Source organism: Euleptes europaea, chromosome 3 (genome assembly GCF_029931775.1).
Source record: "Euleptes europaea isolate rEulEur1 chromosome 3, rEulEur1.hap1, whole genome shotgun sequence".
Lineage (NCBI taxonomy): Eukaryota > Metazoa > Chordata > Lepidosauria > Squamata > Sphaerodactylidae > Euleptes > Euleptes europaea.
Window position 1 is genome coordinate 79,575,563 of NC_079314.1, and position 113,689 is coordinate 79,689,251.

Consider the following 113,689-nt stretch of genomic DNA (forward strand, 5'->3'; position numbering starts at 1 on the left):
TGTCTGTATTTTGACCACTGAAGGCTTAACAGCCAAAACGCATTTGGTCTTAGCTTTGGTATTGTTTGGTAGGATTTTTGTGTTTATTTGTTTTGAATGTTAAATATTTACAATAGATACACAGAGGCTTGAACAGGGCTGTATGTGTTGTTTATTTATGTTTGTATTAAATTTATTATATATCATAAGATTTCTTACACCAATATTAGTCCCATGTTTCATGTTGATTCTTGACCTTAAGGTACTTTATTCAAGTCCCAAGACAACATCATGAAGAATAAAAAAGGCAGCTTATATGAATCGCCTGGGAGGGAAGGCTGAAGTGTGGAAAAAGAAAACAAACATTTCCCTTTGAGCTTCCTTTGACTACAGCAATCAAGTTTTACTCTGCTTAGTTTCAGTTTTGACAGCATAGATCAGTTAAGTTTTAACTCCTGTCAGATTGTCAGCAAGCGCAGAGCAGACTTGGAAATAGACACATAGTTAACAAGAGAATTACTTGATAGCAGACAACGACAAAGGTGTATCTATTCTGATGAGCAAATCTGTCACATAGATGGTGAACTAATTAGCATCTTGGAAGCAGCATGAATTGATTCATATAAAACTAAATCAGAATCACTTTAAGAATACCATTCAATAAATTAATGAGATTATGTACATTTATTGCAGTGTCCGTGAGATAAATCAACCTAATTGATCAACATGAATATACATCTAAAAGCAACATTCCCAGCTGAATTTGATTGTTTGGTGATAGCAGCAGGTTAAGTTGATTAGATATTTCTGAATTAACTGTTACTAGTAAGGGAGATAGATGTGATACAGAAAGACGCCTCTAAGGGGGCCCTCTAATTCAGCCCCATGCTTATATCCTACTTTGGGCTTCCCCAGGGTTTGTGATATTGCACATAGTATAACAAAGATGGGGCCCAAGTAAATTCCACTTAGCTCATAGGCACTTCTAGCATGACAAAAGGAAAACAGTCTAAATGGGTCCATCTGAAGATAATTAAATCAGCCATTTCCTCAACTAAAATTCCAGTGATGTCTCAATGATTAAATCCAATAACAAACCCTAATGCATGGGAGGATCCAACTGGCAATCATACTTATCATATGTCCATTATTCCCCATGGACACAGCCATCAGACTTTCCCAATCTTTTGTCCACCCTCTAGACCATTGGGTGACATGTTCCAGTCCGGAACCCATTTTTCTGAGTGTGTCACTTTCCTGTAACAGGTTTTCCCACCTAGAAGTTAGAATCCTAATTAACCACTAAAATTCAAACTTTTTTGGCTCCAGTCCAAGCCCAGCCTTGGTGCACGCTGGCTACCACACTTCCAGCATTTTCACTGCAGCTGTTTTTTGGATCATCCACCTTCTGCTCCTGTCACCACACAGGACTCTCAGAGATTTTGGCTGATCTTAACCTCTGCCCCATTTTCAATTTATTTTATCTCTGCTTTGGACCTCATGGTACAAATGCTGCTCTGTGCCTTTCTTCTCCTTGTCACCAGACCTTCCATAACTTCCAGCTTCTTCAGGACAGGCTTTCATGGTTTTTTTTTTTTTTTTTTTTTTTGCTACCTTCCTTTGTTCCTTCAATTGTTTACTGCTTAGGTGTTAGCATTTACTCTTTGTGTCTGTGTTTGAGTAAGCATATGATTCTCTGTGTGCCTCAAGCTTTTCTATCTACTATATTTCAAAAGAAAGATTTGAATGTTACTATTGTCTACCTTTTTATATATGGGAATTTTCCCATAACAAAATGCTGTCCAAATTTGGGATTCCGGTAGACCTCAAGAAGTGGTCTCTTAATATCATTTTGCCCAGAACACATGCATGCGTGCTTGACACAACAAGGGGGACATTCCAAAAGTCAAGGACTATTCATGTGTAGACCATTTGGATAACAAGATTCAAGAGTCCATTTAAAAGGACTCTAGACTCTGATCTGGACTCTGATCTGGAGAACCAGGTTTGATTCCCCACTACTCCATATGAAGCCAGCTGGGTGACCTTGGGCTAGTCACAGCTCTTAGAGCTCTCTCAGCCCCACCTACCTCACAGGGTGTCTGTTGTGGGGAGGGGAAGGGAAGGTGATTTGATTCTTCCTTAAGTAGTAGAGAAAGTCAGCATATAAAAACCAACTCTTCTTCTTCTTCTTCTTCTTCTTCTTCTTCTTCTTCTTCTTCTTCTTCTTCTTCTTCTTCTTCTTCTTCTTCTTCTTCGACTCTGTTCAGAATGGTATCAAATAAAATGAGCCAATGTGACCTTGATTCTGATTAGGCCCAAATTTTCTGATTTTAAGATATGAACTCCAGGTGTAATTGTGCTCCTGAGGATGCCATCTCTATCCCCAATCTACTGACAATGAAGTAACTCTTTCTTAAGTACAATGCTGCCCTTGTACCTTTCTCCAAAATTTATCTAGCAAAAGCAGAGGTAACAAAGAAGGATGTTGCTACAGTCTTGATTAGGCTATAGGATACATTAGGAAGAGCATTGTGGCCATAAGCCCTGGATAAGTACATTTTCTATTGTTATTTATAATTCTGCTGCAGGTCCTAATAAAAGTTGCACCAACATCCTCTCTATTGTTGTTACAGGTAAAATTCAGTGGGAAATGGAAGGCTACAGCCGTAGTAGCAGAGAATACTATGGCTAGTGCAAAGGTAATTACAAACTGATCCCAAACTTTGAAAACCTTAAAAAAAAGTTTAGGATCAGTTCATAATAAGCTCAAAAATTCTAAAATGGAAAACTTCAAACTCTGAACTTCCTAGCTTTGCTATCTGTAACATCTGTGTCACCAATCTTGTGATGAAAAAAATGGATGGAGTAAAAACTGTTCCATAAAAGGGGATTTTTTTAATACAACAGAATTATAGTCATAAAGCAGTTTCATTGGGCATGTCCAAGCTGTATCTAAGATGTGTTCTTACATTTTCTGGTATAAAAATTCCCAATTTATATGCAGAAAATTTCAAGCTGAAACTTGATGGACAGATTAAGTACCTCAGACAAGTGCTGAATTCGAAAATTTGAGTGACATCAAGACATGGGGCCAGAGATTCAGGCTACGGTTGAAAGAGCTTACAGCTAATGATAGGTATTTATGAAATGCCAATAAAGTATGCAAAGAGATTCAGAAAATTCACATATGTAACTGTGATGAAACCTTGCCTGAATCACAGTTATTCTAGGTCTTTGAACTCATTTATACATAATGCACCAAGCTTTGTGAAAGATTTGCAAAAACAGCATGTTTAAATTTTATTTCATTAGCTACAGCAGGAGATGGTTTCTTGTTAGTATTGAAAAGTTCTGTGAAAGTGGGCAATGTAAACCAAATTCAAATATCAATTGCTTTGTCTCATCTGTCAAAAAAGAATTTTTAGAACTGCCTGCTTTTAAACTGTATCTGACGAATCAAACACTTTTTTACCAACTGAGAAATAAATGGATTCAAAAGCTCTGGTTTTGGACCATAACATGCCAAATAGTTTATACAAGTGGGAACCATCAAGGACTTGTAGGTGGCCTCTCATTTTCCCCTCCCCCCACTATTTCCTCTTTCTTTTTCCTCAAAGTCCCTACAGTCTCTCCCCTTTTCCTACTTCCTTCTCTCCTTCTAGGGTTGCCATCATCCAAATGTGGCCTGGAAGTCTTCTGGAATCACAACAGGTCTTCCAACTACAGAGATCAGATTTTGAGTAGGACACTTAATATAACACACATGGCAAACAGAATGTGTCACACTGAAAGACCAGGGAGAACAGTCATGCCACCCCATCCCTGCAGAGCTCATCAGGCTGGAGAAAACCAAGCAAAGCACAATTATTGTAAATTAATATTGTTTTTCTGTCAAACAGGTTACCCAATTTGGGAGAGAGAGAGAGGAACAGCCACAGTAAAGTAGTATAGGGACAAAAAAACCCGTTCCAAAATATTTCTAATACAATTTAAAATAATTTTGAGTAATTAAGAAGTGGATAAGAGAGCTTGCAATCTGATACCAAATTGAATTCTGAAGAGCAGCACGTTCTTCCATTGATGTACGAAACATATACAGAATCATCTTGATTCTATTGAAGTTATTGTGGCCTTTAACTACATCCTTCAATGCACCATCACTTAACAAGAAATATATTATTCGGACTCATATACATGATCACAAAAAAATGCTTATGTGCTTTGCAAGGTGAGATAGGCTATAATTATCTGAGCTCAAACAACTTTCCTTATATGCTTTGCAAACTATAAATCCCCTTGTTCTGGGACCATATAATCATTTATGATTACAAAGCATCGATGGACAAGAAAAGAAAAAGAAGTTATGCGAAAACATCTGTAAAAGAAAAAGAAAACTTATGTAAAAGAAAAAGTTCTTATGTTCTTATACGTTCTTATGTGAAATTGCAGTGAAACTTGGGATAAAAGAAAAGAAAGTTGCTTGTAGCTACATAGTTCACCAATGGGTCTGAAAACTTCCAGTTAAGATCTTATCGTAAACACCTTTTAGTGAATAAACACAAGTAATCTCTTTCAGTTAGAGCCAAGTTTTATTCATTTTATTCCCTACTAGTGATCAGGTAACCAGTGTTGCTTTGTTGGCTGAAGTGACCATTTGGGGAACATGATATGCTAGTGGAAATGATGTCCTATATATTAAGATCCCCATATTAAAAGGCACTTATGATAAAGCTTCTACCATGGTAATTCATTGTAATGCCAAGATGACATGTGATTTCTCCATTAACGAATGGACTCTTTTGTTCCATTTACAATCTGGCTTTTGAAATCACAGAGAGGAAAACGCTTCCTTCACAAGTGGGAAAGTGTCACACTAGAGTGCTCATGAACTCAACTTTGATTTCCAGTCATAAATGAAGGACCCTAGGCTATTTTCCAGTTAACATTTGACTTTACATCAAAGTTACATGTGCAGTTTAGCAGCATATAGATTTCATTCCTGTGTTGTAGACAAGAAACTCAAAGGATATAGTTCTCTGTCAGTAAAAAATGCATAAAGAAGAGGAGAGTAATGTTATTCTGTATTTTTATTATACAGCATATGATGAGGCAGAGTCTTCGTGGTCATAAACCAGGCTATTTATGCATGGGATTTGCCGCTTCTTAGATGCACAGTTTCCCCATCCGAAATCTCAAAACTCTGTATGGGGGCTTATTTTTGAGTTTTGAGAATTCAGATGGAGAAAATGTGCATCTGGAGAGCGGCAAATCCAAGGCAAAACCTCCCATACATAAATGGCCTGAGAGAGCCTGGGAAGCTACCTTCTAGAAGCAATTTTGAGTATCATTACAATAAAAGACCTATGCAGGTTTTTGAACGGTAGTTTCTGTGCAGCAGTGTACTTCTACCAACCTAAATGTAGTTTGCCATCTTAAAATCTGTATAGCACAATAAACTGAGTTCTTCCCATTAATTATAAGATGAAGAAGCCTATAAACATATACTTTAGATAGGTGCAGATCGGACATCTCACTCTTTCTTCAAAGAATCTTTTTATTCACCTGGTTCAAATCCTTATTGTAAAACCTTGTTTCTCTCTATATAAGCAACCTCTTTCACTTCTTTAATCCTATCCCAAACTTTATGTATCTCCCCTTCAAAAAATGCAGTTAAACTGTATCTTTTATTTACTTCTGATGAAGAGCTGCTTAATTTATCATTTAACAACTGAGGCAAGATGTTAATGAATGATTTCTATTAAACCTTAAGACCTCAATGACACCAAAGATTTGTACTGGCAATTGAAGGGAGATTTGGGGAGAGGGAGATGGGTGTGTGTCCTATGTACCACAATGTTCCCTTTGGGGGGGGGGAACATGGCATTAACGGCAATTCTTAAAACTACCCTTTGCCACTTCCAGATTTTTTTTCCTAAACGTGGCATAGGGGCTCACAGGACACTAATCCTTTTCTCTCTCCCATTGTTGCTTGGACCAGGCATGGACGGCTGCTAGAGGCCTGGCAGCCCTAACTGCCTCACATCAAGTTATTTAACTCTGAAGTTTTCCTCCAGGGCAGGTTTATTCTACCAGAGCAAAGCTCTGGAGTTAGTGTAAATGCTATATAAATACTATACAACTGATGTATGAAGCCCACACAACATGCATACAGAATTCACAAGGATCTACACAACCAACAGCAAAAATGGAGAACTGAAACAATTTCCAAAAATATAAGCGAATATAAAAAGAGCTCAAAAAGGGAACATTAGCTCTTCACTAGTCTGAGGATGGATTTTATGAAACTCTTGAGGTGTGAACTACCAATCAATGTCTTTGGTCCCAGATTCAGTTATTGTGGACCTGAACTGCACCTGCTAGATAAAGTTTAATGATACTCTTCAACTCATCCAGTCCTAAATTGCTACATTGATACATCAAGTGGGCAAAAAGTGCTAAAAATAACAATTTGCCTCATACTACTGAAGTCTCTTTATGCTATAAGGGGAAGGGTAAGATTTGACTTCACACACAAATGAAGACTGGGAACTTGATAATATTAATACACTGTTTGGAATACCCATGTGTTTAGTTTAGTGTTGAAAGTGAGGGAAAGAGCCAATTGTACAATTACAGGTTACTAGGAGAATATGTCCCCAAACTACTTCCAACAAGAGAGGCAATGAACAGGAGCTACTGATTTTATAAGCAGTCAGTGAGTCTATATGCTTTAAAAAACACACACACTGATCTCATATGTTTGAGGTTTCAATTCATTACTTTTCAATAGACTTGAGCTCAATTAACCTCATTTTATATACTGAAATGCTCTAGGCTTATACTTAATCCCAAATACCACTAGATATTATCAGGTTGGAAGAACTTTGGTACTCAGTGTCGTGGCACTCAACATCAGCTGCCACTACTCATGTGTCAGCCATAACTATTTAAAAATAAACAAGCTTGATAAGCAAACAAATGAAACAGATATTGGTCTATCTGGTATTGCTTTCAATGTCTCTGTGTGTTTTACACAGCAAGAAACCACACAAGTAGTTATTTGCAACAAAGAAGCACAAAAGGGTTTTCCTGGTACAAAGATCTTAACACCTAACAAAACCAAGAGAACCTCGAGGTAATAGCAGGAGATCACCTGCTATTACAACTGGTCTCCAGTCGATAGAGATCAGTTCACCTGGAGAAAATGGCCACTTTGGCAATTGGGCTGTATGGCACTGAAGTCCCTCCCCTCCTAGGGTTGCCAGGTCCCTCTTCGCCACTGGTGGGAGGTTTTGGGGATGGAGCCTGAGGAGGGCGGGGGTTGGGGAGGGGCTTCAATGCCATAGATTCCAGTTGCCAAAGCGGCCATTTTCTCCAGGTGAACTGAAAGGTTAGTACAGGATAATATATATACACAAAGTGCAAATTTTATGAGCTACTGAGATGAAACAAGGACCATATACATAACGCATAACACATACAAAGCACAAATATATACAATATATACAATCCGCATAAAGCAGAAATGATTTCAAAGGTCTCAACAGAGTACCAGGTAAGTATTAGTATTGTAATCTTTGTGTATAAAGTCCATATAAAGCCACAATCATCAATGGATACGGCCGTTTCAGATACACAGCAGTGGAAATCTTTCTTCAGTCCTTCAAGAAAGTGCTGTTATACATTCATAATTCCTTCCCATGCAGGGTAAGTACAATTTGTTTCAATCAGATGTCAGCAAAGTACATCACATAGTGCAGCAAGTGCCCTCCTCAGGCTCCACCCCAAAAACCTCCCACTGGTAGTGAAGAGGTACCTGGCAACCCTAAAGAGAAGGCATATAGCAACTGTTTGCTGGGACAGAGAAGTTTCTGGATAGAGAAGTAAAGGTATGTTTTCTCAATCAGCTGTAGTTTATTTGATGTCTTCTTACCAATAAAGTACTTCTGCATTGTGTAGAATGACAACTTGTGTAGTTAACTACTTATGCTAATTTTTGGTATATCCACATCTACTCAAATGAAATAATTTATTGTCTCTTTATACAAGAGTTTTTTCATAGTCAATATGGTGTTGTTGTTTTTTAATTTAAAGGAATGCAAGATAAGGCAAAGATCATCAGAGAGGTTGAGCTCATAAATGAAACAAGGTATCCCTCTGTGACCTGACTGGGATGGCCCAAGCTAGCTCACTGTTGTCAGACCTTGGAAGCTAAGCAGGATCAGCCTCCATTATTACTTGGATGTGAGGGCATCAAGGATGTCCAGGATTGCTAATCAGAGCAGGCAACTATGAACTAACTCTGAAACTCTCTTGCCTTGAAAACCCTAAGGGATTATCATAAAACAACTGCAACTTCAACAGCACTTTCCACCACATCTCTCTGCACTCTTGTGGTAATGATTGGAAGAAATAATTGGGAGAGTTCATCCAGAGATCTAGGTCTTTTATGCATGGGTTGGATCTCCCTGCTTGGACCTGGGTTCATTGCACCTTAAAGTAACCCAGTTTGGTGGATACTGTATGCATTGGCTTGAATGGTCAGGGACAAAACTGTGTGCTAATCGAACCATGAATACAGAAGAGCAGTCTCCCAAAGCTCAAATCAAGTCCCACCCCTTTAAATGCTGCTCTGTATTTGGCTTACCTTGCAGTGCTCCCTGTGAGAGAAGATTTCCTTCCCCCCAAACCCAACTGCTGCATAAAAAAGCATTTTAAGAACAAAAACAAAAAACAAAAAACAAAAAAACAAAACAGAGCAATCTGAAAGGGGGGGGGGAGAAATCCAAGCCTCATTTTTGAAAAAGCCTTCTTTTGATCAGAAAGAGCTCCAAGGAAACCCGAAGCACTTGAATCCCTGCCTCTTTACACACTGCTTTGTGATTGGCTGTGAGAGAAGCCAATCTTCTGTTTTCCCCTGCATGATGCTTTGAAGAGGGGGTTGGAAAAGGGTGGGGCGTGATGGCACGGGGAAGCTCAACCAGAGAACAGAGTATGCACGCTCTGTGACTCTGGAATTACCCAGGAAGAATGGTTTAATTCGGGCAAGAAGAGGAATGGGAAAAGCCGGGTTCATTTTGCGTCGAAACAGAGTTGAGCTTCCAAGGAATTAGATATTGTGCATACTGAAAAATTTGATCCTGGCTAAAATGGGGAATAAAGGAGGTTAAAGTGACCATGAATAAAACACCTTAGAGTGGTGGCTCCAGCATATTGATGGCACCGAGTTCTACATTTCATGAGATTGATGGATAGCAGTATAATCTCCTAGTGTGGGCTGGAATCAGTAATGGACAGGATAAGGGTGAATAAACTAAAATAAAATAAACAAAATGGAGCTACTTATAATGGGAGGACAAGGAACCCACAAAGTTATGGATTTGCAGATTAATTTCTGGTTTGATTTTAATCTTCTATTCTCTGGAGTGCTGTTTTTTTTTTTTTTTTTTAATTAGCCATTCAGGCTTGTGTTTTTTTCAATATGCACTTTGGTTTCCCCATTACGGCTGTTATAATTCTGCTTTTATCAACTATAGCATTCCCTCAGAAAAACAGCTAAGAAAACCCTGAGGGCCAAATTAAAGATTAGAAAACAAAGCTTCTTAGGAGAGATTTAAGGCAACAAAGGTTTATGGCAAATTACATTAATTCTACATTAATAATCTTGTCTGATCTTTAAAAGCTCAGTTGCTAATGCTGAGGCAATCATTTTAGGTAAGGATTCCTGGGTGTTCTTTTTTTGGCCAAGGATCAAAAGTTGTTGACCTTGAATGACATCTTACCCTATTAAACACAAAGGCAAAGTTCCCATTGGAGTTTTACCTCCTAATCTCCCATTATAGTTTCATCCCAGGGGGTTCCAGCTCTAGGTATCTGATCTTGCACTAACTCCACTGAATCACTGGTGAGAAAGATTATCTAAACTGGTGGTCTTCAATAATTGGATCAGGACCCTCAGGTGAGTCATGGGCCCCTAATCTGCTAGATCACAAGCTCCTATTGAGGCACCATATTTCTTTTGCTTCTACTTGGAAAGGCCTGCTACTAATGACCATATGTAGAGAGCAAGGGAACACACCTCTTGCCTCTCTTGACATGCAATCTGAAAAGCAGAGCAACAAACTGAGATCACACAGTGGTGAAGAGGATTCCTCAATGGCTCTAGTATTGGCTTTTTCCTTGGTGTGGTTCACCTCCTGGTACTTGATTTGTATTTCCTGTCCTCTGCTTTTTTAGTCCTGGCCTTAACAGTTGGGAAGTCATAAGTCCGCCCATTCTTTTCCTATGATGTCATGAGGTTGCACCATAGGGGGACAAATGCTGCTACCTCAGGATTAAAGGTAGGGACTGTGGCTCAGTGGTAGAGCATCTGCTTGGCATGCAGAAGGTCCCAGGTTCAATCCCCAGCATCTCCAGTTAAAGAGACTAGGCAGGTAGGTGATGTGAAAGACCCCCCTGCCTGAGACCCTGGAGAGCCAATGCTGGTCTGAGTAGATAGTACTGACTTTGATGGACCAAAGGTCTGAATCAGTATAAGGCAGCTTCATGCATTCATTAGGGGTGTGCATATCAATAAACCTGAACCGAAAAAATATATTTTAAAAAAACCCATTCGGGTAAATTTCTGGTTTGGGTTTACCGAATGGCAAAACCTGGAGAGAAAGGCAAAGCCAAATTTGCTTTTTGATTTTCCGTGGCTCCTGGGGGTATTTTTGTGGGTAGAGCCTCCAAATTTGCAGCATAGGTGCAAGGGGCTCTCCTTGCAAGAACCCCCAAGTTTGGCAAAGATTGGGTCAGGGGGTCTGATTTTATGGGTTTTGGAAGAAGTTGGCCCCATCCTTCTCCATAGAAAATAGTGAAGTGGCTGACTGTATTCAGATTCTTTAGAGGGAACTTTACCATGTATCTCAATGGAGGAGCCGGACTTTAAAGAGATACATTGTATCTCTACCGAGGAGCTGCAACCGGATATTGGATATTCTATATGAAGTGGTGTGAACAGCCTGCAACATTTGCAAAAGACTACCTGCTTCATTAACAGCAGCCGTGATATCCTCACACATTTTGGAATCCTTTTAAAGTTTGAATGTAATGGTGGCTCTCTTCAAAACAGTAGTATTTCCTTTCCTTTCACTAGCATTTGTGTTTACATTCCTTTGTCTTGTGAAAGGAAAACTGTACAATATTATATTTTAATGTAACACAATGCATGCTTGTGCATGTGTGCGTGTGCATGAACATGTACTAAGAACTGTGATGCATGTATTAAGAATTTTGATACTATTTACACTAAAGTTTTCACAAACATATTACTTGCTGTATAGGGTTGCCAACCTCCAGGTACTAGCTGGCGATCTCCTGCTATTACAACTGATCTCCAGCTGATAGAGATCAGTTCACCTGGAGAAAATGGCCACTGTGGCAATTGGACTCTATGGCATTGAAGTTCCCCCCTCCCCAAATCCTGCCCTCATCAGGCTCTGCCCCAAAAACCTCCTGCTGGTGGTGAAGAGGGACCTGGCAACCCTATTGCTGTAGTAGCCCCCCAACTAAATTCAAATGAAGCACAAGGTTCCATTGGCTGTGGGGAAAGCAGAGCAGCCAATCAGGTGAGGGCAGCGGGCAGTTCACCCTGTTACTCCATCTCATCTTCAGTTTTTTTGCTGTGGCTGACCCACCCACCCTCCCTGGGGGGAAGCATGAGGTTAACTGGACACTATATAGGGGCAAGCAAGAATTTTTTGAGGTTTCTTGAAATTGGCTGTCAGGAGCCTCTTTTTCGCTTGCTCTGTGCTGTTTCTGTGGGGTGGATTTTTTCACACTAAATGAGCCTGGTTGTTACAACTGGTTAGGCCATAACTAGTTGGCAGGAATAGGGTGGGTTACTTTGGCTAGGTAGGATTAATTGGCAAGCACCCTGAGACATCTGCACGATACAGGATGTGTCTGGAACAGGCCCTCACATGCCTTATGGCTGAGTGCACTGTGAAAGAGTGCCCTTGAGCTGGGGTTGCCAACCTCCAGGTACTAGCTGGAGATCTCCTGCTATTACAACTGATCGCCTGGAGAAAATGGCCACTTTGGCAATTGGAATCTATGGCATTGTAGTCCCTTCCCTCCCCAAACCCCGCCCTCCTCAGGCTCCATCCCAAAAACCTCCTGCCGGTGGCAAAGAGGGATGTGGTAACCCTGCCTTGAGTTTGGGAGGCATATTTTGAACCTGGTAGTAGCCTTGCAGCACATCAGAGGAGAGGGATAAAGCTGGGCATCTCTCTGCACATAGGGATGTGCATGCAGTGATAAGCAAGGCCTGTGGAAATGCCAACCCAGTGTGGAGCCAGGGTGGATCTGTCCAGAAGGCAGTGTATGCAGATGCCAAGCACAGCCCACCCTCAACTTGTTGAAATAAGCAGTGACTTAAAGCAGCCATTTATGTAAGTTAGTTGAACCCATGCTTGGTTTCTCAGGACTTCATTTGGGGATGCTGGGGCAAGCAAACCTAGATTTTTGATGGTTGTGTGGGCAGGTTTCTTCCAAAAGGATCTCCCCAGATTGGCCAGCACCAGGAGATTTTACGCTATCACATAGCAGAGATTACAAGACTTAACTTCTTCCACATTATTGCATGAATGATTTGGCCTTTTTTTTCTGGTTTCATAACTTCTACATTGATTCTGGAATGGGGAATGTCCCATGTATTTAATTCCCTTCTGTTTGTTTTCAGCTCTCCCCCACTTTGTCACCATGCAAATAAAAAACAAACAAAAAAACCCATAATGCACATTGATAAATCACAGACTCTATGAGGATGGGAGTAGATCAACACATTAATTTTACTTTTGTGCTGTGTTCGGTCAATATTCACAAATGTTTATGAAGACCAATAACACAGATGATACCAAAAAAATGATGTAAATCTCTATCCAGTTTCTGGAGTTCTGAATTAGCTGGTCTTAAAATTTATGAATGAGAATTTCCCCATTTTCCCATTTTAAAAAAAATCCCAAATTTGCACAGGGCACTGTGCATGCACAGTCTGCCATATCTTTCAGTTCCTTCCATTCAAATGTCTTTCCTTCATTTCTGCATCATTGATATTCATTTATATGTATCAAGATTCTTTTTTGTGTGGGATTTTATGTGCATCTCAAATACTTGACAAAAAGAACCTTGATACAGTCATACTTGCATCAAATCAGGATGGCTTTTTGCAGAACATTATAAATGTGCATGTGGTCATCAGTAATGAACATGGGAAGGCAAGATAGATCACTATGGGTAGCCACATTAGTTTGTAACAGTAGAATAGAGCAAGAGTCCAGTAGCACCTTAAAGACTGGGCGGCCGGGGCTCATATTAACACGGGGCTGCAAAAACAGTGACACCAAATATAAAATGAAATGGGGTTTCATACAACTGAAGATGCACTAATGAGCTCACATAAAGTATCAGTAAACAAATGAATAAAAAACACATAGTACTAGGTATAGCAAGAGTTAGCTAGACTGCTGTGAATATAGCATTTGCAAAAAAAGTTTATTACATCAAGCTGCAAGATCAGACTTTACTATGTGATTTACATCTTAGCAGAACAAGAATGTTCTTAGCTGCTTTCTCTCAGCACTAAAATAATATCAAATATTGTAGTCTAACAGCTATTGCTTCAAAAAAGTTTATTTCAATTTAAAGATTATTTGCAATTGAAAATGCCTCTTTCTCCTCTTTACAGCTTGTTGCGAATTTGTTGTCATTTAGAAGACCCTGATGGGTGGGAAGGCAGAATATAAAAAGTTTATAAGAATAAAAATGCATGCCACTATATCATAAAAATGATTAATATCATATCAAAAGGGAAAGGAAGATATGATACTATCACATCAATATTGCTTTTTGAAAAAGTGATACATACAGAATTTTCTTTTACTTAATTTCTAGATTAAGTGTTGGAAAGCACCAATGGAATATAGTAGTCTACTGACAGCTGGGTTTTTAGTGGCATTAATTATATACAGTAAATATGGGAATACTGTTAACATTTACTGGCTTTTGTAACAGCCCCAGTTTCACCAACAAGTGTTTGTAATTTGAGGCATTTAGTTTAACTTGAATATGTTCATAGTACCTGGGACCCAAATAATTCTTTGTTTCATTTACATTTCATTTTAAGTACAAGTATAAATGTACATATGAGCGCATGAAGCTGCCTTATACTGAATCAGACCACTGACCCATCAACGTCTGTCTATTTTGACTATCAGCAGATTTGCAGACTCAGGTAGGTCTTTTACATCAGCTACTTCCTGATCCCTTTAATTGGAGATGCTGGGAATGGAACCTCAGACCATCAGCACATACTACGTTGCCATTGCACAAGTATTTTTGTGGACCAGTTTACAAAAATAGTTCAGAACTCAAGAAGAAATTTGCATTCTATTTGGCCTTGTTATAATTTCTTCTTTCTGCAGTTGGAAACTAAATTATTAGATTTATGTCATATTTGCTCATGGTAACAGCACCACTGATCCACATAGTTTTCTTCCACCTCATTCTCCCACAGCTTAGCTTACTTTTATTCATTTCTTGGTTTTTATTTCAACCTACCACATTGCTCTCTGCAAGGAGCTTAAATAGCTTTGGGAGCTAATAGAAAAGATGTTAGAGTTCTAATTCAGGTGTTGAGTAGTAACAAAAAGCTGCTGAGTGGCTTTCTTAATCCCATTAGCTTGTCCCAATATTTATGCTATATTACTTTAAAGATATCCTCAACATCCTATACACTAGTCAGTAGGGGTGGCAGTAGGGGTCTATTCAGCTTTTTGGGAATCACCTATTCGGCTTTGGATAGATTCCCATGTGTTGGTATTCGGTCAAAAATAAACCTGAATATTGTCAAAAAGGCTAATTTCGAGTTAATTTTCTGTTTGGGTGTATCGATATGCACAGCCCTTCTAGTCAGCCCTGGTGCCATGGTGAATAAGAAAATGGTGGGTTAAAATTCAGAATCCATTTTTGTAGCAGGTCTGGAATTTCGACATAAACTGAATGACAAAAAAACATGAAGCCCAAATGCTCCATAATTTCAGTCAACATTGATATGACTTGCACCAGAGCACATGGCGAATTGCATCCCATAGTACCATGAGAGCTCACAGCAGCACTGTTATAAGCAATGCCTCATTATCATTTGCCAAACATTATCTGGACCATCACACTGAACCATCATTATAGTTCCATCATACTGAAGACTCCTTTAATGCTTAAACTGCAGGATTGATTTCCTGCACGTCAACTGGATATTAGCCAATGGCACTCCCTTCAAAATTAAGATTAAAGCATTATTAAGAATAAATCCCCTCCGGAGACATCTCCAAAGATCTGGGAAAAAAACTTATGTAAACTGCCCTAGATATAGGATTGCTGATGGCATGAGTTTCTCTACTCAAACGTATGTAGGCTCAAGGCCAAAATATGGAGTCATATTTTAAGTCCTTCTTCAAATATATTGTTTCTATGCAGCATAGTTTGGTTTAAAAAGAGGAGAACATGTAAGCAGCATATTTTAAGTCAGACTTGTGCTGAGCATAATTGTGATGGTAATACTTTAGTTACTTAATACAACACATTTTCAAAGAAATGTAAGCAGAAGGCAAGCCCTTAAGATCTTATGATGCAAATTTAGGCAATGGAGGGAGGAAAGAGAGAAGGAAAACAGTTGAAAATGGGAAGGAATGGGTGAGGGCAGAGTAACAAGGCATAAATACTATCACATGTACTTAGGTTTTATTTCTGTTTAGAGCTCACTGTGTGTGAGTGCATTCACACATATACACAGATGTGAGGAGAGAAAATGGAAACCATATCTGTTCTTTGCAGTAAATGACTGTCATGAGAGGGAACAGAACATCTTTGTGTATGTGTCTATACAGAAGGATCACAAAGACAAGAGGTAAGTTATGTCTCTCTAGTAAGGATGCTGGATTCAAGTTACAAATGTTATTTTAAGATAGGATAGATGTACAAATATCAGCACAAGGAAATTAGGTGTTCATCTAAAACACCAGGGTTGCTATTATTAGGCTTTTAAAAAGCATTCTAAAGCATTGTTAAAGATTATTTCTTGTTGGCTTCAATACTTAGATGTTAGGATAGTTGCTCTGTGCCTTTGTGTAATATTGGTATCAACAAAAACAGAGCTGGGTGTTAGCTCTAAGCATCCTTATGTGCTTTAGCCTTATCTTGCATACACAGATTTCACAGGGACACAACTATGATGTCTTTTGTATAGCCAGCTCTGCTGAGTTCAGAATTAGGCTCCAGGTTTTATCTCCCCTCCAGTCTAATCAGCTCCTTATTTTGACACAATGCCACTAAACTATCTCTTGAAAAGCTGATTCAGATGATAAATAATCATTGCCACGATCAAGCTGAATGACAAGAGACACAGGTAAGGAATTCTTCATGTTTTGCTAGAAACAAAACTGCAAATATTTTTCAGTGTTACATGAAATCTTGAAAATTCAGCCATAAACAGACAAGCTAGATTTTTCTACAATCCTGAGAAGAGTCTAAGGTTTGCAGAAAAATCTGAAATCTTAAAAAAAAATAACTTGGAGGTTAACCCCCGCAACCAAAAAAAATAGAATAATAACTTTAAGAAACAAATGACCCCTGTGACTATTGCTAGACACCTAGAACAATATTACAAGCTGAAGCCTTCGTTTCTGTCAGTAAAAGACAGGGGGAAGGGTAGACCCTTTTCCAGGACTATTTTGGCCTTTGAGGGAGGACTCATTTGGGCCAGACTTGTGTGATTCAATACCACATAGCCGGCAAAACTCAGACAGGATTAGCTGAATGCTATTATTCAACAACAACCACCACATAAAAGCCAGTGTGGTGTAGTGGTTAGAGTATCAGACTAGGATCTTGGCTAACCAAGTTCAAATCCTTACTCTGCTGTGGAAGTGTACTGGGTGACACTGAGCCAGTCACAAATTCTGAGAATAACCTGTCACATAGGGTTGTTGTGGTGATAAAATGGAAAAGAACGTTGTAAACTGCTTTGGGTCCCCATTGTGGAATATAAATGTAGTAAAAATAGCAAATACAAGGGAAAATGAGATGCTCCTCCCCACAAGTCCTAATGCATCTCCAGCGTGTATAAGTATATTTAAACTTCACTAACAATAGGAAATGGTTGGAGGTAATGGTTGTTCAAAATGGTGACTTTAATCAAGAAGGAAGTTAGGTGTTGAAATCTAACTTGAATATTAAAAAGAACAAGAATTTCCTTAATGGATACTAAAATAACAGATTATTTGGATAAAGTGGCTATTATACAATTTTTGTTTCTGCACAGGAATACCATGACAACCACATTGAAATTTGAGGAAGGGGCACAACAGTCATTCTTTGCTGACCATTGCACTATTGTAGACTTCTTTTGATGTCATGTCTATTATTTAATATTTTCCATAATTTTCACCTTAACTTACTAACCCTTTGATCTTCAGCCTTTTTCTTCCACTTACCTCAGAAAGGCATATCTGGTGGCCCATTGAACCCTATTGTTCAACTTTCTATTTTGTTTTCAGTTCATTAACCTTTACATTGGGCATGTTCCTTCCTTTCCTCTTCCTCTCCTTTTAATTTCCTTTCTATTAACTTTGGGGGAGAGAAGAAGTGATATTGTACAATAAAAACGATGCTTTTCTGATTTTGTAATTCTAACTTTCTTTTATCATCTTCTTAACAGACCAAAAATTCTTACTTAAAAGATTTATTTTTTTCTGATGCAGACCAATAAACAAACAAACAAACAAATAAATAAAACACTTCACATAAAGAAAATTAATTAATTAAAATAAAAGGAAAAATAAGATTGAACTGGCAGGCAACAGGACTCTTTAAAAAAGATGGAATGGCTGAGGGTAGAAGTTAACTACAGCCTGTTCATTACTTCCTGCTGTCATTTTTTTCAACTTGTGTACATTTTTTGTATTTTGTTTCCTCAATGATTTATGACATTTTTTTCTTTTTTAAAAATTTCCCATTTAATTATAAAGTGACTATTCAGCTTATGAGAACCTCAGGAGCTCCTTCTGAAAAAAAATAAACCTGACAATTTCACCAGGTTTCTTTTCCCCCAGTAGCTGGTTACAGCAAGTCAAACTGACCACAGCTAAAATAGGATACTAACCATGCAATCCTAATCGGGTCTACTCAGAATCCTACTGAAGTTTTCTGGAAAGACTTACTCCTAGGAAAGAGTTCTTAGGAGTGTACTGTTAATTTCATCATTTATATATGCACCCTTGGAAAGCATTATTGTAATGTGTGTGTATTATGAATCTGGTCTCAAGCAGTAATGAAGATACACACTTCAAAGATACAATGCCAGAAAGATACAGAGCAGTCATCCTTATGATACCAGAGCCCCTTGTCTCCACATATACTTGCCCTTGATCTAGCATAGATTCCTGAGGCCATAAGAAGATATTTGAGCAAGTGCCTGAAAGCAACATAACTATCCAGAATCCAGGTGCTGAAAAACTCTGGTAAACTTCTGAAGCTGGAAAAAGGCATTTGGCCATAAATCATTACTGCTGGGGGGGGGGGAGGGGGGACACACACAACAGTGATAGCTTTGAAGACCAACACAGAAATGCTGGCAGAAGATTCATGTATCACTAATGAACTGCAGTGAATCTCTAGGAAAAGCAGGAGAGAGTTTAAAGAGAAGAGTGGATAGACTGGCCTAACCCACCAGCCACTTTGCTGCCTGTATTTTCTCCTGGTGAAGCTTCATGTGCAAAAAGTAACTGTGGCCAAGAGCTTTGTAAAAGCTGTTTAAGAGTAAAAGGCACAAATTCTCTTCCTCTCCCTTTTCTACCAATGCTGCACTTCAAGCTTCTTCTCCCCTACCCTGCTTAGTAAAGATTTGTCTTTTCGTACACTAGGTCATGTCATATTCATGTCTAGTTTGTGTTGGCCGTAAGTACACAGGCTAGTCAGAAGTAACCCCAGGCTAGTCAGAAGTAACATCACAACCTAGCTTCTGTATACTCTACAATACTGCTCATGTGGCAGCAACATCATAACTAGGTTAGAAATAACCATGACCTTGTGCAATTGCAGTTAGCAGTCAAGTGAGGGAAGATTTTATATGACTGCTTTGTGGAATAAAAGGATATGAAGCCCTACTCACAGGCTTCATGAAGCACAGAAGGGCAAAGGAAGAGAACATGCTGCTAAGTAAGGAAGGGAAATTTTAGGTTCTTTTTTTTTTTTAAGCCAACTGAAGGTCTGCTACAGTCTTTGCCAAGAGACTCAGATATTGATGAGATAAAGAAATGTATGTTCTTTTGATGTGTGTGTGTGCAAGCATGTAGAATGCTTGGATAGATATAAAGTCATTTAAGCTGCTAATTCAACCATAGTATTTGTAGTTAGATAAGGAACTCACAGACAACACTATGCATAAAACCAAGAAACGATGTTGGAAAATTCAACCATGGCCCGCTTGTTATTTTTCATCCAAGTATACATTTAGGGCACTTTCACACAGCCCAAATAATGCACTTTCAATCCACTTTCACTGCACCTTAATGATCATTTGCAAGTGGATTTTGCCAGTTCACACAGTAAAATCTACCTTCAAAGTGCATTGAAAGTTAGAGAGGGGTGAGAGGGGACCTCTTTTGTTGCTATATTGTGAGCTATTAAACATTTACTGGATGCTGATAGAAATCCTTTGATTTTCAGCCACTAGAAAAGTTCAGTTTGTAAATTAATGTCATAACAATCAATATGACAGAATTTTTTTCTCTATGCCATTCTTATAGCGCCTAGTGAACAATAGTCCTGAAGACAGCAATTGTAGTAGGACTTTCAACAACACTGAGCAGAAGAAAAATTCGCTGCAAACATTAGTTTCTGGTGGAAGGAATACCAAATTAAAGCAAAGATATAGGTCTGCCGGCTTGTCTCCAGCACTGCTCTTGGCAATGTTAACAGATGCTCTGTTGTTAGATAAGAAGTTAACAGCAAACAGCTATGCATTGGGGAAAATGTAATAGCACATCATTTAAGGCATTCATGAGCAGAAGAGGGCAGATGAACTATTTAAAGTGTTTATGGTTTTGCTGCTGCAGTCTCTGATAAATGTGTCCCTTCTACTTCTGATTAGGTCACTGTACCCCTATACAAAGTGGACTCTAAAGAATGCCAGTTTTCTTATGGAGGAACCACACATTCAAGCCCGGTGATGTTGTTTAGTGGAGGCCCAGGAAGGTATTTTTGAGGACTTTGTTAGAGAAGTTTGTTTAAATGTGTCTACAGTAAATGTCAAAAGCTTCAGAGCAAGGTGCCATGGGGGTGTAGTATTGATGCAGGCCCTTTTAGCTTGCAGCTATTGATTACTTCTTAGGTGCTTGCATCAAGAAAAAATCAAGAGTCAGCAGGGATGGAGATCCTTTATTCTTATCACTAAGAATGTTTCCCTGCAAACAATCTGCATACGTCTTCTCTCACAAAGGCCCCTTCCAGTGAGCTGCAGGCAATAAAAGTGGGGGTTTTTTTGTCCTTATTAACTTCCTTGGATTTTAAACTCCTCTAAAAATCCCCGTGGCGCAGAGTGGTAAGCTGCAGTACTGCAGACCAAGCTCTGCTCACGACCTGAGTTCGATCCCGACAGAAGTCGGTTTCAGGTAACTGGCTCAAGGTTGACTCAGCCTTCCATCCTTCCGAGGTCGGTAAAATGAGTACCCAGCTTGTGGGGTAAAGGGAAGATGACTGGGGAAGGCGCTGGCAAACCACCCCGTAAACAAAAGTCTGCCTAGTAAATGTCGGGATATGACGTCACCCCATGGGTCAGAAATGACTCAGTGCTTGCACAGGGGACCTTTACCTTTTTAAAAACCCATGCCAGATTTATAAGCATAAAAATATCACAGATCTATGTGGGAAGAACTCTTACACATTTAAGAACATTCAATTTCATATGGTTTGTTTGTTTTTTAAAATACTACACCTTGCATGTAGTTCCATGATTCTTTCCTCTCAGTTTGCCTAATGTGACAACATTTAATGAAGACCTGCAAAACAGGGATGCTTAACCCTTTCTTGGCCAGCCATTTTTCACTCAAAATCACTTTTTCCCAAGCTGTTTTATTTTTAGCATGTTTTTACCCTGGCGGTGTACATCATTCCTCCCTCCTCCATTTTATCATCACAAAAATCAGAGAATGACTGGCCCAGTGTTGATTTAAATGCTTGTTCTTAACAACTTTTCACAGTTTGTCAAGGCAAATAATGTATCTTTATCTTTATATTAAGGAACTTAACCTTGCAGATTCTTCTGTTCCTTTCTTTCACTATTCTGAAACAGTTAAAAAAGAAAAAAGAGTATGCAGAGCAATACTATTCATTAAGAAAAAGAATTGAAGTTACTTTATGGTTACTTTATGGACAAGATTACTGGTGAATTACTTCGAGGGGCTACTGTCAAAAGATGACTTTTTCACCAACAGTTTATGTAGTCAGACACTTCATAAATTACTATTTCCTGCAATAACCATGGAAGACAGGCGCTCACAGGATGTCACATGTAGTCCCATCAGAAGTTTCTACATTGTGTTTTGACTAAGCGAGAAGCTCTGAAATGTGCTTCAGCAATAACTATTTCTCCACAAGCAGTTCCGTTTTTTAATGAAAACTATCTGTTCAGTAATGATTAGCTTAGTGCTGGGCATTTGATTAGTCAAAAACACTTGGTCAATAGTTTAGTTAATGTTGACAAATAATAATCAAATACTAGCAACCTATATATCAATTTCCAAGTATACACCCTACGTGTGGATATCTAAATCTGTGGATTGGGGCCACACTTACCCCAAAGAGATACTTCTTCAAACTTGAGGGACTCCCCAGGTTTGCAAAAAAAAAACAAAAAAAAAACCCACTAACACTTAAATGTTAAAAAATACATTGGGCAAGAGGGGAACTGCTGTATGTTTGTGGTGTGTATGTAGAGTTTGTTGCATAAAACAATAAAATTATATATAAAAATACACTGGGTGGTTAAATCAACCCCCCCCCAAAAAAAAACATTGTATGTGCCTGTGCAGATAACACACATACTTCATCCTGCTCCAGGCATCATCATCAGCAACAATAATGTATGGGGAGTGGGGGAAGGAGCGCCAGTGAGCCCAGCAGTGGAGGAGGCTGGGAGCTGCTTTGGGCTCACCTGTGGCATCCAAGACAAAAAAAAAAGCCACACTGGGGCCAGAGGTGATGGGGGGGTGGCTGCAAGTTTCAGCAGTCCCAGCAAGGGTAATTGGGGGGGAGCTGCAGTGTGCCTGGTGGCAGAGTTTAGGACCCACACTGTGTCTGGAGGCAATGGGGGGGGGGGCAGGAGCAGTGGTGGCCCCAACATCAGCAAGGGTGGGAAACTAAAAGAGGGAGTCTGGAGTTTGAGCTAGCCAGGCGGAGGCTGTATGCTGAAGGAGAGAGAAATGGAGGAAGAGTGGGGGGGAGGCTGAAGCATGGCTGCACTCCCAGTGGGCAGGGAAGAAGAATTCAGAACTGCTCCCCACCCCTCGCTGAGCTGCAGAAGCAGGAACAGTGGGAGCCAGTGAGTGGGTGACTCATTGGGGGTGGGGGAAGAGAAGGTATTGAGTGTATGTAAGATGGGAAGGATGCAAGAAAAAATTGTGTGTGTGTGTGTGTGTGTGAGGGAGAGAGAGGGGGGCAAAAACACACGGTCGCTTTATCCTCCTTTAATCCCTGTTTCAGCCAGGATTCAGCCAGGATCGAACACATGCGTTTCACCTAATGTACATTTGATCCTGGCTAAAACAGGGATTAAAGGAGGATAAAACGACCATGCATTTTCTCCCAGAGAGAGAGAGACTGGAGGGATTGAGAAAGAAAGAAATTGGTAGCAGTTTGTGAGAATATGGGTGTTTGAGCAGCAAGGTATAGGAATGGAGAAAGAGAAATTCAGAATAGTGTGTGTGTATGCTTGTGTGTGAGTGACCAGAGGGACACAGAAGGAAAGAGAAATTAACAAACAGAGTATGTGTGTGTTTCAGGAGGCATTGGGGATGCCGAAAGAAAGAATGACTGGAATCCAAAAACACAGCACAAAGGCCAACTATAATTAGATAAGTTGTTATAAAAACAAAATAAACTGCATTAATATCTACCAACTGTATGCATGTCCAGATTTGCTTTACAGCTTAAGTTGTACTTTTTTGTGAAAGAAAAAAATGACAGCAGGGTTTATGAGGACATAACAAGAGGGAGAGAGACAAAAAGCGAGAAAAGGGGTGGGTGGAAAGGGGTAGGGGAGAGAGCAGGAAGCAAAAGTGGTGGAAATGGGATGGCCGTTTGTGCAAGTCTAATAATCACTTCCTGGGAGTAGGCCATATTGACTAGACCTGAGTAGGATTCTGAGTAGAGCTGCTTAGGATTGTTCTGTATTAATTTATTAGAACTATAACAAAGAAATACTTTATCAATAACCTATCCCTCCCTAGTGTAGTTAACAGTTGTTATAAAACAACTGAAAGAACTGTTGATACAGTGGCAATATTTCACCAGAGAATAGTATAACCCAGTCAAAATTTATTTTGCCTCATGGAATGAGGCTCCTATTGGACTTTACCTCTTGCAGTCATGTTCCAAGGAAAGAACCAGTGAACTTCAATTAAGGTTCAATTGGGCTTGTGCTGCCTGTGGGCCTTGTTTCTGCTGGGCTTTCAAAAGTGCCCCCCCCCCTATTTGCTTTAGGTTGCTGTGCTGGGCTTCTGTGGATTGCCCATGAATGTAGGGGGGAAAAAACTCAAAAGTGAAACAATTCTGTGGTGTGATATAGGTTCTGCTGGGCTTTCACTACCAGAGTGGGCCTGGGCTCTGCTGGGCTTCTATACATAACAATGGATTCTGCTGGGCTTGCAAAAGTGCCCCCCCCCATGATTACAATTGCTATGCTGGGCTTCTATGGATTGCCCTTGTTTGTGAAAAAGAAACAACACCCCCTGCCCAAATGCTGGCATTCTGTGTTTTGACAATAGTTTTGTTGGGCTTTCACTACCAGATTATGCCTGCATTCTGCTGGGCATCTGCACATTGACCTGGGTTTTATTGGTGCCCCCTGCTTGATTTTTTGTTTGCTGTGATTCTCTGGTTTGGTATTGGTTCTGTTAGACTTTGCCACTTGGGCTTGCTGTTCTGCTGGATTCCAGGGTTCTGGTTTGGTTCTGTTGGGCCTGTATTGGTTCTTGGGTTGGGAGGTACTGACTTGTACAGGCATATCTCTTTGCTTTTTCCCTGGAGTAAAAAAGGCCATTTTTCTCCATTGGAAACAATGTAGGATGGTTGGAGGGCCCCTTCTTTGGGAACCCATAAAATTGGACCCCCTCACCCAATCTGGACCAAACCTAGGGGTTACTCTTAGGAGAGGCACCAGCAGCTGTGCTGCAAATTGAGTGCCTCTATTTTACCAAAACAGTCCCCATCCCCCACCCCGACCTCCAGAAAAATTCCCCATATGGCATAAGGGAGCTGAATATATTCGGATTCCCGAAAAATCTGCAAAAATAAAAAATCATACCAGTATGAGTATTTGGGAATACTGATTTTTTCAGCTCTAATATACCAGAACCCAACACCCTCCCCTTTTTGATGCACATCACCATTAAATTACAGGTAGGCTGCCTCATAAATTTATCATTCATTTTGTTTCATTTGGTTAGAACTAGTTTGGCTATGACTGCATGCTAATCACAGTTTTGCACCAAAGAACATCCAATGCTATGGAGCTTGCAAGATCTTACTGTTGTCACTATATTCAATGAAAGATCATCAGAAGAGTAGTATTAAATCTCATACAGGATGAGTCTGGAGAAATCCAGTCATCTTTACAGAATACTGTATTCACTGTGCAGCCTGAGGGGGAAAAGAGGTTTTCCTGTACTGGGATGAGACTGGTTGGAGCCAAGATTGTAATTAATAATTTCCAGAAGTACAAGATGTTCCTGCTGACCAGTAGTAAATCACACACATAAACTGCAGAACACAGTTCACAGTGCTATACAACTTTGCTACATCTTCTATGGTTCTGTAGACAGAAAGTGAAAGGGTGAGTGAAAAGGCAAAATGGTTGTAAAAATCTTTGCGAAAGGGATAAAATACAGGTCATTTATGTATGCGAGTTTTGCCTGAGGTTCATTGCTGGCTGGACCCACACTTTCCTGTTGGGAATCTCTGCACCAGCAGCCTCCAAGCTCAAATCAAGCCCCACCCCTTTAAATGCTGCTTTGTAATTGCAGTGCTCGCTGTGAGAGAAGATTCCCCCCCAAAACCCAACTGCCACATAAAAAAGCATTTTAAGAGCAATAAACAAAAAACGGAGCAATCTGAAAGAAGGGGGGGGAGAATCCAAACTCCCATTTTAAAACGCCTTTCTTTTGCTCAGAAAGAGCTCCAAGGAAGCAGGAAGTATTTGAATCTCCACCTCTTTACACACTGCTTTGTGATTGGCTGTGAGAGAAGCCAATCTTTTTGTGTCTGGGTTTTGCCATCTACACGGAGATTTCAGCCGGGCTGAGCTCAGGTTAGAGGGAAAAGGCAGATTAACAGAGGAATGGGTAGACCCAGACATTGCGAAAGCTGGCAGTGAAGTCATTTCGAATGGATGGAGAACTTGTGCAGAGCTCCAAGGAACAATAGAGTCAGACCAGGACTGAATGTGAGTCCAAGTGCCCATGCATAAATGACCACAGAAATATCATCCAGAGTCAAGTCTTCATCAGACAGAAAGAAGGCCTTTGTATTTTCCAGAGGGATTATACATCAAGTTCTGGAAACAACCAGCTTCTAGCTTGACACAACTAATTCTGAAACAGACACTACACACTATAGACAGGTTAAGGGAATGGCCTGCAATCGGTGAGAAGTCAACTTCAGGGTGGTTCACAACTATTTTTTTATTATTATTTTTATTAACCTATTCAATTCAAAGAGTCCATTTTTAAAATCATGTATGCACTCACAATTACTTCGAAGAAAGATTCACCTGCATGGTTAAATTAATCTTTTGTTTATGCCTGATCATTAAAGAATGAGATTATTATTAATTTATTATTATAATTATTGATGGAGGTATTGATGGAAGTCCTGTGGCTAGGTTGGGGAGTCATGGATGAAAGATTCTAACTTTCCACTCTTGACGGGGTCCAGGTGAAACTGGTTGCCTCTGTCAAGAGAATGGGGGTAACTTTGGATGCCTCTTTATCTATGGAGGCCCAAGTAACACAGACTGCCAAGGCAGCATTCTTCCATCTTCGCTAGGCCTGGCAGCTGGCCCCCTGCCTGTCTTATACCAACCTTGCCACAGTGATCCATATGATGGTCACCTCTAGGCTAGACTATTGTAATTTGCTCTACATAGGGCTGCCCTTGAGACTGCAACTGGTCCAGAATGTGGCAGTGCAGGTCCTAATGGGAACATCTTGGACAGCACAGATACAACTGGTGCTCTGCCAGCTGCGCTGGCTCCAGATTGAATTCCAGATCAAGTTCAAGGTTCTGGTTTTAACCCTTAAAACCCTTAATGGTCTGGGACAACACTTATCATCAGAACCGTCTCTCCCTGTATAACCCCCTGAGACCCCCACAATTGGTGAATGCTAATCTATTAGAGGTCCCTGGCCCCAAGAGTGTCTGGCAGTCCTTGACCAAGGCTAGGCCTTTTCAGCCCTGGCCTGGTGGAACTCTCTGTCTAGTGAGACCTTGGCTCTGTGGGATCTAGCAGAGTTCCGCAAGGCATGCAAGATGGAGATGTTCTGCCAGGCCTATGGTCGAGGGCAGCGATGATAATATCTAGATGCTGGCCAGCCTTCCCCTCCCCCTTTTTCCTTTTCCCCTTTCTCTGTTCCCTTTCCACTCCCTATTGGTTGTTATGATTATTTTCTCTTTGTTCCAAATTAAGTCCAATCTGAGGTCCACCTGTCCTCCCTGTGGTGTGAGATCTATTACTGGTGACATGGAAACATCCCTCCCTGCAGGGAGTTATTATGGTGCCATGAATTAAGCAACCTGTGCAAATTTTCAGCATGTGTAATTAATTTTTATATTGTATTAATTTTTTATATTGAAATATGGATTTTATTATACTGGTATGATTACATTGTATTTTAATTATAATGTGAGCTGCCCTGAGCCCGACTTTGCTGGGGGAAGGAAGAATATAAATTAAAGATTATTACTATCATCATCATCATCATTATTATATAAATATAGCAACAACTTATTCCAGATAATAGAAAAAGGAGTTGATTTCACACAAAAGTGTAAAAGCATGGGTGAAATTAGGAATAAGTGGAGTCTAAATTGGGGAGTCAATTGACTCTGGCAAAACATAAAAGGCAAAGAGAAATATAAACATAAACACTCCAGACTAGCTAAATACATTCCCTAGTATAATCGAAATACACTGCAACCAGTATGCACGTAACGGTTCAGCTCAGCCTTAATGGTCATTACATCCCTGACACTTTTGGATGCTTATTTTTTCATCACTTTGTTATAAGGGGACAAAACTTGCACCGAAAAAGGGTGACCAGGCCTCTAGAACTGCTCAGTGTGCTTTCCTTTACCCATAGCTTGGCTGACCCCTCTTTCCGAAAAACTTACAAACAATCTTTTACTATTAGCTGCCCCCAAATTGCTCATACTGGGTAGCTAAGCCCCCCTAAGGAAGGATAAAACAAAATTTCAGCATTATCAAGGAACTATATTGATAGTGTGATTGAGACAGCTGACTCATGAGTAGGTAGACTGAATATATATATATATATATATATATATATATATATTTGGCTTTCAAAAAGGAAGAAAGCAAGAAACAAAAGTGGCAAAAGATATAAAAACAGAAAACTGAAAATATTTCTATAATGGCTGGTACCAGATATAAGCAGGGTCCAAAGCTTACTTACAGACAATCTTTTGGATCATTTTCAAGAGGGAAATTAACAAAGAACTCCTTCATATCCCAATCACTATGACATTACTATTCCCAGTAAATGTTTCACTGTACCCTATCCAGATTCCTCCTTCCGACGTACAGCCAATCTGTCAGCAAATCCCTTTATAGCTGTTTATAACAGACTGGGGGTAGCTTTTAAACTGGGTGTAGAAATAAAGCCAGCAGCTCAACTGAGATTTCTTCCTTATATGTACATTTTGCTGTGGATTCAAGTGAAGTGGAAAGGGGGCCACATTCAGATGGAGACCTGTATAAGGTATATGCTTCTCCCTGACTGCAGAGGGTAATGTGCCTGTGAACTATGGTGGGCTCAGATCTGTACTGAACTGTGCATCCATCCAGCTTTCCATTGCACTGTGAGTGAAGTTCTCAGCTGGCACAAGAGGCCTCACCCATGCCATGTGCATAGTAGCTGAACTGCAGCATTCCGTAAAGAATGATCAGTTTGCCTCCAGTAAATTGATCAGATCTACAATGAACCCATGATCTAAGGATAAAGTCAGGCTTCAGGTGAACTGGACAGTATGCCAGTTCTGCTTTGAAAGTTTTTTCCCTTTAAAGAACAGACCCCTATCATCACAACCTGCTTTTGGAAGTCTCATTTTCAGAGCAATTTGCAGTGAGGCACAGTGGCATACTATTCAAGGATCACATGCCCAAAGTCTTATTGGGCATGAAGAACTATTTGGATTCAGATAATGATCAAATTCTTTGAAGCACACCCATGATTTCTACCTGGCTGAATTTCCTTTTATAAAAGCACTTAATGTTGAGCCTTCTTTCTGTACTCTATTTTTATCTGTGTCCTATCTCTCTCATCTTCCTTGTATATGCTTTCATGCCCTCCCTTGTTTTTCCCTGGAAATATTCATACTAATTTTGGTCTGATATGAAGATCTGTTGATGTGCCTTTTATAGCTTATGACTCAGCCTTCTTCTCAGCCAATTATTTGCTACCACGACATCGGCAAGCATTGTAAAAGAACCAGTTTGTCCTGTGCTGAAACATAAACAAAACACTTTAAAAAATCAGCGCATGTGCAATTTTCATCGTTAATAATACTTTAATTACTACATTAAGAAATCTCCTTAGCCCAAACTAGTGAATGTTCAAGTGAAATGAGTCACAAGAGTAACCAGGCTGGATGCTAGGAACAAAATTATATTGATATTGTCAAAGACAAGAAAACTGTAAATGGAATTGTAAGAAAGAAATCCTTAGACATTATGCTTTTGAAACACACCCAGTCTAGAACCTAGCCAATTCTTAAACGTATTTCAGTCCAATTTTATTTCAGTGGGAAAGCATAGGTTTAAATATCTGAACTGGAATCAATTTGACTAAACTTGTACAGCTTTGGACAGATCTTGATATTGCTTCTTCTTAAGGCAATGGTGGTATTCATAAGAGTGGCTAAATGGTTTAAATTGTCCTAAGCCAGCTAACCAATTTTTAACATTCTCATGCACGCTTTTGAGCATTTCGCAACACGGCACAGAATGTTGTAGTGCTATGATTCTCTTTTACAGATTTAATTTTCTTTACAGTGTGCAGCCAGCCACTGAAGTTAATGAGAGGCAGGCATGAGGCCTGGGGCTATTTATTGCTTCCTGTGTGTGTATGTGTGTGTGTGTGTGTGTGTGTGTGTGTGTGTGTGTGTGTAAAAAAACTCTAGTTGGATTATGACTTAGGGCCTAGCTACATAATGTGCCCAACATGTGAAAGGTCATGGGTATGCGACCAGACTCACAATCAGATACCTTAAGGGGACTCAAATTAAAAAACACTGGTTCACTCAGCACTGCAAGAGCACACTGTGAGGGGGGAAAGGAGCAATTGCTGACCCAGTAAAATGCTAGTTCATATGAATTATACCAATATTTTATTCACACACAACACACACATGTCTGTATATATAAATTGAACCCATATGCAGAACAAGAAATTGAGCACTAGCTCACACTTACTTTGCAAGGCTCTTGTAAAGATCAGTATTTGTGAACAATATCAGTGCAATCCTTTGCAGTTATTCCAGTGTAACCCTGATGAAATCTAAGGGCATTAGACATCAGCAGCCATGCTGATTGTATTCTGTTAAAGTGCATTTATGCCAACTAAAGGCATTTAATTTCTCTACTACAAGGGCTTGATTTTTTTTCTTTTCTTTTTTTGCACTGGTGACATTAAAAGACTGGCCATGCTAACAGTTAGGGGTTATTTTTTGAAGAATTTCAAAAATCATTTCTGAGATGTGCTGACTCTCACTGCATCCTTAAATTCCACTATTAGGGCTGTGCATATCGATATGCCTTTACTGATACTTTTACTTTATTATGGTCAAAGACTAGCATAATAATAACAGGAAAAAAACAAATATAATAAATAAAATTTAAAAATACAATATGTAATTAATTTTTTTTGCTGTTATTTTTGCTGGTTTAAAAAAAACCCTGAAAAATATTGAAAAGGTATTTTTTTAATGTGGTATATCAATATGCCACATTAAAAAACACACACCAAAAAACACCTTTTTGTTATTTTTCAGGATTTTTTTTAACCGGCAAAAATGGGGGCCCAAAAAAAGTGGGGGCCGAAAAAGTGGACCCAAATAACGCCAAATTTGTTCAGCATTATTTAGGCCGCTTCCACCCTGTTGCAATTCCCCCTTCCCTCCCCCCATACTTACCTGTTTGCTGACTCAGATCCATGCCACCAGTCTTCTCTGCACTCCAGAGAAGGCAGGCGGCATAGATAGGAATACCCTGTCTCCCTCTCCAAGCTGCTTGCCAGATAAGGACTCCATGTGGATCTGGCATGCAGCTTGGAGAGGGAGGCAGAAGAGTTCCTCCTAGCTCCACCGCCTGGACGCTCCGACTCCATGGAGTGCACAGACAGTGGGTCTAGGAATGGCCCCCCTCCTTTGTCGATTTTTTTTGGGGGGGGTATTTTCCACATTCGGGTTTAATAAGCCCGAAAAATATTGGAAAAAAATTGGATCACACCCCTACCCACCATTCAGCTATTGATCAGATTAAGGTTTGGATTCCAAATGACATTTTAACTACTGAAGGAAACAATTGCTGTCAATTCCGATAATTTGGCCCTTCATGTTGTTCCTGAGCAGCCCCCATCACTAGAAGTAGCATTTCAGGATGAAGTTAAGGCAGCAGAGCAAAGGTGAGGAGTCCTATTCAACAAATGCCTGATGTTCTTTGAGACTTACTACTGGTTCCAAACCTCTGATATAATAATTGAAAGCTGCCAAGTCACAACCAAGTTATGGCAACCTGTCATGGGGTTTTAAAGGCAAGAGATAAATAAAGACTAGGGTTATGCAAAAAAAAAAAGGTAAATTTTGGGTTCGGATTTATTGGGCCCGTTTTTCCCCCTGGTAAACCCGAAATAAGCCGAATACCCATACTAGTAAAGGGGTATTTAGATTTATTTCTGGGTTTACCAAAAAAATTCAGGCCCATTTTAGTCTATAGGGATTTTTTCGAAGCTCCTGTGAGGGCATTTTTGGAGGTAGAGTTCCCAAATTTTCAGGGTAACTTGAAGGTCTCTCCTTGCATGAACCCCAAAGTTTGGTGAAGATTGGGTCAGGGGTCCAATTTTATGGGGTCAATTCAATTCAACTGCTGACCTTTATAAAATGTACTTGTTCCTCCCATCACACTCTGATTTAATTAAGGGTCTTGATAGATAAATCAATATTTCTAATAGTCAGGTATGATCCAATCTGCAGATGCACAGATCGGGCCCACACTAACAGAAAGGAGAACTTTCTCCAAACCTGGGGCACTTCTCAAGTTTGTAGAAAAATCTGAAATAATTAATTAGGGGGGGAATGGCAAATAAAATGCTGTAAACCAAGAGCCATCTGGGCATCTAGATTTCCTTCACCATAGCTCCATAGAAATAGTTAGAGAGTAAGGAGAAGCAACCATAAAATGTGGGCATGATCCAGTCCATTACCAATATTGTAACTGTACCAATATTGTAACTATTACCAATATTGTAACTGATTCTACTGATACAGTTAAATGTATATTGGAATCAATGGTACTTTATGTTCATAACTTTTGCCTATGAATATCATCACCAAATATGTGCTAAGCCTGCGTAATGGGACAGTTGCTTGTTGGAAGAAATCGTCAACCTCCCACAGCAATCCTTCAAGGGGTGTGGCAATAGATGGGAATGTATTGGCTCATTATGGAGGCAGATAAATGCAGAGCATCTCTATCAACAGATTTTAGCATTCACTCTTTCTCTCTTATAACAAAGTAGGAGGAGAGTTAAAGAAGTAAAAACACTGACAAAAAATAAATTTCCAAAACCTGGTTTTTTAAGGCACTTTATTTTGAAAAATACATATCATATAAACTCTAGTTACATGTCCATGTACATTTCTATGTGACTGAATATTAAGTTCAGAGGCAGTACTGTAGATTTAAAAAAAGCCCTTAGGATACCTGTCAGTGATCATAAATATTTTAAATTAAATGCCTCTTTAGTCTGGAAAGAGAAATTAAGGAATTTTGTATATGTTCCAGGAGGAGAATGCAGATGCAGGAAGTAATGATTTATGAACAGGTTTTGACCTCTGGTTACAAATGCTGCAAAGACATTTGCACTTAATTCCTGTTAAATTTAATGGAATATGTTGAGCTTGACGAAATTAAGCCTCACTGGGTTTTTTCAATAGTACTGAATCACAACTCACTTTAGTTGGAGCCTCTATGTCTCTCTACCGAGTTTAATAGCTCTAATAAAGACTCTCCCACACTGTTCTTTGTCCTGTAACATCAATTTTTTAACCACACTATCCTTCCTCTTGAATATATATGCCTTCACCCAAAGATCTGTGACTGTTTTGTACTTGTGACCACTTGGTATGTATCTGAACTACAGGACTATTACTATACATTACTAAATCCAACCAATTTTATGTGGAATTTACTTTCAGATCAAAGGCAAGGTGTAATAAGAATATGGAAAGTCTGAACCTTTCCAAGCATCACACTATGCATCCCTATATGTCCTTTGACCAGATTGTCCATGCTTTTCATAACAGAAGGACCAGGATTGTTTCCTTTCCTTTATGCAGTAAACTGGTGCCTGATTACAAAATCACATCAGGGAAAAGAAGGTACTTACTACTGGTCTCCCCCCTCCTTCACTGTACTGTACTGAAGAAAAGGACAAACTACTTAAGAAAATTCAGAATGTTTCCTAAAAATTGATCATGCCTGTTCATTTCACGAAATTCTATCGACATAAAACAATATGATGTTTATAATCCTTTACTCAGAAACTTGGGAGAAAGCCCCTTTACTCAGTGTAACTTACTCAGCATAACTTACTTATGAATCAGTATGCTTTGGATTGGGATACATACTCCATTAGATTTAATAGGACTTTGTCATGAACACAGGATAATTTGTACACTGGATAATGGAAAAAGCATCGATTATTCATGCCCCCTCCCACGCACCTGCCATTTTTTGGATCTAATAGAAGGCAAGAACTGTGTGGCAGCAAGGACATGCTCTTCCCCTAAATGAGACCTTGCAACAGGAAGGAGCACAAGTCATTCATGCCTATTTTGTTGCCTCTTCCATGGAAAGTACAAAGCAAACTTAACTTGATCTTGTGGGATTACAGACAATAGCTTTAGAGACAGCTGCTGTCAAGCAGGTGCAAATTATCTTCTTCATACAAACAAAAGATGTCCTTTTTAGTCTAGTCTGACACTTCACCTAAACAAAACATACCACAGCAATATCTGGTTATGGTTTTGGGAGTTTTTCTCCCTGCACAGTGGTCATTGATCTGCTTCACGAATATTCCTTATTCAAGAAGTAGAGACAAAATATATAACTTCATAAGAAGAGTAAATTATAAAAAGATGACATTAAACATGAGATATAGCCCAACATCTTTCAAAGTAGGGGGGTCTTCCAAGTGGATACACATCGGCACATGATATACTGTGAATGGGAGTGACAGAAGAGCATTTCCATGCAGACAAGTTCCATATGGTTCAGTGGGACTTGCAGTGGAGAACACCCCAGTGTTCTGGTCCCTTGTGAGCCAAGAAGGCAGAAACTATAAACTCGACATGCTATACAGGAAGGTATGGAAGGTGGGCAAACACATGGAAAGCAGGCATGCAATTCTACATGCAGAGTTACCTTGAAGGAAGGCCACTTAATCATAGTGAAACTTACTTCTAAGTAAGCCTGTATAGTAGGGTTGCCAACTTCCACGTAGTGGCTGGAGATCTCCGGCTATTACACCTGATCTCCAAGCGATAGAAATCAGTTCTTCTGGAGAAAATGGCTGCTTTGGCGATTGGACTCTATGACATTGAAGTCCCTCCCATCTCCAAACCCCACCCTCCTTAGACTTCACCCCCAAAATCTCCAGTTATATCCCAATCAGGAGCTGGCAACCCTACTGTATTGGCTTGGGTTCTAAATTAAGCCAGCAGGATAATAGAAATTCACTTTGTTCTCTCACAAGTCTAATCTACCTTTAATTCTCATCCACAATGGAAGTGACACAGGTAATTAAACCAAATAAAAGTAGGATTTTTTTTCAAATAATGAATCAAGCACATTACTTTCAATATTAAAGACTTGAGATGTTTAGAAGCATTAATAAATCATTACAAAGCTAAAACAGCTGGTCAGATATTAGTTTATGTTTCCACTACAAGCAGACAGTCTGCAACTGAATAATGTTCTCTTCAAGCATTCAATAAAATATCAGATGCAGCCACACTTTTTTAAAAAATTAGGCAGACAACCGAGACATCTGTATACAAAAATCTCTTTATAACATCCAGAATTTATAGCCTGCACAGTGCAGGAAAAAATTCCAAGTCATATGAATAAGTTCATAGAGTAAGTCTTTTTTTCAGATTTTTTTTTTTAAGTTGATGTTTGGGTGAAATAAAAACACCAAGTCAACATGCAAAGGAAGAAGACATCTTTAAAAACACATTTGATGCTCTGATTTACCCATTTTAAATACTGCTTTTTTATTCGTCATTGGAAACAGGGCCTCTCTTAGGTGAGTCTCCTGAAAATACTGACATCATGGCAGCCATTTACTGAAGTCCACCAGGTTCTTGATGGCTGAGGTGTGCTACATCAAGTCTGGGGGCTATAGATTTGACAGGCCCTGTTTTTTTAAAAAATGAATTTCTCAAAAATATTTTGCCTAGTTTTTTATATTATACACACACACATTTACATACACACAGAATACATATATTGCTTTTGCTTGTGGTAACAGTAAGAAATAGATATGCAAAAAAGGTATTATGTACTTATTCGGTGCTCTGGCACTGTAAAACCCATTGACTGTTGTAATGCTTCATACTCTCAAGTAATGCTATGTTTTGCAGAGAAACTCTTTCTTATCATCATACATCAGATTTAGACAGATGGACTATCAGGAGGTCACAGTTTGACTGAAGCTCTGGAAAACGGTGCAATTGTGCTACTACAGCTCAAAACTATAGTAACTCCCAAACTGTGTTTGAGGAGTAACAAGCTCCTTGGCATTTAAAAGGCCCGTGGTTCAAAAAGGAACAGCTACACCACTGCAAAGCCCGGCCCAACACAGCTTCATTTTGCACAAGGGTCAAAACTTGTGTTATATCTGTTTAATAGCCACACTGATCCTTGGGATGGCACAGTGACAGGGCATCCTTCCTGGCGGTGTAAAAATACATTGCATTGGCATTTGTCAGTTGATAAGTATGTAAAATAAAGGAAGCAATGTTGCCTCAGGGAACTCAGTGTGCATTTAAAAAATAATAGAGTGGCCACTTTGACTGGTTCACGGGCCTAGAGAACCTTACTTTTTAAAAAAAATTAAGTACATTCGAAATGTTCAATATAAACTTTGATAAGACTGAAGATGCTACATTAGTCATATCAGTATTTCTTTCCTGCATCTTTCTGTTGTCATAGCTTGAGCTACTGTTTCCTATTGTCTGATGGAGGTCTCTTTAACCTGAAAGTTGATGACACACTACCAGGAGTATGGCCAATAAAAGATACTACCTTATCACCTTCTCTCTAGGGATATTACAGTTTCCTTAGTTGAAGCTTAGCTGTTTTCAGCTATGTGGCCAACAATATCAGGTCCCCTAATGCTGTCTCTGAGTCCTGACTGTGTGTGGAGCTGATTCCAGTATCAGAGTCTGTGTCATTTATGTCTAAATTAGTCACCTTAAGAAGAAGGTCTGTCCCTGTGAAAGTCTTTGGGGCAAGTTCACTGCCATTTGCTTGCTCCTCACTGGGGGGGCACCTGCCCTCAGTTTTCCCTTTCGCGTACAGTGTATTAAGCTCTTCCGCAAGAAGTTGATATTCTTTGTCCTTCTTTTGAAGCATCAAGTCTCTGTATTTTAGCTCCTGCTGTATGCAGTTCAGTTGAGAATGGACCCTCAAGGCATCTTGCATGCTGTCTTCCAATTCATTCTTGACACTGTCTAAATCAGAATGTTCCATTTCACCCTTAGAGGCTTCGTCTGTCCAGGAATCTCCATTTGTTTTAATCCCCTGAAGCTCTTGTTCAATTGCAGCAGAGAGTTTTTCAATCAAAAACTTGTGATGTTTTAGTCCTTCTTCCACCTGTAAAATCCCCTCACTTTTGCATAGACTTTCCTGCACTTGCTGATGGCTGTGAGGAAGATCCATTTGCTGTTCAAGATTACTAGACGAAGCCATTAAGTAAGACTTCTGAACATAGTTTTCTCCCTCACTTTCAACCCAATGGAGGTGGCACTTGGTTTCACACTTTTCAATTTCCAAATCCAGTTCCTGCATTCTGCTGATTTGCTGGTGAATTGTGTGATCCTGAGACAGGATCAGGTGTATGAGTGTTTCAATATTATCCCTCTCTTGCAGAGCTCCTTCCTGTTTAAGTTTCGCCAGTTTCCGGAATGTTTTTCTGACAATCCTCTTTTGCTTGTCCACTGGCAACATCTTCATGTAATTTGCTGGACTAAGGTCCCATTGTCTTTCTAGACTGGGTACCATCTTAGCTTCAGCTGTCCTCCACAGTGGAAAGGGGAGGAAGGCATCCGACTTCACCAACACAAACTGCAAATTTGTTTGTTCTTCCCCCCAGGCTTTCCAGAGTCTCAGCATTTTTGTGAGCGGCGGAAGGACCCGTTCTGAACCTCTCCATTTCTCTATTATGCAGTAATCCTTGGGTTGTCCAAAGAGAAACCTCTTTTCTGAAAAAGTAGTTTGGTGTTCTTCAAGCAAAGCTTCAATTACATCAGTGCAAGTGGTACGCTTTGTCAATCCACTTACAATTTTCTCTTCCTGGCAGACCCACACTGTGATTTCTCGCTCACCAGAGCCCATGTCTTTCACCGGAGATCTAGAATTTAAAAAAAGAAAAGATTATAGATGAATTGCATCTCTATGACATTGATATTCATTTGTGGTATTTGACAGGTTGATCTCCTCCCAACTTAAGACAACAATAATAAGAAAAATAGTGAATGAGTTCAAAAACCGTTTATGACTGTACTGGAATGCATGCCCATTAATGTTTATCTTTATATCAAGTTACAAGAAGAAACTCCAGGTAGAAGTAACTTCTTTGTAGATGCCTGAGGAATTGTACTTGGCATTTAGAATTTACCTGCCAGATAGTAACTGCAACCTGCCATGAGCATACAGTAAAGAGATGGAAGGCACTAGAGAAAAAAGTATCCAGGAGTAAATGCCATAATATGTACCAGGTGCAGTCAAGGGAAAACATGGCACATTTTACAGATTCGTTAAGTTAAATGTAATGCGTGGAAGACCTGGCTACGTCTGACGGATCCTTGCCAGAAAGGCACCCTTCTCAAAGGCCTTAGACTGAGAGGGGAGAACATTCCCTTCGCCTTTGGAGAAAGAATAGGATGAAAATGACATTTATAAATAAATAAATAGCTATCCTTACAGCATTTATACTTGCTTTACCTATTACTTTATAAAGGATTGATTTTTAAAAGTCTTGATAACAGCCTCTTTCTACACTATTAAAAAATCACATAATCCCCAGCAAATCAACCATCACTTACAATGTTATATGCCTCACTTGCTCGTTTTGAGCTGCTACCTTTGCTGAAATTCAGTTGCACAGGTACAGTAAGCTCCTCTTGCACCTTGAAGAACCTAGACGTAATGCTCTCTTTCATGAAGTAGCTATATCAAATAATTTTAGGGATGGTTTTAAGCATCTCCAAAAAGCTATTCTTTCCAATAACAGGCTCCACTGAAACTGAGCAAATATACAGGTGGTTGTGAATAAATTGTGTGACTGAGTGTATTTCCAGAGGTTATTACTGGGGTCTTATTTTGATTGCACTTACTGAAAATGCAAAGATCAAGCTGGGAGTTCAAGAAATGGCACAAAGTCATAATACTGTTACAGATCCAAGTTTTCCAGTTAAACACTTTCTCTCTACCTCCCACCCCACTTCAATAAAGAGTTAAACAAAGGTACTTCTGGTGCAGAAAATAATAAAACTCAAATGTGTTAGCCAATTTTCTTTGTGCATCTCTTGCAGAACTAAATGCAAGCAAGGAACCTTTGTTATGCATGTAGTTATTTTGTTGCATCCAACCACACCCCTTTTGAAAAACCTTGCTCCAGAAGAAGCACCCTTGCTCTAGTAGAAGGTGGCTTCTTCTGATCAAAGGAACGCACACACGGATTATTAGAAGACAATTGTAAGATCCACCCCATAACTCCCACTGTTACAAGCTGCTTATAAATAGGTCATTTTCAGGTACCTCCTCACTTCATATGAATTGCATTTACTGCAGGCACACTGATGTTCACCACAATACATACACAGAACAGGGTGCCAGATGAAGATCTTTGAATCACCCATGAGCATGTGTTGACTGGGCCAAATCTCCCCAATACACATACACAGCATTTACGGCACAGCTGTCATTCACATGGTGCATTTGCTGGAGAACAGTGGTGTCAAAACAATTACAGCCCATTCCTGGGGTGGGGGGATGATCTGCAGTGGCTGGAAGCAGTGCAGCCATGTTGGCTCCTCAGAAACTTCTCAGCCACTGAGGAGGGGGGGAAACCCTTATTTTAATTTAAAAGAAAAAAAAGAAAAACAGGGGAGCATGCCCCATTGCAAACAGCGAGTCTGTGCAACCCAAAAAAGTAGTGCAGCCATGCCGAAGCACAAGGGGGTGTTCCCAGGGCAAAAGGGGTCTGGAAGCTGACATATGTCACCTCCACCCCTTGGAACACATAGCCTAATGCTCATGCGGCCTGCTGGTTCTGGGATTTAGGTCCAAGAGCCAGCATGCGTGCCACCCGGGATTGTGTAAGTGCCCATTGTCCCAGGTTAAACAGGCACAATGCCGGCACGAGGTCACACTGGCTCCTATGGAGCTTCACCCCTCCCCCCAGGAATGCACTCTCCATGTATAAAGTATGGAGAATGTTCTTCATTGTCCCCAGAGTCACTCTGGCTCAAATAGGAGCATTCCTTTATTCTTTAGAAAATGTATATGCCACCTCTCCAGAGAAATTTATTGAAGTGGCTTAGAAAGTAAAACATGGTAAAATCATAAAAGAGTTTAAAGTCATTACATATTACCAAACTATTAAAATACAACCTTAAAGAAAACAAGCCAGAAACATCATAAAACATTTAGAAGCCTAAAATGATTCTTACAAAACTGCCCTTAGACTTGAAGCAGACTGTAAAAACCATTTTAAAATAGCAACAATTTAAAAATAATTAAATAATAATTAAAAGCCTGAGGAAATGAGATGTTTTGGTCTGATGGCTGAAAGAGCACCAGGTGAACCTTCAGGGGATGGGTGATCCATCGGTAAAGTGCCACCCCTGAAAAAGCCCTGCCTGGTTGCCACCCACCTAACCCCTGCAGATGGGAGCCCAGAGCAGGGAAGAAACAGTCCTTCAAGCATCTTGGTCCCAAGCCCTTTAAAAGTAAGAACCAGCACTTTGTGCTGAGGAGGTTCTTGAGTTTATGATTCACTTTCCATCACATTAATACTTGCATCTCTGTGGAAGTAGCTGCAATGGGAACTTTCCATTTCAAGTGGAATCTGAGTCTTTGTTCTGATGGCATATTTATGTTCACAAATTCTTACTCTAACATTTCTAGCTGTCATACCCACGTACATAAGATCACAAGAACATCTTAAAATATAAATAATCCCTTTCGAGTTACAATTGTATAGTGACCTTATGACATAAGACCTGCTCTTGTTTGAGTTCTCAAATCTTGTCTTTTTTACTGCATTCCCACACATGCTGCGGTGGCCACTGGCACAAAAACTGTTGGTGCTGTCTGAATCAAGACCTCCTCCCTAGTTTTTATAGTTGGTAATCTACCTGATACTAGTCTGTCTCTAGTTGCCACTGTGTGTGAACAGACTGCTGGACCTGATGGGCCTTGGTCTGATCCAGTAGGGCCTTTCTTATGCTCTTATGGTCTAAGGTTTTCTGCTCTTCTTGTTGTGAAAAGAGGAGGGCTTCTTGCATCTTGGGAAAACCTTTCACAGTCGTCACTGAACGATTATATTTATTTTCCTTATTAGTGTTGGGGAAAAACTGTTGGACTATAACACCTGTGAGGCTGGCACAAGCATCAGCTTAGACATGCAGAAGCACAGTTGCCCTTCCAACTTACCCCCACTCCTGCACACAAAATGCAATTGGGACCCCAAAAATATCACAATGTGTACTTATACATCACCCTCCTCCCACCAATTCTGCACGCCATCACAGGTTTTCACATCATATGTGATTCCCTGTTCACTATCCAATGTGAAGATTCCAACTAGCTTGCTGGAAATATAAAGCTTGTACAGTGTCAGAACATTTATCCACATAGACCAGCAACAACACTTGCCTCTTCAGTGCTTCCATGGATGTGAAGCATATATTCTTCCACTGTGCTACAGCTTATTTCCAGTTGAGAAATGGAACTTTTCCCTCATCTCTTCCATCACTCAAAGACATATTGCCTGCTACACATTGGTAGCATCAGCGTCTGGAAGAGAGACGATTTATTATGGCTTGGGAAAGGCCATGGATTGATGGAACAGCCTTTGCTTTGGATCTCAACACTAATCCCCAGAAACTCCAGGTAGGGATCAGGTAGGGAGTGATTTGATGAACCTTCACCTGAGACCCCAGAGAACGGCTTCCAGTTAGAGCAGACAATACTGGCCTCGATAGACCAATGGTCTGACTCAGGACAAGACAGCATCATGTGTTCATGACTGAACTTTTTCAAATATGCAAAGTATTCTGTACTTTGCAACTCCACATATGGTTTGGCAGACAAGAACCACATTGACTTGCCCAGTGAATCTGTAGATAGTAGGCATTTGAGACAAGTTCTCACATATTCATATCTAGGTTTACCCAACATACTATAGCAAGCTTTGATTTCAGAAGGGAAAGCAACTGGGGAAAAAATCAAGGCGGAGTGTTTAGATTTAATTCAGTCCCAGGATCTGCAACAGGACTAAGGCTGCAATCCTAAACTGGTGGCTCCATCCCAAGGACTCATGGAGGGTAATAATATATGATGAATATAATACTAAGCACACTTACTAAGAAGTAAATCACACTAAACTCCATGGGACTAACTTCTGAATAGGCATGGTTTGGATTGCGTTGTATATATTCCATGCTATTCTACACTTCTGATGGGTACCAAAAGTCAGTCTGGATAAAGGTGTCATGCACAGCTTCTGGAAGATACATCGACTCAGACTTTGGTGGGTCTTCAGGGAAAACTGATTACAATTTGAATAGGTAGCCAACAAGAATACCTTTGTGTTCTTCTTTTTCAATCAGTCCTTATTTTGGTCTAGGGTATTCTAGTTTATTTCTTACATAGGAAAAAATATCTACTGAATGCATAGGATTTACTGCTTAATTGAAATACTTTGACTTCATGTTACAATTTTGTAGGGGAAAAGTATGCCCTATAAGTTCTTTGTCCCTCTGCACATGCATACCTTATACCTTTCTATATATGACAAACCACAGAAACTTTTGAACCAAAAGCAAAGTACAAATTCATATTTCAAAAAAGTTTCAGGACATAGCACAAGTTTATGGACCATATTTACAAGGTATTTCTGCACACTGTTATTCAAATGCACATATACCAGCAAACAGAGAAAAGAACCTTTTGGGCATCAGTATGGGCAAGACGGTTGCCTGTGCTAAATGCTACCATGGATTTTTTCTGTGTGTAAAGATGATAGCTGTCTATCTCTCAGTCTCTAACTGACACACACACCAGTAATATGCAGCTAATTCCTATAAGCCTGATAATCATGGGATCATTGTGTGGATGAACTGAGGTGAAGGTGACCAACGTTTTTGCAACACATGGTTCCATTTAGACTGAAATATTTCCAATTCTAAAAATATTACATGATTTAACCCCTCCCCCCATAGGTATTTATTTATTTTACTTCATGTATCTTGACAGGCTGGAGAATTGGGCTAAAACTAGTAAAATGCACTTCAACAAAGATAAATGTAAAGTTCTGCATTTAGGTAGGAAAAATCTTTTTTTTATTGATTTTGTTTTAAGGGATACAAAAAGGAAAAAAAAGGAAAGGGAAAAGATAAATCATGAATATATAAAAACATCGTTACAATTTCAGTTAAAAAATAAGCTCAATAGAATACAACAAAGTATCGAATGGATATTGTACAGTTTTCCTAATAAAATAGTACTGTAAAAGTAAAAAAATGTCATTCGTTTATCAATTAAAAGAAATATTAGCTGGTCAATTACTTAACTAAAAGACATATAAGTATAAAGTGACTCCCATTTTTCATTGAATTGTTCCATGGATTCATTAATCTTTGGATTTAAAGTAAAAGTCATTTTTGCCATGCTGGCATAATCTAAAATAGGGCTGTCAATTCGGTTCGGTCCGAACTGAAAATCAACCAAATTTCCCCTGATTCGGTGATTTTCAGTTCGGACGGATCCGAACTCAAATCTGGCGGGCAACCGGGGGGGCCGAATTCAGCGAGTTCGGGAGTTCGCGAATAAATTCGGCCAATTCGCGGGAGGCGCAGATGAGTTTAAATGACAGCCCGCCTCCCTTCAGGGGAGCCTGCTGAAGGGAGGCGGGCTGTCATTTAAACTCATCTGTGCCTCCCGGCTGGGAGGCGCAGATGAGTTTAAATGACAGCCCGCCCCCCTTCAGGGGAGCCCGCTGAAGGGAGGCGGGCTGTCATTTAAACTCATCTGCGCCTCCCGCGAATTGGCCGAATTTATTCGCGAACTCCCGAACTCGCTGAATTCGGGAGGCACAGATGAGTGCCGGGAGGCACAGATGAGTTTAAATGACAGCCCGCCCCCCTTCAGGGGAGCCCGCTGAAGGGAGGCGGGCTGTCATTTAAACTCATCTGTGCCTCCCGGCCGGGAGGCGCAGATGAGTTTAAAGGGCAGCCCGCGCCTCTCCAGCGGAGCCCGCTGAAGGGGGGTGGGCTGCCCTTTAAACTCATCTGAGCCTCCCGGCTGGGGGGCGCAGATGAGTTTAAAGGGCAGCCCACCCCCCTTCAGCGGGCTCCGCTGGAGAGGCGCGGGCTGCCCTTTAAACTCATCTGCGCCTCCCAGCTGGGAGGCTCAGATGAGTTTAAAGGGCAGCCCGCCCCCCTTCAGCGGGCTCCGCTGGAGAGGCGCGGGCTGCCCTTTAAACTGATCTGAGCCTCCCGGCCGGGAGCTGGGAGGCTCAGATCAGTTTAAAGGGCAGCCCGAGCCTCTCCAGCGGAGCCCGCTGAAGGGGGGCGGGCTGCCCTTTAAACTGACCTGCGCCTCCCAGCTGGGAGGCGCAGATCAGTTTAAAGGGCCCCCGCGCGCCTTCAGGGAATCCCTCTGAAGGCGCGCGGGGGCCGAATTTTCCCCCGAACTCCGGATCCCCCCGAATTACCGGGGATCCGAAGCGGGGGAGTTCGGACTTCGGCACGTACCGAACCCACAAGGGTCAAATTCGGCCGAATCCGAACTGTACCGAATTTTTTTTTTTGACAGCCCTAATCTTAAAGCTTTTCTTTCCATTCTTCAATTTCGGGAATAGACGTTTGTTTCCAAGTCCTTGCCAGAACCGTTCTTGCAGCTGTTGTGGCATATTTAAAAATATCATGAAGTTTCAAAGGCAGGTTTGGTGGCACGATACTGAGTAAGTAATATTTAGGATCTTGTAATATCTTCATTTTTAATATCGTCTGAAGTTCTCGGTGAATCTGTTTCCAATAAAGTTGAATTTTAGGACATGTCCACCAAACATGGAAGTAAGACCCGTCTGTATTTTGACATTTCCAGCAAACGCCTTTTTTTCCAGAGGATGTCATATGAGAGAGCATGTTTGGGGTCAGATACCATCTGTAAAATGTTTTGTACCAGTTTTCTTTAACTTCTTGGCACACAGTATTTTTTAATTCAGAGGTACAAAGTCTTTCCCAGGATTCCATGCTGATCATTTCACCGAAGTTTTGAATCCATTTAATCATATTCGTTTTTACTTGTTCTTCTTCTGTGTCATATTTTAGCAGAAGTTTATAGATTTTTCCTAATAAGTGAGAGTCATTCTTGGTTATTAGCAGTTCAAACTCTGTCAGTTCACGAAATGGCCGAGGATATAAACAGTCTTTCTTCAGGTTGGACCTCAGTTAAAGTTAAGTTAGCCAGTTTAATTTTTGAAATTTTTTTTGAAGTTCAGTTAAACTTTTAATTTCACCTGTTGGCTCTATCATGTCATTATAAGTGAATTGAACAGCTGGTTTCAATTTAACGTTGTCGTGGTATGCTTCCGTCGGAGACATTATAGATGGTGGAGTTGGACTTATTCTTTTCTTGTACTTCTTCCATACTTTTAGTATCGCCGTCTTGATGTCGCAGTCCTCTGGTGTTTTATCCTTATGGGTTATTGCTGCAGGGTCCCACAAAATTTTATGAAATCCTTGCCCAAGATCCGCTCGTTCTAAAATCACATGTCTGTAATTCAGACGTTTTATCCATTCTGCAATCCAGGTTAGGCAGGCTGCATGATAATATAATTTAAGATTGGGTAATGCCAAACCTCCTCTTTTCTTCTCATCTCGTAAGACTTTAAATCTAATTCTTGGTTTTTTCGCAGCCCACACAAATCGATTTATTTGTTTTTGCCAATTTTCTATTGTTCTGTCTGATATACTAATCGGCAGAAATTGAAATAAAAAGTTCAGTCTCGGTAGGAAAAATCAAATGCATAATTATAGGATGGGGAGACTTGTCCTAGCTGTAGTGTGTGCAAAAAGGATCTTGGGGTCTTAGTAGATTAAACATTGAACATGAGTCAGCAGTGTGATGCGGTAGCTAAAAAGGCAAATGCTGTATCTTGGGCTGTATCAACAGAAGTACAGTGTCTAGATCATGCAAAGTGATGGTATCACTTTACTCTGCTCTGGTTAGACTTCACCTAGAGTATTATGTTCAGTTTTGGGCACCACAATTTAAGAAGGATGTAGACAACCTGGAATGTGTCCAGAGGAGTGTAACAAAGATGGTGAGAGATCTGAAGACTAAGTCTTATGAGGAAATGTTGAAGGATCTGCGTATGTTTAGCCTGAAGAGGAGAAGACTGAGAGGTACATCTTCAAGTACTTGAAGGGCTGTCATAGAGAGGATGGTGCTGTTGTTTTCTGTTGCCCCAGAAGGTCAGACCAGAACCAACAGATTGAAATTAAACCAAAAGAGTTTCTGTCTAGACATTAGGGAGAATTTTCTAACAGTTACAGTGGTTCCTCAATGGAACAGGCTTCCTTGGGAGGTAGTAAATCTCCTTCCCTGGAGGTTTTTAAGCAGAGGCTAGATGGACACTATCAGCAATGCTGATTCTATGACCTTACTCAGATAATGAGAGGGAGGGCATCTTGGCCATCTTCTGGCCATGGAGTATGGGTCACTGGGGGCGTGGGAGGGAGGTAGTTGTGAATTTCTTGCATTGTGCAGGAGTTTGGACTAGATGACCCTCGTGGTCCCTTCCAACTCTATGATTCTATGATCATCTGTCTTTCTTACTGAGACTGCAGGCGGGTGAAATTTTTTAAAAAAATGTAATTAAAGACCAGCAGGATGTATACACTAAACAATGCAACCAAACTGGATTACATAATGAAATAAAACAGTATAATACAGCCAAGAAACTTGATCAATTTATGAGCACGAATTCCAAACATGGGTAGGGACAAATACTCAAAGTAAGGCCAGATCAGATGGTATTTCTTCATAATGTGTTACTGGATACAAAGTAAATATCTGGCACCTTTCAGTTTACATAGTACCAGAGGTGAACTGGAATGGAATTCTTAACTATAACTGGCAGTTAAAGCTAAAGTAATGAACAGAAGATTGCAACAGAGGTCAGCAATAAAATGTCAACAAACCCTGAACTGCATGTTTGTTTTAAGTAGCAGCATGAACACCCACACTGGAACCAAGCATTATCAAAGATGCTAAAATAATTTATGTCTACAATAAAAAGCAAAGAAATCTATTTGAATCATAGACACTAACATAATTGTTATCAAGTTCAACCAAAAGTTTTACATGGAAATATGCCAGGTGCCGATAAAAATTAAAAGGAATAGTCTGCCAAAAAATATCCAGCACCAGCTCTGTTGAGTTAAGTGCCACTGAGAAATCCTTTTTTCCCCTAGCCCTGTTATTCAAATGTGACCTCCACATTCTAATTCCAGAAGGACAGCAGGTATTCCCATGCTGTGACAGAAAGGAAAATCAACGTTTTTGCAGAGCTTTCCTTACATCCTTATACTGCTATAAGAGGTAGTGATGGCCTCCAACGAGGTGACTTTTAAAGTAGATTAAACAATTGTGTGGAGAACAGAGTTATCAGTGGCTATTCTTTGTGATGGCTAAACAGAAATTCCATGTTACCAGTTGTTGAACACCAGCTGCTGGAGGTGCTATGGAACACAGGCAGGATGCTGCTGCAGTTGTCTTGTTTGTGGGCTTCCTAGATAGATTACGACTGATCTCCAGCCAACAGAGATCAGTTCACCTGGAGAAAATGGCCGCTTTGGCAATTGGACTGTACGGCACCTCCCCAAACCCAGCCATCCACAGCTCTGCCCCAAAACCTCCCACTGGTAATGAAGAGGGACCTGCCAACTCTATTCCTAGAGGCACCTGGTTGGCCACTGTGTGAACAGACTGCTGGACTTGATGGGCCTTGGTCTGATCCAGCATGGCTCTTCTTATGTTCTTATGTAAGAACAGGTTTTGGCCTCAATGTCCCTGCTTGTGAGTATCTGTACCATTTGGTTGGAAAACAGGATACTGGAAAAGACAGCCCATTGTTCTGATCCAGCAGAGCTCTTCCAACATATGCACATGGCCTTATGCCACTTTTGAATTAAGGCTGTAGTGCAAGCCACCACATTGGTACTGGAAACCTTTGTAGATGCATGTAGGTTTCTCTAAATAGCAGCATTTTAAAATCTTCAATGGGGTGGATCTAATCATCCTCCAAGGGGCCTTCTTCAAGCCTAAGGAGGCTTCCTCTCAAATAAGTGGCTCTTCCAGCTACTTAAGTGGGAGGAAGGATTCAAAGTTTGCTCAGGGGAGTGATAGGACAGATGGTTAAGGCCCACCCCAGTATTTTTCAGCTATAGAGGAAATAAGTTTTTCAATTTATTTAGCATTTTTATTCTGAACCCCCCCCCAAAAAAAAAACACTATATTAATATTAATCAAAAAGAGCATTTTAAAACGTCTAAACTAACTTAAGGCCTTAAATTAACTGAACGTCTTAATTAACTTGGCACACACTACTTTTTCCAAGCTTAAATCAATTCACTGAAAAAGATAATACTATACAAAATCCAAAAGGCACATGAATAGGATGGGTTGCCAACCTCCAGGTACTAGCTGGATATCTCCTGCTATTACAACTGATCTCCAGCCGACAGAGATCAGTTCACCTGGAGAAAATGGCTGCTTTGGCAATTGGACTCTATAGCATTGAAGTCCCTCCCCTCCACAAACCCCGCCCTCCTCAGGCTCCACACCAAAAACCTCTCACCGGCAGTGAAGAGGGACCTGGCAACCCTATGAATAAGGAACCCTTTCTCTAACTTCAATTTATTAACTGTATTTATAAGCTACATTTAAATATTCAAACAATAAACCAATGTGTATAATAAAAATTCAAAACGTATACTCTCACAAGTCTAGCAAATCAAACAACACAACAGTATGCATAACTGTTCCAGCTCTTAATTTTGCTCACAGAATTCCTTGGACTTTGAAATATCTCGAAGTGAAAATTCAGTAACACGCATTAGTAGTGAACTTTAGTAACACATCAATAATGGCTACTTCTATATAAACAAGTGAGTGAGGCAACGGATAAAAATAGTGAATGAAAATAACAGTCAATTATGAGACAGAAGCAAGTATCATCCTCTCTGTACAAGCACAGTAGCTCTTATATTGACAGGTTTCACTTTGCAGTGTGTCATGTTTTTAAAGATGAGTGTGCATGTGGAATTCTTAAATAGCTTTTCATAAACTGTTCTGAAGAAAAACAGAATCAACTACGTAGAAATGTTGTGGAATCTCTTTCAATGGAAATAGCCAAGCAAGAGATGGGCACACATCTTTATACAGAGGATGTCCTGCTTCAGGGCAGAGGTTTGAGCCAGTTTATTCACTAGTCCCTTCCAAGCTTACAATTCTATGATTACATGCTATCCCAAAGCAGCAGATCCTAAATAAGCATGGATTTCCACCATGATTTACTTCAGTTGTCCTTTGTCTTAACTTTTAAATTTCATAAAGAAAACCAAGTTAAAGAATATAGGACTCACAAAGCAATACTAAACTGTTCAAATTACCGTATATACTAGCGTATAAGCCGAGTTTTTCAGCCCAAAAAAAGGGCTGAAAAAGCCGGCCTCGGCTTATACGCGGGTCAATATGGTAGGGTAGGGGGGGAGGGAGGGAGGAGGAGAGAGGGGGGAACTTACCGCTGCCGCCGCCATTGCTGCCAGGCCCGCGCGGTTCCCCCCGGCCAGGAGCGCCCTGGGGGGCCTCCTGCAGCCGCTGCAGAGCTGCGCTGCCATCGCCGCCGGGTGCGCCCGGCTCTTCCCAGCTGGCACCGGCCTGGGAGGGCCTCCTGCGGCCGCTGCAAAGCCGCGCCGCCGCCCCCACCAGGAACGCACGGTTTTCCCCGGCCTGGGAGGGCCTCCTGCAGGGCTGCGCCGCCATCACCGCTGGGCGCGCCCGGCTCCTCCTAGCCGGCACCAGCCTGGGAGGGCCTCCTGTGGCCACTGCAGGGCCACGCTGCCGCCCCCGCCGGGCGCGCGTGGTTCCCCCCAGCCTGGGAGGGCCTCCTGCAGCCACTGCAAGGCTGCGCTGCCACCCCTGCCGGGCGCGCGTGGTTCCCCCCGGCCTGGGAGGGCCTCCTGCAGCTGCTGCAGGACCACCCCGCCGCCCACGGCGGGTGCGCGCGGTTCCCTCTGGCCTGGGAGGACCTCCTGCAGCCGCTGCAAGGCCGTGCCGCCACTCCCGCCGGGCGCGTGCGGCTCCCCCCGGCCAGGACCGGCCTGGGTGGGCCTCCTGGGCCGCAGGGGGGGCCCACCGCTGCTGCCTTTGCTGGGCCTGGAGCGGCCTAGGAGCAGCCTGCAGAGCCTCTTGGGCCGCGGGGGGGGGGGGCTGCCGCCTCCTGCCTGTGCACCAGGTAAGCCTGTTGGGGGGGAGGGATTATAAGCCAACCCTCGGCTTATACGCGGGTGTCTAATTTTTCCCCATTTTTCGGGAGAAATTAGGCACCTCGGCTTATACGCGGGTCGGCTTATGCACGGGTATATACGGTAAATCCACAGAGACAGAAAAAGAGAACACTGCCTATGCCGCCATTATGTTCTAATTAAAAAACATAACCTCCAAACTGAAGTTGTATGTTCAGCTCTCAGCTTTATGAGCTTCCTGGCTGCACTGAGGCAAACCACTATCTCCCAGCCATCCTTCCTCTCAATCTGTCATAACAACAGTGTGAAACAAATGCTAAATATGATTACTGTACAAATTATTAATTGTGCTAGACAATGGCCAAGGTCTGTCCCTGCAGACAGGGAGGTTTAGAATATTCACTAATAAGGGCTGACACTCCAGAACTGAGAGTCTCCTACGCTCTCAGCCTGCACAATGTAAATGGAAGATTATACAAGAACATTCAGAGAAATAGCTGACCTTGTTTATCAGACAGCAAGATAAGAACAGTAGTTCTCCAGAAGCAGGCTTGCATCTCTCTCAGGAATAAAGTATATAATAACAGCTAATTTGGTCAATTGTAAGGGAAGTTGGTATTTAAATCTGGATTTGAAATTCCAGGGCATTTATAACTGGGGAGCCTTTGAGATATTACCCTCAGGAATTCACTTTTCTGCGAGTGACTCTCACATGGCTGGATACCATTTAAATGATCCTGTTGCTGATTCTGTTGTTCAGGTTCATGCCTAAAAAGATGCAAGATCCACTTAACAGAGGAATGTCTCTCATGCAGCTAAGGTGAATTTTAAAGAGCCCCTCACCTCAGGATCTTTCTCAATTTACATAAAGTACAAAATGCACAAATTGTATTTTCTCTTGTTATACTTCTACAATATGGGAGTGTGGGTGAGAGCAAGAATGTTCCCAGTCTCACAATATTGTTGTTTTTATGCTTTTCCTCCAAGTCTTGGCATTTACGAATGAATCAATTATCTAGTGCCAAGCCTATATTATTGTTATTTATAACTGTTTTGTTGTCAGAGAAAAGATGGCACTTCCAGCAATACAAAACTATTGAATATGCCTACCACAGATATATGTGATGCTCACTATGGCCAGAAATTTTTAAATCACAATGCAGGCATCTCTTTTGAAAGTGGCTTTTCATTCTACTACTTCTTGACGAGAAATAGGTTTTTCACAGTTCTCAGAATCAACATGCAAACATGTTTCAGGAATAAACCAATCCTGACATTATTTGGCATGTATTTTCTAATACACAGCAATTCGAAAGGAAACTGAGCAAAGTTTGTGCAGAGCTTTGAAAAGAAAAATGTAACAAAAATGTATGTTTCTACAGTGATATTCCATGAGTCCCTACTATAATTACTACATTATCATTCTACCTATTACTGTTAGGTGGATCTGTAACCGGTTGACAGATCGCACCTAAAGAGTGTGATTGGTCAACTGTAACTAGTGGAGTGCCTCAGGGATCTGTCATGGGCCCTGTGTTGTTCAACTATATAAAGGATTTGGATGAAGGAATAGAGGGGATGCTTATTAAATTTGCAGATGATACTAAATTGGGAGGGGTAGCAAATACAGTAGACATAGTTTATCTTAATTTCAGTAAGGCTTTTGATAAGGTTCCACAGTAAGGCTTTTGATAAGGTTCCACATAATATTCTTGTTGACAAATAGGGGAAATGTGGTTTAGATCCTATATAAGGTAGAAGACAGAGCCAGGATACAGGATGATCTTGACAGGCTGGAGAATTGGGCTAAAACTCATAAAATCCACTTCAACAAAGATAAATGTAAAGTTCTGCATTTAGGTAGGAAAAATCAAATGCATAATTATAGGAAGAGGGAGACTTGTCTTAGCAGTAGTGTGTGCGAAAAGGATCTTGGGGTCTTAGTAGACCAAACACTGAACATGAGTCAGCAGTGTGATGCGGTAGCTAAAAAGGCAAATGCTGTATCTGGGGTTGTATAAACAGAAGTATAGTGTAGGGCTGTCAATTCGGTTTGTCCAAACCGAAAAACAGCCGAATTTCCCCTGATTCGGCAGTTTTTAGTTCGGATGGAACCAAACTCAAAAAAGGCGGGAAAACGGGGAGCCAAATTCAGTGAGTTTGGGATGTTCGGCGAATAAATTCAACAAATTCGGGGTTTGGCGCAGCAGCATAACCATCAGTTAGTAAGCAGCATTCTCCTGCGGCCAATCGGTGGCCAAGCTGGGTCTTCTTCCCCACCCTTAATGTGCATCTCTGACAATGGGGGTTTGCAATTAGCAGAGCTTTCCGCTCACGCCCAAAGCTCCCAGCCCCGACAAACAGCTGAGCTGCGGGGAGCAAGGGCGGGGCAGGTGCGAAGAAGATGGAACAGAAGACATCCACAGTAAGACCCATTTTGGGGCTTTTCTCTATAATTTTTCTCCTGTGTGTGTGGGGGGGGGGAAGCAGAGTCTGTGTGTGAGTGGGGAGGGAGCAGTTTCTGTGGGTGGGGGGGAAGCCAAAGGGGGCTTTCGCCCATTCTGCCTGGGGGCGTGTGCCCCCTCGAGTCTCTCTCTCCCTGGTTTGAGGGGGGGGCTTCAGTTGTGTGTCCTCAGATTTTCCCTCATTCATAAGATTGGTTAGGTCTATTTTGATGCTTGCTCAAAACTGGTTTTCAAATTGTGACTTAAAGAATGCATTTGCCTGGTCCTGAGTCCGATGCAAAAGAGTAAATTCCACCCCTCCTACTCCTTATGCATAGCTAGCTGCCTCTGTCCCTTTCCATGGTTTGCAAACTCCCAGGTGTCAGGTGTTGCTTTGCATGGTTGCAAACGTGTTGCTTTGCATGGTTTGCATGGTTGCAAACATGTTGCTTTGCATGGTTTGTATGGTTGCAAATGTGTTGCTTTGCATGGTTTGCATGGCTGCAAATGTGTTGCTTTGCATGGTTTGCAAACTTCTTTGCACCTGCCCCGCCCTTGCTCCCGGCAGCTCAGCTGTTTGTCTGGGCTGGGAGCTTTGGGAGTGGGCGGCAAGCTCTGCTAATTGCAAACCCCCATTGTCAGAGATGCACATTAAGGAAGGGGGACCTGTTTCGGGGCCCATATCTCAGCTCCCCCTGACCCAATCTTTACAAAACTTGGGGGTTCTTGCAAGAAGGGTCCCCTCAAGCTACGCTGAAAGTTTGGGACCTCTACCCCCAAAAATGCCCCCCCCGGAGTTGTGGAAAGGCGCAATTGTGTTTTTAATGGCTTTATTCGGCCGAATTTTTCCCCGAACTCCGGATCTCACGCCAAATTGCACGGACCCAAAGCGGGGGTGTTCAGACTTTGGCATTTCCTGAATAAAAACGGGCTGAATTTTGCCGAATCCGAATTTTACCGAATTTTTTTTCAACAGCCCTAGTATAGTGTCCAGATCAACAAAATGATGGTATCGCTTTACTCTGCTCTGGTTAGACCTCACTTAGAGTACTGTGTTCTGTTTTGGGCACCACAATTTAAGAAGGAAGTAGAGAAGCTGGACTGTGCCCAGAGGAGGGCAACAAAGATGGAGAGGGGTCTGAAGATTGTCCTATGAGGAAAGCTTGAAGGAGCTGGGTATGTTTAGCCTGAAAAGGAGAAGACTAAGAGGTCATATGATAACCATCTTCAAGTACTTGAAGGGCTGTCATATAGAGGATGGTGCCGAGTTGTTTTCTGTTGCCCCAGAATGGATTTTGAACACACAGCATACATCTCATGAGTGTTGGGAATTATGGGAGGGTGATGTGCTCTTGTCAAGGAATAGAGATAGAAACCACATGGAGAAGGGAAAAGGGAAGCTACAATTTCAAGCTTATTGCAGCCAAAACCATGAGCTGCCTGGTTGTTCAGTGGGAAAGAACAAGGCACTAGGACAGCTGTGAGGTTTGAGTGCCACTGCTAAGAAGTACTAACGTAGCCTCCAAAATGGCACAATACATTCTTTCCTTTGTAACCCCACCATCAAACAATGATTTATTGGGATAACAAAGGCCACAGCTTTATTGATTAGAACAGCTGGAGCATTGGTGAGGTATAGGGAAACAGATCCAGACATCGGATGACCACCCTGTCACCCAATAAAATGATCCCCCAACCCGTCTGTTGTGATAGCAACTGGAGTGGCATACCAGTGGTTCCACTAGGACATAAATATCTGAGTGGTTCCAACGTCACCTGGGAGTAGAGCTACCAACAACCCCGAGCTGGGCATCAATGATAGGACTCCATCCCAATACCCCTTATTGAGGTCCCCAAATGGAGGAAGGTAGGCACACAGGTGCATCTTCCCCTAATTGGATCCTTCCCCCCCCCAGGACCAAGCCTATTAATTATCTTCCCACCCCTCTAGACTCAAACAGACTACCATATGAACCAAGTTAAAGGGTTTCAGTGTGGACCCACAGCTCAGTGGAGCAGCGAAGGCTTTTATATATTTATTACTGAAAAAAATATTTCCTAATTTTCATCCCTCATAAGGGCCACCAAGACATCTAACAACATGTGTAACACCAATGGAGTTCTATTTTAAATCCCTGACTATGAATTTCAAGGAACAGATGGGGAAAATAATGAACACTCAATGATGCAGTGTGACAGCTATCCATAGGGACTGGCACATGATGGACAAAGAGACTCACTCATACACCAGGATGCTTGTCATTATGCCGTTTTTCATTCCACTGAATCATTCCCCCAGCCTCCACTCAATAGGAGAAAAATCAAGGGGCTCCAATTTATTGTAAATAGGAATGTTGTCCGCTATTGTGACAGGGTGGCAAAGAGAGAAGAAGCAGGCATTTATCTGAGGCTCTTCATTAACGTCAATGGAACATTTTAACTTAGCTATATTTTTTGTTGCGGAAACATCATGCCAACATTTGTGGTAGGATGCCTGCCGCAGAAAACATTGAATTTTTACTAATTTCAAGTCCTCCCACACTGTGCTATCAATTTTACCCAGTTACTTCTGCCCATTAACTGGTGCGGAGCAGCACTGGTATTTTGCAAGAAGAAGAAGAGTTGGTTTTTATAGGCTGACTTTCTCTACCATTTAAGGGAGACTCAGACCAGCTTACAATCACCTTCCCTTCCCCTCCCCAAGAGCATGGCAGTACTGCAGGAGCATGGCAGTACTGCAGGAGTCTTCCATTAGGCATGGAAACTTGGTGGGTGACACTGGGCCAGACTCTCAGCCTAAACTGACCTCACAGGGCAGTTGTGAGGATAAAATGAAGGAGAGAAGACTGTTGTAAGCTGCTTTGAGTCCCCAATGAGGAGAAAAGAGGGGTACAAATGAAACGAAGAGCCCCAACATTCATGTATTGGTATACTTTCCCCCCAGCAAACATAATGTTGTGCCATGCCAGAGTGAGGTGTTTACAAATGATCCTCTCATATCCAGGATAGGCCTGTGCTATCAGTCACTATATATATTAATTGTCATTTGGTTTGCTTTATAATTTCCTTCATCTAAAGCAAGTTATGAATTCCCAGCTCATTAGGCAGCACCATACAACTGTAATATCTCAAACATCTGTTCTTTGTCATCTCACATTTCAAAAGATTAAGCCAATAAATTCTAATATCATATTGTCCTTTCAGGCAAATTGCATCATAATTCCTTAATTACCTCTAATCCTGCCAATATCCCAACAAGGATGCTCTGAGCCAAGCCTCTGCTTGTCAGTAACTATTTAACAGCACAAACATTTTTCCTTTGTCCAAAAACTAATCTTCTAAAATTAAAGCGATTATCATGGAGTTACCTCATGCCATTCAGAAAGAAACTGTTTATCATTCTTTAGGAACCAATTTAAGAATAAAATGTTCAGAAACCGGAAGCAGAACAGATCCTGGATCCATACCACCTATAAAGCTGTTTCATTATAGCACCCTTTGTCCTGGGTGTACTTATTTTAGAAAACACCGTAGAAGAAGGCTGGATAGCAACCCCACAGCAGAACGACTAACTGGAAGTAAATACAGCTGGGCCAAAAGTAAATCATTAAACTTTATTAAATCTGCCTTCAACTCATGTGATGGCAGAGAATTCAATCAGGCCATTGCATAGGCTGTCCTACAACTGGGAAGGGTTAGCAGATTTAAATACTCCAGCATACTTTGTGGGAAAATACCCCAAAAGAAGGTAGAGCAAACTCTCCATGCTCTATTGTGCACACTACTGCAATCTAATAAAATCAAGCTTTTAAAAATCTGAGTCACCACCCTCTCCTTTCTCCAAGTTGTTTTATAGTATCCGAGAATCCTAGCTGATTAGCCCTTTTATCTATCATTTGTTTCCACTGTGATTTATAATTATAATTCACAAGATTCCTCTAAATTAGAGATTAAATTGCGTAACACACTTGCTGTCCACGACGATAGTGCCATACCATCTGCATACAAAAGAACTGAGATCTTATTATTGGCCAATATGGGATGATGTTGAGAGCTAATTGTTTGCAGTCAAGCTGGTAAATTGCTTATATAAAAACAATAAAGGGGCAAAGGGACAACTTACCCACATTGAGATAATTTTCCCCAAAGACGTGTGTAGGATATCATAACAAAAGCCCCACACAGATCAATAACTTCCATGACTCCCTGAAACATATTTATATATTAAAGGGGAGAGTATTACACACCAGTCAATTGTTGAATGGCCTTTACAAAAACTAGCCTGCCCTGGGCCCAAGATGTTGTTTTCTATAACCCAGTCTAACAGCTTCCCGTGTAAGTACAGCACTTATACATTTGCCACAGCTGAGATCAGGCTAATTGGACGGTATGAGGGATATTCCAGCACAGAAACCTTACAAAGGCAGTCAGTTGTTGGTTGCCCTCTTGTCTGGTTGCCATTTCCTCTATTTGCCACCTCTTACACCACTGGTATGTAAGAAAAGGTGATATTGCAATCCCCATTAGAACCAGTGTTATCAATACCTTAAAGAGCTGTTTCAGCTAACACTCTGCTTTCAAAAAGACAACCACAGTGTCAAAGGAGCAATTAATATATATCAAACGCTGTGAAAGAATTGCATGCATTCCCATGTAAATGGATTTCCAATATACTGTAATATCTCCACATCAAAAATTAGCACATTTGGGGCAGGGGGGACTATTCTTGCCTAGGCTGCTCCCTGCAGTACTACTTTTATATGTGCTGAAACAAGAGTTGACAAGGCCCACCATGTTGGCTTCCATTTTGGAACATATGAATGGTAAATCTAATTCCCAGGTTCAATACAAATTTCAGCAATTTGTAATACTACCATTCAAGAAAATCATTACATGCAATTCAAGAAAATCATTACATTATGGCCCTGTAAGTTCTTCTCTGGCTCAAATTTTAATTGAGAACATATGTCAGGGGTGTTGAGACTCACAGCAGGGTCAGTAAGCATGAACAAATTTAGAATCTCTCTGGAAGAAAAACAAGAACTTTTTTTCCTTGAGTGTTCTCTGGTGTCAGTCATAATTGCCAGCCCCATACCAAATTGAGCCTGGGGGAGTTTGCCTATGACTACTCATAATGAAGTGAAACAAAATAGCTACTGGAGTCTTTCCCTCAGCAGTGAGTAGCCATAGGCAGTATCAATAGACCCAGAATTAGGAAATATAACTATCAGATTAGAAGATTCAGCTTGTAGACAGGCTGCAACCTCATTAGTTTTTTTTAGACATACAGGCGGCACTAAAATGCAGTTTAAAAACAAGTTTCTTAAAATGCAATCATTATTATTTGCTACTGATGAAAATCAAAGGCATATTCAAGTAAGGATATCCTTTTGGAGTCCCCCCTTCCCTTTCCTTCTTGTTTTTTTAAAATGTAAATAAACATGGATTTATCAAAAGCCCTTGGGCAGAACTGTTCAAGTTATGACTAAGTTTCATTGGAAATTCAAACACCTTCAGTGCCACACTTATGATACAGTGCTGGATAAAGCCTAAGGATACTTGGCATTTTTATTGCATTTTCAAACATTTTTTCATGCTCTAGGTATAAACATCCACATTGACAAATCTGATGGAACTGCAAGTAAAAACATACACTTATTTTACTGTCTGCCCTCAGTCCATGTGGATTAATAAAAATGGAGGAAAGATTGATATGACAGGGTTGTCAAACTCATTTTAGGCACCTGAAGGTGGAGAGGATGGGATGAAATAGATTCCATCTCATGAAGACTGATTTCAGCTACCAAGATCGAACACCACCTGCAGTTCCATTACAGGTACTGAATTTTGGACTTGTAGGCCAAAAATGCATTTCTGTGGAAATAAGTACTTAACTGGGCTCCAACCTTGTGATTTTTTGTAATCTGCCTAGTTCATATGTCTCCTTTTCTGAATAACCAAATGGTTCTTAAACGTTGAGTACAATCCTGAAGGGGGGGGTGAATCAGCATAGGAGCCTGTGTGACCCCACACTGATGTAAATGCCCAATTATCCTGAGATAAGAGGCACTTATGCTGGCACAGGGGGCATTCATGCCGTCACCAGTAAGCCATTCCATTGTGCGGGGCTCCGCCACCAGCACAGCCCCATCTGGAGCAAAATCCCAGAAGTGGGAGCCCGCACCGGCATGTGGAGGGGTGTTCCAGGGGGCAGAGCTGCCTTTAGGCATCATCCTATCCCTTTTCGCCCCAGAAACTGCCCTTTGAGTTGCAGCGTTGCTACACCACCTTTCTTGGTGGCCTAGCTTCGCTGTTTTCTATGGGGGCATTTTCCCCATTTTACATTTTAAATTGTTTCATTTTCTCTGCGGCAGCCGCATCCACCCCACCCACTTCAAGAATGGGCTGCCCACCAACAGTGTAACCTGCTGTCTCATGAGATACAGAAAGAAGCATGGTCGGTAAGAAGACTAAGGAAACTGTGACGGATAAGGGGTTAATCTGACAGACCAAACTTCTGTGAGTTCTCTGAGGAGGGAAAGGAACTCAGGCTTCGTTTGCTCCTGTGAGCTAGGCTGGGGACAGAGTCTGAGAGTCTGAATCTGAGTAACAGTTCTGAGGGACAGAACTAAGCATGAAACTAAGAACTGAAGGAACTTGAGTGAAGAAAACATCTAAGCTATCTCTGAAGTAATCTTATGTAGATAAACCTGACTTTGAGTTTTCCCTCCAATTTCTGCCTTTTCCATGAAAATCAATCTCTGTGGGTTCTGTTCAATAAACTTCCCTTGTCTTGTCTGTTTAAGTTACAAAGCCTCTTGTGTCATATTTCTCTCTGAGGTAAATACTGGTGTGGGACTGGAGGAGAAGGACAATAATCTCCTCGCAAATATACTCAGGCCAACGCTTTTCCCTCAGCATATACGGCCGGGCTGAGTGAGTGGGATATTGAAGTGGTCGAAAGGGGTGTGTGTGTGTCATAGAAACAAATAATGAACCAGAGAAATCATAAATGAGTCAGGCTCCACTATTGCAGCACAGAAGATATGGCCCAAAGTCTTATTAGTGAGTTTTGAAGTAGAGCTTGAAAACATAGCTGGCATGAAAGGAACAAGTTTGAACAAAGCACTGACCTTTAATGGAGCATACTCCATTTTAGTTTACTATATGGGCAGTCACTAAAGGAATTTGACATGTTTGCGCTTTGAGAATTCAATATGACTTACCCGGGAAAATGCAGTCGCTCAACCAAACCCTTTCTGAACAAAGAACAAGCACAAATCACTTAGTAGAGGAGTTGGTCAAAGTACTCCTTCACTGCAATCCTGCACATTTATTGGGAAGCAAGTCCTGCTGTTTTAAATAGAATTACCAAGTACATGCACAGAAATACTTCAACCACAAGAAAATTGTTCAAGTACTTTGATTTAAATGCATTATGAATCTTCATAGAAAACCAAGAGTTACATAGAGGTAGCAGTTGAGAGGCAAAGACATATGTAATCATTAAGTATTTAGGACTAGGCAGCCAGAAAATGAGCTTCCAGTACAATCCGGTGCAGAGTTAAACCACTGATTTCAGTGATCTTAGACTGGAGTAATTCTGCACAGGATTGCACTGTACATATTCTAGGCTATGACTAGGTGGCACATTTCACAGCAACCCCACTCACTAATATGGATTGTTTATTACATTTTTATCTTTCCTTTCTTTAAAGGAGCTCAGGGTGGCCAGGGTTGGGTCATTGCCTCACTAGGTCATCTCCCGAGAACCCTGGATTCCATGATAAAAGAGGGACAGGATATAGATATTATATACCTTCCTTCTTCCAAATAACTTAAGGCAGGATACATCTTCCCACATTTTATCCTCAGTCTTGTGAGACAGTGATTGAACAAAGATCACATACAGAATTTCACAGCAGAGTGGGGATTTGAACCCAAGCCTCCCTAGGCCTAGTTCAAAACTACAACCACTATATTATTCTTGTACTGTTAACTAAATTTGTTATATACTAGTAAAAAGACTCAAGATTATGAATGGTTGGAGTAATAATGAGTATGAGGGAAGAAATATATACTAGGGCTGTCGGTTCGGTTCCATCTGAACTGGAAACCGGCCAAATTTCCCCTGGTTCGGCAGTTTCCGGCTCGGATGGAGCCGAACTGAAAAAAGGCAGGAAACGCGGTGCCAAACTCAGCAAGTTCAGGGGACCGCAGAAGAAATCCGGCAAGTTCAGTGTCCCCCGAACCTGCCTTTTCCCGCCTTTAAAGAGCTCTCCGAAGGCAAGCAAACTTGCCTTCCAGAGAGACAACCTAACAAACCCAGCAAGCGGTGGCCAATAGGTGGCCAAACTGGGTCTTCTTCTGCCTATCAAAGAAGGGATTCTCACATTTGAACCTCTTCTCTGAATTTGCTAGAAGAGAGAAAACCCCTGGCTGCTACTACTCTCCTTCCATTTACTGCTGCTGCTGTTGTGCTGCTGAACCTTTGGCTCCTGACTTGAGGTGACCTGCTGCCCGCTGCTCCTGGCTGGAATTGTACTGGAATCTTGAACACTGTCTCCCACCCTGTCCTGACCTGACTGCCTGCTCCTGTCTGCTGGAAGAGAAGACATCTACAGTTTGACCCATTTTGGGGCTTTTTCTAAAACTTTTTTCCTGTGTGTATGTGTGTGGGGGGAGCAGATTCTGTGTGTGTGGGGGAGGCCAAGGAGGGGGAAGTTTACCTGTTCTGCTGGGGGCGGCCTTGCCATTGGATTGTGTTTGTGTTCCCTTTGTTTGGGACAGATTTCTGCTGCTTTAGCAGGTTGCCAACTGTGCCTGGAGTGAGGTTTGTCTCTCTGCCAGGCCTGTGTTTGAACATAAGAACATAAGAAAGGCCCTGCTAGATCAGACCAAGGCCCATCAAGTCCAGCAGTCTGTTCACACAGTGGCCAACCAGGTGCCTCTAGGAAGCCACAAACAAGACGAGTGCAGTAGCACCATCCTGCCTCTGTTCCACCGCACCCAAAATAATAGGCATGCTCCTCTGATACTAGAGAGAATAGGTATGCAGATGACTAGTATCCAGTCTAACTAATAGCCATGAATACCCCTCTCCTCCATGAATATGTCCACTCCCCTGTTAAAGCCCTCCAAGCTGGCAGCCATCACCACATCCTGGGGCAGGGAGTTCCACAATTTAACTATGTGTTGTGTGAAAAAATACTTCCTTTTATCTGTTTTGAATCTCTCACCCTCCAGCTTTAGCAGATGACCCCGTGTTCTAGTATTATGGGAGAGGGAGAAAAACGTCTCCCTATCCACTCTCTCCAAATCATGCATAATTTTATAGACCTCTATCATGTCTCCCCTCAGCCGCCTTCTTTCCAAGCTAAACAGCCCTAAGCGTCTTAACCACTCCCCATAGGACAGTTGCTCTAGTCCCCTAATCATTTTGGTTGCGGATCAGTCGAGAGAGAGACCTCCATCATCTCGCGACCTCCGCACTCCAGAGGCATCTGAGGAAGCACCACAATGTGGTGCTTCTTCAGGGGAGGAGAGAGGCCGGTGCTCCGGTGGCCAAGGGACCAGCCCAGGGGAGAGGCTATCACCGCCCTAGCCTCGTACTCTCCCAGGTGCACACTGTGCAGCACCTCCTGTAGAGAAGGGATGCCAAGCGACTCTTTCTGAGATGTTTGGTCAGGGTGGCGTCAGTAGGGCACCAAGAGGTGGGGTTAGGGCAGCAACGAGAACGGTCACTCATCTCCTCAAAGAGGTGATCGCCATGGACGATTTACCCTATCATCTAGTGGAGAAGGTTGCCTTCCGGAGGCTGATCCACTATCTGGCACCCTGGCACAAGTTCCCAGCTCGCTCCACAATGGCACAGACCATTGTGCCCTCATTGTACAGGGCCGCCAGAGCGAATGTGAACGCACAGCTGTCCTGCACTGCTGGGATAACTGTGTACTTTACATCCGACCTGTGGACAAGCCAGCACGGACAGCACAGGTTCCTCTCCCTCACCGCACACTGGTGGCAACCCGACGACCTCGTGGGTGGGGGGGGAGCAGCACTAGGGAGGGAGAGTGCCGCCAGGCTGGCTATCGCCAGGCTATGCTCCACGTGCAGTTGTTCACAGAGGCGCACACGGTGGCCAACATTGCTGCCACCCTGAGGGCACAGTTAGACTCCTGGGTAAGCAGGGATGTCGCCATGGGCTTCATGGTGACAGACGGCGGCGCAAACATCAGGGCAGCAGCAGGGGCATTGGGCCTGGAGGCACGGATTTACTGTGCGGCCCACCTTCTCCACCTTGTGTTCAAGGATGCCCTGGGCCTGGGCTCCCAACAGGAATCCAGGCTGGATACCTCGACCCGTGAGTTCCGGCATCTCATCATGAAATGCCGGCAGCTTGCGAGTCACTTCTTTCACAGTACGAAGGACAACTACACACTGCGTGAGATTTAGGTCCAAGAAGGCGTGCCAGAGCACCGCCGTAAGGGCGATGTAGACACTCGCTGGAACTCCACCCATGCCATGCTCAGGCGTTTGGTGGAGCAGAAGAGGGCCCTCAGGGCATTCTTCCAGGAGACCGATGCCCTGGGCCTGAGAGGCAGTTCAGCCGTGATGAATGGCTGGCTATCTCTCAGACTGTGACGGTCCTTGAGCCCTTCAAGGAGTGCACAGACATGCTCTCCTCTGACATGGCGACGCTGGCTCTGTTCACTCCCATGACGAACATGCTTCGTGAGAGTCTGGATGCATTTCTGGAGCTGGCTGAAGAACGTGCAGAGTTGTTTCCAGCAGTGTGCGCCCTGGTGTGGAGGCTGCAAGACGGTGTGACAACCTGTCTTGTGCCTGCCTCCCAGGAGCTGGTCTACATGTTGGCGACCATGTGCTACCCGCGCATCAAGGGCAGCATCGCTGATCGGGCCAACCAGCTGCTGCACTGGAGAGATGAGCTTTCCCAGCGTGTGCAGTGAGTGCAAGCCGAAAGAGGCAGCTTGCCTGGGAAGGGGGAGGCGGGGGGCCCAAGCAGCTCCTCTGCTGCTGTTCCCCCAACTCTACCACCCAGGACTGGCCACCCCAGTCAGGCAACCAACCGAACGCGGATGGAGATGGTCGTGATCGGGTGGGCAGTTGGCCACTCCCAGGGGTCAGCAAGGCGCATGAGACAGAACACAGTAGAGGCGATGGTGAGGGACTACCTTGCAGAGCCCTACAAGTCGCAGACCACGTGTCCGCTGAGCTACTGGGCCATGAAGGAGTCGGTCTGGCCGGACCTCTCTGTAGTGCCCCAGAGGCTCCTCTCCTGCCCTCCGAACGAGTGTCCAGAGCGAGTGCCTTTTTTCTCATTTGGCAGACGTGATCACCCCACATCATGCAAGTTTGGCACCCTGGCATCCAGAGCAGTTGGTCTTCCTCAAGATCAACTTGCCTCTGTTTGGCTTTCCAGACCTGGACTTTGAGGATGCATGAGGTGAGCACATGCTTGTGCCTGCATCTCCTCGGGGCCTGTCTTGGGAAGTTTGGGTGAAGACCTCTTCCCTGGTTAAAAAGTCAACAGCCTCAGAAAGAAGTGGCAGGTCACATTCCCAATTGGATTGGCCCTTGGCAGTCTCCCTTTGCCAACCCATAATGCCACCCTGACCCCACCCGCAAGTACACCGAGGCCTCCATTGACCCTTCGTGGCCACGTGGCACATTCTCAGTTCACTCACTCTGCCCCTTCGACTCATCACCAGTGCCCACACCAAATTTGACACTGATGCAGCCGCACCCAAACCTCAGAAACCTACAGCATGGCAACAGCCTCATGAAGGTCATCAAGTGTGTTATGTACCCCTAAACTGTCTTCTTTGGGGGGTGGGTGGGAGGTGGTATTAGTGTGGCCTGTGGATTCTTGAAGTGTGCTGTGTGCCTTAACTTTCTTGTTTGCAGGGGTGGGAGGTGGGAAATGGAATAGGAGAGCCAGTGATGATGAAAGGCGGCAGCAGCACCACAGTTTCCACCTGGTGGACTGTGTGATGGTGTGCAAGAGTGCAGAGAGAGGAGGAGCTGGGTGCAACCAGCCCCCTCCCTCTCACCATATGAGGCCTTCCTTCCATGGGGAAAATGTGGGTTTGTGTACCTTTGTGGCATGGTCTACTATTGGGTTTCTCTGTCTGTTTGTGGGGGGGGGAGGGAGGTAGCCAGCTTCCTGCAAACTACTTTGCTGGCTGTAGGGAAGACCCTGAGACTGAGTTGACAGATTGCTGAACTGTAGTGAACTGTGCTTGCTTCCTATTGAACTCTTGGCTTGCCTTGCCAAGATTCCCACCTGTGGGGGGGGGATCCAGAGTACTTTGGTGGAAGTTAGCTTGGGTTCCTAGAGTGTTGTGTCACCTCACCTGTGTGATTCCTGCTTGCGGGGGGGGATCCAGCCCATCTGCCTCATGGCAGTGATTCCCTGGTGTGAAATCAGGCTTCAGATTTGTGTGTGTGTGGGGGGGGCTTCTGCTGTGATTGTCTTGTCTTAGGGTAAGGTTTTTTGTAGTTTCTTGTAGTTGGTTGTGTTAAGGGTTTTTGTTAAAAGTCTAGAGTTGTCAGTGACAGTGTGGTTGTGCATGTTGTTGATCTGCTTCTAGGTAGCTGCCTTGTTTGTGATGTTGGTGGTTAACTTTGTGTAAGGGTGCACTAGTTATTAGGTAGGGTAGAAGAAAATGGCCTAAGTTAGTTTTAGGTGATGGTGTTTTCCCACACACACACCTCTGGGAGGCATTTTTGGAGGTGGGGGTCCCAAACTTTCAGGGTAGCTTGGCGGGGACCCTCCTTGCAAGAACCCCTGAGTTTGGTAAGGATTGGGTCAGGGGGTCCGGAGTTATGGGGTCTGGTAGGGGGCACGCCCCCTTCTCCATTAAAACCAATGCAAAAGGTTTTACATTGGTTTTTATGGAGAAGGGGGCTTGCCCCCTTACAGCCCCCCCCGACCCAATCCTCACCAAACTTGTAGGTTCTTGCAAGGAGGGTCCCCCCTAGGGCTGTCGATTCGGTTCATCCCGAACTGAAAAACAGCCGAATTTCCCCTGATTTCGGCAGTTTTGAGTTCAGATGAAACCGAACTCAAAAAAAGGTGGGAAAACGGGGAGCCGAATTCAGTGAGTTCGGAGTGTTCGGCAAATAAATTCAGCAAATTCAGGGTTCGGCGCAGCAGCATAACCCTCAGTTAGTAAGCAGCATTCTCCCGCGGCCAATCAGTGACCAAGCTGGGTCTTCTTCTGGCCAATCAGTCGCGATTGAGTGCATGAGCCCAGCTGCTGTGCAGCCTGGGGAGAGAAAGAGAGAGTATCTGTTTGTGTGTGAGAGAGATCCCCCTTGGGGTGTGTGTGTGCACATTCAAGCCATTCCATGGCTGCAGGGGGTGCGTTTTTGGGGGTAGAGCCCCCAAACTTTCAGCATAGCTTCAGAGGACCCTTCTTGCAAGAACCCCCAAGTTTTGTAAAGATTGGATCGGGGGGGCGAAATATGGGGCCGGGAAGGGGTCCCCCCACCCTTAATGTGCATCTCTGACAATGGGGGTTTGCAATTAGCAGAGCTTGCCTCCCACGCCCAAAGCTCGCAGCCCTGACAAACAGCTGAGCTGCAGGGAGCAAAGGCGGGGCAGGTGCAAAGAAGATGGCACAGAAGACATCCACAGTAAGACCTATTTTGGGGCTTTTCTCTATAATTTTTCTCCTGTGTGTGTGTGTGGGGGGGGGGGAAGCAGAGTCTGTGTGTGTGTGGGGAGGGAGCAGTTTCTGTGGGTGGGGGGGAGCTAAAGGGGGCTTTTGCCCCTTCTGCCTGGGTGTGTGTGCCCCCTCCAGTCTCTTTCTCCCTGGTTTGAGGGGGGGCTTCAGTTGTGTGTCCTCAGGTTTTCCCTCATTCATAAGATAGATTAGGTCTATTTTGATGCTTGCTCAAAAATTGTTTTCAAATTGTGACTTAAAGAATGCACTTGCCTGGTCCTGAGTCCGATGCAAAAGGGGAAATTCCACCCCTCCTGCTCCTTATGCATAGCTAGTGTGCCTCTGTCCCTTTCCATGGTTTGCAAACTCCCAGGCATCACGGGTTGCTTTGCATGGTTGCAAATGTGTTGCTTTGCATGGTTTGCATGGTTGCAAAGGTGTTGCTTTGCATGGTTTGCAAACTTCTTCGTACCTGCCCCGCCCTTGCTCCCCCAGCTCATCTGTTTGTCGGGGCTGGGAGCTTCCGGAGTAGGCGGCAAGCTCTGCTAATTGCAAACCCCCATTGTCAGAGATGCACATTAAGGAGGGGGGACCCCTTTCAGCCCCCCCTGACCCAATCTTCACAAAACCTGGGGGTTCTTGCAAGAAGGGTCCCCTCAAGCTATGCTGAAAGTTTGGGACCTCTACCCCCAAAAATGTCCCCCGGAGCCGCAGAAAGGACCTATTGTGTTTTTAATTGCTTTATTCGGGTGAATTTTTCCCCGAACTCCAGATCTCATGCCGAATTGCATGGACCCGAAGCGGGGGAGTTCGGACTTCGGCATTTCCTGAATAAAAACGGGCCGAATTTTGCCGAATCCGAATTTTACCAAAAATAATTTCAACAGCCCTAGTCCCCCCCAAGCTACCCTGAAAGTTTGGGATTCCCACCTCTAAAAATGCCCCCCCAGAGCCGCAGAAAGCCCCGAACGTGTTTTAAAGTGTTTTAAAGGGCCGAATTTGTTTGGGAATGCTGAATTTCCTGCTGAATTTGGCATTCCCAAACAGGGCGGATTCGGAATTCGGCCGAATCCAACCCAAATTGGACCAGATTCAGCCGAATTTGAACCAAGCTGATTTTTTTTTCAATAGCCCTAATATATACCTCAGGGGTCCAAAAGGGATGCAATATTGTACGTTACGGCTTTATTCTAATGTCAAGTCCAGGTTTTGCGCTCACTATATGCCATGTCCCAAAATGTAATGCTTCACTTTTCTCCTTAAAGGTGAATGGCAATCATTCCCTTATAAGGAAGAACCTTTAGGTGCATGCTTACGACACTTGGTCATTAGGTCTAAACCTGCCCTTTTGACTGGGTCACAAGGAACAGTTATTTGGCAATTTCTTCTCTTCCAGTATTCTCATTAACTTCAATTTATTTAGTTTGTCCATTATAACTTTAGGCCTTTTATAAAGACTTCACTGTGTAATCAAACTTATCAGCTGACACAGAAAGAAGGTTGCTGGTGATGTGGAAGACATTACATTATAGAACACCCAGCCAAATTGCAAACTTAAAGATAACAGCCATTTTGGCTTTTTTATTAACCCCTACATCTGCCCAGCCAGGTCCAAATGTGCCCAGGAACTGCTCCACATAAGTATACATTAGGGAAAAAAAAGAAGAAACCCCTTCTTTCTAGTGCCAGATGGAAATGACTCTTGATTAAGGTATGCCAAAATGACTGTTGAGAGAACCTACAAGCTGAGAGTGAAACGATGCTATAATTGTCTTCACTGAAGTAATGACATTGCTCAGCTGAACCTAATCTTCTTCATGTTACTCGTCACAGAAGTTATTTACTTTAGGTATCCACTACCCTCAGGGTAGTGATTCCCTGTAACTTTTACCTGAAGCTCAAATCCAACCACCTGTCAGCATCTGTAAGGTAACTGGCAATCATTCCAAAGATAATCTTCTGAAGAAGGCAATATGCCAAGAGATAGCTGGAATGATGTGCCAGTCCTGTGCTACTGCCATTTCACATTGTAAGTAGAGAGAGAAGGACTCAAGTTTATCACATATAAAAGTGCAGTTCATGAAGCATAACTGTACCAATAGTGACATTAGAATATTTAGAGAGCTTTAGGAAAATGAGACTGCAGATGAACTATAAATCATTAACAGCTCAGTCAATGATACCTTTACTGTGAAGATACTATTGCCCAGCAGTACTCACTCTGTGGATTGTGGAGAGGCCCATTTCCAATTCTCAGCAACCAAAAGAGCCACATGACTACTGTATGCCCTGCACATGACCCCAAGCAAAAAGATATATATTTTAACATATCATCTATAAGTCTATGTCTCAAGTGTGGGTAGATCTATGGATATCTAAACCTGCAGATCGAGCCCATACTGAGAGAAAGGAGTTTTTTCTCCAGACTTGGGGGATCCTCCAGGTTTGCAGAAAAACCTCAAAACATTACAAAAAGTGGGGAATTTAATCCCGCCAAATGAGCAGTGTTGTCTGCACTTCTGCAGCTCTTATACACCTCCTGAGGCAGCAAAGCTGCAGGAGGGTGGGAAAGGAGTTGTCACTGCCAGGTAGCCAGTAGCTGGGTGAGCGGATGAGGCAGTAAAGAGACTGAGGTGGTGGTGGAAGATGAGGAGGTTCCTCCCTTCAAGTTTTACGCTAGTTCTTCAGGAGAAAGGGGGGTTAGAACCTATCTGTGCTAAGTTTTCTACATGCAAGAGGTTTTTTTTATGGGCTAGCATTTAAAAGTGCTTTGCTCCATTTCCATCACCTCATTCAGCTGCATATTTTGACAAGCCTCATACGTAGAACTCCTACATCTCTATAACCTTGATACAATCATCACAGACAAGTTGTTTTAAAAATAAAGCTATTTCTTTTATCTTTGGCCCATAATGAGTATAGCATTTTCCAAATCCCTAAAGAAATTGTCCACTTTACTGGAACATGGGGTAGGTGCAATAGGAAATTATTCTCAGAAGAGCCAGAGATGAAATGTCAAAGACCCGACTTGTGGCTCCCAAGCCCCTATCACTACTATAGCCCTTACTGAGGAAAAGAATAGACAACATGGGCAATACATACCCACGTTTGAGGAAAAAAATGGTGACAGTACCATAGAAATAGGCAGAAAGCACACTACTTCCCCTGTTGTACTGGCTAGTTTCCTTTTGGTGGACCACAGGAGATGGGATTCTTGCAAAGAATGCTGAACCAAGGAGACCCTTGGTTTGAATCAGCAGTGTGCCTCATACATCCTTAAACAAGAACACATAGTTAGGATCACTTAATTCAGAATAAATATGCCTCAACTGAAAAGCAGGGAGAGAGAGCCCTGCATATGTATATGTAAAGACTCTACGCAGAGCATTACACAACCACCTGATTGGGTGAGGCCATAGCACATGTGATTCCTCTTCCCCATCAACATACGTTCAGTGAAGATCTAGAGCATTTAATAAATGTTGACCATTGGCTTGGATCTATTGAAAATTTCTGGCAACAAATGGGATTTCCATAAACAAAGCATGACTTCTTCTCCTCCCCCCTCTTTTCATTGCAGCCCAAAATGCTGCTGAGAGGTGGGCAGCATAACGGGAAAGTTGGAGGTCTACCTTGGGATGTAGAAGTGACAAAAAATAACCCCACCTTTTATCCACAGAAACCCTTCATTGGATCCAAGCCATTGACAAGGGCCTTCTGGGAAAGTATTCACAGGATATGTTGTTCATTCATTATACTTACTTACACCCCCACTCTTCTTTCATGGATTTCTTGGCAGAATACAGAGACAGGTAATCCTGTTGTTTTTTCCCCCATCTCACAGCAGCAATAGGCAATAGCTAAGTCTGAGAGAAAGTGTTTGGCCCAAAATTAACCCCATGGGCTTCATAAGTGAGGAGCCATTTGAACCTAGGTCTTCCCAGTCCAGATTCAGCATTCTAACCATTAAACAACACTCTTTCATTGTGGTTGTCATCTGATGGGGATCTTTTCAAGAATTATACATCTACATCTGTCTACTGTACTTGAAGAGTAATTGATACCTCAGAAAGTTGTAGAAGCAGCAAAACAAGTGACTTGCAAAATCCTTCCTCAGGTGTCCTTAATATAAAGTTTTACTTTAATCTTCCATGCTAATTAATCTGTCTGCCTTTTCTACCTGACCCATTTAACTTACCATACAGGAGAAACACCTCTGTTATGCTGAAACAAAGATGGGGGAGGTAATAGCCTATGTTTCAGCTCGAGACCTTTCATCTGGCTTCAGGAACCACAGCCCCAGCCTACTCCATCTAGCTGCACTTACATTCATGATTACTCCCATGTAATGTACAGAGTGAACCTAGAGATGGACCATAGAGATGAAGGCATTTTTTCATTATGCAAGGAACCAAGGGAAGAAGAAAGCCAGCGTCCTAGGAGAAAGGAAGGCAGTCATGGCCAAAACTTGGGATAAGAGTAAATGGGTACAAGGGAAGAGAGTATTGATAATAGAGAACTGAGAACGGGGGGAAAGATTTCACAGTAGACAGTTGCAATGGAACCAAGGTACAGAGGTAGAAGAAAAAAGGAATTTTAAAAAATTAATGTAAGTGTTTTTATTTTCAAGTTTCTAATCAAACATATAATACAAACAAAACTACACACATAAAATACATAAACACTACAGACTTAAAATCTACAACAAATTAATAACAAGCTTTCTCTAGGTAGACGTAACCAATTATGTTCCCATCCTATAACCTTTCCTACATTTAACTATACCAGTTTAGTCACATTAGATAAATACTACTTGATATAAGATCCATCACTCACATGATTATATACCGTATACTGACACAATAATAAAACTTAAGTTTGCTACCTCATTTATAACCTCTTATTAATTAATAATAATAACTAAATTTCAATATATACTTTTTGCTTAGTATATTTGATATAGCCTTGTAACTAAACCTTTTCTTTTCATTTTTTAGGAAATATATGCACTGGTTCTTGTGGGTTATCCGGGCTGTGTAACCGTGGTCTTGGTATTTTCTTTCCTGACGTTTTGCCAGCAGCTGTGGCAGGCATCTTCAGAGGAGTAACACTGAAGGACATGTATATATGAACTTTATATAGTAGAAAACAGAAGACTGTCCAGACTTAGAATTCTGGAAGGACAAGTTAGCAGAGTATGCAGTGATGGCTAAGTTGATAAGCTATGTAAATAGATGACCCAGTGAAGAGTTTCAGGGGAATAAACGAAATTATATAGTCAAAAAAGAAAAATCGAGGAGGTACAGCATCTGGGTTCACAATAGCCAGTCCATCCTAGCAAATGGCTCCATGTATATATATTGAACAATATATCTATCTATAACTATATCTATATCTAATCACTATTAGACCGAATCAGGTCTCTGGTGAGACCTATTAAGAAAGTAAGTTTCTAGCCCAAGTTCACATTAGCTCATCTTCATAATAGTGCCCCAAGTTTTGAGCTGTGATCCAGTGTTTTTCAACTTTGTAAATGGTCCTTGGAATTAGTTTTCCCTAGTAGGGCAAAAGAAACCAGTATGCAAAGATGCACCTGTTCAGACTGCAGCCTCATCCCCACCCCAGTAAAGTTGGCTACCCTCCAGTCACTTCTGAACCAATTAATTATGTAGGAATGCCTTGTATCAGAGGTGAAGGCAGAAAGTTGATAGGCTCATGCATAATTTAAAATGAAAGTAACCTAATTGTCCTGCCAACTGCTGGTGGCAAACTAACCAAACAAATCTGTCCCTTGAAAAATAAGTCTGGAAACACAAAGAAAAGTACAGACCTGAACATCTGAGATGGCGGCATAGGATACGTTGGGATTCAGGGCAGAGGCCTTTGAAAAGTTACAAGGTTCAACCTCCTTCTAACCTCCTGCCACTGAAGCTCTTTTTTTCTTGAGGCTCCATCACAATCTTAAATGCTGCACATGAATGAATTATTTTAGATCTGAGCCTCCCAACATTTTCAAAATGCTATCAGCAGCTGCATGGCATCCTGATTCGAGCTGAGGCTGGGAGGAGAGAAGGTGTCAGGGTTGGATCTGATGAGTTCTCCTTGTAGGATGAGGACAATGTGGTGGCTAATACCATACTGGCCAGATCCCTAGAAGACCCTGCAGTTCCTAGGCCCTCCAACTAAAAATGCCAGCCTCCAGATGGGACCTGGGGATCCCCTGGAATCCATACATATATATTGAATACTAGAAGATTGAATTAGGTCTCTGGTGAGACCTAATTAGAAAGTAAGTTTCCAGCCCAAATTCATGTTAGCTCATATTTATAATAGTGCCCCAAGTTTTGAGCTATGATCCAGTGCTTTTCAACTTTGTAAATGGTCCTTGGAATCAGTTTTCCACAGTAGGGCAAAAGACATCAAAGAAACCAGTATGCACAGATGCACCTGTTCAGATGGCAGCCTTCCATACAGAAAATGAATGCTTTGGAGGGGGGACTCTATGGCATTGTACCCCTCTGAGGTCCCTGTCCTCCCCAAATCTCTAGGAAGTTCCCAACCTGGATCTGGAAACCCTATCCCCTATCCTCTGCTGCTGGCTAGGGTGGGGGGGACCTTGCAACCCTACCTCCAACTTCCCAGATCCATCAAAAGACCAACAACCAGTTATGGCTGCCAGGCCAGAAGTTCCAAGCACCCAGGAGCAGGAGTTGGAGTAGGTGCGAGGGCTGCCGAGGAGCCCATTAAGGAGATCTGCCTACTGACAGGGATTCATAGGGTTGCCAGGCAACTGGCAGGAGAGTTGTGTGTGTGTGGGGGGGGGGACAGCATCTCAGAAGAAAAATTAAAAGAAACATCAGGCCATGCCTACAGGACGTTCTTGCCATAAAGTTCCTGATGATTTCTAGAGCTATACAGAACACATCAGAAAACTCAGATCCACTTAGGGTTGCCAGGTCACTCTTCACCACTGGTGGGAGGTTTGGGGCCTGAGGAGAGCGAGGTTTGGGGAGGGGAGGTACTTCAATGCCATTGATTCCAATTGCCAAAGTGGCCATTACCCTGCCCTCTACATCCACACAATCACCAACTTGTGAGCACAGGGTGTATACATGGAGGAAGTGTACATACCTTGGTGCCATCTCTGTGATCAGGAGCGCTTGAAAAGCAATGTTCCTGGCTACAGGGAAGAAGTATACACATGCACACATTCATGCATACAAGATGGGGTCAGCACACTGATGCCAATTACCCTCTCCACACATTGACTGGATGTGGAGGAAGGGGCTGTGTATAGAGGGCTGCAGTATGTAATTAAATATGGTATTAAAATTCATTCATTTTGTATTTAAGGTAACTCGTTAACTGTCAAAGACGCCACTCACATACCACATGTTTTTTACTTCATTGTGTTTATCAACAGTCTTATTTAGAGAATGCTTACAAACTAATCTGAGGTTGCACTGAGGTAATCTGCAAAACAAGTTTCTATATGCTTTCCACATCTTAAATTGCAGTTCCCCCCCCAAATAGATTCCTCTGTGAAAAGAATAAGTCAGAATGTTACTATATATTTTAAAATACCGAACAAAAAAAATCACTAAATGTGAACTTCATTGGATCAGCATGAAAAAAGTTCTAACTTCTAGAATGTAAATGAAGTATAGTATACACAGGGGAAACACTCTGTCTCTGGAAGCAACATAATGATTTATGGACTTTGCAACATTATTGTTTCTGTGCTGAAACAGAACTTCACATTGTTTTACACTATGTTACACAACATGAGGAACAGTAAGTGCTCTGATTTTTTTTAAGACATGAAAATATCTTCATTATGAGGCACGGCATTGTAAATGGTACAGCAAAAATGAAAAAAAGCATCATGCCATCTTAAAGATGAATAGAAGTATACTTATTTAAAACATTTCACACACTAAAGTCTACCTCATCAGTAGGGTTGTCAACTGCCAGGTAGTAGCAGGAGATCTGCTAATTAATATGATCTCCAGCCGATAGAGATCAGATCATCTGGAGAAAAATGGCCGCTTTGGCAATTGAACTCTATGGCTTTGAAGTCCCTCCCTTCCCCAAACCCCACCCCTCTCAGGCTCTGCCGCAAAAATCTCCTGTCGGTGGCGAAGAGGGACCTGGCAATCCTACTCATCAGCTAAAGAAACACATGATGCTTCTGATGCAGTGGGCTCTTGCCTAAAAAAGCTTAGGCCAAATTAAATCCGGAAGTCTTTGAAGTTCTACAGAACTCCTTTTTTCTTTTCTCAGTTTGAGCTGTGGTTATGTCACAAGCATACCTTGAAATTTAAGAAGACAGGCAGAAAGAGACAGGCACATAGCTATTCTGTTAGTCCTTGGAAACTATTAGTTGAGCAATTAAGCAAGCTTGGTCAGCGTTGAGCAATTAAGCAAGCTTGGTTAGCTGAACTTCACTCACAACCCATTTTTACCATCTTAAAACCACTGAAAAGAGCATTTACTAATCCGGTCAAAGATGGTTCAAGTGAACACCCTGAAGGATCACTCATAGGTAAACCACATTTAAAAGTTACAACTCACCCATATTAGGGGACTTTGATAACACTCCAACTGAAAATGAGAACTTGTATTGTATAACATTACAATGAGGCAAAGAAGCTCAACAAAATCTTTCAAATTTCCTTTGACAGATTGTGCATATTGATAAACCTGAACTGAAAATAAACCGGAAATTAGCCATTTCGGCAATATTCGCATTTCGGTTTTACCGGATACCAAAACCTGGGAATAAAGCTGAAGCCGAGTAGCCGATTGCCAAATCAGCCGAATAGGTATTCGGGTTTTTTCCAGCTCTGGGGAGGCATTTTTGAAGGTGGAGTTTCCAAATTTTCAGGGTAGCTTCGAGGGACTCTCCTTGCACGAACCCCAAAGTTTGGTAAAGATTGGGTCATGGGGGTCTAATTTGATGGGATCCAGAAAGGGTTGCCCCCTCCTCAACAGAGAAGCATTGTAAACTTTACCATCTAGCCAAGCAATTTGTAGGTATGTGCATATAAATACACTTGTTATGGTCAGAGACATCTCTCACACAGCTTGCCATCAAGCATGGGTAGAACAACAGTATACTGTACAGCTTGAAACATTTCCACATGCACTGCAAACATTTATGCAGATTAACCCATAGCCATTATAAAGGCTCAGTGGGCTGCAAATTGGTCATCCCTCCTTTTGGGACATATAAAATTAATGGGGAAATCATTACAAGGATTATCTCAAAGACCACTGTTGTTGTCATCCCATAAGCAAAGTTACATGGTTGTCAGAACATTCTGCTACATGGCTATATCCTAGTTTACTAGGTATCGAATATATTTAAAGCATTGTGGTGATGTGGTGCGTCTAGATCTTGGCACAGACGACAATACAGAAATTAAGCACCCTCACATTTAATTTCTCTTGTACATGTATTTTAAATCTGAAAAGTCGTAATACTTCTTTGGGAACTGGATTTGGAGTAGGGAGGGAAGTTTTCTCCTATTTTATGGCTACATGTTGCCATTTGCCTCACAGCTCCCAATAAAGGCAAACAAAAGGTTCTTTAGCTGAACAGGTTTTTAGACTGGGGCTTCAGCTAGAAATCCTGACAACCAAATCATTACCTGAATCATGTGTAATTTCTTTTGTACCCATGCAATCATTAAAGCTGGGCAGACAGCTTATTTAATACCTGCTTATCTGTTACAGCATTTGAAAGTTTCACCCAGCTAATAATTACTCCGAGACTATCGGGCTAAGACAACCTTGACTGTAGACAAATACCAGAATCTTGCTTGACAATCACCAGGAAGCAATTTATTCCACCCCAAATCAAACCCTTGTTCCCAAGTGACCAAAGGCTAAATATGACAACGTGACAGCAAATACACTTTCACAGATCACGAGGACTGACCTCAGTTCTTAGGCTCACACCCAGTATGGCTCTTTCTAGATCACCCAGCCAATCTGCCTTTGAAATGCCTATATGTTTCTGTAACTTCAGATACTTTCAACTCCAACTCCAGAAAGCTGATATTAATACACATTTTCCAGACCTTAGAGGGACTGTTAACATTTTCCATGCATTGAATACAAACCTCCTTTAAATTTTCAAGAGAAGCTAAACTACTACCTTCTTGGCCAGGAAGCTATTCTCCAGCCAGGTAGGAAATCCTTTACTCATAATTATTGTAAACATTATGTAGAATAGGTGTGAAACACACACCTTTTTCATCCAGAAACATAGATATAAATAATAATTAAGATTAAATCTATCTTTAGAGTTACATCTGGTTTGGTACTGCCATGTAAATTACCATAATCAGGGAGAAAGCTAGGATTTTGAGTAGTGGAATGACATTCCAAGAAAACAACTGAGAAAGTACGTGCAGATGATATAGATACACCCTCAGTTTTACTTCAGACACTGGGTGAGAAACACCAACAGACTTTCACAAGTCTACTTAAAAACAAGCTTATTTTTAAAAGGACACCTAAGTGTTTTTAGCACAAATTTTATTTACCTCCAAATGATTTGGGCAGGAGGAGTTTTGAATTTGTCAAAAAAATAACATTTGAATCATAGAGTTACTCCCACCCCCCAAATAAATACTACAGTGAAAATATTTGTTGTTAATTGCATTAATGAAACTACTCTGGAGTATACAATGCAAGTCTGCATACTTAAAGTATAAGAGTCTGTACTGATGCATTTAAGCATTACATGGGTAGGGTTGTTAGCTCCAGATTGGGAAATACCTGGAGATTTTGGAGGTGGATCCTGATGAGGGTGGGGTCTGGAGAGGGGAGGGACTTCAATGCCATAGAGTTGAATTGCTAAAACAGCCATTTTCTCCAGGGGAACTCATCTCTGTCACCTGGAGATCAGTAGTAATAGTGCGAGATCGCCAATCACCACCTGGAGATTGGTAACCCTATATGTGAGTTGTGTAAACAACTCTCACATCTCCCCATTCCAGTTTTCACTTCTCTCTCTCTCTACACAGCAGCAATGGGAAATTGGAGTGGATCAGTCCTTTCAAGAACAGAGTGGTGTTTTTAATATCCATCAAGGTACTGCATTAGGATGTGCACGTGTCTATAAATGCAATGTCTGTAAAACCAGCTTATCTGATAACCAGGGTGAAAAGCATGAAATTCTGAATCCTAACTCTAAATATGCCTAACTTGAACCTGGTCTTCAGGTGTCTGGTAGAAAACTACCTATGCATCATCATTACAATCACTGTAACAACCCACTAAGGTAACCTGTATTATCACAATTTTAAAGAATAGGGTCATTGTATGTAGCGGAGAAAGAGCAGTTTGCATAAAGCCACCAAGTGAATTTATGAGCAAACTGGGGATATCCTGATTTCAGCTCATAACCACTAAGTTACACCAGCAACATTCGTTGTACATTTAGTAAATTCTGCCAAAGTCAATGGCACTCCCATGCAAGCAAATGAATGAAGGATTACATCTTTGGTGTTCTGTCTTAATATACCGTATATACTCGGTATATAAGCCGACCCGAGTATAAGCCGAGGTGCCTAATTTCACCCCCAAAATGGGGGAAAATTAGGCACCCGCGAATAAGCTGAGGGGGAAATGCACCCCCTCCCCCCCGCATGCTTACCTGACCGGGTTCCAGGCGCGCGGGCAGGTGGCGGCGGTAAGTCCCCCCCTCCCTACACCTATCGTATTGACCCGCGTATAAGCCGAGTTGGGCTTTCTCAGCCCTTTTTTTGGGCTGAAAAACTCAGCTTATACGCGAGTATATACGGTACTCGTCTGTAAAATGCTCCCAGGTGTTAATTAATGTTTATCTTCCTACTTCATAAGAATGCTGTGCGAATTAATGTTTACAGAGTGTTTGTGATTACAATGTTTGCAGGTAACATTTAAGAATGGATTGTAAAATCATGTAATTATTCATCTTTTTACACACGACCTGCCTGAGAAATACTGCCCCTGTCCACAACCACTTTTCTATTAATAGTAATCTTCTAAATGCATATATCCTCACAATAACTAAATGATGCAGAAAATCATGACATTTCAACCACCACTCATTCTTGGGCAGGTCAGCCCAAGAGTAGTACAAGAATCTCACTCGTGTTAAATAGGGGTTTGACCCTACAGCATGTGCTGAAAAACAGCCCGTGGGTCAAGATCAGAACTGTGTTAGTCTGTGGCTGTTAGGGTTGCCGGTTCTGAGCTGAGAAATACCTGGAGATTTTTGGGGAGGGGCCATGGAGTGCAATTGCCAAAGTGGCCATTTTCTCCAGGGGAATTGATCTCAATGGGATGGAGATCAGTTGTAATAGTGGGAGATCTCCAGCTACTACCTGGAGGTTGACAATACTAGTGGCTGTTTATTTTTTAATAAGAGACTTGGGTTTTTAGTAACTCAAGGTTTTATTGTACCAGCATGAGCTTTTGAACAATCCGCTTTGTTAGATGTCTAAACATCAGCAAGCACAAGGACAGTTGTTTGAATTTTTAAAGTGGTAGGATGATCTAAGTAGAATTTTCATCACAGAGAGTTTTATTTCCTCCATCAAGACTTATGAAACATTGGCCCTTATTGAGACTTGGTTTTAACAGTTAAATATTTATATCAGTTCTTATTCTCAACTTCCAACCAGGCTCTTTATCTGGGCACAGCTGCTCTGGTGCCTCCAGTGATGTGGCCAGAAAGTTAAAGGAATTATTATCAACTTCCATTAGTTTTCTTAGATTTGTCACAATGTGCAGGTCTATACACACATTATGTGATCTGCAGAGATTAAGTGGCATTAAACCAGGGCATCTGAGAACATTAAAAACAAAAACAAGGTAAAGTATGTAATCCAGCAGCAAGAGACTCATGGTGATCCCATGAAGATTCATCACATGGGGTTTTCAAGGCAAGAGATGAGCAGAGGCAGTTTGCCATTTCAGTTTGCCATAGCAGCACCAGTCTTCCATGGTAGTCTCCCCTCCAAGAACTGATCCTGCTTAGCTTTTAAGATCTGATGAGATCACGCTAGTCTAGGCTATTAGGACTGCTACCAACATGCTTTTTTATTGTTGCTTTCAAGTCACAGCTGACTTATGGTGACCCTGTAGGGTTTTCAAGGCAGGACACGTTTGGGGGTGGTTTGCCATTGCCTGCCTGGAGGTTTCCCATCCAAATAGTAGCCAAGGTCAATGCTGAGTGTGTGTGACTGGCCCAAGGTCACCCAGCAAGCTGCCAAGGCACAAGTGGGGATTTGAAGCTGGGCTTTCCAGGTCCTACTTCGACAACTTAACCACTACACCATACAGGACATGTCTTTAATAGTTTACAAAGGCCTCAAATGGAAGGTCTAATTTTGATTCTGTTGAAGAATAATTCCATTTGGTATCAGAAAAGTTCTTTTGTGTTCAGTGAGATACATCTGCAGTTACCAGTGAGAAGATTTCTTAGCAAGACACATGAACTTTTATTCCAAATTAAAAAATACAGTCCTAAAAGTCTATGCCCCATGTTATGACTAAGGCTGCAATCCTGAAGGAGGGGCTGAGGTCTTCAGGAGCTGGCATGACCCCGTGCTGGTGTAGGTGCCACCTTATCATGGAATAAAGTGGCAACTATGCCAGTGAGGGAACAAACACACCGGCGCCAGGAAGCCACGCTGCTGTGCTGGGCTCCACCGCTGGCGCTGCGATGTTGGCAGCAAAATCCCAGAGGTAGAAGCCTGTCCTGGGATGGGGGCATTCCCGGGGCGGAGTTGCCATTAGGCAGCTTCCTAATCCTTTTGGACCCGAGATCGTCCTCCCGAGCTGCAGCGTGGCTATGCCACCTTTTTTTGGTGGCGTAGCCTCGCTCTTTTCAATGGGGGCATTTTTCTTGTTTTCTCTTTTAAATCCCTTTAATTTTAATATCAGTGGCCGGGTAGCCTCCATGGAGGCGGCGCGGCTGTGCTATTCCCAGCTGCTGCCTAACTGCCCCCATTCAGGAATGGGCTGCCTGAATAACCAATCTAACTTCATAATGCATTCTATAATGCATTCATTCAGCTGAAGTTGTCTGGACAATATTTTCCAATTTACATGGAGAACGAATTATCTCCCCTTATCAGTTAAAATGTATGAGAATGTTTGATTGCAGTACCTTTTATCCAGAATTAATAGACCCAAAGACTTTCACTACTACTATTCTGGCAGTTGACACTCTTTGGAAAGAGTAAAAAAGATCTGCCTTTTGGCACACTTAAAAGCTCTTTCATTGTAGATGTTTTTTTTAAATAAACAGAAATTATTGGGTTATGTGTTATATAATCCTTATCAAAATTGTTTTCTGAAAATCTCTGTTCCTCTTTCATATTTATTATGTCTACGTTTAGGAAGTCTCACTGATTTGAGAATTATTTTCAGTTTACATTTATCTAGACTCAGGGTCATACAACCTGTTTAGATGTATGTTTACTTGGAACAAAATAATATGGGATGCAAAAGATCTTTCTCCCAATGACTGAGCATAGCTCAGATTGGGACACTGGACTGGTGTGTTACTCAAACAGATGTGAGGACAGAAGTTCCATGAATGGAAGTCCCAGAATCATTTTTTCTCGAAAAACCAGGAATAGGGGAGCTGTAATTGGAGTGGAACCACAGTATAAGGAGGGTGGGGGGGACTTTTTTGAGCCTATGGACACCTTTGCAATTCTGACACAGGATGGTGGAAGCAACCACCAAATGGCTGCTGCAGGAGGTGGAGCCCCACAGAGATAGAGAGTAAACCCAAGTATAAGGGGAAAGGGGGATAATTTTAAAAATACACTGAGAAAGAGGAGTGAGAGAAAATAAAACCAACACTGTGGTGGCAGCTGCCACTATCTTATTTAATTTGCTTAGCCAATTGGATTCCAGTGGCCAGTCAGAAGCTGTGTTGGGCAAGTGGCATACCTGACCCCATCCACTTTCTGAAAACACTTGTAGGGTGTCAGGAATTATGTCAGTGGGCACCATGGTGCCCATGTGCACCATAATGGGGACCACTGAAATAAAGCAAAGAAGAGCTAAGTCTCCCCTGTGTGATTTTCCTGATCTAAAAGGGCCCTAGGGAGCTGCTATCTGCTCCATTAGGTATAGGTACAAGAACCCATGGGTTTACCCCTACAGGGCAAACCGAGGTTCCCCAGGGCCATTTTGGATTGAATAAAATTGTACAGTGGGTAGTGGCTTAAAACTCCCAGTATCACATCTGCTTAAGCCCCTCAGTTCAAATCCCAGACAAGTCTGGTTGAAGGCCCAGTAGACCAATGATGGAACACATGCTTTATATCAGGGGTGGGGAACCTCCGGCTCGCAGGCCGAAACAGCCCACTTGCTATCATTTTATCCGGCCCGGGGCCTGCCTGCAGAGGGCCCCCTGCCAAGCCCTTCCCTGCTTCAACCCCCAGCAGGCATGCGCTTCCCGTGCGGCCGCCAAGGACCCCCTGCACAGCCCCACTTCACTTGAACCCACAGCTGGCGCGCGCTCCCTGCGCGGCCGGCAAAAGCACAGACCCTCCCCCCTTGAACCCCGGCCGGTGCACGCTCCCTGCGTGGCGGCCAAGAGCCCCCTGCACAGCCCCTCCCCGCTTGAACCCCCAGCTGGCTGGTGCACACGCTTCCCGAGCAGCCGCCGAGAGCCCCCTTGACAGCCCCTCCCTGCTTCAACCCCCAGCAGGCATGTGCTTCCTGTGCAGCCGCCAAGGCCCCCCTGCACAGCCCCTCCCCGCTTTTACCCCCGGCTGGCTGGTGCGCACGGTTCCTGCGCAGACGGCAAGAGCCTCCTGCATGGCCCCTCCCTGCTTGAACCCCTGGCTGGCTGGCGCGCACGCTTCCCACATGGCTGCCAAGAGCCCCCTGCACAGCCCCTCCCGCTTGAAAACCCAGCTGGCGCGCGCTTCCCGCATGGAGGCCAAGAGCCTCCTGCACGTCCCTTCCCCACTGGAACCCCCGGTTGGCTGGTGAGCACTCTTCCCGTACAGTCGCCAAGAGCCCCCTGCACAGCCCCTCCCCACATGATCCCCCAGCTGGTGTACCAGAATTGAGGGTCAGTGGCAGAGCATCTGCTTTTCAGAGTTTGTGGCTCAGTGACAGAGCATCTACTTGAGAGGGGGTGTGGATCAGAGTTAGAGCATCTGCTTGAGAGGGACTGAGGATCAGAGTTAGAGCATCTGTTTGAGTGGGGCTGTGGATCAGAGTTACAGCATCTGCTTGAGAGGGGATTGTGGCTCAGGGGTAGAGCATCTGCTTGAGAGGGGCTGAGGATCAGAGTTAGAGCATCTGCTTGAGAGGGGCTGTGGCTCAGGGACAGAGCATCTGCTTGAGAGGGGCTGAGGATCAGAGTTAGAGCATCTGCTTGAGAGGGGTTGTGGATCAGAATTAGAACAACTGCTTGAGAGGGGGTGTGGATCACAGTTACAGCATCTGCTTGAGAGGGGCTGAGGATCAGAGTTAGAGCATCTGCTTGAGAGGGGTTGTGGCTCTGGGGTAGAGCATCTGTTTGAGAAGGGCTGAGGATCAGAGTTAGAGCATCTGCTTGAGAGGGGCAGAGGATCAGATTTAGAGCATCTGCTTGAAAGGGGCTGTGGCTCAGGAGTAGAGCATCTGCTTCAGAGGGGCTGTGAATCAGAGTTAGAACATCTGCTTGAGAGGGGCTGTAGCTCTGGGGTAGAGCATCTGCTTGAGAGGGGCTGAGGATCAGAGTTAGAGCATCTGCTTGAGAGGGGCTGAGGATCAGAGTTAGAGCATCTGCTTGAGAGGGGCTGTGGATCAGAGTTAGAGCATCTGCTTGAGAGGGGCTGTGGATCAGAGTTAGAGCATCTGCTTGAGAGGGGCTGATGATCAGAGTAAGAGCATCTGCTTGAGAGGGGCTGTGGCTCATGGTAGAGCATCTGCTTGAGAGGGGCTGTGGTACAGGGGTAGAGCATCTGCTTGTCAGGGGCTGTGGCTCAGTGGCAGAGCATCTGCTTGGCATGCCGAAGGTCCCAGGTACAGGATGGACTACCAAATGTGCAGCATCTCTCTCTGTGTACTCTGTGCCCCTCCCCTATCTGGACCCTTCCAAGTTCAATCCATGGCATTGCTGGCTCGGGCAAGAAATGAACAGAGGTGAGTTGCCATTGCCTTTCTCTGCATAACGACTCTGGTATTCCTTGGTGGTCTCCTATCCAAGTACTAACCAGGGCCGACCTTGCTTAGCTTTTGAGATCTGATGAGATCAGGCTGGGCTGGGCCATCCAAGTCAAGTTCCAGGCAGCATGTAAAATGTCTCAATAAAAAAAGTGTACTTCATATTTTCTCTGGGCCAAAATGGGTAGGCTGCCAATAGGTTAAGATCCTAGACATCGGCAGGACAAACCTACTGACACTTTCCAATGAGTAAGCCCCGCTGACTGGACTTAAGCTTTAGAGTAGACCTGCATAAGATAGCACTGCTGATCACTTTTTGTTTTTTTTATATATATAAATTCCATATATATAAATTTTGTGTGGCCCCCGAATGATGTCCAAGATATCCAAATGGCCCTTGGCAAAAAAAAAAAAAGGTTCCCCACCCCTGCTTTATAAGCACTAGGTCTCACGTTCAATGCCTAACAGGTTAAAGTTATCTATACCTTGGAGAATCAGTATAGACGAGAGATTGTAGTCTGATGCATTAGAAGTCCATAATTTAGCAAACTCTATGTAAATAAAATACTGATGCATTTTACTGATCAAACTCTATTGATTTAAATTAGGCCTGTAATCTAACAGTGAGTCCCCATGGGACTTAAGGATAGACTTACACTACAAATTCATACTGGTTTCACATAAGCTTTCCTCAAAAATTCCTGGGAATTGTAGTTTGGCAAAGTTACTGAGAACTCTCATCAGAAATCCCTCCCCACTTAATAGAACAACTGTTGCCAGAGATACTTAGGTATAATGTGGATATTTATTTTGAAGGAATTTGTTGGCTGTCTTGCCTCAAATATTACACTGCAAGCTCCTTGGACTAGGGTTGTGCATGTTGATAAACCCGAACTGAAAATAAACCCAAAAAAACGCCTTTTCAGCTTCTTTTGGGTTTAATTTGACCAGAATATTAAAACTGGGAAGAAACTGAAGCCAAATAGCCAAATTCGGCTGATTCGGCTATCGGCTTTTTCCAAGCTTCTCCGTATGGGATTTTTTTTAATGAGCTCAGGGGGAGGCATTTTTGGAGGGAGAGTTCCCAAATTTTCAGGGTAGCTTGAAGGGATTCTCCTTGCATGAACCCCAAAGTTTGGTGAAGATTGGGTCAGGGGGTCCAATTTTGGGGGGTCTCGAAGGGGTTGCCCCTCCTCCATAGAGAAGCATTGTGAACTTTACAATGTTCCTCTATGGAGGAAGGCACAACCCCTTCAGGACCCCATACAATTGGACCCTCTGACCCAATCTCCACCAAACTTCAGGGTTCGTGCAAGGAAAGGCCCTTGAAGCTACCTGAAAATGTGGTAACTCTACCTTCAAAAATACCCCCACAGGAGCTTTGAAAAAATCCCCATAGAATAAAACGGGCCGAATTGTTTTAAGTAAACCTGGAAATAAATCCAAATACTCCTTTACCGATATGGGTATTCGGCTTATTTTGAGTTTAGCAAAAGAGGAAAAAAAACAGGCCAATAAACCCAAACCCGAAATTTACCGATTTTTTTTTCACAACCCTCGTAGGGACCTATCTACTGATTGCTAAATTTGTCTGCATACTGACAGTGCCTCATGCATAACACCGAAGAATAGTAAAGGTGATAATGATGGTAAGAACAACATCATGCATCTTTTTGGTGAATTAAAATGTCACCTTCCACACAACACACCCAAAGCAATAGTTGTTTGCAATTCCTTTTCCTTCAGCCCAGTTCTATTGAACATAAAAAGCTGCCAAAATAAAACAGCCATGAGAGGTAATTCCACCCCTAAATGCCTTGCCATCACCTTCTTCATAGTAGCCATTAATTAAAGGTTGATTCCTAGCACATGACAAAATCAAAAGAACTTCCTGTGGATCTACTCCTTCTATAGTAAGTAGTAAGGTAGCCAAGGTATAATAACAGTGCAAAGTAGATAACTAATTCAGTGTAAAACTAGTGTACCCTATGAAAATGTCAGTGCACACAAACTCGGAGGAGCATTTTCACACAAATTCCAGTTCCATTGCTTTAAGTTCTGCTTAAGGTTCCTAACACTGCCTTGGCCATCTGCCCCTAACCAAAACATGATGCAATCATTACGTACATCATGTATTATCTTTCTTTTTTCATCTAACAGAGCGGTTCCTCAGTGAAGCAGGCTTCCTCGGGAGGTGGTAAGCTCTCCTTCCCTGGAGGTTTTTAAGAAGAGGTTAGATGGCCATCTGTCAGCAATGCTGATTCTATGACCTTAAGCAGATGATCAGAGGGAGGGCATCTTGGCCATCTTCTGGGCATGGAGTAGGAGTCACTGGGAGGAGGAGAGTTGTGAATTTTCTGCATTGTGCAGGGGGTTGGACTAAATGACGCTGGTGGTCCCTTCCAGCTCTGATTCTATGAAATTTCACTTCTGGAAAGGCTGCTTGTAGAAGCTGTAGAAAGGCACCCATGTGTTTTATGCCTCTTTCCTGTGGAATGCCTTTTACTGAAATGCACAACATTTAGTTTTGTTTGATCATCTGTTCAATTTATCTTCTGCAATGTTTGTCTTTATATGCATGAGCAAAGCCTTCAAACTGTAGGACTACAGTTAAAGATCACATAAAGATAATTTTTCTAGTTCATCCCCCTGCAATAAGGAGGATACTCCTCCATAGCCAAACATTCCTAGCCAATTAGCCCATGCAAGAGAAGAATACAGTCTATGATCATCCAAATTACAGCATACCATCAGAAGACACCCAAGGGTACAGAGGGGTTAGCAATGCTTTAGAGGCAAGGAATGCATTTAAGAAGATAAACCCAGATGGATCATGCAAGTTGGTTATGTCATATGGTTCTGGGCAAGGTGAAATACCCTGACTAACATCCCCTTGGATGCAGAGATGAACTGGCATTGTTCAATTAATTCATCAAATGGACCTCACTTTTAGGGAAACAGCTCTAGCCACAGGCCATCACAATTTCATATGTATTCTAAAAGTGGACCAAGAAAAAATACCAGACTCTCCCCAGTACTCAGGTGTACTTTCCAGTACTCTCCAAAATCAAATGAATGTTGCACACAACCAGTGACTGCCACAGGTTGAGTTACCACCTTCAAGTTGGGGGCTTGAAGCTTTCACAGAATTGCACCTAACCTCCATACTACAGATATCAGTTACCCTTGAGGAAATGGAAGCTTAGGAGGGCTAACTGTATGCTGAGGGCTGCAGGGGGCGTATTTTTTGGGGTACAGACACAAAAATTTCAGCAGAGATTTAGACAAGCCTTCTTAAGAGACCACCCAAGTTTAAACATTGGGTCAGGGGGTCCCGAGATATGGGCTCCCCCCTTTTTTTCCCATTGCTGCAGGGGGCGCATTTTTGGGGGTACAGACCCCAAACTTTCAGTGGAGCTTCAGATGAGCCTTCTTAAGATACCCCCCAAGTTTTGTAAACATTGGGTCAGGGGGTCTCGAGATATGGGCTCCACCCCATTTCCCTCCCCCCCTTTTCCATTTCCGTGGCTGCAGAGGGCGCTTTTTTGGGGATACAGCCCCCAAACATTCAGCATAATTTCAGACAATCCTTCTTAAGATACCACCCAAGTTTTGTAAAGATGGGTTCAGTGGGGGCAGAAATATCGGCTCCCCCCTTTTCTCTTTCCGTGGCTGCAGGGGGCCCATTTTGGGGGGTGCAGATCCCAAACTTTGAGCAGAGCTTCAGACAAGGCTTCTTAACAGACCACCCAAGTTTTGTAAACATTGGGTCAGGGGGTCCCGAGATATGGGCTTTCTCCTTTCCCCTATTGGGATGAATGGATCAGCTGATCCTGTGCATCTCCAGAGCAAAAAGTCCCGTGCCTAATTGGAATCGTCTTGGATTACAAGTCCTCCCCAGCCCCTCCTAATGGAACAGGAGACAGCCACAGTAAGACCCCTTTGGGGGCTTTAATCTATAATTTTTCTCCTGTGTGTGTGTGTGGGGGGGGGGAAGCAAAGTCTGTGTGTGTGTGTGGGGAGGGATCAGTTTCTGTGGGTGGGGGGAAAGCCAAAGGGGGCTTTTGCCGGTTCTGCCTGGGGGTGTGTTCCCCCTCGAGTCTCTCTCTCCCTGGTTTGAGGGGGGGGGGTTTCAGTTGTGTGTCTTCAGGTTTTCCCTCATTCATAAGAGCGGTTAGGTCTATTTGGATGCTTGCTCAAAACTGGTTTTCAAATGGTGACTTAAAGAATGCATTTGGAGTCCAATGCAAAAGGGGAAATTCCACCCCTGCTCATTATGCATAGCTAGCTGCCTCTGTCTCTTTTCATGGTTTGCAAACTCCCAGGTGTCAGGTGTTGCTTTGCACAGTTGCAAAGGTGTTGCTTACAAGGTTGTGCTGCTTTTGCTCTCGTGTTGCTTGCAGTTGTGTTGCAATGCTTTGCAAACGTATCAGCTGTTTGTCGGGGCTGGGAGCTTTGTGCGTGGGCGGCAAGCTCTGCTCAGAGATGCACATTAAGGGTGGGGGGACCCCTTTCGGGGCCCATATCTCAGCCCCCCCTGACCCAATCTTTACAAAACTTGGGGGGTCTTTCAAGAATTGTCCTTTGAAGCTCCGCTCAAAGTTTGGGACCTCTACCCCCAAAAATGCCCCCCCAGAGCCGCGGAAAGCCGCGGTTGTGTTTTTAATGGCTTTATTCGGCCGAATTTTTTCCCCGAACTTTGAATTCCCGCCGAATTGCACGGACCCGAAGCGGGGGAGTTCGGACTTCGGCATATCCCGAATCTAAACGGGCCGAATTCAGCCGAATCCGAACTATACCGAATTTTTTTTAATTCAACAGCCCTACTTACTTGTATACCTAAGACCTGAGATATACAAGGGATAGCTTTATTAAGTGTCCACTATGTTTATCACATAATCACTGACACATATTCATATTCCAACACTGAAAATATGTTAGTTTAAACACACAAAGGAAAGTCAGCAAACCCTCAGTGCCAACCCTGCTTGAATTATTATGTACAGCCACAAGCAACAATAGTAGCCATAAAAAACCTAAACGAAGCCACTATAACAGCCAGGGTGGTGTAGTGTTTAGGAGCAGTGGACTCTAATCTGGAGAACCAGATTTGATTCCCCTCTCCTCCACATGAGTGGCAGAATCTAATCTGGTGAACCAGGTTGGTTTCGCCACTCCTACACATGAAGCCTGCTGTGTGACCTTGGGCTAGTCACAGTTCTCTTTGAACTCTCTCAGCCTCACCTACCTCACAAGGTATCTGTTGTGGGGACAGGAAGGGAAGGTGATTGTAAATCGGTTTGATTATCCTTAAAAGGTAGAGAAAATCGGAATATAAAAACCAGCTCTTCTTCATACAGGTCCCTTCTGAATACTAGCTGTTCAGGGCTCACAAAAGGGAAAAGCCACTGCCTTTCTACTATGCTTGTAAGCCTCCCATTGCTGTCATGAACACTTGAAGCCACCGTATACTTGAATCAAACCCTTGGTCCATCAAAGTCAGTATTGTCTACTCATGTAGTAGTTAGAGGATTATGAGGAAGCTAACTCTGAAGGACTCCTGTAGACTTACTATATCACTGTAGATCAAGACAAACTGGATTTCTTATTCATTTCTAAGAATGGTTATTTGGTATTATAAAGCCGTTTCTTGAGCTTTCCAGCATCTGAAACAAGCAGGCCTTGGTTACAAATGAGCTTATTGCAAGTGTTTTCATGTCTGAAACCATACGAAGGCCTAGCAGGCACCATTACTCTGGAGTGTAAGCAGTAGAGCTTGGAACAGAAAACAAAAATTGTAATTCCCAACCTACCATTCTCTGTACCAATTAAAAGTTTGACAGACAGGGAACAATTTGTGGTACACTGGCAAAAATAGCAGGCATTCAGAGAAAGTACAAGATAATTATTCCTATCTCACTGTAGAATTTCAGATCTACAATATCCAGTTTCCATTTCTTTTGGCATCATTTGAGTTATCGCACACAAATCTCCACCAGCAGCAAACGACACAATTGTCCCTTTGGTTCCAAGCCTGTAATGAAGGATGGCTTTGTCTGTTTTCCAGTTTCTGTCCTTTGTTCCTGTGCCAGGACTTGCTCTCCACCACTTCAATTACCCTACTGCACCAGTAAGAACAAGCTAAATCCATAGCGGATTTTCCGATTAACACCCTTTCTCCAGGGAGTTTAAACACTGTTTAGGGGATGCAGTCCACTGTCTTTCTTCTCTAGCACTTCAGGAAAATGGGTGTGAAAAGCACAACAAATATTCTTAAAGTAAGCCATGTTTGTTGCATGATAGTTGGAGATGTATCCAAGCCTAGGCCTTTTGAATCATTCAGGGTCTTCATCTGTCACTACCTCCAAGTTTTTGATGAGCTTCTGCAACTGTTATAATTCTCCTATCACTAAAATAAATAGAAAGTTGTCACACAAAAAACTGTTCTTCAGCTGTGTTGCTAACATCACTCTATAGTGGTTGATAACTAGCCACTGATGCTTTGTGTTTGGGGCCTTGGTTAGTACAGGTTATTTGGCTTATAATTTGCAAGAGTGAGCATAGTTCTTAAAATAAGTCAAGACATGCATAACCATAATGGAAATACAATACCGGGGGGGGGTGTCACACACACACACAAAGTTTTTGCTTTGGTGGGCTATAAGCTAAAAGTTTATTACTTTAAAAAGACTGAAAACACCTGTAACCATATGCCCTGAAATCAGAAGGGCACAAACTGGTGTAACAAAAGAGAACTCCTAAAGTAACTTTAGCCATCCATATCAAGTTCAAGCGTCTTGTTTGAGACACTGTAATTTCCTAAGAGACGGAAAATATCATGTTCCCTCCAAGGAAGCTTACGCGTAAGATGCAAAGACACACTAGCAGTTAAAAATAATTACACAATTCCAGAGCATATAATTTTCTTCTGACAATATTGGTAGGGAACATGTAGATGCAAGCACAATTATTGGGAGAGGGAGCCCCAGAAAAAAAAAAGTGTGCACTGTTATCCCTAATACCAACCAAGAAGAACTTCCAAAAATCCCTTCCCCCTGTACAAAGTGGAACCACAAATTCAGAATACCAGTTCAAAATCTAACACACATAGAAGAGAGATCCCCCCACACACATTCAAGATTCCCTTCAACCCAGAAAACTTACAGTGAAAGGGGAATATAGCCTGTAGAAGGAGATTTGATTTCAGGGGAGCTTTTCAGCAGCAACCAAACTTCGGAGAAAGTTGAGCATGGGCAGACTCAGTCAATCGGGTCGGGTGCCTACACGTCATTCCACTGTACCCAAACCCTTTGAGTTAACCAGTCCCCGCTGTTTTGCACCCAGCCAGCCCCTCTGTGTGCAGTCACTTTTAACTTGTTTTTTTCTGGATAAGGGGCGCTGTCGTTTTCTCAAAACATGATCACTCCCCACTCCTGGCCACGAAACCATCTACGCTGGAATGTCAGTCACTCTCTTTCACATTCAGCCTGCTGGAAGAAGCGTAACGTGATCAATACCGTGTCTACTCAAGGGGGGGGGGAGGGAGGGAGAGAAACAGAAAGTTTGCTTGTTATAAAAAATAAATGTTAGTGAAAGCCACTTTGGGTGCCTCCAAAAGGGAACAGGTAAGAAGAGGAGGAAAGAGGAAAGGAGATACATACCGATGAGTTTATAGAGATCTTTTTTTCAGAAGCATTAGTCGTCTCCAAAGCCACGGAGGAAGCACCAAGGTGGTTTGCTTATATCTCAGCAGCAGTGGAAATCACACAGGCCATTTATGCAGGGGCGTTTTTGCCTTGGATTTGCCTCTTTTTAGATGCACCTTCCCCCCATTCCAAATTCTCAAAACTCCACCATCAGCCCCCCTGCAGAGTTTTGAGGATTCGGATGGGGGAAAGGTGCATCTAGAGAGGGGCGAATCCCAGGCCAAACCTCCCGTGTAGAAAGGGCCACAGATAACCCAGGACCGAACGCACCCGACTCCCCCACCTTACCTAGTTTTGTGCCGGGTCTTTAGGAGATTCCTTCCAAAGGGAGCCATGGCGAGTCCCCGGGCTGAAGCCGACCATCAACAGCCTTCCAGATCGGGCCGGCGGGGAGAAGTCCCCGGTCTCCCCGCGGCGGCCGGCGCTCCTCCAGCTCGGGAAGAGTCACCCAGCGTCGAAGTTGGGCAACTCGGCGACGAACTTTCTGCTCGCTGCTCTTTTTGGAGCCCTGCCCGGCTGCAGATCTCGAAGGAGGCGTTTATGAGCGGGCGAAAGGGGAGGGCTCCGAACACACCTTCCCCCTCCCCTCCCCTCCCCTCCCCTCCCCAAAAGGCTCGGCGACTGCAGGGAGAAAACGGTCTGCTCGACTTCCCGAGCTGCCAAGGAAGGCCGAGAGACCCTCGCGCGGCTCCAGCAAACGCCGGAGGGGCGGCGGGGCCGGGGCCAGATCGCCTGCCTGGCGACCTGCGGAGGACTTTCCCGGGCAGTTGACGAGGTCAAGTTCGGGAGGCCGGGGCGAGCCAGAACCCCGGGGCGAGAGCGAAAAGTGGGTTTGGGGCGCCTTACGGACGGAGAGGGGCCGGGGGGCGAGAAACCACACCGTCTTGCAAGAGGCGGCGTCCCAGTTCTGCCCATGTCCATGCCTGCTCCAAGAGAAAGGGACAGCGGAGTCCAAGTACAAAGAGAGTTTGATACGGTCCAAGACCAGCATCAAAACATACCAGATATACATGCATAACATAACACATATAAAGGTGCATCAAGTGTGAGCCCCTATAACTTCTTGCAATCTCTCACTCATAAAAGCCGTTAAGCTCGTCGTTAAAAAAATATTACATGTTTGGAATTAGTATAAATATAAATAGAAAAGCGCTCAGCCATTAAGTTCGACCCATGCATGCCTGATCCTCGTTGCTTGCCACCCAAATTTGGCCACTTTAAAAGTTATCTCCATATCCTTGTCTGAGAGCATGTTAGAAAGACTAAAAGCTCTGGATCGCCCTGGGAGGTCCGATAATACAGAAAGAATGGCTTCTCGTATCTTGTAGATTTTGCATTCAAACACAACTTGCTCAAGGGTCTCAGTACTCCCATCAGAGCAGGGGCATAATCGTCCTGCATATGGTATCTTTTTCTATCTCCCTTCCAAGACGGCTGAAGGGAGTGTGTTACAACGCATCAGGGTGAAGGCCCTCCTGTAGTCTGGACTATCTAAGTGGGAAAGGTAAGACATCAGGACCACGCTGGTAAGAGTGCTGCGACTGTAGCACATGTTTTTGATTCTACTTAGGTCATGCTGTCTTTCCACGTCCAGAACTCTTTGCCTGATCAGGGCTCTGGCCTGTGGATAGTCCATTGATAGGAGCAGATGTTGTGAGAGAGAACAGCAGAGTAAAAAGGCCATCCAATGCAAGCGCTGTAGGCTAGGGTTGCCAGGTCCCTCTTCACCACTGGTGGGAGGTTTTGGGGGCGGAGCTCGAGGAGGGCGGGGTTTGAGGAGGGGAGGGACTTCAATGCCATAGAGTCCAATTGCCAAAGGGGCCATTTTCTCCAGGGGAACTGATCTCTATTGTCTGGAGAGCAGTTGTAATAGCAGGAGATCTCCAGCTAGTATCTAGCAACATTCAGATTCTTTTAAAAAAATGTAATTTTAATGCAACAGACTAACACAGCAACCCATCTGGAATTTGTAGGCAATATGTCACTTTTAAAAATATATATATATCAGCAATAGGATATCATTATAACAATTTACATATCAAATTCACTGTCCCCAGCTTTCATTTAAAAGTCTCTAGACTTTTCCATTATGAAGGCATGGAGGCCTTTCCTCTCATATCACCCCAATGAAAGGGGGTAGAGATGTGTAATGGAAGTGTCTGTGGATCTGTTTTTAAACAAAAATGGAATGTGAAAGGGAGCTAAACTTTGCTTCCACCTGCACCTTATCTCCCTGCGCTCCATTTCTTTCAACATTTTTGTCCCAGCCCAGCTGAATACTAGGATAAAACTGTACCAAGCACCAGAACAGAGTTTAGCTGCTTTCACCTTTATGCCTCATTTACAAACACACTTCGAACCCCAACTTTCTTTACATGTGAAGATGTAGACTAGAGCCAGGAACAGGCAAGGCAGGTTTTTCTAAAAACCTTTAAAAAATCCCCCAGATTTGCGCAAAATTCTGACATTGAAAATAATAAAATTATATTGAGAGATTAAAACTCCTTTAAAATAATAGAAGCAGCACCTGAAGCTTTAAGAAATGAATGCCCTCAATAGCTGTTGCTAGTCAACCACAACAATATTGCCAGCATTCCAGACTTGGTTTCTGTCAGTGAAAGGCGGATAGATGGGGCAGAGCTCTTTTTAGGGCTCTTTTGGCCTATGAGGGGAGACTCATCAGGGCCAGGCCTGGCAGCAACCACCAGGCGACTTAATGCCACATGGCTTGCATAACCCAGGACTGGCTATTTGCTACTATTCAATAGCTATCACCACATGAAAGCCAGAGTAGTATAGTGGCTACAGTGTCAGATTAGGATCTGAGAGAACCAAGTTTGAATCTCCACTGTGTATCAAAGGGTTATTGTCAGGATAAACTAGAGGAGCAGAGAATGAAGTAGGCTGATTTGAGTGAAATAAATAGTAAAGCTGAAGATGGGGGACAGATAAAAGGTAGGTTGGTTGGTGTGCAGGAAGGAGAGAAGGAAGAGGGGAAAGATGAGGATGTGAGGGTTGCCTAGAGGAAGGGGAGAGGAAATAGTGTGGGAAAGGCAATACACAGGATAATGAGGTGCTCCCTGCAAGTCTTTGTGGGTTCCCCTCCTAGTATCTAGGCCTGCTAGCCAGCATTGTGCAACTCATCCAGAGTTTTCCCAGATATAGGCAGCCAAGGAGGGTGAGGAGTGGGAAAGCTGAAGACAGGAGAACAGATAAAATAGGTTGGCTGGTGAGTGGGAAGGGAAGAATAAAACAGGAAAAAAATAGAGGATGGGGGGGGGCTTTCAGGGAACAGAAAGAATAGTGGCCTTGAGGGTCTTGAGGGTGTCCAGCTTATTATTATATATTGGTGATGTCCATCATTTTGGATGCCAAATACCTCTCAGGCTGCTCTACAAAACATAATTTTAATTGCTTACAAAACCAGAATTATTTCTTTTATTTATCTGATATTTGACAGGGAGGATCCCTTAGATGAGGGGTACAAACCCTGATAATTTCATCCCAATTGGATATGGAAAAACTAACAGGTGGAAATGGCTTTCCCATTGAAACCAAATCTGATCAAATAGTTAAAATAAAGAGCTTTAATAAATAATATAATGAAATAAAATCAAGTTTTTAATGAATAAAAGAATCAAAAAGCATCATGCATATACATCTGTTTTGGCTAGGGTTGCCAGTTCCCCCTTCTCCACCACCAGGAGGTTTTTGGGGCAGAACCTGAGGAGGGCAAGGTTTGGGGAGGGGAGGGACTTCAATGCCATAGAGTCCCATGGCCAAAGCAGCCATTTCCTCCAGGTGAACTGATCTCTTGGCTGGAGATCAGTTGTAATAGCAGGAGATCTCCAGCTAGTACCTGGAGGTTGGCAAGCCTAGTTTTGGCAGAGTAGGCAGACACATTTTTCTGCTATGGGCTGGGTTTTTTGGGGGAGCAGGGATCAAGACAGAGATAGACAGCCAGCATGGTGCATTGGTGAAGGTGTTGGACTAGGATCTTGGTTTGAATCCCCACTCTGCCATGGAAATTTGCTGGGTGACCTTGGGCCAGTCACACACTCTCAGCCTCGACCCTGGCAAGTATTTGGATGGGAGACCTCCAAGGAATATCAGGGTCATGACACAGAGGCAGGCAATGGCAAACCGCCTCTGAACGTTTCTTGCCTTGAAAACCCTATGGGGTCGCCCTAAGTCAACTGTGACTTGACGACAAAAACAAAAAAAGAAGGCTTGCTGGGCAAAAATCTTACTTAGCCCCGCCCACTTCCCCAAAATTCTTGGCAGGCTCCAGAAAAGGTGTTGGTGGATATCATGGTGCCCATGAGTACCATGTTGGGAACCTCAGTGGTGGGGAAAGGAGGGGGCTAAACAGTGCCAGCTTTTACTAGATGAAGTTCATGCAGCCATCAGGGAAGCAACAAGAGAACATGCTATAGTACAGAAAGCTTTTTTGTACTTTTTCCAATATCTTATTGAAGACAGGCCGCCATGTGGCAAACAGGGACCATGAGTTCAAATCCCACCCAGGTTTTCTGCTAGCAAGAATAAGTAGAGCCTATTGGTCAACAACAGACTGATCAGCACACACTGGAGGTTAGCTGGAGCCTGTAATTTGTGAGCAATCCTTTAACCACATGCCCAGCTTGGCTCACAGGAATGAGACACAGCACAGCAAAACTAACCACAAATACCAACACAAACTGGAAGTACCAGGTGCTTTTTATCTAGGGAAATCCCTGTGTTTTGGAAGCCAGGTGTTCATTCTGCACAACTGACACAAGAATTCTTATTGTCCCCCTGAATGGTAGGGACCAACATGGACTGAAACCTCTTTGTGGAAAGTGGATATTCTGAACCACACAATGCCTCAAAGGAACAGAGACATTTTTATGTTTACATATGCAAAGAAACAGCATAGAAATTATAATGGGTGGCAGATGTCTGAGCTTTGACCAATTTTTGCTTTATTGGTGGGTATTATTAGAGTCACTTTTATAGACTTCTTTCGCACCTGAACTGTGAAAACTGTTTAAATTAGATTCCATCATTTCTTCTCCTGTTGTTGCTTTGCTGACATGAAAGGAGGGTCATGAGGTGCATTTTATCTCTTTGGCTCAGAGAACTGCTTCACAAATTGCAAACATTTTCCATACAGGAAACAATGTAACTAGTGCACAGAAATATAGCCAATTATGATGATCTAACCATAAATTGCACATCAGACAGAACAGCTTTTCATGCTGAATTTTTGTAGCGTGTGGTGCAAACCTCAGATACGGGACACCTTTTCTGTGAGACCGCTTTGCTGTGGTTGCTACTTACATTAAATTCTCTCCTGCGGGTTTCAAGGAAGGATTTGTTCTGAAAATGAGTCCATAGAAGCTGATGTTGAGGATCATATATATTCATAATCAACAGTGCAATCCTTAGCAGAATTACGCCCTTCTAAATCCATTGCTGTCAATGGGCTTAGGAGGGTGTAACTCTGGGAAGGATTGCACTGTGTATTTCTCATGCAAAGTGACCTATTGTATGAGCTTTTACATACACAAACAACCAAGAGGTGTAACACATGAGTAAATTCTGTTTTGTGTATTGGGGTTCAGCTAATCCACAATGATGCCATGGATTTGTGATTGGAAAAATCATTATTTAACCTCACAGCAATCCTGAGAGGAAGGTTACTGCCATTTTTACTTTTACATAAAGGAAAAAGAGGCAGGTCTGTAAACCTTCCCAATTCTTTTTAGCGAGTCTATAGCTGAGATCTGAACTTGGATCTTCCACACTCAACTCAGCACCGAATATACTGGACCACAGCAGCTAACTATTGTGCACACGAGAGCATCTCCTTTCACAATAGCTTCATGGCACCAAGTTCAGTAGAAGACGTGCTCTGAATTGTTGCTGTTTTTTTGGAGAAATTGTATTCCATCATGTGTGGAGAAGGGCCTTCTTGGTGGTGGTACCACAACTGTGGAACAGCTCAGGCTGTTTCAGTTCTTAAACATTTTGTGTGTGTGCGTGTGTTAAGTGCCGTCAAGTCGCTTCCGACTCATGGCGACCCTATGAATGAAAGTCCTCCAAAATGTCCTATCTTTGACAGCCTTGCTCAGATCTTGCAAATTGAGGGCTGTGGCTTCCTTTATTGAGTCAACCCGTCTCTTGTTGGGTCTTCCTCTTTTCCTGCTGCCCGCAGCTTTTCCTAGCATGACTGTCTTTTCCAGTGACTCTTGTTGTCTCATGACGTTACCAAAATATGATAGCCTCAGTTTAGTCATTTTAACATTTTGTAAAGCTCTTTAATGTTCCTGAAACATGTCAATCTGTATGTAGTGCATATGTGACTATGATAGCTTACATTCCTATACTTTTTTAAAAATTGTAATTTCTTTTAAAATTTATTATTTTATAGCTGAACTTAATGTTGAATATTGATAAAAAGGTTATTAATACATTTTAAAGAAAGTTCATATATAGTTCTGGCGAATGAGGTATCAGGAATCTAACTTCTGCAAGAAAAGGGTTACTGTCTGATGCACTGGATGGAAATTAGCACTTACCCTTGTTGTTCTTCGTTAACCCCCAGGAAACAATGTTCGAACTCATTCCATGGATTACCTATTACTGAAGTCCTGGAAACACCCTACATACTTTCTGCTAATTAATTCAGAGACTACACAAGAAGGGTCAGAGCAAGGTGATTAAATAATTTAAAAAAATAGAGGAAGAAAATAGAACCAAATATATCCCCCATACCTGGCAATTGCTCAAATCATCCCACTTTGTATTTCCATAGCAATCTTTCTATTGGAATTGCAGGACTAGGGGTTACATTCGACCAGAGGGAATTTCCTCTCCATTAAATGGTGACAAATATTTCCCAACCACCTGAAATGCTTGCCAGTCTTTCTTGGCACAGAAAACTCATTCCAGAGCTGGGAATTTCTCCAACACACATTAACTCTCCCCCCCCCCCCCACACACACACACACTTTTTCTTTGTCTGGCTAAAAAATATATAGGCAGATTGGTTCAACAGGCAGTTTTCCTTTATGGCACTTTTTTTCTCTCATTACAAAGATGAATGATAACATTATAATACCTACCACTTATGTTACATTTTTTACAATTAGTCAGTTACTACTACGCAATGTTAATTGAAAGAGATGACATAGCTTAGTGGTTAAGCTACTGAAAGCCAAATTGCTCAAGATGGTAGGAGATCAGTGACTGGCTCTCCAAATAGTGTTGGCAGCTCTGGGTTGGGAAATACCTTGAGATTTGGGGGTGGAGCCTGAGAAGGGCGGGTTTTGGGGAGGGGAGAGACTTCAGTGGGGTATAATGCCATAGATTCCACCTTCCAAAGTGGCCATTTTCTCCAGGAGAACTGATCTCTGTTGCCAGGAGATCTGTTGTAATAGCGGGAGATCTCCAGCCACTATCTGGAGGTTGGTAACCCTATCTCCAATGCCAATTGTTCACCATTTTGATTGGTGAACAGGAAACCTATTAATAGTCAGCTAGGGCTTCCAGATGAAGATTTCCTCAGGGGCCACCCTAGGGTTGCCAAGCTCCAGGTACTTGCTGGCCGCAGGGGCTATGCCCATGACAAGTAGGAGGGCCACCGCAGTGGGCCTTGAAGCCTAGGGCACTGGCAAGGGTGGAGCCACCGCTCTGCTGCAAAAATCTCCAGGTATTTCCCAACCCGAACTTGGCACCCCTAGGTAACCCTCACACCGCTCAACCTGACCCCAAGATCTAATGATGATGAATCACATAACTTGCTCAGCAACATATTCATAGACCACTAGTCCCCCTCCCTTCACCCAGCCATAGAGCAAGACCCCAGTTGGAAACTGGACCCACGTATAGGGCAGGGGTCCCTAACATGGTACCCTTTGGCATGGGGTTGCCAGGTCCCTCTTCACCACTGGTGGGAGGTTTTTGGGGCGGAGCCTGAGGAGAGTGGGGTTTGGGGAAGGGAGGTATTTCAATGCCATCAAGTCCAATAGCCAAAGCGGCCATTTTCTCCAGGGGAACTGATCTCTATCAGCTGGAGATCAGATTGGCATTGCCCCCTCCACCACTGATTACGCCTTTCTTTACTGGCTGGTTCCTGACCCCAGACTATCCAGCTGTCCTCAACCAGGACCAGAGCCTTTTCAGCTCTGTCCCCAGCCTGGTGAAACTCCCTGACTAGTGAGACCCAGGCCCTGTGGGATGTTGCTCAATTCCGCAGGGTCTGTAAAACGGAGATGTTCCACCAGGCATATGGTGGAGGCAGTGATGGTTCCACAACAAAGCTCCTGCCGGCAGTGAAGTGGGACCTGGCAACCTACATTCCCCCTCCTCCATTATTTTCAATTTCCCTTTCCTGAAAGCCACCATAGACTCTCCCTTGTTCCTGCTTCCTTAGGGTTGCCATCTCCAGGTTCGGAAACTTCTGGGGATTTGGGGGCGGAGCGTTGAGAGGGTGAGGTTTGGGGAGGGAAGTGACTTCAGCAGGGTATAAAGCCATACACTCCACCCTACAAAACAACCATTTTCTCTAGGGAAACTGATCTCTGTCATCTGTAAAACAGTTGTAATTCTGGGTGATCCCCAGCCCCTACCTGGAGGTTGGCAACCCTATTTCCCCTGGAGGAAATGGCTGCTTTGGAGGGTGGAATTTATGGCATTATACCCTTCTGAGATCCCTCTGTTCCTCAAAGCCCACCTTCACCAGGTTCTACCCCCCCCCCACAATCTCTAGGAATTTCCTAACCTAGAGTTGGCAACCCTGTCTCCTTCTCACCCAACAATGAACCAACCTTTATTTTCCCGTCTGTCTTCAGCTTTCCCTCGACCTCCCCCCACCCCGGCAGCCTCTACCTAGGAAAACTGTGGCCCAGTTGTGTGGTGCTGGCCAGTGAGCATGGTAGGGAGCCCTCTAGGATTTGTGGGAGGGGTACATCACTTTCCCCTCTAGCCCCCTCTCCACACTATTTCCTCTTCCCCCCAGCAACCCCTATATCCTCTTCCCTTTCCCTGCCTCATTCTATTCTCAGCCATTCCCCAACCTCTCTTTTATCTGCCTCCCATCTTTAACTATATTATTTATTTACTTCATTTATACCCTGCTTTTCTCCACGGTGGGAACTGAAGCAGCTTACATTATTCTCCTCTCCTCCTTTTTATCTTCACAACAACCCTGTGAGCTGGTTAGGCTGAAAGTGCTAATGGCCCAAAATCACCCAGTGAGCTTCCACAGCAAGATGGGAATTTGAACTTGGGTCTTCCTCTGAAGCTCTAACTGCTACACCGCACTGGCTGTCATTGTTTGGCTGCTGTAGAACAGAAGCAAGCGGCTAGGCCTAGTTGAGTCATGCAAAGCAGATTGTATGAGGTTACCCAGTGGTTGCTGATAGGCCTAGGGTGGCAACCTCCAGGTGGAGCCCGGAGCTCTCCCAGAATTACAACTGATCTCCAGATAACAGAGATCTGTCCCCCTGGAAAAAAAAATGTCTGCTTTGGAGGGTGGACTGTATGGCATATATATGAGACCAAGTACCCTCCTGTCCTCAGATCATCCCCTCCCCAGACTACACCCCACAATCTCTAGGAGTTTCCCAACCTGGAACTGGCAACCCTAACTAGGTCTGGCCCTGATGAGTCCTCCCTTAAATACCAAAACAGCCCTGGAAAGGACCCTGCCTTCTCCCCCTGTCTTTTTACTCATAGAAACCCAGCCTGAAGGAACCAGTAACACCGTTGTGGATCTCACCTCAAGAAATGCTAACTTTGCGCCCACTTAGACCAGACAAGTTTTTAACCTATCAAGATTTGATTGTTTGGGATGGAACAAAATATTTATTAAAAGACTTTCAAATCTTAAAAGAAGACCTGCAATGGCTCCAATATTATCAAATTAAATCTGTTTTCTTGCAAGATATGAAGAATGGATTTGCTAAGGATAGGTCAGTGTTTCATAAACTTTTGTTAGACAACAAGACTCAACTGATCTCTAAAATGTATAGTCTTCTTCTAACAATCTACTGTGAGCAGGAAACAATAAAACCAACAATGATTGATTGGGCGCAAACTGTGGGGCACAATATAACCTTAGATAAATGGGAAAGACTATGGTCAAAGGATTTGAAAGGAATAAATGCACAATCAATTCGGGAGGATATTTATAAAATGATGTATAGATGGCATCTAACACCTAAGAAAATTGCAAAGTTATATAAGGTGACTTCCCCTAAATGTTGGAAATGCAGTAAAGAAATTGGTTCCTTTTACCATATGTGGTGGACTTGTGATAAAGCTAAAGACTTTTGGGATATGATTTACAATGAAATAAGAATAATTCTTCAAAGAAATTTACCCAAAACACCGGAACTGATGCTACTCAGCATGATCCCAGATGATGTGATAACACAAAGGACATTCTTGATCTATGCTACAACAGCGGCAAGACTGCTGTATGCAGCTAAATGGAAAGGGGCAGATATTCCTGGAAAAAAAGACTGGATTATAAAAATGTTCGAACTGGTGGAAATGGCGAAACTTACAGCTACTTTAAATCAAAAGGACAGCGAGGAATTTATGGGGGAGTGGGAGGTTTGCATGAATTATTGTAAACATGAATTAAGACTGGGAAAAATGGAAGAATAATTAATCTGATCCATGTGATAATAATAATGTTAATAATTAATACTGAATAGATTATATAGTTTAGGAATGAAAATGTTATGGTTTCATTGGAAAGAATTAGGATCAGAACCCATCATGACGGAATTTAACCATTCTATTAAGAGGCAGACGGAGGTGAAGGGGAAGTCAAAATTTCTTTCTTTTATTTTTTTTTATTTTTCTATTATTATGTACTTAGAATATTAGCAACATACCTAGACATTTAAATGGTATATATTTTTAAATGGTTGGTTGTCTAATGGAAAAGATATAAAACCAATAAAAAGTTATTAAAAAAAAAAAGAAACCCAGCCTGAAAAGCTGTGGTCGCCTAGCAACAGCCACTGAGGGAATCCATTTCTTAAAGCTACAGGCACTCCTTTTAACATTTTCAGTTTTTTTAAAAAACCCTCAGTGGGTTGTTTTTGTTTTTAATTTCTCATTTTTCTGCAAACCTGGGGCCTTTTTCAGGTTTGTAGAAAGGTCTGTCTTGCCCATTCACAGCTCCAGTCACCGGATTTAAGTATCCAAAGATTTGGCTGACTTCGCTATTAGAATATAAGATGACAATTTTCAGGTGTTATACAGTAGAACAGTTCGTGTCCAATGCATTAAGTACATACTCTCCCATATGTTTAATTAAGAAAAAGGGAGAACTTCCAGTTGCATTTGGCATTGCACAGCAAGATGTTAACACATACTTAAGAGAGATGAATGAAAGTGGACAAGATTCCAGGAAGTCTGAGCCTCACTTTCTGTTCTGTTGGTTGTAGCTTCAGTGGCTCAAATCCAGGAGATTTCAGTGAGTATTTAATTCATAAAGTAATTAAGTTTTTGCTCTAGGACTTGAACCAAAGCCATACCGTCTGGAACCAGTGTGTGCAGAAGCACTGGTCAAAGCCAGAGAAGCCTTCAGAGGGAGATATTGCAAAGAGGCAACATATTTCTTCATGCAATCAGCCTGAGAAAAAATAATAATTTAAAAGGCTGCAGAATTACTGATGTTAGTACTCATTTAAGTAGCAGTGAGATTGCCAAGATATAACCAGCTATTTTGGAAAGATGAGAAACTATAGTTTCCAAGGGAGAATAGCCAGCTTTCGTATTCCCTGGGGGACACTATTCTTCTAACTTTAGTATGTTCATAGATTGGTTACATCTTGCAGTAATAAGAGAATTTAGAACATTATTGTTCTCCCTAATCTATCCAATAGGAAAACAAACTATTTTATACCCCAGCCTACCAAGGGATTTCTTTGAACCTGGTAAAAATCGGAGTTAGAAGGTTACGGAAAACAATTGTGAAATCGAAATTTTATCATTCAAGTTGTCAGGACTTGTAACATATTTAAAATAAAATTTCAACACAGCCGTATCATAATTGAATACAAAAAAAAAGAAGAAAAAAAAGAAAACGAATTACGGGAGATGGCTGAATTGTTAACAATCACAGAATTTTGATTCAAGATAAAAATTCCCACAAATGAATCACAAAGCGTCAAGAATTAAATAGAAGCTTTCTGTGAGGTAAGTTTCTTTACTAACTGGCTGCCGAGTTTCCTCAAAGATGGAAGTGTTTACCAGGCACTGTTCTCCATCTCGGTGCTTGAGGGCCTGCTGGATATGTCTCTCGATTGTAGTTATTAAAGGTACAGAACATCCTTCAAGGCCATGTGGCTATTATGATGATTGTGCTTCTTTTGAAAAATGAGCTATTTAGCTCTCCCCTGGACAAGATACAGGTTAGGTAGGCCAGTTGTGACATGGCCTGGGATAAACCCAGCAGGAAAAGAATCTATTCTTTGCAACATACCATTTAAAAGTAGGCCCTATGTTTGAAACATATGGACTTCTCATAATTGTGATGGTATGCATACATTTTGCACTTGGGTATTTATACTTGAGTGCAAAAAGTCTTGTGAAAAGTGATTCTCGGTACGGTAAGATTAGGAACAAAGTTGGACTTGTACAATAATGTTTATGTTCCCTTTGCCAGATTGTATTTTTTTAAACACCTTTGATTAATGGGGACATTGTTCTGGTCCATAAACAATCTCAAAACTCTCCAGTCTTTAAAAAATCCGCCTATTCTTCACACCAGGCTACCCAAGCTTATTCAGTGCTTCCTTCATTTCACTGGAGGGATTTTCCCATGCTTCCCCCCTCTTTATATGAATGTATGCAGGCATGAGACTCCAAGGTGCAGGGCTGGAATGGAGAAGCTGTATTAACCTGCCCTGCACCCCCAACTTCCAGGTTTAGTAATAATTGGGTCTGGCACACAAACTGGTTAGACCCTAACTAAGGATGGCAGGAATTGTGCAGCAGTTGCGCAGGTTGCTGGCACATAGGTAGGGCTGGCTGCCCTAATGCTGAAGGGAGCTTTCCCCACCTTCATGAGCTTGTGCAGAGAGGCAGGGTTGAGAAATGGATTCCTTTGATGCTGAGCAGTAACATCAGTATGTTGAAGAGAGGGTGAGGCTTTACTCCTCTTTGCACTGTTTTCTGGGAGGAAAGCTGGCAATAGCATGGGCTCAGTTTGGAGCTGGGATGGAATTGCATAAAAACGCTGGCAGTTAAAGCAAGCTGTCTGAATTTACGAAAAGTTGAAGGGGCAAAGTTTTTCTTGAACCATGGCTCAGTCCCCAAACCTATTTTCAGTGCCAACCCTCACAGAGAGCAGTCCTGTCCCCTTTCATTCTTCCTGAGTAATGGCCTTTGTTGAGTAGTGGTTAGAGTGTCAGGCTAGGATCTTGAAAGCCAGGTTTGGATTGCTACTCTGCCATGGAAGGTTGCTGGATGCCTTTGACTCTCAGACTAACATACCCCCCCCCAAAAAAAGGTTGCTGTTGTAAGGATAAAATGGAGGAGAGGAGGCTGAGGTTATAAGCTGATCTGAGTTTGCATTTGGTGAGAAAACTAGGGTATAAATATCTAAGCATATAAATAAAAATAAATTTCATTCTTTCATTTATTTATTGCCTTTGTACTCTGCCTTTCTCCTTAATGGGGACCCAAAAGGGTTTACATCATTTTCCTCTCCTCCAATTTATCCTCACAACAACCCTAAGTGGTAGGTTAGGCTGAGAGAGTGTGACTGGCCCAAGGTGACCCAGTGAGCTTCCATGGCATGAGAGGGGATTGAAACCTAGGTCTCCCAGATACTAGTCTAACACTCTTAACTAAAGGTGTGCAAATAAAAAAAAACCCAGTAAATTTCAGGTTCGGATTTATTGTGCCCAATTTTTTTGGGTCAACCCAGAATAAGGGGAATACCCATACCACCAAATGGGTATTGGGCCTTATTTCTGGGATTTCCCAAAAATATTCGGGTCCATTATATTCTATGGAATTTATTTTCAAGGCTCTCAGGTGGTGGTGTTTTTTGAGGTAGAGTCACCAAATTTGCAGCATAGCTGCAAGGGGCTCTCCTTAGATAGACATTGAAGTCTGGTGAAGTTTGGGACAGGGGATCCAATTTTATGGGCCCACAAAGGGGTCTCCCCCATCCTCCAGGCATTTGTGAGAGGCTAGAGCTGAGCTGTCAATCGGTTTACAGGGTCAGAAGGTCAGTGTTGCCAAAGACTGGTGGAAAGAGCCAATTGGCAGGCTGGTGCCTCAAAGTCTGGGGGCTCCATTCTTATCTGGGGTGCATAGCATGATGTCCATGCAAATTAGCTTCCATATTGAGGAAAACAGCTTAAATGCAAGACAAATAAGGCACAGAACACATTTTGTGACATCCTGTGAACAGTCCTTTATTATAGTCATCAAAAATCTGATTTCAAGAGATGGTCACAGTGCAGGGAAACAAAGCCACTACTTGGGGTGACCTGCAGTTTGAGAGCAGGTTTTCATTGGAGGGGAAATATCGGAGCCAGCCAAAGTCATGATCAAGGCAGTTCTTCTGAAGTGTTAGCCCATTTGGCAGGTCCAGATGACGGGCTATACGGTACCTGTCCTGAAGCGGAGATGTCCTGGGTTCCATAGGCTAAAACACTGGGAAAGCAGGGGCAGAGTGGAAGGGTTCCCAGGGAATTACCCAGAGGGAGAGGGGGGATAGAAGGATCGGGCTTCACAAAACCCCAACATGTAGAATGACGGCAAGGACGCCAAGGGAAGACCTAAGGTAAAGCATGGGTTCCGACCCCAGTTATACTATTTTCCGAGGGGGAGGGAGATTGGATTACCCTCGTGGTTCCCAAGCTAAGACAAAAGGTGACAAAAGGATTAACGATCGGCTACCGGGGTGAGGGAGTGTGATAATTTAGTAGTCTATACTGTTTCCATTGATTTGTGCAACCCTGGGGGAGTCAGGAGTCTCTCGTTGATGGGTTTTACTGCTCATACATAGGATGCACATCGCGATATCCGGGAATACATGGCTTTGCATAGCCGGAGGAATGGTGTTTATTTGTTGTCTTAACGTCTCTTAATGATTAGGTAATTAAGTCGATCAACTCGGGGGGGGGGAGCGCTGCTTGTGGTTGCTTGCTGTCAGCTCCCTGCAATATGGCTTCCACTGGAACGGGGGCACTGCGAACGGTGGACTCCCTCTGGTTCACTGGAGGGTTGACCTGGCCTCCGCTCCTTGACTGCCGGTTCACAGGATGACAGAGCACTCCTATCCAGGTGGCTTTAAGCTTGCTTCTTGCTCTGGAGAGGTGGGGGCACGCATCGACTGAGGTTGCCATGACCATTCCAGGAAACAAGCAAGTAGCATTATGGGCAGAGGAAGGTTTACTAGCACTATGTGCTTGTCTATGTGAATGATGTGATGTTTTGGAGACTAACTGCCCCCTCCCTGCCAAGCCAGCCAGAGTCTGCAAGATTGAGAAAGTAAAGAAAGGAAAGGTTATGATATATGAATCTCAGCTTTTCTACTCTAGAAACCCAAAGTGATTATGAGTCGCAAAAAACATGTGCATGCTAATGATTGTGTGTGCAACATAGTTATCTGTGCAAACTACATCAGGTTTTTTTGTGACCAGTATTACTTAGCACTATGCCTTGAATTACTACTAAAACAGAACTTAATCATCTACACAACTTATATAATTGTATGAGTTCCAGTGGTTTACTTTCAAGTAAGTATGCATACTAGGATTACAATTGTAGTTATTTATCAGATACAGGGACTCGAAAGATAACCAAACTTCCAGTATTGGGAAGCCAAGTTGAACAGGCTGTGCCACAAGTGAAGATGGAAGATCCATCCAGCCTATGACACTGCTTCATACAGGCTGGAACATCTCCGCTCTCCATCTGACATTGTGAAGTATATCCAGCGATTGGTATTTAAAGACTCTGACTCTCCCCCTCCTTGGCCCAGGTGGGTTATTAAAACAAGGAATAATGCAAATATGATATTCACTTCCATTGTAATGACTTGTCATTATCTTATTTGAAATTATAACAGCAAGGCTTTATCCAACCAAGAGCATTCAAGAAATAACATGTGTGTTGTGTGACTAATCACCCTTCCTGACTAACAAGTAATGAAATAATAAATCACAACTTTGCAAAACAGTTATTTAGCAAACATGCCTCGATTTTGAACAGATTCCGAGCAGGTATCGCCCATTACTGAATGAGTCATTTGGGATTTGCATGCTGCTGTTTTGAAAAAGTTGGTGAAATTAAAGCTCTGATCTTCCAAATGCCCTGCCAAAGAAAGCCAAATGCATTTCAGGCAGTGCCAGGTGTTTTGAATCCCCAGGCAAAGGAACTTCTAGGTGCTCCAGTTTTCTTCCTCCTCCACAGGTATTCTGTCTGGAGTCATAACCCAAACTTTACAGCCATGTATGCATGGCAGTTTCCTTGCGGTCACCCTGCCAACTACTTCGGGACTTTACTTTGATTATGCTTGCATTTTCTGACCATCGGAGGTCGCCTCACTCTCCTCACACGTTTTCGTGCATTTTGCCCATGTTTTCTGGATTTGTGTTTAGCCAGCATCCTGAAAACCCTGGGGAAATGAGCAAAAACACGCAGGGAGAGCAAGGCAGCCTCTGAAGTAGTTGGCAGGGTGACTGTGAGGAAACAGCCATGCATAAATGGCTTGTGTTTTGCTTAATATTACTTGCAAGCTTCTTCTCCACCAAACATGTAAGACTCTGCAGAGAGTTCTCTGCTGCTGGAATGCTTTTGTCCTTTGACCTAACAGCTTTCTACCACATCAATTTCTCACTGTATTAGCACCCTTCTCCCTTCTTTTCCATGTATGAGGATGGGAGTTTTCCCCATGACTAGTGTGAATCAGGAAGGGGGGCAAATTGTTTCTGTATCAACTAGTTTAGTAGGCTAGGGTTGTTGATTTGGATTGATCTTACGGATCCCTATCTGCCTTTTGGATTAGGAGGGATTCACATGAAGATTGTCAGAGAGTATGTAGTTTCCATGTAGCAAGTGAACTGTCCCTCCCACCCAAACACAAAAAATGTATCTGTATATGCCGTTGCACAACTGATTTCCCTACAAATGACTATCCTTAGGAGCAGAGATTAGTCTGAAAATGTGAAGAGGAGGGGCTTTGTGTGAAGCAGAAGGACATACATGTGTGTGTGTGTTAAGTGCCATCAAGTCTCCTCCGACCCATGGCGACCCCATGAACGAAAGCCAACAAAATGTTCTATCTTTGACAGCCTTGCTCAGATCTTGCAAATTGAAGGCTGTGGCTTCCTTTATTGAGTCAATCCATCTCTTGTTGGGTCTTCCTCTTTTCCTGCTGCCCTCGACTTTTCCTAGCATGACTGTCTTTTCCAGTGACTCTTGTCGTCTCATGACGTGACCAAAATACGATAGCCTCAGTTTAGTCATTTTAGCTTGTAGGGTCAATTCAGACTTGTTACAAACCACCCTTTCAACTTAAGTGGATGAAGAGCCACTCAAGGGTCTCATTACATAAGATGTGAAACTCGAGTCAGGTCAACTTGCATTTCACATCTAACCAGCACTCATCTTAAAAATAGTTTGGAGGAGCATATTGGCTGTGGAGCATGGCGAGGTGGCAGAAGGAGCTTCAGCTTTCCTTCCATTCCATCCATGCTGCTTTCAAAAGCAAAAAAAAAAAAAAAAAAAGATCAGGGGGTGGGGGCTATGAGGTAGGTTTGCACCGAGAGATAAAAAATGACCAAAGATAACCCAGTAAACTTCCTTGGCAGAGCAGGCTCTTTAACCGGGATCTTCTAGATCCTCGTCAGACACTTTACCCACTACACAACACTACACTGGCTTAATTGTGTTATTTTTAAGAAAGAATGTAACTCTACCAGTCTGTGTATAGAGTAGAAACCCTATAATATTCTCACCATAGAACATGGCTGAACAGCTGTAATAATATCAGCAATTGAAATGCTTTAAGAAGCAAGGAGCAAGACTGTTCTGTTTCATTTGGAACAAAATCAGCATGGATCTATAGCATCTCACATCCGAGCCCTTGTAAATATCTCAATGGCCTATTGAAGATGTTCGAGGAAAAACTGAAGGTGCCAAAGACTTTGCATTGGGATACGTCAGTTGCCTTGCCTTCTTACTTGCTAAGTGTAGGGTAAACATAGAAGAACAGCCAAATATTAACTGAAAGGAAATATATAATAGACTGAATGATTACTTGTTCTGGGTATCTGGATCAAAAGCATGGAAATTATTAATATACCCCATATAAATGACTGGAATTGATACACTGGAGATCTCCTCCCCCCACCCCCAAATACCATGCTATTTCGATTGTCAGTGACTATGTGCAGGTCATAATCTAAAGGGTATGGCAGATTCCCTTCCTACTTGGTGTCCCTGGTGGAACAGCCCCCAGGACACTCGACTCTCATTGTATGTTAATAATGCTATACAGGAACAACGATACAGTGTCTCTCAGTGTCAAGTGTTCCATATTAACATACCACACCCTCATTAGCACATTATCTTGATACTTACAGGACAATGGTTAGCACATTACCTTTGTTACTTTTTGCAGGACAATGATTCAGCTCAAACCCAACCCCTTTCTGACTATATATTACTCTTCCTACACACTTGACACTGAGAGACACTGTCCTTCAGTGTTACTCCTCTGAAGATGCCGGCCACAGCTACTGGCGAAACATCAGGAAAGAAAATACCAAGACCACGGTTACACAGCCTGGATAACCTACGAGAACCAATGAACTCTGACCGTGAAAGCCTTCGACAAAAGTTTTGGTCTGCTTGGGACAGGGGAGGTGATGGCCATTCTTCATACCCTCAGTTATTAACAAGCCTTTTGAGATAGCAGAAACTAGGGATGTGTACAGACCAAAAGTCAGGCATGCTAGGAAAAGTTGAGGGCAGCAGGAAAAGAGGAAGACCCAACAAGAGATGGATGGACTCAAGAAAGGAAGCCACATCCCTCATTTTGCAAGATCTGAGCAAGGCTGTCAAAGTTAGGACATTTTGGAAGACTTTTATTCATAGGGTCGCCATGAGTCAGAAGCGACTTGACAGCACTTAACACACACACACAGAGACCATTTACTTGTCTCTGAGTTGGGTTATTTACTTTTAATTCTTTATTGTTTGGTGAAGGCTTGGAGTTGCTATTGACATTTTTATTAGGTTTCTTCATGTAACTGTCTTTGTCTCCAAAATAAGTGGAATGAAAAATTCATGGGTCATGCCTTTCACTTGATAAACCTTTCCTCCAGCTTTCAGACAGACGGGAGAATACAAACCCACTCCAGACACAATTAATATTCTTATTTGCAGATTGGGGTGGCTGGTGCGGGAGGGAAGAGGCTTTAAGCAGCTAAACACTGAAGTAAGGAAGTGGGGATAAGGTTTGTCTTCCCTTGTCTGCATGCTCTGTTTTTATAGAATATAAAATATAATATAGCAAATGCATGTGAAGGGGACATGGACTGAGTCCTCTGACAGCTGCTTGTTTTATGGCAGCTGCTTGGTTTATGAAAATGTATGAGCAGGGCCAGCTGTTCCATGAAACCAGCTGAGGCAGTTAACTCAGGTGATAAATTTGAGGGGAGCAACTTCCAGCGTCTCATTCCACAGTCCTCTTCCTCCTTCCTTCCACCACCTCTTCCTCCAGCTAGAAGATGGAATAGCTAATCCTCCTTAGAACCTCTCCCCCAGTCATATTCTAAAACTGCAGAGCTTCCCAAACTCTTGTGGGATTCCTTCCTCTCACAGGAATTAATCCATCATTTTGGTTGCCTAAGCAACTACGATAATCCGCAAAGTCACCAGGCCAACCAAAATGGTGGCTAAACTCTTGCAAAAGTTATATTTATATTTAGAATGTTTTGTTTTAATCTTATATGCTTATTTGTGACTATTCAGAATAGTCACAAATAGCTTCTTTTTTAAACAAAGTTTTTGTTATGAGGTTTTTTTTTTAAGAGTTAGGCTGGTTCACATTTACACATATTTCTTAGATATATAGTAGGTTATCAAGCCATAGTTAAGGACATTTAAGCCCTACTGATATCACTGGGAGCTTGCTTATTAAAATCAATGAGACCTAAAAGTGCATAACTTTAGCTGGGCTGTGGATGTAAGGCAAGCTCATACATATATCCCTAGTCATGTAATTTCTCCATCTTCTTTCTAGTTGGCACAGATCACATAGGCAAAGCCTATATACACATGGATGCATAAGCATGGCATCTGCAGTAACTAATCCAAATGAAATTGCCTCTGTTTTCATGAAGGAAGTGAATATGCCACATCCAAACATTATCTATGCCGACCTTCACTTTCCTTTTCCTGCACAGTCTTTAATTTCCCATTTCCTTAGGGTGACAAAGAGAGGGGAAGGTCAGCAAGAGGAGAGAGTGACTCCACAGACACATATCTGGGAGGCACCTCATACAAATAGTATTTATATTCCTGTGAATAGCAAGCATTGCTACCATCATGCAGCATGGATTCTGGAATCTGGGAGAATATTCTTCATGAGACATATTTGCCTGAGCAATTCTGGTGTTTAGGACTGCACATGTGCTAGACAGGAAGGGAATAACATTGCTAGAATACAGAAATAGGCTTCACTTCCCTCTATACCCAGCCATAGAGAACTGATATTGAATAAAGGGATTTTAGTTGCTGAAGTTCACACTACTTTATTTTTCCGGCTGGATCATGAGTTCTGAATGGTCCTGTCCACTAAAAACCCCATCTGTATTCAACTTCCATTTGGAAATGTTTTCACAACTGGACCATAAAACCACCATGCAAACAAGAAAACAAAACTACAGACTATTCCAAGAATAAGCCAGGCCTTTCTTAAGCAGATCTCAGCATAAATCTCTACAATATGTTGACTCACTACCCTATATTCAATGTGTGATGTTTTTAGGAGAAAAAAATGCACTGGAGAGAATATTCTGTTGGGTTATATGTCATCTATTCAATTGTCTTCTTCAGTCTTCCTTCTAGAGTAAAACATTTGGGATGATTTATCCATTTGTGACCATTCAGATGAGTTCCTCAGTTACCTTTGATGACATGTCCCCAGTTTCTTTTAAATATAAATATTCATACTCATGGCAAGCATATTCTAAAATACGTTCCAGGAAAGTGCAAACAGGAGTGAGGGAGAACGTGAAATATCACACAGGAAATGAGCCACTGCAAAGCCAAGCCGCTGAATTACATTATCTTTATTATAGTTTTTTTACACTTACAACAGGAGAAAACTATTTCTGACACACGGGGAGACTTTTTTTCTTGTACTTCCACTGTGCCCCCTAATGGAGGAAAGGTAGAATGCCTGAGAAATGTAAACAAGCATCTCCATCCTTCTCCTCAAATAAAAGGGAGACTTGTGGCACCTTAAGGACTGACAAGTTTGTACTTCAGCATAAATGTTCATGGAATAAAACCCGCAAAAGTTATTGCTGGGATAAAACCTCGTTAATCTATCTTTATGACACTTCAGATTCCTGTTTTGCTGCAACAGAGGAAGACAACCCCCCTTCTTGAATAACTGCCACCACTTAAGAATGTGTTCATTCATATACCAATTAGGCAAAAATAGGGTTTCTTTGCAATGATCATTCTGTTCACTCGCTAATTATTTAAGAGAGTTTTGCCAAATAATGAAGTTTGATTATGTAGATAAACAGATTCTATTTTCTTTTCAAGAAAAGCCATGCAAAATAGGCTCTTATACCACTTTTTTAAGATTAAAAAATTAATAAATTGAACTGCATCAACCCATTGCATTTTTGCTTCCTCTAACCATGAAGATAAATAGTAACATTTGGGATGAATGATCAGCTTGTGACCTGCACATTCAGACAAGCTCCTCAGCTACTTTTGGTGGCATGTGTCTAGACCCTTTTAAAGATCACCGAGACCATTGTGCAAGTGACAGTGCAATCCTAAACAAAGTTACATCATTCTAAATCCTCTGAAGCAAATGGGATTGCAATGGTGCAACTCTGTTTGGGATTGCATGACAAGTCATTGAACTTACTTAGAGCACTTTAGTTTATCGCTAGAACTTGCAACAAGATAACGACAGTTTGAATACATCCATGGGCTGAATATATTTTTCTTAACACCTGCTTAAGATAATTAATCCATTCATACTGAGGCTTGGTGAACATAGATCTGAGATACGCTTTTCTTTCTTAGAAATGATTCACTCTAGTTTGCCTCAAGGCCCACAAACACCTTTCATATACAAAGACTTTTATAAATGTGTTTATTTTAACATTAAGAGGGCCGATGCTTATAATGGATGCTCATTAGAATTTAGCTCTGGAATATAAGTATCTCTGACAATGTCTGTAATGCATATATTACTTAGTGATGGGGTGTCTCGAATTGGAGGGAGGAGAGGCAGGGCTTCTAGGCCCAACGGTATTTGTTCTCTAGGCAGGTCAGAGGCCCAACACATATCTTTTTAGAAATTAAACATTGATGTTTGTCCTTTTCTTCATATTCCTATTTTAGTCATCTGATTTACAGATAAATAAAAATATATCATATGTGTATGGGAGCATTATAGAGAGCCAGTGTGGTGTAAAGGTTAAGTGGTCGGACTAGGATCTGGGGAACCCAGGTTCCAATCCCCACTCTGCCATGGAAACTTGCTGGGTGACCATGGGCCAGTCACACACTCTCAGCCTCGACC

At 42.6% G+C, this 113,689-nt stretch overlaps 1 protein-coding gene across 1 annotated transcript; it reads right to left on the reverse strand.

Annotated features, from left to right (window-relative positions):
• Positions 1-36,152: 36,152 nt before the first annotated feature.
• On the reverse strand, positions 36,153-91,253 carry RASSF9 (Ras association domain family member 9). The gene is made up of 2 exons (XM_056847249.1): positions 91,168-91,253; positions 36,153-37,445 (listed from the first exon to the last, which is right to left on the reverse strand). Exons 1-2 carry the CDS (start codon positions 91,212-91,214, stop codon positions 36,179-36,181), a joined length of 1,314 nt encoding a protein of 437 aa, XP_056703227.1. The 5' UTR covers positions 91,215-91,253; the 3' UTR covers positions 36,153-36,178.
• Between the last annotated feature and the right edge of the window lie 22,436 nt (positions 91,254-113,689).

Coding starts and splice junctions, on each gene's coding strand:
- RASSF9 (XM_056847249.1), bottom strand. CDS start 91,214: ATGGCTCCCTTTGGAAGGAATCTCCTAAAGACCCGGCACAAAACTAG. Junction 37,446..91,167: donor AAGACCCGGCACAAAACTAG/GTAAGGTGGGGG, acceptor TTTAAATTCTAG/ATCTCCGGTGAAAGACATGG.